Consider the following 144,179-nt stretch of genomic DNA (forward strand, 5'->3'; position numbering starts at 1 on the left):
TATTGATATGTTCGTTTAAATTCGTTGTGGATCGTTTATCAAGGTCTGTTTGTGAAAAGCTCGTTTATTAATACTATTTCATAAAGTAATTTATTTTTAATTAATATTTTATTTATTTGTAATTTCGTTTTACTCCGTACATAATACAAAGTATGTATTGAAAAATGAATAAAAGACATTAAATGTCCTTAAATGTCATTTTACATAGCTACAACCAACAGCCAACAACTGATTTTTCCAAACATATTTGAAACCAATCCATAGTCAAACAGCCAACAAAAGCAGCCTACTTGAACAACCAGTCAAACCAGCCAAGTAAAACAGCCAACAACCAACAGCCAATTGCCAAACAGGGCCATTAGCGGAATGTTAATATGACATGTGAAGAAAATATTAATATAAGATCCCCTTGAATTTAGCATCAAGGTCTCCCACCTTCAACATCACTAGCTCTTTTCAAACAAAACACCCTTCCACTACCATCAATGCCGTTGATTGGGATAACCGGGGGGGGGGGGGGGATTACGACGGGAAAGAAGGTGTAGAGTGTATTCTTATATATAGTGCAAAATCTTCTCAACGGTTGTAGTTTTGATCAACAAATACCTCATTTTAGTTCAATTATTATGTATAAATTAAATTTGATTTTTATTATAGATGAATGACTTTTTATAAATGAATTAATTTTACTATAACCTGGTCATTTTCATGGTAGTTACAAATGTAATTTGGAGATTTTAAGTAATGGATTATTTGGGCGACATAACGATAAAATTAACAAGATATATGAGGAGGTCATCAAAATAATAAACTTGAATGATCTGAAGCATCGCTCGAGACGATAACTAATTTTGTTACTGACCAAAAATATAAAAAAATAAAATAAAAAAATTGATTAATTACCACCTTCCACGCGTATCTCTCTCCTTAATCACACTTACTTTTATTTTCTGTTTGACTCGGACAAAATCTAAACATTCCCCCAAATTTCTCATTTCCCCCTCCTCTCTTCGACTTCTTTCTCTCTCCTCTTCTTCAACAAAAATTCAAAAAAGTTCATCAATCAAAATCCCCAATCCCAAAATCGCTAACCCTAAAACCCCCAAAACAATGGACAAATCAACGCTAGCCTCCATTGGAGAACGCCTGAAAGCAGGGGGAACACAAATGGGAAGAACAATATCCCTAAAAGTGAAGGAAATGAAGGACCTTCTTCAAACTCCAACTCCTGAATCACGAATCGTTGATCAATCCACTTCCCCGACGCTTGAATCGCCCGATTGGGGCCTTAATTTGAGAATTTGCTCGTTACTTAACGCCGAGGAGCTGAACGGCGCTGAGATTATGAAGGCGATTAAGAAGAAGATTAACAATAGCGGAAACGGCGATGCGAAGACGTTGAGGTTGGCATTGGAGCTTCTAGAAGCTTGTGCGATGAATTGCGAGAAGGTATTCTCGGAGATTGCGTCGGAGAAAGTGGTGGAAGATATGGTGGCTAAGCTCATTGAGAATCCTCAGGCTGATCGCGAATGTCAAGTTAGAGCTATGGAGTTGATTAGGGCTTGGGGCGAGACCGAGGAGTTGAGTTATTTGCCAGTTTTTCGCCAAACTTATGAGGTAATTTTGAATGATTTCGAGCCGGAATGTTGGCTGTTGATGAGTTTGTTAATATTTGGGTGAAATGCTTTAATACTTGGCATGATTTGTTCATATTTTGCTATGTATGAATTCAATGTTTAATGGATGTGTGTGTTTTAGGATAAATTAGGGCATCTTCCTTATTTTTCCTCAAATTCATTTGCGCCTTTATGTTATTTATGGAATCTGGGTTATTCAAATTATTCCAATGATTTTAATTATGTTGGAGATTGTAGTTGAATTATAAATAATGTTGATCTTATCTCTTCAAAGCATTGTTGCCAGCTTGCTACACCATTAAAATTAAAATTATAGCACATCTTGGAAGTCTAGTAATTAGTCATTCGGTTTTTCTAATTAGCCTCGTTCATAATCTATTTCAGGGAATTAAATTTATAGGTAACAAAGAAAGATACGAAGCATTAAATAACTTTTCTTTTGGGTTCATCATTCCCTTCTTTTTGGCCGCTAAAAATAGATTGTGGATGGATGATGCTTAACAACAATACCAAGTGCCTGTGGACTTGTTAGAAAGACTGTTAATCATTAAGCAGTGGCGGTGCCAGGAATTTTCCGTTAAGGGTTCGAATTTTTTATTTTTTTTTTGAAAAAAACAGTTAATTGATCATGTTTTTCAAAAAAAGTAAAAATAAATAAAGCCCCCTAAAATACTGAGTTTTTTTTTAACAAAAGAACAATAACTATAAAAAATAGAGAAACAAATGACAAAATAAAATAGAAAAGCATAGAATAATAACTACCGAAAAAAGGGAAGCAAGTGGGCAGTGGCTAGATTCGAACCCCCGTCTACTTGGTATCAGTCGGGAGATCTGACCACTGCGCCATATCTGCTCATCATCATTATTGCTGCACGCAATAGTATTTATTACAAAGTCCAGTAGGGGTTCAGTTGAACCCACTGAACCCCTACTGGCACCGCCACTGTCATTAAGTATTGATAGGTGATTTTTTCGACATCTGAGATTTGTTCAAATAATTCATACGATTTTAATTTTGTTGGAGATTGAAATTATACCATTTCCTTTTGTGTGATGCTGGATTGGTAACTTTCATCATATTTGATTATTTGTCGTCACACTCCAATGCGTCCAGCTATCCTTGACAAGCTTTATATATGCTAATGCTCATTTGGGAAGTAATTAGGTAACATAATAGCACTGGTTGTACTTAGTACACCTTAAATAATGGAATTGTGAAAAACGGTATCATATTTGATGTCATCCTATCAAAGTTTATATTGGTCTTAAACGATATGCTAATATCTCTGGTGTTGCTCTTTTGCTTCTTCATCAAATCAAATTGACAGAACTTGCAAAGGAGGAGTATGTCTTCTCAGGTCGAAGATGGAGGATTTCTACCCGTGCATTATTCTTTGGAATCATTAATTGACGAGCATGCAGTCTCGCCACCTGAAAGCTATCCAATTCCTGGCTCAGAGTCAAATGATGCATCTGATGCTATGCCGCCTTACAATTATGGCAGTCTCAGTGTTGAACAAAAGAAAGAGTTTCTAGAAATTACCAAGAATAGCCTTGAAGTGCTATCCAGCTTGTTGAACTCTGAAGCAGAGCCCGAAGTCATTGAGGTAAATTTCCTTTTAAAGGTCTGGGTATTGCTGTTTAACTGTTCAATAAAATATTTAGGACTCAGCTGTTGAACACTGCGGATTTATAAATATTATTGGACCAAAGAGTGTCTTATACTCTTACGTATATACCAGTAGTTTGCTTTTTATTTTTTGCTGTTCCATAAGCATACTTCCTTTGTTCTTGTTTAATCGACATATTTTGACTTAAACCCTACTCATACAATTGCTTTATGTGTAAGGTAAATATAATCATGTGTGATCTTGTTAGATTCATCTCGATAAATATTTTCTAAATATCTAACTTTGTATGATCTTCTCTTTTACATAATTGAAGATATAAATGATCAAAGATGTGCATTAACAAATATAACTAAAGAAACGTCTCAACTAAATAAGAACAGAGGAAGTATATAGTTTGCAGCACCCCGACCAATTTGCCATTTGTCATTGAAGCATCTTCATCTCAGGATGGCGTTAGGTGTAGTATTGACATGCATAGTTTTTTAAATAACCAAAACTGACTTACGGGAATTTTGCTAGTAGTATGATAGTATCTAATGTCATGAATCAAAGGTCATGACATTAGAACATCCGAAAACATGGGGAAAAAGCTATATTACGGGAGTACATTATCTGTTGTTTGCAAAACCTGAAGACTTCTATTAATGTGGTACATTTTCTGATAGTTTTTTAAGACTCTTATTAATCAAGTGCCAGATTTTCCTACTCCTTGCATTTATCAGTCTGTTTATTTCAGTCCATACATGAAGAACTTTCTTTATTCTTAGCCAGTTGAAAATTTATGCGTCGTTCACCATGTTTTCTGGTAAGTATTTGTCCATTGATTGGTTCAGTGAAAGTGGAATTTGTTTGTACTATTGCAGGATGATCTGACAATTAACATGTTGGACAAGTGCAAGGAGTCACAGCCTGTTCTGCAAAGGATAGTTCAAAGCACAAATGATGATGAAAGCTTGCTCTTTGAAGCTCTAAACCTAAATGATGAGCTTCAGCATGTCCTTTCAAAATTTGAGGAAATGCAAGTTTCAAGAAAACCCAACACCACGCAACAACCCGAGGAATCTCATTCTGTTGATGCACAACAACCCCCTCCAATGGTAGAAACCCCAGATATGAACAAATCAACAGAAACCCAAAAAGTAGAAAATGCAAAATCTTCTGAGGAATTGCAGAAGGAACCTCATCCTGTTCCAATGGTAGAAACCCCAGATGTTTACAAATCAACAGAAACCCTAAAAGTAGAAAATGCAAAATCTTCTGCTGCAAATCTTCTCAACGAGAGCGGTGAATCGAGCAGCGATGAGAAGTGAGGTTTGTTATGGTGGAGTGAACTTTGTTTCCTCCCCTCCTTTCCCTGCTTTTCTTCTCTCTTTAAAGTGAATGATGTATGCTTATTATGGCTGCGTTTTCCAGTTGGCCATGGTTGTAGTTGTTTCAAGAGTTCGGTTTTTTGTATTTGTGTTTGTATTCATGTATGATGATAGAATATTTTCTCCATCCTAAAATAACTAATGTTATAGCCCTTCTGTAAATAATGATCTTGGCAACCTTGCTATGTTTCTCGCACTTGTATTTGAGTAATAATAGCAGCTCCAGAATCATTTAAACTATGTTACAGTGTTACTCTACACTTCACAGGTTGAGTACTCGGACGTTTGTATGACAAAATTAGACCTGATCAAATTGCAGGCTGGTTCCTGCTTGACCACGCCTTAAAAATTATGCCAATTAGGTCGGGCCGGGCCGGGCTCATGATGATCAGGTCTAGACAAAATTTAAGAGTATTTTACATGTCCTTTCAGGTTTCAGTGTTTTTTTCTCTTCTTCTTTACTCCATTTTTTACACTATACACTTCCCAATTTCCCTCATCATCTCACTGAACAAACATGGCAGTAGTTTTTACATTTTTAACCTCACAATAGGAAATGGGTGAAGAGCAAGATGGTAAAAGAGAGTTTAGTTTGGTTGTAAAACACGTTTTTATTAAGAATGATTTTTTCCTTTTCAATCATTTTACGTTATTTTGTTTGGTTCTTCTTCTTCTTCTTCTTCTTCTTCTTCTTCTTCTTCTTCTATATTCCGTCTTTTTCACACTATGCACTACCCTAAACTTTGGTGTAAAAAGTTTTCATACAAAGATATTATTCCCTTTTCAATCATTTTACGTTGTTTGGTTTGCACGATAATTTTCCAATAACTCTTTCCGAGGTGGAGAATATTTCTCATTTGTAATGAAGAGAAACTACTTTTTCCTTTTTCTTCCTTACCTAATACTTCTCTCTTCCCATCAATCCCTACCCATCTATAGATCTACTCCATTTCCTTTCTTCTATGAATTTTCTTACAAGGAAACCAAACAAAATAAAACTAATTTAAAATAGTGTTTTCCTTGAAAAATATTTTACTTAAAAAATCATTACAAGTGAAATGAATGCAGAGTAACCTTTGCTTTCTTGAAGAATAGCCAAACAATAGTACCAAATTATACATAGCCGATCGATTTTGTAAGTACAATTCTCTTTTATCTTAAACATAGCCAAGGAAAAATGGATAGAACACATTAAATGGTCAAAAATTCTATAATCAGGATAACAGAAAATGAAGGGTAGATAGAATATCATATCATGACAATTAAAAATGGTAATTTTATACGAGAACAACACCAACACCCAGATTAAGATAAACAAAATGCAATTACCCATTTTGGCTTTGCAAGATTTGAACAAAATATAACTACTACTTTCTGAGGGAGAGCAGTTCAAAGCTACGGATATGATCATCACGGATTCCCCGTGAAGCAGAAGCCCGTGTTCGTGAAGCGGGCCTCGACTCTACTCCTTGGTGAAGCCTCTGTACATTCGAGGAATGGCGGTGGGCCATACTTGATGAGGTTGTTGGTCGACCCGCACGACTCTCCCCGAGGTCGCTAGAGGAGGTCGGCCTGTTGCTTGCGACGGCAGTGGCTCTTCGTGTGGTAGAGCTGCTAACCCGGGAAATGTTCATCTTCTCAGAATCCCTTTGCTATGTATTATTTACAGCGAAAATGTTAGAAATTTGTTAAAACGGAGAATTTGAAGCGTTAAGGAAGATGTTTTATGCACTGAAATCATAGAAATATTCATCGTGTCCAGTGAATATGCATTTATATACTTCCTCCGTTTGATTTTGGCACACATATTAAGGACAGGTAAAAGAGAAAGTTAAAGGACAAAAGTGCCCCTTAACAATAACCAACCAACCATCACTTTCACCAAATCACCAGAAAAGTGAGGTAAGTAGGACAATTCACCGTACAAAACTTTTCCCATAATAGAATTGTGTCAACTAAAAAGTAATTTCCCTAATAGGAAATTGTGTCATGTAAATAAGAACGGAAGAAGTAGTTAATTGTTAGTTTGTTACTCGACTTGTAAACTTTTACAGGGTATTATCTACAGAAAATGGAGCAGAATAAATTTAATTGGTAGGGACTAGGGCGGTAATAATTAATTCATTAGCAACAGATTAAAATTATGTCCGGGTCTAAAATCAGAGGAAAGCAAGGAAACAGCGAAAATTCTATACACCAACAAGGCCAGTATAATATTCAGGCAATCTGGAATAAGAAGCCAAATACAAGTATACTCCCGTACAACTACTATAAAGCAATTAAGTATAACAGGTCAAATCGGGGATAACGAAGATACTTTGCCTTACTGAAAAGAAAAAAAATCAACCATTGATCACAGAGAAAAAGGAAGTTTTAGTAGTATTTACCATGTCTCGGGATGTAGTTACGTCTTGTGAGCTCCTTTGCTTGGAGTGATCACCAGAACCTAAAGTATTTCGGCGGGAAATGGCTTCTACTGCACCAGTAAGTCTATCCCGAAGCTCGCGCCCCACTAAATGATAAACATATGAGCGAGTATCAGCCATAGAAAATGAGGGTGAAGGATAGCTAAATATCAAACTACACTACTACAATAGAAACTATCGAGTAGACCTGATCAACATGAGCCCAGCCCGGAATTTTATGGGTTTGGGCGGAATTTTTAGGCCTGGTCCGAAATTTTAAAATTTTTGACGGGCTTTGGGCAATGTAAAACTACACTTTTAATTATAAATTTGACCTGGCCCGAAACGGCCGAAAGGCTGGTATTTTAGGCCCGAATAGCAGGCTTGGGCACAAGATTCAGCCCGAATATTGGCCCGGCCCAACATGATGGGCAGATTTTATGTCGAGGCCTGGTCCAAACCCGGCCCGCCTTTTGATCAGGTCTACTATCAAGTCAACACAGCGTTCTTGATTAGGACTTGGGCTGAGGTTCATTCTCGAGCAGATAACAAGACTCAAATAAGTTCAATTTGTTTAAAATATGTATGTCAACAGTTGTCATACTTAATGCTTAAACTGAGATTATGTCGCCTAAACATAAGAAAGAGAGATAAGAGAGCACAAACCTGAGGGTCTTTCTGGTCTTTCCGCAGATGGTCCTGCATTTAAAGCTGGCTTAGGACCAGGATACTGGAATACACAAACAGCTTGGTTAAAAAAGAAAAGAAAAGAAAAGGTAGACGCCAATTATAAAACTAAAATAAAAGTTACTGACCCGTGTTCTGGAGCTACCACCAATTTGTGGATACTTCATTATAGTCCAGTCAAATACATAGTCGAATTGATAACCTATGAAAAAAGGTCAAGATTAATGTCTCAATTCTTGCTAATGTGCTGCTAGTAAAATAGAATTCTCAAAAGAACTACAGACCAGAAGAACTCAGTCATAAGATACAGATAAGTTTAGGTCAACGACATTTACCTTCTCGAATAAATAGGTCCCTGAAAAGTCTCTTCAAATACGCGTAATCAGGCTTATCTTCGAAGCGTAACGATCTGCAGTAGTGGAAATATGATACAAACTCTGAAGGATATGATTTGCAAAGCACCTGTTAAATACATGTCCCAGTCAGATATGCTATGAAGTTAATGGAAATATTTTATAATAAAATAACAAGCAATATAGAAAAATATGAAGAGAGGTGACCAACCACATTGCTTCTAAATACAAATTAATAAAATAAACTAGCACCGTTAAAGAGGAGAAAAAGGTCTTACATGACTTGGAAAAAAAGAGAGAAAAATGAGTTCAAGAAATACCATAGTACCTCTATGGGAGTCATCATCTTCTTTTCACTAATTTTATCATATTTCTGCTTTTTGGTATTTGCTTTTAGCCCTTGCCAAGGAAGACTGACACAGATAAAACACACAAAGACACGTTAGAAATAAAGTAGAAAGAAAATAAAGGTTAAAGAAAAAATAACACAATAACACAAGAGGACAGTTGTTATGAATTCAACCTTCCTCTAAGGAAATACATTAGAACATAACCAAGAGATTCAAGATCATCTCGTCTACTTTGCTCTGCAAAACAATAGGAAAAAAAATATATCAGATTCTATTAACCTGGCGATTCGTTACTCAGTGAAATATTGGAAACAATTATACATAAGCCACTAACCAATTCCAAGATGAGTATTCACACTTGCATAACGTGCTGTACCAGTAAGGCTCTTGTTCTCCCTGTAGCAGCATATAAAATCACTCAGTAATGAAAATGAAGACAAAGAATAATTTAAAGGGGAGGGGAGTAGAGGTGATCAAAATTCGGGCCGGGCCGGGTTTGGGTTTTGGTTTGAAAAGCATATTTTAGGGTACCAAACCCTGCACATTTTCCGGGCCGGGCCAACAGGCCGGATTATAGTTGATCAGGTCTATAGGGGAGTAACACTCAGAAGCTTTCAACACATGGCCATTTACATGGATAGATAAGACCATGGAGGCAGTCAGATAATCCAAGTTCAATTAGTGAACATACGTGAAATATAAGAGAGACCAATCAATTACCTGTATGGTATGTGCTTATGAGTTTGCAGATCCCTGTACTTCTTAGCTAAACCATAATCAATAATGTAAACCTACATCAGGATAAAAACATAACAGCATATCATCTTCATGTTACAAAAAGACACACAAGTATCACAAATGGCGGATGGCACTCTGGCAGGGCCAACTCAAACAACAGAAAACCTACTCAAAATATAAGCTAATTCTCCGAAGTCTAATCCAATATTTTTGTTCCCTAAAAAAAAATATTCTAGCACAAACAATTCTTTTGATCATCTCACAGAAAAAATCAGTGTAAAATGTCAGGAATTACCCATTAACTTAAGAGGAGAAGCATGTCCGATGCTGCAGAAATGAACAATCTACAAAATTATTCTTCCCGAGTCTCATATGTAATATGTTTGCATAAATTAAGGGTTATCTACTCCACATATAACCAGAAGCTGTTGTCCTTATGTGATAAAATACCCACCCAATCATGTGCATATCATAAAAGCTCTCACGTTACAAACTTAAAATAATCACTTAAATGTGATAGATGCCTTAAACAAGCCCAATACGGGACTAAAAGATAAAATCATGTCCTCCATACTATTTTTTATGGAATAGTCACTCTATTCTAACTTAAGGCTAACACTGTAATATACCTGATTTGCTTTGCGACCAAGTCCCATTAAGAAATTGTCAGGTTTTATGTCACGGTGAAGGAACCCTCTTGAATGCATGTACTCAACTCTGTTGATCTGAAAGCCAAATAAAGAGATAAAGCATCATCACCAGATAAGATAAGAATTAGCAACAAGATATTGATGGCACTTACTAACTGGTCGGCAAGCATTAGTACTGTTTTCAGCGACAACTTCCTACTGCAGTAGTTAAATAGGTCTTCCAGACTTGGTCCCAGAAGATCAATCACCATTACATTATGTTCACCTTCAACTCCAAACCATTTGAGATGGGGCACTCCAGCTTCAACAACAACAACAAAATAAACACTTTAGAAGAGAGTTCTTACAGTCGGTTAACTTACAGGCCTTGCATGCAAAATAATTTATTTTGTATCAGTATGCAAAAGTTCAGTAATACGTCAAAACAATTGCACCTTCCAATAAGGGGCTACCTTCGTGTATCTGGATAAAGATATGATTTAGACCTGATCAACTATAGCCCAGGCCGCTGACCCGACTCGGCCCGAAAAAATGCGGGGTTGGGCACCTTAAAAGTTAAAATGTGCATTTTAGACCAAAACCCAAGCCCGAACTGAGCCCGTTTCGGCCCGCACCAAATTTATGGGCATATTTTTTTTGTGTTGAAGCCCGACCCTGCCCGAAATTTGATCACCTCTAATATTAGTCCAAACTGACAGTGCAGGCAAACTAGGCAGAAGGTAAACTGTAGGTGGGAACACTTAAAACAGCAGTTTGAGAATACAGAAAAACCAGGAGTCATAGGATGAAAGTTGTTTGAGGAATGCGGATTGCAGAAAGGTTAGGTCGTTAGAGAGTTATAGGCACAAAACATATCATTCACCCTAATCTTGAAATGGAAAACATTACAAATAGCCTGTTCCAGCATGTTGAGCTTGAATAGCAGACTGATGTTTCACCTCAATATTTACACAAAGCATTGAAGATAAACACTGATAGAGACTAGAGTAGGGCAACAAATCATATGAACTGAAATCTCAAATTCTATGAACAATAACACTAAATCATAAAGTTTCAGAAGGTATTGAGCCTTGGTTTTTGGCTACATAGGGGGTTTAATTACAGTTAATTTAATCCTATTTCCCAAAGGAGAACACATTCAAATCAGACAGAAAGAAGCTACTTTTTCAGAACTACATAACACAGAACACAAAGCTGGCCAAATCCCAGTTTTTCCAACTTTATAATAAACATTTAGTAAGGTGCTGCAGTACTTACTTCCTCCTTGAAGAAGCATGTACAACTTTGATTCATAGTGTAGTTGGGGATGCTTGGTCTTCACAGATTCCTACAATATCAATGTCTAGAGTAAGTACGGGGAAATGTATACAAGTTCACACACCACTTAGTAACAAAATCATAGCAAGCAAGCTTTTTCCTTGGAGAAACTATAATGGAATATCCAAACAAAAAAAACACAAACAAATGCACTTCGCTTTCTACAAGAACTTCGATATCAATACATCAAAACGTTGCTCCTACGTGATAATCAAAACCTAATCAACAATCTTGTCTTAATTACTTCTGTAACAGAACTAGTGGTGCCGACAAATAGCACAAGATGATACTTTCTCCATTACACAAAAGTAAACCATAACACCATGTAAAATAAAACCATTTGTAACAAAAACTACCAAAAAAATCGTCATCAAACACTTAATAAGCATGAAATGATTTTTGAATATGCAAGTCAACTACTCTATTTCAATCATCACTCATCAGATAGCAAAAACCAAGAAGAAGATCATACCATCTTCACAGCTACTTCCTCACCAGTTTGGATATTGACCCCTGGATCAATCAAAACAACCCATCAAAATTTGGTCAAACACCATATTTCTGAAACAAACTAAAGTAAAAACAAACAAAAAAAAGACAAGAAAATTATACCTAAATAGAGCTCCCCAAATGATCCACTTCCAATTTTTCTGCCCATCTTGAACTTTCCACCAATAATCTGATCCATCTTTTATCCACTTTTTCTTTTTTTTTTCTGCTTCTTCCCCCTTCTTTTTACCCCTTTCAATCTACTGCACCCCCAAACAATCAACAAAATTAATCTGTCGGGGGAGTCAGATTTACCCCCAAATCAACCAAAAGTCAAAACTTTTAGCTCTTAAATTCCAGAAATTATGTTAAAAAGAAGCTCAATTAAAAAGGCAATTTTTATGCCCCAGAAAAAGAATCAATCAAATTTGCACAACTTGCTGTACACGGAACTAACTAACTAGCCATATACATTTAACATTTAATTAATAAAGAAACAATCTTTGCCGGCTCAAATCAAAAGGGGGGGATTTTGGTTGAACATCAAGATTGGGAAAAACCCTAAATCTTCCAACTCTCTCAAATAAAAATTAATATAGTGGAACCCTAATCAGAAAAGAAATCGATTATACGTTCATGCAGAAAATGGGAACCCTATCTATAATCATTGCAAAATAAATTACCGCATTTCTGCGTTTTTTGAGAGAGAGGGAGATAGGGATGTAGAGAGAGAAAGCGGAAGAAGAGAGAGAAAGAGCAGACAAGACAGAGGGGGACAGAAAGAGAATGGGGTTAGAAAATTAACGGAAATTATGTCCAGTTACGCAGTTTTACACAATTTTAGGATTTTTTTCCCTTTATTTTTTTCTTTTAATATGTAAAATAGTGACAAAATTAAAGACAACTTTTTATTCTCCTGATTTTTACTTATCTATACACTGATAATAGTTTCCTGTTAAAAAGAAAGATAATAGTCATTGTTAAGGTTATTTTCTATAATTAAGGACGTTTTTCTCTTAATTTGTATGAAGTATTTCGTATTTAAAATTTATTGAGCATCAGAGCACCAACTCTATGTAAAAAAACATACTGTATTATGTATTTGGTTAGAATTTCTTTGTGCTTGCGTGCCTGATGAAGGATTTTGGAACTCTGTTAGGTTAAAATCACTATCTGATTAACTCGTTCTTAGTTAGCGGGCTACTTCAAAAGTCGAGGGATCGAGGGGGAGAGTAAGGAAATCCCACTCCCGGCAATATTGAGGTGAGGGAATATTCTTCTTTCTATAACGTGTACATTAAGGTATACTATATTTAATAGAAAGTGATAGACTAATTGAAGTTGGTAAAAAGAAAGGGCAAGTAATTTTGAAGTGAACTTTAAAAGTAAAGATAGTAGCTGGAATAATTTAGGTGATTATAGCAAAACTAGCTAGAAGGTGAAAAGCTAGTTGATAATCTAAAATGACAAGTTGGAAATATCACTAGAAAATTTTACAACTTGGATTTATAAAACATCCTAAATTTAACAAATTAGTCAAATCGCTTACAAATTAGAGATAAAGTAACAAGATATTTGAAATTAGTAGTTGAATTTGTTTTTGCCAACTATTTCAATTCAAGTTACTCCCTATTAATTTTGCTAACATGGAAAGCTAAAATGAAATGACAAGTTGGTTTGGGGTAGCAATGCCTAAGCATAGTTGTCCCTAAGATAATTAATCATCATTCTGATTAGGGTAAAAATCTAAGAGCATCCAACATATAGAGTGAAACAAGCATTACGTAGAAATTAAAAAGTTAGAAGATGAACAAATAAATTAAAAAAAATACTAGTATTATCCTCATAAATGTATAATGAACTTTGCAAATTATTTTCAACTTCAAAGAAGAAAATGGGTGATTTTTCTTTTCCCTTTTTTAATCTAGGCAAACTCTCAAAGTCACATATTTTTCTTCTATAGAATATTTTACAAGTATATTCAAATTTTGATCACAATTAATATCAATAAAATATGTATAATAAGTTAATAACGAATCTACAATATAATATTAAATAAATGGGAGTAGGTGGTCCAAATTTAGACCTATTTTAACATGATTGATGGATCTCAAAACCTCATCATTAAAATTAAATTTGTTGCAATTTTTTTTTTGAGTTGGGTAGATCTTCTTCATGCCGTTCTCCTTCAACAAGCAAACATTGGACGTTGTATTTCTGCTCAAAAGCTCCCAACAAGTTTGGTTTTCAAGAGATTTTTGTGATATATCTTGGATCCTACGTACATAACATATCATAAAATGTGCATATACAAAGTATATAAATATATTAATCCGTATGATTTATGATAAATGTAGTAAGAAGTCTCATTTAAAAGAGTTTCAAATATTCAAAAGTGACAAGTTTAATTAAGTTGGATTGTCTAAGATTACAAAAGTGACTAACATTTAAAAACGGAGGGAGTAGTTATTTTTATTAGTAATTAACGTATTAGTACGTATGGTGAACAATCATTTGTATATAATACGTACAAAAGATTTTTACTAATACTACCTCTGTTTCATTAAGTTTTTTTACGCTTTGAAAGATGTGTCCAACAGCTAAAATTTTGACCATAAATTCTCACTATTATATCTATAAAAAAATTATCATGAGATATCTTGTTAGATTCGTCTCAAAATATATTTTATAAGTATTTCTCACTATTATATCTATCAAAAATTATCATGAGATATCTTGTTAGATTCGTCTCAAAATGTTTTTTTTTTGCCATACAAAATTAGATATATCATCTGTCAAACATTACACTAGAGTCCGTGCAAATAGTAAGTGTAAAAAACTTATTAAAACGGAGGTAGTAGTAATTTGTGATTAAATGGTGCACGGAGTAGAATAGAGAATTTAGTGTGTACGATAGGTTTCAGGTTCGAATCCCCTATCCATTAGTAATTCTATTACTCTTTGTGACTCATTCATAATAATAATAAAAAAAGCTCATATTTATTTAAGATAAAAAAGACTTCCTCTAATAGCTACTTTAATTTGTATAATGACAAGTGACGAGATATCATACACAATGGTAATGTCATTAATCACTATAAAGCTTTTTTTGTTGATCAGGGAAAGCAAGTGTGTGCACAATTGATCAGTACATATCATTGAGCAAACCAAAAAACACTCCTACGAGATTACAAATATCAAATTAATTATAGACATTATTTATTATGATCTTTCAACAAATCTATTAATCGATAAAAGTCATACGATAACTATTTTCAGTCAATTAGGCAAATCTAATATCTAATATATATATCCAAAATCAAACACTAATTTACAATAAAATTCAATCCAAAATTAAACACTACCCCAATATTAGAGTGTCAAATTATTTTTGAATTAAAAAAGTTGAGTGCAACGTTGATAAATAATTAGGTATCACGTACATATTTTTATTAATTAATTATTAATACTATGCATATACAATTAATCTAATATATAAATATAGCAATTGGTGTATATAAGAGTTTTATTTTAACTTAACAATTTAATAGAATCCGTGCATCGCACGAGCTAATATCTAGTAAACATGTAATTTGGGATATTGCAAAAGGTTGTTGAGTATTTAATTTAGACTATACTACCGTTAGGACTAAGGAGGCAACAATGGATTGTTCCTCAGCAGTCATTGAAGACTTCTACGAAGAACAAGTCAATAAGATATTAAGATCATAACATCCCATCACATTTCAATACTACTACGTATTAAAGTATTAATATTAATAAAAGATTATCTTTTTTTGACAATTAGTGTTATCCTTACGTTGCACCGGCAATTTTCAAACTCAACTTCGATGGATCCTGCAAATTTTCTTCAGCAACCGCAAACGTCAACATCCGAGACAACAACACCGCTAGTATAAGTGCCTATTCTTATAATGTAGGCGTCACACGAGTTTTTAAGGCAGAAGCATTCGCACTTCACAAAGGTATCCAGAAAATCAACAGGCTCAAGATAAAAAAAAACAGCTCTACATTGAAGGAGACAACCTTTTAGTCTTCAACTGTATCAAAGGAATGTGGCCTATAACTTGAAAACTTTACAACATTATTAATGACATAAAAGCTTTTCTACAACACTTTGATTTCTTGGATATCAAACATGTCAATAGATATCAAACATGTCGAGAAGCTAATTAGGCATCAGATTAGATTGCTAACGTTGGTCATTTAGTTAGTAGTAGTGTGTATATTGATTCTTGTAACAACCCGCAGTTAATCTCGATTGTAAATAATGATTACTTGGGTGTTCCCATATATATGCAATTTGAGAAACCCCTGCTGAAATCATATACAACCACCAAAACTTGTCCATTACCCTCTCTTAGCCCTACACAATGTCACTGCTCATCTAAAACTATGTAAGATAAAAGTAAGTGAAGCTAAAAACAAGACAAAACTGGGTTAACTGATGTTATATACAAGTATACAGTTTTATGTACAAATTTAGGCACTAAAGAATAGGACATGAAAATGCTATTTTTAGTTTATGATCGATTGATTACTTTGGAACAAAAATTCTCTACACATTTCTTCAAGCAGTTCCCTGAGTAGCAGCAGAATACCCCTTACCCCGTGGCATTTTCTTCGTGCTAGCTGAAAAGAAATTACGACTCAGAATTAGCAAAGCTCATTCAATCAAGTTCAGAAACTAATATCCGATAAACCCGATCAAGATGAGCCCGGCCCGTCAGCCCGCCCGAAATGTTTGGGGGTTTGGGCAGAATTTTTAGGCCCGGTTTCCGGGCCGGACCCGGTTTTTTTTCCTTGGGGCGGATTTGGGAAACACAAAAATACACTTTTTAGTTATAAATTTGGTCCGGCCAGAAATGGCCCAAAAGCCCAGTATTTTAGGCCCAAAAATAGCAGGTTTGGGCCCAAAAAATTGGCCCTGATCTTGGCCTAATCCGACCCGACATACCGGGCTGATTTTTTATGCCCAAGCCCGCCCCAAACCCGGCCCGCAGTTTGATCAAGTCTAATATCCGACTAACACACATATAAAGGTATCAAACAACATAGAAACTTGTTATCACAAGAAGTCAAGAACCAAAAATAATGTGAGAAGGTGAAAAGAGAGAACATATATACATACCATCTTCGACATCCTTCATCTGATAATAATGAGGAGCGATCTCAATCAGCCAATCCGGTTTTAGCTCAGTTATCTGCAATACTCAAATGTCAAAAACATAAAATTTGAAAGAAAACAGTTTCTAGTAATGCCTAATATATGCCAGATAGATGGAAAATTACTTACCTGTCTCATATATTCCTTTGTTGTCAAAACTAGTTCATGGTATACAACCCACCTTGGTTGTGGCTCCATCTGCTCATGAAGAAAACAATTGTTCAGTTCCAAGAAACAACAGAAACATAAATTCCACTCGCAACATATTAGGCATTACTAATCTGCATAAAAACAAATGCCTTATTAAAATTCCTCCCTTTGTGGTTGAGAGGGAGAAATAGGGTATGCAGGTTACCATTTTAGAGGCCGGACTGCAATAATACAATCTTTAACTTTGCTAAGCCATGGAAAGTATTCAACAGAGCGCCTAGGTAAAGGTCAATAACATACTTCGGTACTTCCGTAGAAAAGAAACAACGGCTGATGATGCAGGGGGGAAACAGGGGGAAAAAATTGAGGCAACAAGCAATCTGGATCTTACTTAAAAAAAAATAAAAAGAGAAATATTTGCACAAACACTGTCATTTAGATAAATTTAAGTATCTATCCAATGGCCCTCGACAAAGGGATAAAAAAAATTTAAGAGAAGGATAACATGAGAACATTTACAGTGAACTCCACAAATCTCAAAAAAAACCGATAGAAGACGAGACGTAACAAAACCGCTTATCATAACCAGAAACCACTCATTCCACAATCCACAGTTCAACTCACCCCACCCATGTTCACTTTCTTACTGACACTAATTTTTCCATTTAATTGTTACAAATTCACAGTACTGTTTTATGATGAAGATAAAAAGTTATATTCCATTCCTCTATGTTGTACAAATATTTTAGGCAATTATTCTACCTCACAAATTTCCATCAGTTAAATGCGTTACAGACAGTAAAGCAAATCATTTGATAGTTTATGCTTTGACATTCCAATAGAATACAAGCCACTACCAAGACATAATAGATTACCTGTGCTAAACCTGAACTAGGATGAAGGTACACGGTTTGAGGATGCTTAATTGTCCTGTAAGATCCATTTTTCTGCAGCTTTCCCGTATGAGGGAAGAAACCTGAAGTGGTTATTGTTAAAATGCAGTTAAAATATTATCTTAAATAGAACATATGTTATCAAAAATAAAAACCGTAAGGGTTTCCAGAAGAACCTGCTGTTATAGTCTTTTTTATTGCTTCCAAATCATTTAGACTCGATGTGGCTTCAATTTCGACCCTCTCAAGGAGTCCCTCGAGTTGGTCTCTAATATCCCTTGCTCGTTTCATGCTTCTGACCTAAAACAAAGGGATCCACAATTTTAATCAAATAAGGAACAATACTCTTTAACTAGAACCATTAAACACTCGGACAGTCGGACCTATTCATAAACAGATCGAAAGGAAAATAAAAAGGATGAAACCGTACCTGAACATAATTCTCAAAGCACCACATGCTTCCATAATCACATGCTTTCCAATCGTTATAAATCTAGAGACAAAGGACAGAAGTAGATCCCAATGATTAGTAAAACTTTCACATAAATTTCAGATAACATAGATATAAACTCAACAGCAGTGTAGGCCTCTGGGAGTCTAGAGTAAAAAATGTTTATATGTCTAAATCACGGCATATTCGAAAGAGAGTTTCCGAAGGGAGCATGGAGAAACTACTCTACTGAAGTGCTTTAGCATTACAGAAAATATAAAGCTTTTCATAAATAAAAGAATATCAAAAAATAATATAATATTATGATTGCCTTTGCTTTCTCTCCTTGTCCAGTTTTAGAAAAACAGTCTGAATTGATAAACTTTAAATGAAAAACAGTCTGAAAAACAGTCCAAATCCTGGTAAACTTTAAATGAAAAATAGAGCATACAGAGTAATATAGGCCATACATACCTTCATAAGGGCTATATGGTCTCCAACATTCCCTTCATGGAATCTCATCCTTGCAGTATCTGCATGGACTTGCTTGTCCTTGGGGCGGTAAAATATCGAGTTTCCAATAGAAAGCATTGCTGCAATCGTAATTATCTCCTCTGAACATTTATGCTTCTCAGAAGCAACAATCATCTTCGATAACATGGGATCAAGGGGAAATTCCGCCATTCTTCTACCAACTTTAGTCAGCTCGCCTAGCTTGTTCAAAGCACCAAGCGCATAAAGCAACTCGAGAGCTTTTAATAATGCCTCAGATGGTGGAGGGTCCATGAAATCAAAGTTCAACAAGTCATGAATTCCAAGGCTTTTGAGGGAAAGCACAACATTTGCAAGATTTGTTCGCTGAACTTCAGGGACAGTATTATCCTCCAAATCCTGGTAATAATTGTAAGCAGTATATAATCTAAAACACTTTCCAGGACCGGTTCGTCCAGATCGACCTGCGCGTTGGTTTGCCGATGCCTTGGAGATGGGCGTCACCAGCAATGACTCCATCCCTGTTCGTGGATTATATGACTTCATCTTGACGAATCCCGGATCTATAACATATTTAATTCCATCAATAGTAAGAGATGTCTCTGCAATATTTGTGGCCAACACAACCTTACGTGCTCCTTCAGGAGTAGGTTCAAATATCTTCGCTTGCAAATCTGTTGGTAGGTTGGCATAAATTGGGCATATAATAAGTTCAGCAATCTTTGTGCCAAGGCCCCTAGTCCTATGCTTCAATATTTCTTCAGCAGCTTCTATTTCTTCTTGTCCAGTCAGAAATATTAGAATATCACCAGATGGTTCCGTGACATGTATTTGCAATGCGGTAACAATGGCCGCATCCAAATAATCAGCCTCTGGTGCCTTTGTATAGTGTATGTCAACAGGGTAACGCCTCCCTGGAATTTTGAATATTGGAGCAGAATCAAAATAGTCACTGAACTTCTCAGCATCAAGAGTTGCACTTGAGATGAGTAACTTCAAATCCGGCCGAAAGCGAGCCACATCCTATCACATCACATGGGAGTAATAATCTGAGTAAATAACAAGGGAAATAGGGAATAATCACAAATATTCACTTCGAGAGAAACAGACAGTGCTCAAACGGAAAATAGTGAATAATCACAAATATTCATTTGGGAATTGGATTGGCGAGATATTGCAGCTACCTTGACCAGACCAAATAATATGTCTGTAGAGAGTGTCCTCTCGTGCGCTTCATCCACCATGATAACACTGGAGAAAATAATGAATCAGGTGATGTCTGGATATACATTAGAACAGAAGAATAGAAATTACCGTGTCTGGAATTAGAAAGTCACCTGTAGCTAGCAAGGTCAGGCTCACCAAGAAATTCACGGAGCAGCATACCATCTGTCATATACTTAAGAAAGGTCTTCTCAGATGTGCAATCTTCAAATCGAATGGAATAACCCACCTGCACATAAATGGAAACAATGTCAATTACACCATCTTTAGGTACATTACTGTGAATGTCAAGCATTACTGTATGAATTATGAAACACCGTCAGTTTCCAAACGTAGGTCACAGTTTCATCATCATGAACACAAGTAACTACAAAAATCAACACATACAATTACATTTTCTGCAAAGATGGCAATTTGTTTTCGAGAAAAATAAGTTGGACAAACCAAAGAAAATCAAGATAGCAATGCAAAATTCAAAACGGTAATGTCTAACATTATAAACATCAAAGACCTACAAAACCTACAACATCAACAAGGTGATCCAGGAACTAATGAACAAGAATCACCTCATGCCCCAGTTTCACACCCATTTCTTGGGAAACACGAGCAGCAACACTCATAGCAGCAACTCTCCTTGGCTGAGTACATCCAATCTGCATCACAGGAAAATTAATTATTCTAAACTTATGACAAAATCTCATGCATCCAATTACCATTATTCATACAGTAATAGTAAACCTTAACCCAATGTTAGAAGAACAATAGACTAAAAAGTTGAACAGACGAAAGCATCAAATTTCTTTTTCCCCAATTTTGTTTTGGGGGAAGGCAAAGTAAGATTGAGAGATGAACCTACTTAGCAAAGTATTAAAGTGGTAATATTGTTATCCAACAAAAAGAAATATGGTTTTTTATGAAATGCTCTGAGGTTTAATGAAATGCACGAAATACCCTCAACTTTTCAGAAATGCATCAAATACCCGAGGTTTGTAAAAATGCACCAAATGCGCTTATTGACTAACGGACATTAACTCGTTAGCCATTAACCTCTAACTGACTTAATTAACCCCTAACTAACTCGATTAACCCCTTCTTAACCCTAGTTAATTTTTCAAATTTCCTTTTTTGAAAACAATGTTCTTTTTTCCTTTTTCTTTGGTTCCTTTTCTTTCCTCTCTACCCTTTCTCTTGTCTTTCGGCATCCATGGCAACTATTGCTCACCACCAATCTCTCCATCTCTCAAAATTCTATATTTTAACTCAAAATCAACATATAGGTTGACTACGATTTCACTTGGGATTGTTTTCTACATATTGTTCATAAAACAAATTTACTCATTTTGTTTCTATCTTTTGAGCAGAAAATCGCATTTCCTCATTGAGGAATTTAAACAATCAGGTGGTGGGCAACAATAAAACAAGCAAAATTCAAGCAATCTTTGAGTTGGTTACTTCACTTCACCATTCAGGCAAAGGGTATAGTGTTGTTGAACTCGTAGAGTGGAGGGGTGATGTCAATACCCTAAAATCGCACCGCCAACCACCTCTGTTGGCTGCTTCACTTTCATTCCATTTCCTCTTCTCTCTTTTCATGCTTCAGTTTACCAAAATCAGAAACACCCATTCCAAAACCACCACAAACCCCAAAACCCACCCACTTACTTAATGCAGCCTGAGCCCTTGCTACTTTAATTGCCACCGGTGCTGCCTCTTCTCTCTCTTGAGCCCTCATTTTCAACCACCGCTGTGAACCCCATAGCTCAACCACCATCCCTGACTGCGCTCGCCGCCGCCAAGGCACGTCCCTTGCCTCTATTCCACTCTGCCATAATCTTTGTCCTCCCGCTTTCTCTTATCTCGCCAACCACAACACCACAACCCCTTCTCCCTCATCTCATCTACTTTGATTTGTTAAAGTTGATTTGAATTGCTGCGAATTTGTTGATTAAATGCTTAATTTGAAGTATCAACGTTGACTGATACGACATTAATCGGCCCGATTCAACTTAAACACTCTTTTGCTTTGATGTTCTTTTTCTCTCTCCTCTTTTGATTTGATTGCAAATATTGAAAAGTTAATAGTAATATGGAACTTTTGTTATGATGCACATGAAGTTTTCGAGAATGAAAGAGTGAGTTATTACAGCCAGCCATGGAGGTTGGAAGGAGCGGTGGGCCGGGGGTGGTGACCGGGCAAGGGGAAAAAAGAACGAGATGAAAGAGTAAAGTGAGGGAGGTGAGCTAATGATTGGTAGCGCACAGTGGAGGCAAGGACTGCTCGGTGGCGGGGGGTAGGAGAGGTTTCTGGCGGCAAGCGGGCGAGGAAGGTGACGTGGTGCTGCTGGTGGTGGCCAGAGCCCAGAGGACAGAGAAAACATGGAAGAGGAGAAGAGGGAGAAGGAGAGTAGAAAACAAAAAAATAATAATTAATTATAACTTAAATTGTTAATTAGGGTTGATGGTTAATCTGTAGTAAGTTAACATTCTTAATATCCATTGGTCAATAGGGGGTATTCGGTGCATTTTTACAAAAGTCAGTGTTATTTGGTGTATTTTTGAAAAGAACCACAACTTATTTAGATTTAGAATCGTAATCTTCTCCAACATGGTCAATTACACTGGCAACATGGTCAATTACACTGGCAACATGGTCAATTACACTGGCATAATTAGTAATTAGTTTGGAGATACCTATCAAAAGTATCAAACAAGAAGTGGACACATACCATTCCAAGTTTTGTATATCCACCTTCATGGAGGTACTGGGGTATTTGAGTAGTCTTTCCAGAACCAGTCTCCCCAACAATTATAAGGACCTAACAAGAGAAACAAGGAGACAAATTATAACCAACAACACCATAAAATATAGTAGTTATACCAGTGTAATTAGAGAAACCTGATGATCGCGAACAGCATCCAGTAGTTGCTCCCGGTATGGATAGACTGGCAAAGTTTTCCGGTCCTCCTAAGCACCGACAAAAAATAAAAATAAACAAAATAAAATTCAGAAAGAGAAAAAGATCATGTATTTACTGATCCAACACCATCAGCAGTTACAGCATTAATGAAAATGCCAAATAACAACTCCGTAAGCTGAGTGTCTTAAAAAGCATAAATAATATTACTGTTGATTAACAAGTTAAAGGATAGAAAAGAACTTCACCACTACCCTAGTCCCCAATCCCTAAACCCTATATGCGACATGATTAAATGAATTCCTTTTTCTACCTTCTCTCTCCTCTCTTGTTTCAGATCTAAAATGAAGTCCTCTACTCGATTTCAATGGAGTTTCTCCACATCTTTCCTTTTTTCTTTTTGTAAAAAACATGGGGAATTCGGCTTAAAATATAATAGATGTGAATCAGACGAGATCTCACTGTTTTTCAAAACATCTTTACAAACCGGGATGTATCGTATCGCCGGCCTCCAAAACAAGATAACTTGGGCGAGACGAGTTAACTCGGACAAGTTACACCATTTCAACTGTATTATTGATTAAAGCCATAAGAGAAAAATGCTACAGTTATAAGTTTGGGTGGTTAAGTTTACAATTGATCATAGATAAGGGAGAAATTTGTCACTTTTGCTACAATTATAAGTTTGGTTGGAAGTCATATCAATTATCTTCTTCAGACTCGTACGTCTATATGTTTCTGATTTTATTATTTATAAGTTAAAATTTCAGGATGCCACTCAATTACTCAATATAATATCTCAAGGAAATACAGTACACCATTAAAACCTCAATCACGGCCTGAGTAGTCTCTAAACTATACATCCTTTTTTTGTTGACAATGAATGACAAACTACAAGCCTCAGCTGAAGTACAAGACCAAAATACAGACCTGAAGCTTCTCCAGAGCAGACTTTGCTTTGGAGGACTCCTCTGACTCAGTAGGCATCTCATTTTCAAACTGCAAAAGGAAGAATAATTGTAAGCATAATTGACCACAAGCCACAAGAAGATAAGAACTTAATTATGACATAAATCCAGTCTACCTTGTCCCCATCCATTACAGAGGCCTTTATGAAATCAATTTGATCTTCAAAGACATATCTGAATAAAATTCAAAAATATACAGTGGTAAGTTGAACATAAACATCAGCAATAAAGACAGATGTAACCAACAAAAATATCTTACTCGTAGCCATCTGCATTCTGCCGCTTGTCTTTAGAACCGAATTTTAGGGTTGCTTTTCCTGAAAGAAAGGGCTTAGCTTAGAGAGGGAAAGGGCAATGACAATAGAGAGTACGGAAATGTGCATTAGCTTCTTTCGGTTATTAAATATACCAATCTGGTGCTCCTCCCAAGCTTCTTGTTCAGCAAATGGGTTCATTTTACCCCCAGATTCACCACCATCTCTGATGCACAAATAGAAACAGACAGAAAAAAAAAATGAGACGGGAAACTATACTATGATAACTTTGACTCTTCTCCATGTATGATAAATGTAATAATGTAAACTGTACAAACAAATGGCAGACCTATAACGATGTAAAGCTACCGAAAATCTTTTCTCTTGGTTCACTACACCATCCACATCATCATATGCATCCGGCATTCTATACTGCAATTCAGAACAAAAATACAGATGAAAATCCCAAGTCAAAAATTCACATGAGAAACCAAGGACAGTTCAAATCAATTTTAAAACAATGTGTAGGAAGGAAAGTTATTTGAGCTTCCACTACTTCATTGGTGGATAATGTATGTGCACTTGTACACAGACTTGATAAATAGAGCATTTAAATTTTATATCCTCTGGCTTCACAAGGACAACTAGAAAGTAAGCTTTATAACAATTAAAATCATCAGTAAATGGCTTACAAGAATTTGTGGACTATTAAGGACTAGCAAATGTTGTTTGTGGCAAGCTTGAATTAAAATCATTAATTGATAGCTTAAAGTTGTAATTCAAATCATTATTTCTTCCTAAAAAAGTTCATGAAGTTCGAGTAACAACTTTGGCTCATGATTTGGCTATATACATGTAGAGTCAATCCTAGTTTAGAACTAGGAAACATGCTTGTGGCAAGCAAATGCTTAAATGTGATATGAAACTGAGCTTAAAGATATATTGTAAAAGATGTCCAAACAAAATTTATAAAGAATATAATGTGAGCGCATACAGATAAGATATATCTATGCAAAGAGCAAAAAGAGAAAGTAAGCCCCACTCAAGATTTAAATATTCTGATTCCCATTTGCTCCAAATTTATCTATTTCGCCACGTAAAATTTATTGATTATCGAAACAACCGGTATCATAATTATACTCAAAAGTCTCATCAATGTATAAAATATGACTACCCTATCTTTTTTAAGAAATCTATCTCAAAACTTGATAACATCTCAAAAACAAACTTGTAAAACAGGGGTCAAAAAACAGAGATCACAAAGCACCAGAGAAATAAATCACCTCGTTTATCTCACTAGCATCTTCTCCCCTCTTTTTGGAGACAAGCTCAAGTATTTCCTTCTTGTACCTGCAATAATACAGATGTCATTCCCAGCTGAAATTTGCAGGCATACACTATTAGAAGTTTAACCAAGCAACACATCGATACAATTAAACAACACGAAACCAGAACACAATTCAAGGAACTTTACAGGCTCTAGATGCAGAAACCTATAAATACTAGATGTTGCATGTCTCCAAACAAATCCAAAAACAACAAAATCGTATCAATAACAAACACTATGTGAATAAAATTCAACAACGGCATCAAGGTGGAAGAAACATTTAAGAGAAGTCTGATAAAATTCATACGAACCAACACCGCCTAGTAGCACACATGGAAACGTCCAAAAACATGGATAAAATATATCCAAATATACAGCACGCAGCTCAAAATTCAACACTAGTAATAGTAATCAGAGAGGAAAAAATAATATCAAGACTACATGTAAACAATCACATGACAAACTGAAACATGAAAGAAAAAAAGGACAACACTAGCAAATTCTTGGATACAAACTGATGATGATGATGACTTAAAAAAAGGAATCAATAAGTGCATGTATAACGAATCACCTCATTTCACGTTGCTCTGCTTCAGTAAGCTTAACACCATCAAATAGGTATTGTTCATCTTCTATCTCATCTCTGCATTACGACAGACTTAATAAGGTCAGATAGAAAACGCAAAGAGTAACTGAACCAGAAAACTACCAGCCCTCATGCCTATTTAAGTTTTTAGGCAAAGAAAAAAAATTAAGGTGATACTACAAGCATACCTGAGCTCCACCAATTTCTTTTCCTCCCTTTTCTTCAAATATTCTTGTCGAGAAACTTTTCTGCAGCAGATGAGCAAAGCAAAGATAGAGCAACATTAGCACAGCGCAGCACAACATGGAACAAAGATTTTGAGCCATAAACATAATCATACCATATCATTAAGATATCTCAGGGTGACCAAAATTCAATTAGCAAATGCCAGGTTCACAAATCACGCGCGATAAAGAGTCACTGAGCAAAGCTAAGAGCCAAGGCAATATAGTGATGAAAGAGATGGCCTTACTAATGACAAAGTAGGGAAATAAAGAAGCATTATTTGAAGGAGTGTGATCATAAAAAAAAAGAAAAGTAATAGAAGAATATTAAGTCAGGATGAAGGTGTCTCACAGAAAGGATGTCGATAACTCAGTAAAAGGATAATAGGCACAAAAAGGAAAAAGAAACGAATTTTGATTAGAAAGGAAGTATGCTAATTTGCAAATCTATACAAGAGAATTAAAAAGGCTGAGTACCTTTCAGTACTTATGCCACTATCATACCACTATACCAGCAAGCTAAAAATGCAATTAGATGTGATCATCACCAACAAAAATACAAAAGCACCATCTTTTAGTAGTTGGAACCAGAAGAAAGCACTCCAAAAAGACAGTTAAACGGCTTAAATTTTTATGTTCCCCTTCAATGGTGACCAAGGTGACATGGCTTGAAAAACCTCTCCGTAAAATGTTCGCTTCTGTTGTCAAGTAGACCCGACCACTCCCGACCCATGGGAGGAACTGAAGGGAAATCCAAAAGATCTCTAACTTTTTACATTTCAAAAGTAAATGTAGATAACTCCACTCATCTCATTATTGTATCTATGTTTCGCATGACTTACATCCTTTGCTGCACGTACTCCATAAATTCTATCAATAAAAATTTAAAAGCACGTAGTCTTCCAACTTCTCAGTGTAACTACCTACAATGCACCCAAGTAAATTCTACGCTTAGTTTAAAAAAGCGCGCCCAAGGCGCGCCTAGGCTCAAGGCTCACCTAGGTGCAGCCTTCGGCGCCTTCAGCTCTCCAGGCTCACGCGCCTTTGGTAAGGCGCAAGGCGGAGCGCCTTGTGGGCCTTCAATCTTCACGCGCAACAGGCTGACGTGGATCTTTTATTTACTTTTTCTTTTTCTTTTTAAAAGATATAAACACACCCCATGTGGCCTATCAACGGTCATCTCTTTACAACCTATGGGTAGTGGCGGTAGCATAATATGAGTTAATTTTCATATTTCAGCTTGTAATTACCATGGAAGGTTCTAATTCTGGGCTTCTAGCACTCCATCGACGGGATCACGCGATGCTTATGAACCGGCAAGAAAATATGGCACTCCAATAGTATTATGTTATTTTGAGTATAAATTGTGTTAATTTTTGTTTTGTGCCCAATTTTAAGGTTTATTAGGAAATTATGTGCGCCTCGTATCGTAAAGGCGCGCGCCTGAGCCTTGCGCCTTACGCCTAGGCTCCATGACCCTTGTGCGCCTTAGTGCTCCTTGCTCCTTTTTAAACTAAGATTCTACAAATAAAAATATAAAAGCATGTATCTTCCAACTTCTCAGAGTAACTACCTACAATGCACCCAAGTAAATGGGAACATAATAATCAACAACAAGAGAGAGAGAGAGAGAGAGAGAGAGGGGAAGGGTGGACTAGGTGCAGCACTTCACATGGTTTAAAATAAGTGATTCCACTTTTTTTCCCTAGTGTCTTCAATGCATAGAATGAGAGAACACGTGTTTCTAAGCACATAATGCTGTTTCAAATCAATCTCTCTGCCTTTCTCACAAAATGGTCTCAAACACCAAAGCATCATTTGCAGGGAATTTCTGAAATTACATTATCCATAATAGTTTCCCCCCCCCCCCCAATTCACCCACCCTCTCCAACAGACAAGGAGAATTTGTGAGAACTGTGAGGAAAAAATAAGTTACAACAGGAAGAGTACAGCATTCCTTACAGAGCTAATGAAGCAAAAGGGCATTTTAATCATGCTGAACATAATTTCAGAAGGGAATAAAGAGTCAAAACCCCAAGTAAGAGCGCCAAAGGGAAACAAGGCAAACCGATCTATCCCACCTGGGAGCTGGAACAACAGCCAGAAATTTTGTTCCACAAAGTATCATAATTCCTGTCTGACACAAACTCCAAATTAATCGAAGATCTATACTCACCTAATTTTCTCCAAAACTAACCCAAAAAAAAAAATCTATGCACAAAACTTAAGTCCAAAACAGTCCATGAGACTCCTACATTCTCAAACACACTGTTCAGAAAGAGAATATGCTACATCATGAAAAGATGATCCCTTTCTCTTGAGATACAAAACAAAAATATCAGATTCAATACACTAGTTTAATATCAAATCCAGCATCACGTCATTGATATTAAATGCACGAAGTTGCCATTCAAGCCAGATTTCTTAATCTTTTACGAAAATCTTTTATTCCCAAGATAAGCTAGAAGCAAGAAATGACAGCAGCTGCTGGAAAATGACCTTAACTTAACAAAAAGAGCTGTTTTCTTTATACTCAACACCAAGATAGAAACCCTTATAATCACCATAAAGATAGAGAAATTAGCATTCTGAATACAACAATAAAGTTCAATTTCAGTCAATTTTTTTGTACCCGAGCACCAGCCATCTGTACCATATTGGTCTTCATCTTACATTACTTCACATAGAAGCAAAATATAACAAAAGACTAACAAGACGACAGAATCTAATGGGAAAGCTTCATGCCGAGCAAGACTAAAAGTTCATTACAGAGTATTAGCAAAGCAGCGGCAGTGCAGCGCTGCTCAAGCAATTCAGTAATTACTAAATAAATAAGCTCGGGAGCTTTGCACACTTGAACAAGTAGTATACATGGAGTCAGATATTTCAGAGATTTTTGGGAAGAATGTGTTCTATAGACTATTTGAATCAGAAACCTCAATGTGTGTGCATGCATTTAACTAATTATGAGCTTGCTGGTTGGTTAAGAGATTGGACTGACAACACATTGTTGATTGTTGGCTAGTCGCTTAAAAGATCATTCAGCGGAATATTGAAAGTATCAAGTGTGAGAAAGGAAAATCTAGATATGTACTCAATCAAGTCACTCAACATCGAGTTTATAACCATATGCAGCTTCTACAAAAAGTGAAAACTCGGTCAAAGGTGGGAGACCAGAAACACTTGGTCAACTCAATTTTGTATGATAAATAATTGTCAAACAGAAATCATGCATTTATACAGACAGAAGCCAAAATTGATGATCCACTAATGCAACTACACAAAGACTAACAGAGTGACAGCCTGATGGGTCAACTTCAGAGATGCCTTTTGTATATCAACTACACAAAGAAAATCAGAACGATGCATATCGCCTTTCTAATCATTAAATAACGACTCTGTTGATACTTCATCATGAATGATATTTTCCAGCTGGATCATGCATAATAATCCTCATTCACATCAAAAGGAACAAAGTAATCTCTGGCCTTTCACTGAACAGATTTCCTTATATGATGACAGTGTCTCTAACATTAAGTAAGATTTGACATAACTAGGTTCCTACTCTAATAGTCATAAACTCGTAGTAATGATGGACACAAGAAATATAATGGCCCTTCACCTACAGCTCCACCAACACAATAACTATTTCTATATGTGGCTTTCTAGAGAAAACATCCAATATCTCAGCCGGCGAACCAGGACATCCAAAAAGGGTTTTTTTTGTTATCATTCTGTAATTAGAGCATGCAAGAGAAAGAGGAAGGAGAACACAATCCCCGACCAGAGAAGCATCGGGAAAATGGTGTGGTATGGTACAACAGTTTTTCAATTTTAGGGAATATTAAAAGGAAAGTTTTTCTTGCTAATATGTCTTTTGATAATTAACAAATAGCATGTTCTCGACTTGTCCAGATAAGTTCAAAAGCTGATGTAAGATGCAACAGCGGCAAATGTTTGATTATAGATTAAGAAAGTAACTAACCTAAGTGCATCAATATCATCTTGCTCCAAAGCATTAGATCTACGAATCGCCTCCTCTGCAAAATAATCAAAAAGTTTTCTCAAGCAAACAAAATGATGGAATGAAATTGAAGTCCAGACTTCAGAATATTTTCTTTTATTAGACAATTGCAGCTCTGCTTAACATACCTTGCTCCTTCTTCGTCAATTTTACCTCTGTTAGCTGTAAATAAAACCGGTATCATTAGCACAGCACAAAACATGGAAAGAACAAGAATTGAACAAGTACATAACAATTCTGGCATAAAAAGGTTACCTTCCTTGTTCGAGCAGCATCTCGCTCTTTGAGATGTATCTCCAACTCCTCCCTCTCTCTTTGATCACGGACTCTTTCTTCCTCTGACTGTATAATTAAATGGACAAATTAACAAAAGATCACAGCAGCAACCTCATTTAGCAATTACACAAATTATGTATACCATGTCATGAATTTATTAACTAGTTTCTGAAATGAAGCAACATTTAATTGCATGAGTTACTACAACACCATGATGAAAAGATTTTAACTATTCTATGGCACAGCTAATAGATATAGCACCCTTATCTACTTGGACTATTGGTGTATATTTCACATATTTAGTAGTGATAAACATGTTTGGTTCTTCCTGTAATCCAGTCTCATAGATTTACAAAAATGTGATTTCATTCATTTACTATGCTGAGGAATGTTAGAGGGGTGGCTTTCCCATGCTTAACTCCTCCGTAGTTATGTTATAGTTGCTTTTGTTATTTGCTTTTGCCTTTATTTGATGCTTTGCTTCGTCTTTTGAACAAATAAATAAAAACCATTCCGAGGAATAAACTCACGCTTTCTAATTGAGGAGAAGAGTATATATTACGATGGGCTAATTCAGTAAACATCAGTAAAACAAACAGATATAATAAGCCAGTCACATGTTCACAGAGAGATACTAGGTACACTATTTAATCCTGACATAAGTTCCGCATAGTTTTCTCATTACTTTAAATTTTAAAATGTTAGCTGAACTTAAGTCACCTGAAGCTAGAATAACTAGAAAAGCAAGTGAGCTAGGTCATTACTAACAATCAGATCCCATGGACCAATCACATTTTCCTCCAATTAGTACTAAACAAATCCAAATTAATGATTAATAATTTGTGACATATCAACATCTGCATACCTCGGAATCATCATCGGCATCGGAATATTTCCTCTTGACCTGTCTGTGTTTCTCTCTCTTTATCGTCACCTGCATTATAATATGAAGTCAAGAAAAAAAGGTGACAAGTCAATACATAAATAAATCCTCTTGAAGCATACCATAAGAAAAGAAAACTGAATCAATCAGTAAAAGTTTAACATTATGCCTCATCATCATCATCCTCCTCCTCGAGTTTGTCACTTTTCTTCCTGAACCGTTTTTTCCGAGCATCTGGCTTCTTTGAGTCATAATTAATGGTGGCAGAAGATTTGTTCTCAGCAACAGGCAAATCATCATCATCATCCTCATCTAAAAGCTGGTAAGTCCTCTGTTTCCTCACCAACATAGCCGCCTCCTTTTCTTGCTTCTGATAAATCTGACAAAAGAGAATACATTCTTGTTAAGCTTCCAATTATCCTAAGTATCTCCTCTACCCTTTCCCCAACATAATTGATTATACATCAAATTCAATTCTTCCAACTATAAACCTAAATGTTCACACCTTTTTATTTCCCCAACATAATTGATTATACATCAAATTCAATTCTTCCAACTAATAAACCTAGATGTCTTCACATCTTTTGATTTCCCCAACATAATTAATTATAGTTATACATCAAATTCAACTCTTCCAACAATAAAACCCAAATGTCTTCACACCTTTTGATTAATGGCATAATGGGTGTCCCACAAGTCTGAAACTACCAACAGTATTACCTAATTTGGGTCTTTAATTTTCTGCCTACCAAGATCACAGTTCGCGGGAAGGGGGATTAGTAACTTAAACAATACTCACTCGTACTAATTACATTAACCAATTACACATATAATTTTAACATCAAATTGAGCATCATACTCACATTAACTCCCACATCTTTACGAGGAACCCGTGCATATATCTCTTGCGCAAAATCACGAGTTTCAGTCGATGATGATAGCCCGTATTCCACTAGCTTCCCCACAACATCCCCAGGCGAAGAAGCCTGCTTAGCTGCCCATCAAAAGAAATTGTAAAGTTGACAAAACACAAACCCTATTTTCCTCAAAGAAAAAAAGAAACTGAAGCAAACAAATTGAATACTTACACAAACCAATTATGTATTGCACTAGGGTGGGTTGAGAATAACCGAGAAGGGTCATCAATTTGTCGGAAACCCATGATTTCAAATTAGCTTCACTACCCATTACCTATCAGCCAAAACACAGATAATTTTAACCCAAATTTATCAGCCAAAACACAAATAATTTTAACGCAAATTTATGAATAACTATTTTCAAATAATTGAATATTTTGAACATTGTTGATTACTCCCTTTCCTCATAACAAAATCAACCAAAAGCTGATCAAAACCTAACTTTCAAACACCCATTAATCAATTAAGTCTTGGTACAAGTGGAAGCTAATTTATAACTCATATAGCTTGATACCTTGAATCGATTTGGTGATGGCGTCGGAGCGGTGAGGTGATGACTTGGTGTGGTGTGACTGGTGGTGAAGTGGAGGCGGAACAGTGTTGGTGGGGCGAGCCGTGCGGCAGTGAGGAGAGAGTTAGGCGGTTCCCGGTTTCTTTTAGAGCAATAAAAGTTAAGAGGTAATAAGGTAAGATTAATAGAATTACTCCGTAAAATTTAAAAAGTTTGGATTAATTTTGGTAACAAAAGGTCTTGCGCGCACAAGGTGTACAATAAATTTATTGTACACCAAGATAATTTTTATGCAGTTTTTTGTAACTTTAACCTATTTTTCTATAACTTTTATATTATAAAATTAAAAAGTTGTTAGATAAACATTTTAAAGGGTTAAATGATTAATGTATACATTATTAGTGCTTTTGAAGAAATAATTTTTATTCAAATGAAAAAAAATTATCATTAAAAAATAGATAACTTTTACATATATAAATGTAACTTTTAAGCATTTTGAGTCAACTTTTACTTCGGTGTACAATATTTATTGTACACCCATTATAAATAAGAATTTGTGTTTTGGTAAATTCCTTAAGGTTGAATTATTACAAGTAATTTTTTTTTAATTATATCCATATCCAAATCCATTTAAAATTCGAACTCCAAAATTGCATCTATATCCAAATTGATATCGTAGTTAATGACTCTCTAATCTCATTGGTTAACTTTACTTACATAGAACTTGTATTTTTTTAATTGTAAAATAAATTAGAAATCATATTTCTCATTTGCCAAAATCTAATGAGTTTCTAATAAATTAATATATTTATAGGCGTGTTAGTTAAATATATTAGATTAAATTGGGGACTTCCTTGAAAAAAAAAGTTATGTACGAAAAATAATACACTTTGAAATAACTTCGGGTCAGATTCGGACTCGGATTCGGGTCGGCCACGGATTCGAGTCGGAATTTCTGTAGACTCCGTATCCGATCCATATCCACTCGGATTCAGATGTTTTTAATCGGAATCGGATTCGGATTTTTTTCCTCAGATACGATCGGATTTTTTTCCTTCGGATCAGGTCGGACTCGGATGTGATTGTCATCCCTAGGTGAGAGTGTGAGACTGTGAGAAAGGTCAAAGGAGAGTTGTGCGATGGGATGTGAAGTGAGATTCAAAATACTACAAACTGAGACAGCAGTAGCTTCCAGTAGCACATGCCACACCCCGCATAGTTTTTTTACCGGGTATATGAAATGTGCAATATTTATAGTGTTTTTACCCCCGTCTCTTAGTACTATTTTGGGTTAAATGATCTCTTATGAGCCATTTTTAGTACTAATGTGTGTTGTGTAGTGTGCTTTGAGTTCTCAAGATTGTTTGAAGAGAAATTGGTCTTTTTAGGCTCGTTTCGTGATATTACAGGTCATTACACGACCTCGAGTAGGTTCGGGATGATCATTTGGGAGCCTAGGATGTTCATATTTGAGCCCCAAGAGTTAGACTCGGTGATATTGATGAAGAATAATGCGTCGAGCCGGTCGCCCAGCGATTAGTGGGCGAAGGGAGACCAATCGGACGAGCAAAGAGGAGGAATTCCAATTCGGCACGCGCCCGATCGAGCGTCATTCGCCTGGTGCCCATCGGGCGCTGAGCTCAACAACGTTTCCAAGAGCAGTCATTCGCCCATCTGGCGAGAATTAAGGTTTTTGGCACGCGCCCGATAGGGCGCCATTCCCCCGGTGCCCATCGGGCGCCTGCACTGCTGCACACAAGGAAGAGATTCTGACGAGTTGTTCGCCCGATCGGGCGACCTATTGCCCGGTCGAGCAATGACAACCTCTTAGGGGCGCGTTTAGCTTTTGTTTCCGGTTTTTCTTCTAATTTCAGGCAAGACTATAAATATGAGCCCTTAATTATTTGTAGAACAATCTTATTTCCAGCATTATATAACCTTTACTTCGTTTTTATTCTTTCTAAACTTTGTCAAACACTTATTTTAATTTTAATTTCAATTCAAGTTTCAATCTTCCATTCTTCAATTAGGTATAAATTCATTCCTTGCTTCATTATTCTAGTTTAATCATATTTTCATTAAATATTTGTGTTTTGTTTATTTCAATTATGCGTGAGTAGTCTTAATCTAGGGTTTTGGGAATCCATGGACTAATATGATGGGATGATTGGTTATGGTTAATTGTTGGCATTGTTGGTTGATTTCCTTTTGATTGGTTTCATATACTATGCGATTAGATTTGCGCAGGTTTAATTGTATTAGTCTAGCAACATCAAGTTAAAATTCGAGAAATCCAATGTGATGTTTATGCTTGTTTCAATAGGTAGAATTGGGTTTAATAAATTGCGAGAGCCTGTTAATCCTAAATCTATGATTAGTATCGATTCGAGAGAGCGTGCTAGTCTGATTGATTGCTTTATTGACCATTAGTGATTATGTGTCATCTCGGATTATTGTTCATTGGTGAACCTATATACACCCCAGCCCTTTTATTATAGATTTTCCCATCGTTTAGTTATTGTCGTAGTATAATTCTCATATCAAACCAATTCCTTGTTTCCCAATAGTCTAGGCCTTTGTTTTAGTAATAGGAAAAACGTTGTTTCCCTGTGGATTCGATCATGACTTCCCTTACTACCTGGTTAGTGGAATTAGGTATATTTTTGATAAGTGATACGACTTTAGCTTATGAATATACGAGTACCCGTTTAATCAAAAGAACGACTCGTCACTCGTGCCCCTACCCGGATACCTGGATAATATCCCAGGTCTGGTACCCGGCCCATATATTTTTCAAAAATCAGAAAAATCCCCGGTGTTATTATGTCGGGTCAGCGGGTCAGGTAATCCGGGTCGGGTATTTTTGAACACCTCTACCCATACTTGATGTTTGGTTAACTATTTTTATAAAATTTAAAACCCAGGGATCCACCTCCAAAACCCCTCTAGTATCGGGTTCTCATACCCAGGGAGGAGGTGGGTATCTGGAATCATCTTAACTGAAAATAAAATCAACATTGCAAATTCACTCAAACCAACACCATTACAGCCTAGCTAACGCTACTCCACCACCATCGCCGTCCAAGCTACCCAAAAAATCAATACCACGAAAATTACACTACATAGTTACTACCCCGTTGACTCACTATCAAATCGCCAATGCCATCTAACGCCACCATCAGCACCCCCATAAGAACCCAAAATGACGAAATTAGAATACTAAAAAATAATTTAACTAAACATATCTTTGAATAAAATACCTAGATATATTATTAATTTTCGAAATTTTGGCCACTGAAAACTAGATTTGTAGATTCAATTATAAAAAAACAACCACCAAAAATAAAATTTTGTCTAGTGATATAAGGATGTGATAATTAGGGCTGAAGCAAAACGAGCGATTATGGTGGTGGAAATTGTGCCATAGATCAAAATATGATGTCTGTCTTTTATATTTGATTGAATTTTAGTTTTTTTTCCCCTAAAATCTTTATGCAGAGGGAGGAGGGAAGGTGTAGAAAAGAAGATGAGAATGAGGAGTGAGAGAGTATAATATTGGTAGGATTAAATTGTAAATTTATTTTACCAAACAGGTGGAATAAGGTATGGGTTCCTAAGTATCGTTTGTTCTAAACCCATGGATTTGATACTCAAACCTATATCTTATACCCGTGGTCAAACCAAACGGGGTCTAACTGACTAGTCAACAAAATAGGGATATGACAATGAACTTTTATTTATTTTATCTCTTCTCCTTACTATACTTCGTAGTAACATTTTGAAAAAATATTTGTACTTTTAAAATTATAAAAATTATCCATTAATAAGTAATCATATGTTAATCAACAATTTTTATTATTATCTAATTAAATATATATTTTGTAGTCAATCAATAACTATATACTAAAAGACACACCATGATTGACACGTGTCATCTCTTGGTGTGTCTTTGACTTTTTAATTTAATTAATTTAATTTTATAATGTGTACTCCATTAAAAAAAGCTTTTAAAAAACTATATATTTTCTAATTTGTTTCCTTCCATATTATAGAACAATATACGGTGTATATTATAAGAAATATTACGAGGTCATTTATTATGGCAAGAATCGAAATAATACACTAGCTACAAAGTTACTATTGATTTTCGAATATTAATATGAGAAATATCAATCATTTAACATGGAAAAAATGTATTCTACACTGCACTATTACATTGATTTTCTAATATTGCATTATATGTTACTAATAACTATAATAAAAAAAACATATGATTTTACAACCTTAACAAATGAATTTCAACTGCAATATTATTATCCTATTTTTTTCACACTCTTAGCATACTTAATGACTTTAGTCACTACAATAATTATAAAAAAATCATATTGATATGTTTTTGTAGATTGATAATATAATTTATGTTAATAAATTATCAAAAATTTGAATAATACTAATACAAGTTGATTCCTCCCCCCCCCCTAATATTGAAATATAATAAATTTTACGAGGATGGGTATTGTCGTAGTTTTTTTTGTTAATACAAACTTATGTGAACATCTTTTTTCCAAAAATGCTTCAATCTGTCATTTGAAAATTTTACACAATTGTCTTAAACTTGAAATAATATTTTGACGAACACAATGAACATTTATATTATAAGTAGTACCAATTTTAGTTTAAAATACATATCGTAACATAGAATCAATATTCTATTGACGAGATTTAGGCCAAAACAACAATATACTCATATGAAGGAACAAATAATGACAAATAAATTTCTATAAAAAACATATCGTATCTTGTGGTAATTTTGATCATATTTTCTATAATATATTGTGTATGGGTCATAACTTACATTCAATAAGTTATAACAAAAGTACTTATCTAAACTTTAATATATTGACAAAGTTTTACTAAAACAGAAATATATAACTAGGAATGACAAATGGTATTTTTATAATAAACAACAATAAATTATATATCTTGTGTTAATTTATATCATACTCCCTCCGTCCCAAAATTATAGTTGTTTGACAAAAAACACGAATTTTAAGAAAAGTGGAATATAGTGTGTGAAAAATTGAAATATAGTACATTGATGATGAATTTGTATGAGAGAGTAGAATATAGTACAGGTAAAATGGAAGAAAATTACACGGGGAAGGAGAATATCTCTATTACATAAGAGAACTCATGAGATTAATTTAGTAATTGAGCTTTTGGTGTCCCCCTATATAATACTCCCTCCATCCCATATTTATAGCTCCGTTTGACCAAAAATACGAGTTTTAAGAAAAATGAAATATAGTACATGGAAAAGTGAAAAAAGATACTCCCTCCGTCTCTTAATACTCGCACCGTTTTGACTGGACACGCATGTCGATGCACAACTTTGACCACCAATATCTTTAACTACATATTATAAAAACTTATAAAAAATTTAATATTTTGAAAATATATATTAAGATGAAGCCAACACTATATTATATACTAACATTTTTTTTATATACTAGAAATAAAATAGGGTCAAAGTGAATTATGTGAATAGTGCAAAAAGTCAAAACGGTGCGAGTATTAAGGGACAGATGGAGTACAAAAGATGATTGAGTTGCATGGAAAAGTCGAATAAAGTACATGAGAAAGAGAATATACAGGGTAGTACATAAGAAATTAAAATATGGTACATGGGTGGGGGTTTTCAATGCATTTTAATTAATATAGTACATGAGAAAGTAAGGACCTTAATAGCCAAAATTAAGGACGCCCGATTTGAAATCTAAAAATTTATATTTATATTTGCTGAATTATTAGAGCGCCACGAAGAAAATATAATAATTTCGGCAATGAAAAATAAGATTTCTAATTTATTTTTGGATAAAAAAATAAAATAAATCTCAAATAAAATCCATCCAAAATCAAATACTAATCTAAAATAAAATTCAACCCAAAATCAAACACTAATCCAATATTAGAGCGCCATGTAGGAAATCTAATAGTTTCGGCCGATGAGAAATAAGATTTTGAAATTATTTTGAATTAAAAAAGTCGAGTGCCACGTAGATAAATAATTAGGTGCCACGTAGATATTTTTATTAATTAATTACTATATTACTCGTATACAACTTCATCCAAAATCAAACACTCTAATAATTAAAAAGTAAATCTAAAATGAAAATTCAATCCAAAAAAAAAACTAATAGAAGTTTTATTTTAACTTAACAATTTAATAGAACCGTGCATCGCACGGGCTAAAATCTAGTATTATTATAAATGTAACAATGATGAAATTATATGAAATTTAATATACAACCTGAGTATTAACCTAGACTCGAATTATATTTAAGTTATAAACTTATATCAATTTATATAACTCAGGCTTTTATAATCCCTGAAAAAAACTTTAATTTTTTTAAAAAATGTTTCAATTGTAATTTGTAACCCTTAAAAATGTAGAGAAATCACTTAACTATTATGTTTCTTAAACTTAACTTATTTTTAAACATGATTTCTATTAATTTTTCCGGAAAAAGTGAAACTAAATTAAAAATAACGAGATTTAATTTGTAGTTTACGTACGTAGTATAATTTATGCTTAATTGACCACTTTGAACTAATTAGTTCATCAAAAATATTTCTTATTTATAATATTATTTACGAGTAATTAATAATAATATTGTGTAAACAAATTAAATTTCATCCGTGCGTTGCACGAATTCTAAGCTAGCTATTTATATATTAATACATGTTCTTTTTCTCTTTGCTGAATTTTATTTTGTTTGTTTTTATTTTTTATCGGTGCTTAGGAGGACCGGAAACCATTGTCAGTCTACCCCTATCGTGAACAATTACTAGATGCTGTCCGAAATAACCAGGTTTTTCTAATGTCTCAATCAATTAATAGACGTTGTCCGAAATAATTAGGTTTGTCTAATGTCTCAATTATTAGACGTTGTCCGGAATAATCAGGTTTTTCATTTTACAAAAAAAAAAATGTTTCAATTTTAACCCCTAAAAATGTAGAAAAATCATTTAACTCTTATGTTTCTTAAATTTAACTTATTTTTAAACATGATTTCTATTCATTTTTCACGAAAAAAGTGAAACTAAATTAAAAATAACGAGGTTTAATTGTAGTTTACTTATGCAGTATAATTTATGCTTAATTGACCACTTTGAACTAATTGTGTTTTATACAAATTTAAAATTTTACTACGTCGTAACAACATATTAGTTTATTATTAAAAATATTTCTTATTTATAATATTATTTACGAGTAATTAATAATACTTTGTAAACAAATTTAATTTTATTCGTGTGTTGCATGAGTCTTAAGCTAACTATTTATATATTAATACATGTTCTTTTTCTCTTTGCTGAAAACAAATTATATTTATATATTAATACATGATATTTACACTGATATAACTATTATGTTTGTATGATGTTGTAGGTTATAATTTGTCCCCCTTGTTTGTCTGGTTAGATCTTTATAATTGTTGTGGAGACTGATTCTGGAAAGACGACTCAAATACCACAATACCTTCATGAAGGTGGATATAAAAGTTGGAATGGTAAGTGTACGTAGTTATTCAATGTGGTCAAATTGTGATAGTATATTATTACTAATTATATTCTCTAACCAAATAGTTATACTTTTTAGTCAAATACTTATAGTATCTAACATAGTAGTTAAAATTAATCCAATAATGATACCAGCAGTTTTACGCGCATAGCGGTCCCAAACGGGACTTCTGTAATACATGGCTAAGAATATACCAATAGACATGGTTATTAAAATCGCGATTCAAATCATAGAATTTTACGATTTTACGATTCAAATATGTCTTACATTTCGAATTACGATTCTACACTTTTTTCTCGACTAGCGAAAACCTTGTAAATTTGAATCATGTGGAGAAAGTAATTAATAGAAAAATATTGTTAATTATTGCTTATATAACTATTAGGCAACAATATATATATTTCAATTATTAAGTGTTTTTCCCTATAATATAAGCACTATAAATGAAATTTGAGAATAAAATCTGGTTGATTATGTTTGTTTGTAGAATCTTACAATTCTAAGATTTGATTTTACGATTCGATTCTAAGAATCCCTTCCAATTCAAAGTAGAATCGCGATTTTGATAACCTTGCTAATAGGTACGGAGTATTTTACAACGAGTTATATTGAATTTACTAGTAATCCAAAGTCAAAGACATCAGAAGTTTAAGATTAGTATATTGAATTTACTAGTAATCCAAAGAAAATTGCATGATCACATTCACATTTGTCATAAATAGCTGATTAATTTTCTTCCAGCTCATTACTAATTGTCATTCTAGACACTATAGTTAACAAATTTCTACTAGTACATTATTGTCAAAGAAATAAACCAGTCAAATTTATCTAAAGGAAATAATTTTAAGTGATTACAATTTACAAATACATGTAAATTAAATAAGCGAAACATATGAAATGTACATAATTAAGGGTTTTGTGTGGAAAATATGAGCACTGAACCCCGAAGTTACTCAAGCTAGCACAAGTATTAGTCCTTAGAAATCTTTCTTGCTGCTATCATCTTGTGCATCACGAACTTTCTGTTACTTCTTCAGTCTCGGATTCATATACACATATACTATTTTGGGATGTCCTGAAACTCGTCATGTTTTCTATAAAAACAAAGTAGATTGTGATTAAATTTTCCAAAATACCCAACTTAAATGAGTGTGTATATACAAATTTGTAAGTGTATTAATTATTAAACTAAGAGTATAAAGGGATTTTTCAGCATTACCTCAAAATAATGAGGGTGTTATTGAAAAGGGACTTTTCTTATCGGTGCAAATAGGGCAATAATAAAATTACAGACGAAAACGAGGATTCGTACATAAGAGCTATCGTACACAGACCTTTAATTTAACTATTAGGTCAAGAATCATTGGCATAGAAAAAAGAAAAAGAAAGTGAGACTATGAGAGTCTACTATCTAAGACTAAGAGATACTTTCTCAAATTCTCACTTATATGGACTAGCAAGAAGTGTGGGAGGAGATAAGTGTTGTAAATGGTATTCAGTAGAACAATACTGAAGTATAAGGATGATTCAGGTAGTCCGCTTGGTTTTCTTTTCTCATTAACATAACAAAAAAAGAGAAAAAGGAACAATACTGAAAGTAGTCTGAAACTCCTTAATTAATTAAGGGGTCGCGACAATTAATTCCAGATAAAGGGAGTGCAAAGTTGCAAACTATTATCGCACTTGTAAAGAAAACACATTCTTTAGAGAAAATAGTACTCCGTAGTGTTGTAGACCTGACCAAAAGGCGGGGCGGGCCAGGTTCAGGTCGGGCCGCGACAATAAAAATCTGTCCATTATGTCGGGCCAGGCCGGGACAAGGTTCGGGCCAATTGTCCTGTGCAAAGCTTCTCATCAAGACGCTTGTTGAACGTGAAGTTTAGGTCACAACTGTGTGATCAGCAAAAATGCCGAACAATGCGGTAATAACAAGAAACAAGAATCTTGTTGCAAGTATCAGTATACCTGTAATATGGCTATCTAAAGTTCTGAACAAAGGGGAATTGAATCTGAACACTACAGAAACTTATCTCTCATTAAACCAAAGGGAAACCCAAGAACATAACACAAGCAATACATTTGTACAAGATACATGTTTGAAGGTTTTGACAGTACAAAGGTTGGAACAAAAAGAATAGGGGGCATTATCGGTCATCAACAAACAGTATTGACTTCACTTTACAGTTTGGTTTTGGGTTACTTTTGGGGGGGAAATTTTACAGTAATGGAAATGAAAAATCAGAGGAGCAAGGCTGGAAATTAGCTTGTAATAAGATTCTCCTAAACCTTTCGAAAATGTATACCAAATGTTGTAAATGCAAACAAGGATTATCATAAACTGACCAGATTAAGAATTGGTCAGATATTCCTTGGTCACCTAATAGTATTTAAGAAAACTTTGATGGGGGTGTATCGGATTGATTCGAGGATACTTCTAATTGAGGAGGCAAGAGATTTAAGAAGCTTCCATGAACAGATTGATCACCACTGGTTGCTGCTTCTGATGAATCTGATGACTCGTCCTCTGGTGCACAACAGAATAATGTGTGAAAAAAAAAGAAAAAAAAAAAATCCGGGAGTAGTCATCTATCGATACATATGATTGGATGAGTCCGAATAATTATCTCAAATGGACAAAAAAAATCCAGAAAAATGACCAAATCAGTTTTATCCCTTTTACTGGTTAGATTAAGCAATTCCTTTGCCTTGCATTTGTCTCACTTGTATCATCTTCTAATAGAAAAGGAGAATAAGGTTCCGTTTGGTAGGGTGTAAAACGTTTTCATGGAAAACGATTTCCCCCTTTCTCAATCATTTTACGTTGTTTGGTTTGTCAAGGGATTAAAAACAATTTTCCACAACTCTCTCAAAGGTGGAAAAACTTTTTCCATTTGAAAGGGATAGAAACCACTTTTCCACCTTTCCTCCTCATCTCCCTCTCCCTTCTTCACCTCAATCTTCACCATCTTCTCCCATTTTCTTTTAAGGAACCAAACAAAGGAAAATTAGTTTGGAATTGTGTTTTCCCTTGGTAAATGTTTTCCATGGAAAATCATTTTGCACTGAAAACGTTTTACACCAAACCAAACGGAGCATAAGAGGGGCAGGTTTATCCAAAAGTAGGCTATTTCATTAACTTCAACTCTTTATATATCGAAATATTCAAAAAGTACATGCATCCATGTAACAACTTGAGATTTGAGAATAATTCGAGGGAGGGATATCGAAATGAAAAAAATAGTATAATAGAACTAGTAAAACCCTTTCTCCTAAGGGCTGGAAGCATAGTGGTGGCAGCACATAGCAACGGGCAGTTTATAGAAATAGAGCAACCTTACTCAATGTTCTTATGCAACCAATCATGGTGAGTTGCAATAGTAACTACAGGTCAATGTAAGTTGCATGAAAGGTAGGAGGGAAAAAGAGGACTATTAAATGAGATGAGTTTTGAAAAAAGGAATACTACTTGTTATATACGGACATAACACCTGTGTAGGGAAACCAAATCTATATGCTCTTTCAGCAATATTTGTTTTAGCAGTTCCAGGTAAAGCAACATTCTTATAAAACTTCAATGGAGGTTTCACAATAATCCAGCCTTCTTAACCAAGTACAAAATGGTGATGGGTATAAATAATAGAAACTCAAACTCAAGGAAAACAACCAGAGGTATATACTTACCAAAGAGTGACTTAATTGATGGCCTCTTGGGCTTGTTGTCTTTCTTCTTTAATTCAGCTGCAAGTAGTCACCAGAATACCAACATCAAGATTCATCATTATATGAAAATACTAGACATTGCAGAAAGAATTTGTTTTGTGGTAAAAGGGCCTCACAAAAAGACCCAATACAGGCGGCATCAATACAAACATTAAACAAAACAAAATAAAATTCCTCCCACTTTTGGGATGCATACAGCATACCAATGATAACCATGAGACTGAGACACCAATCCCTTACTTTACACATTTGCCACTATAAAAAGCAGCTGCTTATTGACTGCTCCTCCAATCACCCGACACTGGAGGGGCACATTTGAGGATGTATATGACTTTATAACATTAAAAATGGAGAGATAAACTTCTTCCAAGGATGGAGGGAATACCAAAGGAGTAACAAGAATCAGATTGGACTTACCATGTTTTACCACGATTACTCATACTATTATTTCAATACATATTAATTCAAATTTTAATGTCCTGCTAACTCGTTATTGAATTGCACCTCTTATTATGCATGAATAGTCCACTAGATCAGTCACTATGGGACAGGAATAGTTATTCTGGGACAACGTTAAACATTTCATCTCAATGAGTACTAATGGACCTCAAAAATTCTTAAAATCTGTTTCTCAGGTAGAATCAGATTTATGAATCTCAGTCAGTCATTTTATCATACAAAATCCAAATGCAAACATATACACAAGTGACACAATTGTTAAAGTGCAGTGTCGGAGAGGAGCAAGAGATGGAATACCAATGCCTGGAACTTGATAATCATTCACAATTTCGAAGTTCTTGTAAGTGTAGCCCACGAAATTTAGATCCTTAGATGAAAGCATCTGTAGAAAGGCCATAATAAAAAAGAGAGGAAAGGAAAATTAGACGTAGAGAAACAGAAAAGGGATAAAAATGGAAACAAATACCATGATACTTCTGAAAGAGAGAAAAAGGAAAAAACACAAGAAAACAGATTAATAGATGAAAGATAGTACTGAAGTAGAATTGGTTGTTGCAACTCATTACAATAATAACAATGTAAAGGAAGAAACAGAGGCAATATATTTGTTATCTTAGAACCCCCTGTTTATTTAGATAACCAAGCCAACTATAGTAGCCTAGACAACTATATACTTTTAAGTTCAAACCAAGAGAAACTGAGCAACACTTAATATCGCATCTAAAGTTATTTAGAAGCACAGGAGGCTAATATGAAACTAAAATCAGAAAAGAAAAAATGAAGACTAAAAGCACAATCTACCTTTCTCCATGGACCTGTCTTCGATGTTGATTGAGATTGAAAGTCAGCCTGTATAAATCAATAAAACTGTATATTTATCATTCCATAAACGCAAAAAAAAGGGGTATGTTTCCAGTAACACTGCAAAGAGGTGAGGGTACCTCATCAAACTTCTCAAAATTCTGTGTGTCCAACTCGTCATTAACCTCAGGGAGAAATGCAGCTTCCATTTGGTATATCCTTTTCCAATCAATACCATCAAACCACGGATGAACCTAACATTATAATTTATATATATACAGAAGTAAAGGATTAGCTTCTTATATCTTAGAAACTTTAAATCTCTCAAATAACCAAGAAAAAGGACAGACCATACAACACCTTTATTTCATCAGCACCATTCGACCCAAGTCTCTGATTAACATTGCACAACAGTTTACTAATGAGGTCTTTTGCTTCTGGAGATATCTTTGCTTCCTCAGGGAACTTTAAATGAGTTCTCCAGTTTACTATCTGCACAATGTGGAAGGAGAACCTTTGAACCATTTCTGGCACATAAAATCTAGAAAACATCAATAAGTTTACAACAGTTATACCAGCAATCCTAAGGGGAAAAAGATAAAGCTTTATATTCCAGCTAATATAGATAACTCATAAAAGTAACGCCTAATATTACAATGTCCTGATACCAACAATCGTTTTCAAACAATTGTGGATTAAGCAACTGACATTTAGACATATGAGAGCTTAAGTTGATGAAGCAAACGAGTGAATTTCAATATTTACCTTCCTACATGTTGTCATGGGATCATCTGAATAAAAAGGTGGATATCCTACAAGCATTTCAAACATAATTGCCCCTAATGACCACCTGTAGAACAATAACCATACAACTTCAGACGGAAACATTATCAAAGAGGTATATCATCTGTAAATATCAACATGGCACAGTCAACTGTGGGTTAAATATACAAACATGTAATATAAATTGGCAAAAACAACGATATGAGATCATATCTAAGAAAATATTCGTAAAGTGAACAAAGATGGACAAGAAGCTTTTACATTAATATCCATCCATGGGCCATATGTTTCAGATTAAAGTGGTTAAACCTGGGTTAAGTACCAAGCGTATGAATCTTTTCTTTTAACTAATATGTTTGTTGGTATTGAAAGGAAAACAGTACGACCCAGCCATCAGAAGAGTTCCAAATATATCTTAATCCCAAAAGTGTGTGAAGTACCTTTTCAGTCCTTACTAAGCTCGTAGTATGTAACCTCTGAGTTGTGACTTGACTGACTTCACTAATTGAATCTAAATGTCAACTGTACCTTCATGTTCTTTATAGTTCAAGGTATCATAACAGGACTCCGCATAGCAGGCAATTTATGAATTCCATAAGTAGAGTCATGCAGAGGTTGAAATGTTAAGCTGACATGCTTACAAGTGTAAGCAACTGCTGATGCTTTTTCATTCCTCTTTAACAAGAAAGCTCTCCTTTGTTGAAGAGGTATGATTATATTAAATCCCTTCCCAATATGTATTTATTGCACAGATAACCAATTATACAGATGAATGAATTGGCTCACCAAGTTCCTTTCCGCAACTCGATCTAGTAACTCCAATTCCAGTTTACAATCACTTATTAATCAGTCCAAATGACAAGATGATAGTTTTGTATCTTAACTTGCCAATATTCAAGGCATAGTTTTTAGTCTTATTACTCTTAAGTTGGTTTATGAAAGGGCTTCTAGAATATCGCATAGGCTCAGAGATTCTTGCACTCTATGTACGAGCTTTTGGCTTTGTGATCTGCGCATTGACCTAAATCACCATCCCTGGGTCAAGTAAGCGTATTGGTACACCCAAGCAAATTAGACGGTACAATGCAATGTAGGGGATTTAGGTAAGCCTTTTTGTCGAAGTTGAGAAATGGTCATAAAAGATAAAGGAGATAAAGGTTGAACAACAAAACAATTGGCAAAGGTTACAATTTATTTAAAATATGATATGATACACCACTTCAAACTCTTAATGAGCTCCTACATGTCCCTTTTCAACAGTATGTCTTAAGGATAGTGAAAATAATTTTAAAAATCTTCCTTATTCAGCAAATAAAGACATGATATTGAGCATAAGTTATTAGAAATGAAAATTTTCTAAATCAGACATTTTCAAGTATCTTATTCAGAATTGGAATCTTTTCCGCTAAACAGGAAGCAGTTAGTTTTTTCGTTCTTTTGGGTCACATGGTGAGTAGCGACAATTAAATAGAAAATAGCCAATAAACTGAAAAAAACATGTTTTATCCTTTGACATAGAAAATAATAGATTGTATAGTGTTTAGCACCACCAAAATTCAGATTAGTTTCCACACTTAGGTTGCCGGTAGAAGAGCTAATTGAATTACTCACCAATCACATTCCATTCCATAACCCTTCTTCAACAGGACTTCTGGAGCAATATAATCAGGTGTACCAACGGTAGAATAAGCCTGCACGTCAAATATTAGCATCATAAGATAGAGTCCTAGCCCGTATAGCAACACCCTATAACTTTTCACATGTTGCATAACGGTAGAACTAACAAAGGGTTCAAAGATAACATTTGGGCGCATAAAAGAAAAGCATTAATTGCTAACTATATACTTTCAAGCTGCACAGTCCAAGGAAATAATGATTCAAAAACAAGTAATAAAAAATCTTCCAACAATAAAATTGTGAACATACAAGCATTCGCCGATTCTTCTGCCAGTGTTGAAGCTGCTCTTGCTGCGTACGTCTTGGTTTTGTAGAGCCATCATCATTAGCTGAACCTCCATTTCCACTCTGAACTTCAAAATCTTTTTCTTCAAGGGTACTGCAGTCTAGTGGTTTACAAAGTCCAAAGTCCGATAGTCTCAAGTGCCCATATTTATCAAGCAGCAAGTTGTCGGGCTTAATATCTCTGCAAAAAAGTCAATGTAGGTCAATCAGTTGCGCACCATTCAAGATCGCTACACCAATCAATAAAACAAAACAATATACGTCAGTCACAAACCTGTGAATGTAATTATGTTTGTGGATAGATTCAACAGCCAAAACGGTCTCTGCAACATAAAATCTTGCCTCGTCTTCTGTTAATGTATCCTTCCTCATGAGTAAAGTCATCATATCACCACCGGGAAGATACTCCATTATGAGATACAAGTATTCCTCATCTTGAAATGAACAATAAAGCTTGACAATGCAATTGCTGTCAACTTCAGCAAGAAGATTCCTTTCAGCTTTTACATGTTCAACCTACAATTAGAAGGAAATTGGCAGTATATCAGTAAATAAACATGACATATTTTGAAATTGGTCGTTTCAGCTAATAAACTAATATTATACCATACACCAGTTAGAAGATCTCATGATAAGTAATAGGTTCCATCTTTAAAGGCATAGGGTATGTTAGTCCAAGACTGTGATGTTCCGGTTTTTGCGGCATTGGAACGTTGTATATTTTTTTGTATGTTCCCTTTCAATAGGATAAGAAATAATTTGTGTAATACTGTTATTTGATGTAGATTTGATAACCTTAGAATACCCATATGTTATTAGATTTCTTAAAAAAAACATCATAAACATACAATTATAATCCATAATCAGAAAAGGAAGCTTGGCATGCAAATCGGAAACCAAGTGTTAATTGCTACTATATTAGGGACAGGGTTTCTGCTTTATGTTTTTGTAATGAGTGTCCGAAGATTTCTCTACACTTTGGTTTCCCAATTTGTCAATAATGTATACAATAAGCAGATTTATAAAACTCTCTGTATTGATTCTTGTTCATCCTAGATTGAGAGGTTCCTTCCATTTAGTAATAGGCTTCCTTTACTAGTTTCCTTCCATATAGTATATATTTCCTTTACAGCTCTGTTTGATGGATTCCAAGTGGCAAGTGGCAATTGGCAAAACAATAATTGCTAAATTTATATGTTAAGACTTTGCCTTAATCATAGTCCGTTAAGACTCTTATACGGGACAGAAAGAGTATAGATATATTTCCACAAAAAAGAACCCTAGTGAATGCAATTCCAACCTTCTGGTGCACACTGTTCTCTAATTCTTTGGAGTAAAGAGTCAGCTTGCTAGATGATTTACCGTGAAGGCTAGCATTTTTCTTAAGAAGTTAAGAACTGTTGTGTTTTGCTGGTATGTTTCTCATTTTGTTGATCTAGTCGCACTATATAAACATCAATTTTCTGAAAGTAAAAGACTCACGTCTAGATGTAATCTCTACTGCTATATTTCTAATGAAAGTACAAGGAAACAAACATTTAACAACCAGTTGTGACGACAGTAGTGTACATTCTCGTGCATGCGCGTGCACACACACATACACACAACACGAGCAACAATACCATCAATCTACTTCCTCTCACAAAGCTCCCACCTACATAGAGGCCTCGAGAAAAGACAAAAGTAAACTTGCCAATGAAGTTGCAAAGAGTATACAATCTACATACAAGCACAATTTGAAATAATGGCAGGCAGAAAAAAAGTAGAGATAGGCATACCTGCCCTCGTCGAAGCATCTCTGACTTTTTGAGCTTTTTCATAGCATATACATGATCTGTTGTCTTTTCCCTACAAACCCTGACCTGCCCCACAGAAATTTGACCAATTAACAATAACAGCACACAAACAACACAAAGTTCATTCAAGAATAGAAAAAATGCCAAAAGAATACATTCATTTAAGAGATTTCTTCAAATAATCAAATTTATAAATCTGGTGTGCCAGACCAACAGTTTAACATAAGTGTTTCTAAAAATACCCATGCTTGTAAGAATTAAACAACTTGAAAATCACATACCTCGCCAAATGCACCCTTTCCGATCATTGTCAATAGTTCAAAATCATCGGCACCCATTTTATGCCTTTGAAGGCGCATGTACTCAGTCTCTTTCTTCTCCAAAAACTTTAATAAGTTGTTCTGGTCTTCCTCGGACACATCAGCATCAGCCAACTTCCTTTCTAACACACTCCGACTGTTCAAAAAAGCATGTGGTATAAGTCAAGTAATCTTCATATTAACTTTTAAATTTAATTCGAACCCAACTTTGCACACCAGCCCCACATCCCTCATAATGACAATCATATGCACTGGCATATATGACGGTTATTCACTATAACCAGATGGGAAGAAAAAAACATAAAATTGATTACTAAATTCATGTCCATCGAAAATGGCAAAGTAGAAACAACAGATAGCACTATGAATTCTATATAGCTCGTACAAAATAAAAGGTCAGTGATCATGCAGTTTCTCGTGTATAAATTTACGTAGTGCAATAAATGTCACACTGATGTTTATAGTAAGTAATTTTTGCAATAGAGAGTCTAGGTTGCTCGGCAAAGTCAAGATTCCATCAATCCAGTGTTACCTAATTCCCTAATCACCCCACGAACCGCGAACCAAAAAAGCAAACTATAACATGAAAATGATACCTTTTTGGTCTAATTTAGCAAATCTCAAACTAGTGAACCAGGTAACAATGCATCAATCACTAGAAGTCAACCTACTCTTGATAAAAATTCTTCCAACTTGCCAAGTTCTAAATCAGGATATAGATCACACATATTATCAAAGTTCTCAAAGCATACCGCTCCTTCCTCTCTTGCAAATTCTTCATTTGCTCCTTGTAGTGTTTTTCGATATATTGCTTTGCTGCTGCAACCCTCTGCTGTGTGACATTTGACGGCGATTCATCATCTGATGTTGGAGCAGACCCTTCCTTGCCTCCCAACATCCCGGAGTCCTTCTTTTTCGATGAAGACCTCAACTTATCACGCGGCTGCAACTTATGAAACCAACTCTTGGCTGAATCCATATCCCTCACTATATCAAGATCTCACAAATTTTCAGAGGCTTCCTGAAAGTTCCAGGATAGCATAAAATCAACAATAAACAAATTTTGGTAACACACCAATAATCACCTCATCTGCAACTAGTGAACTGAATCAATCCAACCTCGTATTGCAAGACGCAAAATCTCTGCTTCAAATTTGAATTACCCTACAATATGATTCAAAACTGTTGGTATTTGCTAATTGCAATTATATAAAAAGGATTGAACATCAAAACAATCACAGCATTTCACTTTCTAATTGCAGTATTTGCCAATCGCAATTATATCAAACCTAAGATTTCCCTCCCGCATTGTAATCAAAATATAACACAAACATATAATAAACTCCTGCAAAATTTAAATAATTTGTTCCATGGTAGCATTGATCAATCAAAATTCAAAACGGTTGATCTAAATTTTAGTTTTCAATAAGAACCATAAAATCGAAATAAAAACTCCATGTAATCCAGTTGAAACTAACAATACAGGATCAAAAACTCAATAGAACAAATATTATGATCATAATAAAACACAAAAATCATGGAAAAATCACCTCAACCTGAGAAAATTACAACCGACCAAAAAAATAGAGGGATACACAATCAAACAATATCAAATTGATCATCATATCGAAAATAAAAACCCTAGATTAGCATAAAATTGCCGAAAAAATTACAAAAAATTAGGCAATAAAGTCAAAATTGGAGAATGCGAGAGATTACCGTGGGGATATTCGCAGACCGAAGAGAAATTGCAGTGATCGTCGGCCCGCGAAAACCTCAGAAAATGAAATGCAGAAATAAAAATTGAAAGAAAAATGAAGAAAAAGAGAAAAAATTAGCGAAGAAATCGGAGAAGTTGACGACGAATGATAGCTACAGAGTCCTCGTTGCCCGCATGATCTCTCTCCTCTTCTCACTTTGAAAGTTAGTATTTATTTGGGGTATTTTTGGGGGGAAATTCATAGACTATGTTGTGTAATATAAATGACAAATTATTAATTGGAAAGTAGTAACACCCAACCAAAAAAAGAGATATAATTGTCTCTTTGTCTTACTAATCTTTTTAAAATAATTATAATTGCAAAGTGCGGATAATTGTAAATTGCAGCGGGTAAATAATAAATAAATGTATTTACATAACTTACATTGTGATAGTCATTTTGTTCGTAAATTTGCATGAAATGTATAAAATAGAATGAAATACTCCGTACATTATTGTTTTCAGATTATTATATGCATGGTGCATCCATCAATAATAGGACATGTAGAATATTGCGGAGTAGGACGTAACATGTTGATTTTATGAGCGACCATGAGCCAACTTTTGATGCATAATGTATTGCATTATCGAGGTGTGTTGTACAAGTATTTGTATGATTTGTTATAGTAGACGTATTGTACATTTGTACTCGGTCATTGATTCAAATCACTACATTTATAAATAATGGTGTTGTCAGATACTCTGAAAAATCTATTTTCTTCATATAACAAGACATGGTTTTATGTATTGAAGACGTTTATATCTAAAAGGACTAAAGGAGGTCTATATTGTATTTTAGAAATTTTAAGTGTTACTCCGTAGTATGTAATCTAGCTTGTATTATACTATTATACATTAATGTTGTTGTAAAACTTCCTTTCTTGTTGTAGTTTTTCCTCAATGGATGATGGATTAGATATTATGGTTATTTAAAGTAACTAGCACAACATGTCTTAATAATATTAATTAAAAGTATTTCTTTTGCCTTTTTTTTTATATTATTTTAAGACAATTTCACAAACCTAAATAGTAAATAAAATATCACAAATTCTTATTTACAAATGGTGTACAATAAATATTGTACACCGAAACAAAAGTTAATTCAAAATGCTTAAAAGTTAATCTTACATATGTAAAGGTTGTCTATTTTTAGTGATAAATTTTTTATTTTAGTAAAACTTATTTCTTCAAAATCACTAATAATGTATAAGATTAATCATTTAACCCTTTAAAATATTTATCTATCAACTTTTTTTTACTAAATATAAAAGTTAATCAAAACTAAGTTAAAATTACAAAAAAAAATGGGTAAAAGTTATCTTGGTGTACAATAAATTTATGTATTCCTTATACGCGCAAGACCTTTTGGTACAGTACACATAGTATTGGATGTTTTATTGTTTACGATTAGACATTGAAAAAACAGATTTATTAAGAAAAGAAAATTGATTTGACTTAGATTTGGTCGATAATTTATTAGGACAAAACACTATACATGAGGAGATTCCATGGTTTTTAGAAAATTGATTTGTACTTTGTAGGAAGCTTCTGAGGAGGAAGTGAAATAAGGGCCTGTTTGGCTGGCCTGGCCTTGATATTAGCACATACAATAGCAACTTGGTGAAAGAATCTAGCTAAATGCTAAGAATCTCTATCTTTTATTCTCTATTTTCATTTTTTTTTTAAAATAATTAAAAGTTCTTTAATTTGTTTTAAACATGCTTTGTCATAGTTTATGCCTTCAAGGCTTTGCTTGTTTTGCACTAAATGAACACTTGATATGGTAGCTCTTGTGAAACATTCTCATCAAGATCTTTTTAGTTAATTTTAGTTTTTTTCACTTTTATGTAGTAGTCTATTTTCGTATCCAGAGAAATTTAAAAAATTGAGTCGTAAAAAGTTTCATGGTAAAATTTAGGTATTAGACTCAATAAAATTTTACCATAAAAGTATTGAAAATGTATAGTCAATTTTAGTTATTAAATTCGCGGTACTGTAAATTCTTGTTAAAGACGGTCTGGCATGTTCTTATCCGTCAGACCAACTGGAAGATTAACCTTATATTTTCAACCCTTTTAAAGACATAAAAACTAGAAAAACAAATGCCCCTCTCTTCGATATCAATACACATGTTCTTGGTTGACAATTAACGATTAGTCTATTCACTTGACTTATTTGAACAATCCAAATTATAAATATTGCAATCTTTCTTACCATGACAGAAAACCAATTCAAGTCACCGGAATCTTTTTATTTTTATTTTCACATGATGTAGAAATCACAAATCATTAGTCATTAGTCATACCTCTCTCTTATTAAATTGGAATTTGATTGATTCATGTGCATTGAGTTGCAATGAATGAGAAGATGTTCCTTATATTAGAAACAGTTACCAGACCACAATGGGTTATGCTACTCAACATCATTCATTTTATACATGTGGGTTGACTCAATTTTGGTTACAGATGCTCAGATTCATGTTTTATCAAATACTAGCCCATGTGATGTGACTCATTCACATTCTTCCCTTCTCGATCCATGCTTGTGTTATTGGAAATCCCATCTAAATCAAATCCAGATCAGATTTATGTATAATCCAGCTAATTAATCATCATATTTAAATAATTTAATGTAACAATAGTAAGAATAATCATGAAATGGAGATAGAATTGGTTGCGTTGCGCACATTTGAACCTTCTCTAAACCTGCGTTAGAGTTAGATAGTGTAATAGTTGATGTTTTGTGTACTGGGTATATACCTGTTCAACGGGCCGAGTTAGGGCCGGGCCGGGTCAAAATTAAACGAGCCGCCGGGTCAGGCTTACAATATTTTCGGGTCAAGCCGGGCCGGATATTAAACGGGCTGTAACGAACTGGAAGTTTGTATGTATTTCAATGAATAAAATTAAACGGGTCGGGTCGGGCCTGACCCTTTTCTAAAAGTAAAGGGCTCAACCCTTTTAAAAATGGGCTGGATTCGGGCTGCTAACGGACTCCCAGCCCGTTGAACAGGTCTAACTGGTTACGACCTTTTAGATGAATTGGTCTCGATTTGCAATATATTTTTACTATTGGTTAATGATTTGCATGGACAGATTTATCATTAGATCAGTTGAATTGCAATAAATTCATTAGATCAATTGAATTCATATAAAAGGTTCATATGTCTCAATTCATTAGATTAGTTGGATTGCAATAAATTTCTACTAAAATAATCTAATAAATGTCGTGTCACGTGTCGTCTTGTTGTCTCTCCCAAATGAACTTTAATTTTAAGTGAAACAGTGTATAACAGAAATTTCCATCACTAATGGTCTTGATCAAGTCTCTAATAGGGAGAATAATCATGTAATTTTTCTTTTGGTGAAAACTGGAACATACATTAGTAAATTAAGTCATGGCATTAACTTTAGCCAAGACTACAATTATTCTTGAATGCGCTCCTCTAATAACACACTTCATCCCTAGTATTGGGCATGTCTAGTAACTGGCTTTTTCATTGACTTTTGGCTTTTCTATGTGATCAAACAACCAATAATACATGTTTAGTAAATGACTTTTTCTTCGGCGAAAAAACCGGCTTTTCCGGCCAAACTCAAAAGCTACTCTAGAGTAGCTTTTTACATTAGTTGTTAGCTTTTCATTTTGGTAATTACACTTTGTATGAAACAGCTAGTAGCCAACAACCAACTTTACCAATAAACACATTTTTAGAAAATCTGCAGTCAAACAACCAACATATAGAGCGAACACAACAAACGATCAAACAAGCCAAGTGAAACAGCCACCAAACATCAGCCAACCGCCAAACAGGCCCATTGTAGTTTTCTTCTATCATTTGAATCCTAAAATGAGATCAAATTTCAGAACTAATAATGTTTTATCACCTAGGTACAACACAAAATGGATTATTGGAAACTAATTGAGATTAATATGCTACTCATGAACTATACAAAGCAGAAAATGATCCTTCTTGTCCAAAGCTAGCATTGGACTTAGCATCACATTTTTAGCATGCATCACCTACATAGGATACCTAAACAGTAGAGCACATAAGCCAATTAACAACCACAAAATGATACAAAAGATCAACTAATATTACATGGAAACCAAAATGTTCTACAACATTTAAGAAATAATGTGAAACAGACACAAACATTATAAACAGAAAACTTGGGTCTAATCCTGGTTACTTCCGAAACCATCGCGTCTCTCTGACTGCCATCCGTAGCTCTTTCCTCCATCGTTACTCGTATCACCCGTGAAGTAACCATGTTTATGCTGCATCAAATGGGGAGGTGGTGGCCCTGGTGGCGGCGGTGGTGGAGGCATGCCTTGTTGAGGTGGTGCTGACAACAAACCACCTTGTGCACCACCCTGGACAGCTTCAAAAGAAACATTTGCGGGCCCCCCATTCCAAGGACGGGGATAGTTTTCCGAGAAGTTAACGGGCCTGCCAGATCCAGGAGCAAAACCCAATACTGACCCGCCTCCTTGCTCTGATCCACCTTCTCCGGCGGAGTCTGATCGTGTTACCTCGTAGGAAGATGGAGTACCATAAAAAGGTGGAGCTCCATCAGATGGGAAAGGAGGAAACCCAAATGGAGGCCCACCCAACATCATCGGGTTAGGCATGGGGAAATTTGATTGCTGTTGTGGGTACATCATCTGGTACTCGCGGTGGGGTTCTGGGAGAATTCCTTGCTGCTGCTGCTGCTTATCTGAATCACCATTCTGCTGCTGCTGCATCCGATTTTGGCCCGACCCGTCAAAACCCATGGGGCGGTTGTCAGATTGCAGGTCAGAAGGATGGGGTTGCCCGTAGAACAGGGGTGGCTTTGGCTGCATAAGTGGTCTAAGAAGAGGTGGCTGGTCTCTAGGTTGCTGGCGACGAGCTCTATCATCACGATCATTCAGCTGATGATTATTTGCACTAGGAGGGAAACCGGGCCTTGGCGGGCCTCGGAGAGTTGTATCTAAAGTTGAAGACTGCTTAGTACCTGAACCCTCGGGATCACTCATTTCTTGATCTCTCTTCATATAAGGATGAAGCAAGTCGGCATGGATTTCATGAATGTGAGACTCAAATTCCGGCTTTTTCAGAAATGACTTGAGGCAGTGAGGAGCAGCACAAACGAAAATTCCCTCCATCATTTTGATGGTTTGAATCTTCTGGATCCGTTCATCACATCTGTCACAACAAACAAATTGTTCAGTATACACTGTTATACACTTATACTACCTTTGTTCGCATACCAGGGTGCAAAAAAAATACTCCCGTCCCAAAAAGATTAAGAATTGGTTATACTCAAAAGCAAATGGGTAGATAGATTCTTTTTTTAGTTAGATTAGACAATAATGTCCGAGGAGAGCCATGTGGGGACCACAAACCAAATAAGATATGGGGCAAACAAATAGGGACATCCATTTATGGTATATGGGGCAATCTTTTAGGGACGGGGGGTACTTCACAATTGAACAGCTTGACCACTAAACATCGGATTTTTTATTACAAAGATCAAAGGAATTCCCATAACCAAATAGATAACCTGATATAATCAAGACCTTTAAAGGAGAAATGACTTCTATCTTTTCCATCTAGGAAATCAGATGTCACTTATCTATCTGGTTAAATATACTAGAGATTTGACCTCAAAAGAACAGATGGTGCTACGGTGCTACCTAGTATTTCCAGCAATATACATTAAGGTGTCCTAGTAATATAAGAATAGATCTGTTAAGATTACTTCTTCTACAGACATAACTCATACAAATTATATAACTTCTACGGAGTATTACTTTCAGACACAGTGCACCAGTTAATATTCATTGGTGTTAATCGAACAGTGCATGGACCAAATGATCAGGAAAATTCAGTGTTTACTTTCTTTTATGCAGGTACACAGATTCTTGGAAAATCCAGTTTGCTGCTCTAACCATCACAAAACTAAGGTTGAAGGCAATGAAGTAGGTGAAGAATAAAGTGGTTAAATTTTGAAATTAAAATTTCCCCAATTCATAAAGAGAGCAGAAGGTTGATTACCTACAAACAACCTTTATACTACGTACATTGCATTAACGTTAATAAGATGAACATAACAGTTTAACTTGAAAATATTGCAACAAAAACTGCACCTACATCTTCTACTAAGGTATTATTTACAAGTACAACGTATGAACAAGAGAGGATTTCACTATTTTGTAAAAGATTGATCATCACAAGCAAGACTTTAAACAATATTCTCAAAGTCTAACTTAAAAAGGAATTCCTATTACATAAGAGATAACTAAATCAAAAATGCATTTTCCATGCTGACTTGAATGCAATACGTTACTTTGTTCATATGGCTCTAAATAATTTTGGACGGTCAGAGTCGTCGGACCTATTGTTTTGTAAACAAAAAACATGTGAAATGATGATTTAATATCAACCTTCCTCTTTGTACAAAAAATCTGTACTTTTGCACACAACAGTGGTTTTTGCACAGGCATATACACCAAACAATAAAAGACAAAAAAGGGAAGATTAAATGCTCAACAAAGTTCTGAGGAGCCACACTTTACAATCTTTAACTTCCATCCACTATTCACCCTCCATCAAATTTCTGAACTACTACTTTCAGCGACAACTACTAGTGTCGGACACAGATACGTGTCTAGGTGTTAGGTTCGACCATTTACATGAAAATTTTGAACGTTTTGGTCCGTGAAAAGTATCCAGATTGACCGGACATGTGTCCATAATTATGTTGGGAGTGTCAAACCATCCAAGTATTCAATAAAGGGGCATTTCAGGAGAAACGAATACTAGTTCAAAACACTGCAATTACTCAGATGGTTGAAAACTTAAGTTGAACCATTTAGTGCTCATAATGTTTTAAGGGTACTGCAGACTGTTCAGCATTGCAAACAACCCTCCTTGCCACGGTAGTTCAGAAGGGTAAAGATTTCACTTAGGGAAACAGATAAATTGCCTGAAGTGCAAATAGTCCAGACAAGTACTTCACCTTAGACGACGCACAGATGCGAAATATAAGATGTGTACAGAAATTCAAGCTCTTGGAAAGAAGTCTAGACATGCTGAACCTCTCCAATGTACATTAAATGACTTTGAGATTGAAGGAACTTACAGCAGTAGGTAGACGGTAATAAGTGGTGGTAATGGTAATGAATTTGTATATATTTGTAAGAAAATTCTCTATCCATGCCCATGGTAATGGAACTTATTTTTAAACATGTGTTTCTCATCATATATTCTCAACACCATTCGATAGTCAATGTCACCCTTCAAAGTGGAGATGGATGGTCTAGAAAATTAATAAGGAAAAACTAATGTTTGGAAGAACAAGCATTACTTTGGAAATTGTCACTAGAATTTCCATAGTAAATACATATAAATATACTACCATATATTACGCCCCCGTCACCTACTATATAAGCCGCTAAAGAGTTGAAGAATGCAACAATTTTTCACATTCATAACTACCATTAAAATAATTATTAATATACTATACTTGGATGGTATCCGCATCAGGGCTTAAGATACCTATACGGCCATAAGGTAATTGTTGCCCATGCTTTATGTAACTAATTTCACTCAATCTTACGATTAAGGGCTTAGGACAGTTCATCAACATCATACAAAAGGTTAATTGAAAACTACAAGCCGTTTGGACGTAACTGCTTTCACAAATTATGAAACATCATTCAGTAGTAATTAACATTTATGGAATCTGTCGTATATCTAAAAGAAAAATCCCAGCCAGAATTTCAAAAGATATAAGCACTTACAGATAACAAATAGAATCACTCCTCGCGCAATCAAGGCAGTAGGCATGCTCGCATGGACTCTGCAAAAACAAAAGTTTATAGTTGTTATTAAACAAATGAATTCCACGACAGAACAGATTAGTAATCAGGAATATAGGTATTGCCTTGCATGGTCCAATAATAACCAGAAATGGCATTTAATCAAACTCCTACTATGTGCCCCCTTTCACATTGCACCTGACCCAAGTCTTCTGACAATTTGGTCATCCAACCAGGGTGTGTTTAACCTAATTTTAAAATATTTCTCAAGGATGCACATAAATTGTAATTTGACTACGGATCAACTCATACACTTTCTACGCCTTGACAATCATAACTTCTCAGAGGACCTCTAATATACAACAGATGTTCACTTCCCGATTCATGGTTTAGAGTTATGTTGATCACACTCCAGTTACACAGCCACCGCCTCCCCCCCCCCCCCCCCCCAAAAAAATTCTAGTGAAACTTCTTTAATTGGTTTACTTTCTAGATCTGAGAACTAAAGGCAACATCATCTTTCAACCCAAGCAACCCACGTAACCCACGCAACCCACAACATCACCAGGAGAAACAATGGTCCAGTCAAAAAAGGCAAACGAATAAAGACTAGAAGTACTGCTGTTACACAGATCTAAGACTACACAAGCTCAGCGAATCAACCGCTTACCATGCATAGTGACACAACCAGGTATCCTGAGCTGCATTCTCATAGTGATAGACCTAAAGATAAACATTTACTTCAACTAACCTAATATCTCGTGGAAGGGGTTGTTTTATATGCAAGACTCTCACAACAGAAATTCAAACATACACTTTTTGGTCCTATGATGGTGTTAAACTCAATTTTTGAAGGAGCTAGATCCTTATTTATCTCTGTTAAGCTATTCAAATAAGAACTTTACTCTTACCTAAACAGAAACCTGCATAGACAAAATACCAACAGTTCGATGCCTCAAAAATGAAACATTATATTATCTGGTCCAATTAAATTTTGACAGAATTATGAAAGGCAAGAAACAAAGACTTGAGCTTCTAAAGAATCAGCAAAACTACTTTGCACATGAAAGAAAGCGAGAAATAAAAGGTTTACTCTACTTAGTTCTCAACAACCACACAGTGCTTGATCTCAAATATGATGAATATTTGTGAGAGATGTAGGTAAACCCCTCTTTTTGGAGCAACATGTTCGACACACCAAAAAAAAAAAAAAAAAAAAAAAAAAAAAAAGGGAGTCAATAGCCTAGTTCTGCCATTATCTTAATTAAAATGTCTTATCTCAAGTTCGCAAGACAATATATGCACAAGAAGATGCTTATAGCCCAATTCATTACTCAAATTTACGGTACTAGATTAATATATCTTATAAGGGGGAACTAAAAAGATCCAAGGACTCGTCAATCACTCGATAAGAAAAGAGATTATATTAACAGTTGGCAAAAAAGGAGAACAAACAATGAGGACTAGTTGTTTGTTAAGACATATCTAGAACAGAATATAATCCTACATATGCTAACGAAGAAACAGTGTATATAACCATGACTAGGCAACCTTGATGTTTCCAATAGCTTTACATAAACTCATTACAAAATAACGAGGAAATACAGCATGTACTAAATGTGTACCAGGCGGCCATAAACTGCGATTGGGAAATCACAACGAACGCAAAAGTGGACTCGCTCAGCAAGCTGTCGTCGGGACCGTCGACCAACAATCTTAACAAATGAAGCAGCAGTCGCAGAACCAAGACCCTTGGCAACAGGAAGATCAGCAAGAATTAGGTGATCAGGGCATGCGACATTCACAGATTCCCCAGGCAGCAACTTTGTTCCAGTGCCACCTTCTATAGATGAACCTTTATTAAGGCGAATTTGAAGCATCTTTACACCGATAAATCCGCACGTATCTTTCCACCTTAGCTCACTGAAAAAACAAACTTATGTTTAAAATCTACCAACAGTATAATCACACCAAACAATGGAACATATAAGAACAACCATCAACCACATTAGAGTATCCATGTGATCAACAATAACAAATAAATTACACAAAGCTATTTAGCAAAAGTACAATATATTAGATCCTAAAGCTTTCATCAACCGATGCTAAGAGAAAACCATGTATATGGAGAATGATAGCTGGTATCAACAACAACCAGGCCCGTCCCTGAGGCAGGGCAGGAGGGGTGTCCGCCCTGGACCCAAGGAAATATAGAACAGCGAGTCGGTAATCATGTTGAAAAGGATTATACGAATTTCAAGTAAAATTTCTCATGAAAACACAAAAGGTCGGGGGCGGAGACCGGCTTCATCATTCAGTGAACAAACCCAACAGGATATATTTAACAATTTGTAACCCATTGTATCAAACATATCAATTTCACAACAACAAAACAAAGATAACAAAAAACCCAACAGAATATATTTAACCTTTTAGAAAATTACATCTTTGAATCAATAAAGTTACAAATAAAATCAACAGAAAAATCGATTGTAGATAATTACTGGGAATACTAACTACAATTACAAGAAGCTGCTTTTGTTGTTAGGGTTTTAAGAGGAGGAGAATGCGGGAGGACTGAGCATGAGGAAGGAGATGCAGAACACAGGTTTGGAATTTCTTTAAAAATCGTTATTAAACAAATGAATCCCACGACAAATCACACCAAATAAGGAAACATATGGTCCGTAAGAACAATCATCAACGACATTAAAGTATCAAAATTATACAGAACTATGCAGCAAAAGTACAACAAATAGGATCCTATATTCCTATAGCTTAATTCATCTATGGACGCTAAGAGAAAACCATGTAAATGGGGAATAGTAGCTGTATCAACAACAACGACCACAAAAATTGTAAACCCTAATCGGCAAAAGTCAGTCAATTTGTATCGAAAATATCCCCAAATTTATCGAAAATTAACCAACCATTATTTCATAGAGCTTTCTTACCCCCTAAATAATTCTTCCGAATCAACACAAAAGTCACATAATCATGGAATCGTCAAACAAAAGGATTAAACGCAAATTGAAGAGGACAATTAACAAACTTAACTGAATTGAAAAATCCAACTTTTTTAAACCTAAGTTCCATTAAGAGAGAGAAGATACAATAAACTTACCTAAAGAATAGCGGAGAGATCACCACCGGCAGGAGAGAGATTGAGTGGAGGCGCCGCTGTGACCGGCCGCCGTGACAGAGAGGATGAGAGTGAGTGTTTGTAGTGGTGGAAGTGTTTGCCTCTTTCTTTTCCTTTGGCTATTTTGCTTTTCTATCTTCTATTTAACCGTCACGTAAAATATCGATAATAACCTTACTTAAACTTTAAATAAAGTAATTATAACATATAATAATATTTCTTCCATATAAAATCAAATTTTGAAATTATTTTCCATTGAAAAAACTTATTTGCTTGCACTGCAAGCATCGAATGTTAATTGATTTTTGATGTCGAATGCTAGTTGAAATTTACTTGAACTATTCGATTTAATTAGTAGAAAACTATTTTTTATTCCATCAATAAACGAAACTAATTTTTGAATAGGAAATTTACTTTTATTTATGAGGTATAAATATTTTGAACACTGTATCCATAGTGTTTTTCTTGAGGGAATTCCACAATTGTAACTAATAGTGTTAGACGACTCAAACGTAAAAATATATTATTAATATCTAATTGATTGATTTCAATGAGAATTTGAGTTTTGATTACCGTAAATGTAAAGTCGAACCGTGCATTTCTATGGAAATCATCGTGTGCAATTGTGCATAAACAACAACAAAAAAGTTTCAAAAAATAAAGTGAGGATATGAGTATCTTCGACGAAAAGTTCGAGACAAAAAAGCGGTCTAATAAGTCAATAGTCAATAATTTATGAAAAATGATATACACATCCCAAAGGGTTACATATAAGAAGTTAAAAGTAGAAACATAGCTTATGCAGAATACTAAACATTAATTACATCAATCGACGCGTGATTTTAACATGTATTCCTAAATAACGATATATACAGCCCTTGGGACTACAAATAAGTGTTTGATGCATTTTCTAAGTTGGAATCAAATTAGAAATGCATGACAAATCATGAGTAGATCATTATAATTTATAATTGTCTTCCTCGCAACAACTTGCCAATATACCTCTTCCTAAACTAAACCAACATTTCTTTCTTTCGAAATTATCGAACATAACTTATCGCAATTTTCATTCTTCATTTGAAACTAATGAATGTCGGGTTTATTTGATTGAGATCTCCCCGATTTCAAAAAATCCGCTATTTTCCAAAAGCATAGCTTTAGCGAATGTTTAGTATAAGTAAATATTTCCACAATTCCATTGTTAGCCTCTTATATGTATGCATATGTATTCAAGAATTGTATTAAATGCTTATTTACAATTATAAGGACTACCTATATCATTACCCTTAATTTATAAACCAGTACAAGAGTTATTTTCACCACAAGGCCCATAACATCCCAATCTTTTCAACTTCATAAGAACATATAAAAACATCAATTTATAAAAATAAAAAATCAAGTTTTATTTTCACAAAAGATAACATGATCCACATGTATGGAAGAATTACTTGCAAAGAGTGGCAAGACTTCCCAAATTTCCAACCCAAACGGAGAAAAAAAAAGATAAATTACAAAATAAAAATTTATCTATCTTTCTAGTTTCTATCCACCTATTACTCATTCATTCCAAATGCAATAAACCATCTGCAACACAAAATAGTAGTACATCTTAATTCTTAACGAGGTCGATTTCTAACAACGGAAGTCGTTGTAATGCTAACGATGGAGCTCGTGCAACCAATGTTGTCCCTTTACGGCTGGATTACAAGTAACGGCTGCAAAGCATGCACCAACGAAGTCAAAACATAATCAAGTAAGCAAAGAAAGAAAAGTATATATCAATAACGGTGATTTGTGAATAGCGCAAATAAAATGGCATTTTCGTAATTAAATCGGTAGGAAAACTTTAAAAAAGGTGGAAATAAAAAAAAAAAGAAACGAAAATATTGTATTAAATAAATAAAATTTGAGGTTAAATAAATATAAATTGAAGTTTATTGAATAAATGTGAGCTTAAATGAATAAAGCATGCAACAATGAAGGCCAACGATCAATCTACTTCACTTGGTATCAGTTAGCTTACCAAATCAAGGCTGACGGGTTTCCCGTCTTCAGCGAGTATTTCAACCACAGTTCCAGATTGATCAGCCTGTGTAAAAGCATTAACAGAGAGAAAAGAAATGCAACAAGTTACAACAAGATAAATTCGAATACATTAGGATGCACGTAAAGAGGAATGTATGGACTAGGTATTCCGCGTGTATAGTACTTGTAGAACACGTTAGGATGCACCCAAAGAGGATCGTTTGGATAAAGATGGCTGTGGGGATGGCCCGGCCCGAGGCCCAACCGGAACCGGCACGAAAAAACCACGGCTCGGCACGAGCACGAAGTCGTAGGCCGGGATTGGGCCGCCTTTTTTAAGAAAAAGCACGACAAGACACGGCACAACAAAGCACGCTAAATGTAGTAAAATTAGTCTTAGGCGTGACGACCCGACCTGGCCCAACACGACAACCCATGGGCATGGGCCCCGTTTTGAAGTTTTCGTCCCGACCCGACCCAATTCAGAGTGGGTTTGGCGTGGGCCCCGCCCGGCCCACTATCTCTGCAAATTTGTAGGTGTACTCACAGATCACGGAGCTCTTGTTGCCACATGTGAGTTACACGGTGCAACTGAAGGCGGCTCCATCTCACACGCTAGCGTGCCACGGTGCTAGGGGTGCAGTGGTGCTCAGAATAAACATTGTTCAACTTACATATATGAATGCTAGTAAATAAAAAGCATAGTATATATATGGTCCATCACCCATGCACTACGTTTTTGGGAAGAAATCATAAACCAACTTGTTCTTTCCAATCAAAATAAGAGACACAATTAAATAAATTAAAATTACTATGTTTAAATATCACATTATAGCTCCCATGTCTACCTATCATGATTCTGAATTTCTGATAGTCAATATGTCATACACGTAGTACAAAATCCAGTACCAAAACATTTTCTTTCAATATATATCATATATGATGTACTAAATTTCATCACCAAATCATTTCAATGAATCAATATAAACTATATTACCTTCAGATTAAAGTATTAAATCCATTTGCCAAAAGAAACATTGAAAATTTGCCAAACAGAAAGTATTAAACCCAATTTAAAGAGTTGACGATGCTTAAAAAACACGTTTATCAAGTTTGAAGCCATACCTCAATTTCATTCATCAACTTCATGGCTTCAATAATGCAAATGACTTGTCCTTTCTGAACTTTATCTCCAACCTATGGGAAAACAGAAGAAAAAAAATGTTCACCTTGATAAAAGTTGAAAAGGATACAGAAATCTACTGTATAAATGATGGGGAATGAGAGAGCTTCAAACCCCAATCCCTCAACTCTCATTAACCGGTTATATTAGGGAATATGACAATTTAAAAAAAGAACCATGACAATTTTACTTTAGTGTTTTAATATTCTACAAACTAAAAATGTAAGAAATGCCAAATTTTAAACCAATTTACACGAAATGATTACACCATTAACAATTACCTCAAAAATTTGTCATGCTTATGTATAAGAAAACTTGGATGGAATACATGCATGGTTGACCAAAAATTATTCTTACCTATTACATGTACCTAATTACCTATATTTATTTATACGGTTACCTATATACACCATTAGAGAAACAGGAAGCACCTAAAATGTATAGTTATCCCGTGCATTAGCACGGACATATACTAGTCAAGGAATAAACAAACACACAACAAGCAATATAGACCCACCTTCACAAATGCTGGCTCGCCGGGAGCTGGACTACGGTAGAATGTGCCTGACATAGGGCTCTTAAGCGGTGGAAGTGACGGCTTTGACTTGACAGCTGGCACCGGGGCCGGTAACGCCAGAGGAGTAGGTGGTGCGGAGAGAGGAGCTGGGGAAGGTGCTACTTGAGGAGGTGATTGCATTGTCATTACATGTGTAGGATTAGGACTTTGTGTCTGTGGAATAGCCTCCCTTTTGCGGATCAATATCTCACAGTCAAATTGCTTTAACTGCAACTCTACAATGTCTCTAGAATCCACAAGCCTAGAGCATGAAAACATAGATAGTCAAAATAATATTCCAGTTTCTTTGGAAATCCAGTTGATGAAAGTAGCAAAAACTAATTTTCTTCCTTCCTCTTTATGCATTTGACAATAATAATAATAATAATAATAAAACAAAATCACAAGAAAGAAAATGGATAAGTATTAGATAGAAATGTATTGTTGTAATTCAAATTTTTATACAAGTATTACTGTTTGTGTAGCTAATCTATACTAATATTTAACAGAGGCAAGTTTGCAACAAATGTAGAGTGTCACGTGTCCCTTTCTGAAAGCATCTTACTATTTTATTTTATTTAAATTTCATGTACATTCCTTCTCCAATTCATGTCTCTTCACCACCAAAATTAATTCATGTCCTTCACCTCCAATAAATTTCATGCCCTATTGCCCTTTATCTTTTAATTTTTCTATTAATTTCAAGGAACATAGAAAACGTATTTCTATCTTCATTGTTTTCTTAGTGAAACAAGAAATAAAATACATTTACTCTTTTTTGACGATTTGAAAAATTAACACCTTTAAAACATAATAAAAGTCGTGCATGGCACGGGGTCAATACTAGTTATCTATAAATTTTCCCTTCATTCCATCCTTTTCTTCTCCCGAATCCATTTTTATAACAAATCCTTCATTTCTCCTTGCTATCCTAACCTCTCTAAAGTTGTCTCATATCTCTTACTTTATCAATTATCAGTATTATAAGTGAAAAAGAAGATAAGAAGGTTATATACTTGATAAGACCAGAAACTTGGCTCATAAATTCAGAGATTGATTCTTCTGAAGCCGACACAGTAGGGGAAGAGCCTCTTGGAAGCTCATCATTCTTTGTTTCTTGTGCTGGTGATCCAGATTTTGCTTGTGGAGTAGGCGGAACATTATTAGAACCACCCAAGGCAACCTTGAAGGACAAAAGAAGTTGGTCAAACAACAATGTTCACATTTTCATAGAGATTATAACTCAATATGACAAAAGGAGACTCACCTCGTTTAGTTGGGCCTTCACAGCGACAATGCGGCTCGAAAGAGTCTACACGGTTCACAAGTCACAACATAATCAAAAGCAATTAGTCCCATGTTATAACAATTAGGATAAACCAACAAGAAAGAAAAGCAGTAAATCAGATACACTACGATAGTTCTTAACCAGTTCCAATCTTTCGAATAATTTCTCTCTCTATCTCGATTCTCGGCATCCTTTCTCATAAATTACTCGTTTCACACACATATTTCGTGAATATCATGAATGAGACACCTTAGAGTAACTACATAAATTCTAATGACATGTGAATACGTTTTGAGCTTCTCGTGGTAGAAAATTTTCCCTTCTAGGTATAGTGGAGCTTGGATCGGAAAATGATCCTCTATATAATAACACAAGGATATGCTTTTAACCTTTCAAATTACCGAAGTACATTTCGTCCTTTAGAGGTCAATGCAGTGGATTTTTATACCTTCAAGTCTGCAACAACACTAATAATAAGGCCGTTCAACAAACAACTCACAAGTCACAACCATTTATTACTTTATTAGGGTTCCTTAAAGAGCACAACAGCGACATCACACCACTTGAACCAAAATAAACAGACCTTAAATTCGATGAATTAGATTCACTAATTGGAGTATCATGTCAAGTTGTCAACACTATAATAGTATAATCCATCACAATATGATGTCAACCCTCTAATAAATACAAATACTACTAGTTAACAATTTACTGGTATACTTGCAGAGCAGTATTATGTAACTATTTTAACTACGGATTAGCCTCATAATTGCAGTTTCGTATGTTGGAAATTCGAAAGTTTTAGCAAACGATATTTAGACTCTAATTAGAGACACTAATTGAAGTATCATGTCAACATTCTAATCCATTGCCCACTTGGGCACCCGATTTTCTAAGATTTTCTTTCGGTTGTTCATCTTATCTTAAAAAAAAATAAAAAAAAATTACACTTCTTATCTTTCAAAAAAAAAAAAAACATTCTAATCCATCACAATATACTAACATAGCGTTAAGACTGTTAAACATTGTAACTCTTTAAATATGGAGCAGCCTCTAATGGCAATGTAGAATGCTGCCAATTCGAGATTTCCAGTAAATAACCCGTGTTCGTGTACGTGTTCATAATGTACAGAATACTTCCTCCGTCTTTTAATACTCGCAACGTTTTGACTTTTGCCACTATTCATATAATCTAATTTGACTATTCTTAGTTCTTTTTATATAAGATAAAATATAGTCATGTGGGATCTTGTTAGATTCGTCTCAATTTGTATTTTCAAAATATCAACTTTTTATAATTTCTGCATAAAGAGAATTTAAGATATAAATGATCAAAGTTGTGCATTGGCATGCGTGAAACTAACAAACGTTGCGAGTATTAAAAGACGGAGGAAGTATTACATAAAGCAGCAATATACATATTGTAAACAAACAAACTGAGTCTACTAACACATTGAAAAGGCATGAACTAACTAATCAAGTTTTTTATTCATACAAAAACTACCGATTAGCAAATAACTAACCTGGAATTTAATCCAACAGCAATATTATTGAGTATTTTTATTTAATCCGCACATAACATTAATTATAGCAAATCAAATCCTACAAAATCACTAAAATCAATTGAACCCCGCAAAAACTCAAACTCAAACTCAAAATTCAACAAAAAATACCAATAAATTTGCATCCCCAAAACTAAATTCGACTTAATTAACAGATACTATCAATTTGAAAATTCATAAATTCAAAATTTTAAATTAATTAACCAATAAAAAAGAAGATAAGAAAGAGAGAAATAAACCTTCGAGAAGAGGCCAATATTGGGCTTGGCAGTGGAAGAAAAGGCAACCTTAGAAACTGAATGGTGATGATTCTGTTGAAAAGGAAGAAAATTGCAGGTGGGTGTTTCAGAAAAAACAGCTGAATTTGAAGAAGATGGCAATGAGATCGCCATTGATGGAAACTTGAATTCCTGCAAATTAATTCAATCAAATCAAATCAAAACAAGAGAGAATTGGGGGAAAGAAGATGAAGAAGGTTGTGGGTTGTTTAATTTTTTAGTTGTGGTTTGTTATTCTGCATTCGATGATATCGAAGGAGATGAGTAGATGAATATAGAACAACTCCCAAAAAGAGGAGCTTCGATAATACCTATGTTAATTGTTAACTCGCTTAAGTGTAGTGTTTAATGTGTCGCATTCTCGTATGAGCCAACAAAAGGCACACTCTTTATTTGTTTTTTTAAAAAAAAAACTAGTTTTTAGCTCGTGCTATGCACGATAATGAACTAATCAAATATTCGACCGTTTATGAAATACGGAGTATTAATGTTTTGAACGTAAATAACATTAATGAAAAATATATGGGGAGTCGTGAAAAAACGCAAAAGTAAATTAGGATTTCAAGGGCTAATCAATAAGAAAAAAGGAAAAAAAAAACATAGAAAATCGAGGAGTTGACACGTGGCGAACAAAACATTGTGTTTTAAAATATTAGTATAGATAAGAAAATTAATTTAAGGATTTTTGTGAATAACAACTAGTTTAGTACTCGTGCGTCGTACGTTATATAGTTAACTTCTTGTGAAGTTGTGAATGTGTAATTAGTGATATTTTTACTAATGAGGTCTTAGCATAGTGGTGAACACTGAGAGTCTGTGTATAATAGCTCTCGAATTCGAATCTCTCCACCCCCATATTTGTAATTTGTATCAGGGACGGATCTTAGTTTGTGTTGGGGTGGGTCTGGCCCCACCGGACGAAAATTTATGTAGTGTATTTTTAGTTATGGAAATTTGTGTATAATTGTATAATTACATTGGCAACTTTTGTGTAAGACCGCCTTATCGAAAAGACCACTTTGATTGTTTAACTAATTGGTTGCATTGCCTAACTAATTGGTTTCAGTGCTTAACTAATTAGTTTCAGTACTTAACTAATTGATTACATTGCATAACTAATTGATTTATTGTTTAACTAATTGGTTTCATTACTTAACTTATATGACACCAATGTGGTCTTTTGTGTAAGATCGTCTTATATAAAAGTTTGTATAATTACATAGTATATTGCTTAATTTTTTTCTACCCCCGGTAAAATTGGTCAATATCCGCCACTGATTTGTGTTGCCAATTATGGCTCAAACAAAAACAATGGCCCTTGCTTTATTTTAAGTCGTGGCTTGGGATTGAGAAATGAGAAGACGAGATATAGAATTCGCGTGTAATATTGGTTGGGAACGGGAAAGGAAGTATGGATTGGGATTTAAAATAACCTAATGCAGGACTTGTAACATGTTTCGATTCAAAACTCCTAAAATTTTAACATGATAACATGTGTGTTGCAATTATGCCCACCTCTAATTGGAAATATATTGCAAATTTACCCAAATGTCTTTATAATACATAGGCTTTTGTAAGAAAGTATATAATGTGTCATGTGGCGCTCACCTTATCATCCCCACTAGGGACACTTTGAGGGTGAGTTCTCCTTATCATCACCTCACTCTTAAAGTGTTTAGTTTGCTAACTTGGGCGGGTTGACCCGTGAGGGGTTCTGACCCGGTAGGGCATTTCATCTTACCTTCAACAAATCTATACCTAGTATTTTAAAAGGAAAACCATAGGTTATTAGAAGCCATATGGCATCTCATTATTAGAAGCCATGTGGCATCTCTCCTTTCATCCATCATTTTGTTTTTTGTTTTTTTCAATTTTTCTTTATTGTTTCTATGTTTTACAACTTCTAATGCCTCTTCCACTTCATTTTCCTGATTCAACATCAAGTTATTAATAGTCTACTATACTTATTAGTCTCTTCCACTCCACCACTTTAACATCCAATATTTATTCATCATTATAATTTTTATATTTTTGCAACCTTTAAATTACACCTCTATTTAATTCATATGTTACCAAAAATCACAAGTACTCACTAATTAAAACTTCAAAAGACATGTGAACAACCAATATACAACCGCCCGTTCTTTGAACGGGCTTAAAAGCTAGTTAATAAAGAAAATTTGGTGCTCTCCTCTTGCAATTGGACACATGTCATTCATATATTATCCAAAAATTAGAAAATACAAGATTTTGACCCATAAACTCATGATTTGAACACTAATGATGTATCCACTTGTCTATGCAATATTACATGTTATCTTTTTGCAATTGGAGATCACTCGAACCTAAAAACTAGTTGGTAAACTATAATGTGTTGCGTTTTGAACTGTCACATCATATTTTTAAGTTAAAACACTTTGTACCTTGCAAAACAAAAAATAAACAAATAAAACTTTTTATTACACCTGTCATAATTTACTCTGAATTATTTTTTCATTTTTTCAATCCAGCGTTTAGCTTATTTAAGCTACAACAACTTATAACTACATACGACGTATCTTCTTCCCCCATTGGTAAGGTCGTAGCTACATATTTTATGTCCATTGCAAGCAGATCCTTATGTTAAGTTGTTTTTATTTTCATTCCCTAACATATCCCCATTTTCATTCCCACCTAACACACATAGAAAATGAACATGTTACTAGGACATAAATTCTCATTTCCAACAACATTTGTCAAACACACAAAAGGCAAGAGGTGTAACAAATTACCTGAACGGAAATTGAATTCTCTACTCGATCAAGTTAAAAAAAAGAAAAACTTGATCAAAATGAGCTCAACTCGCCACCCCAATCCACAAAGAATCCGGGATTTGACCAAATAATTCGACCATTCAACATGTCTATTACGTATTATAGTATTCGTTATGTTAATTTTCTCCCATGCCTAAAAAGTCTAATCTAATTCCCCGCAACATTAGGGAATTTTGTCACACTCGCGCGCATCGATCTGAACCGAAAACCGACCCAATCTATTGGTCCGAAACATGTGCACTTTTTGGCACTAACCCCGCAACCCGGTCCCGCACAGTAGACCTGTCAAAAACTGACTCCGTAAAACCGTAACCCGATCACGCGCAGTAGAGCTGTCAAAAATTGACCCGAGCAAGGCCGTAACTAGGGATGACAATGGGTCCAAGACCCGATCCAGATCCGATTGGACCCGGTCCATTTTTAAGGGTCTGGGTCCAAAAAAATTAGACCCTGTGGATCTGGGGCGGATCTGGGTCTTTGTTCAATGGGGCGGGTCTGGGTTCGGGTCCAAGAATTAAAGATCCAGATCCGGTGCAGATCCGACCCACAGACCCATATATATAATTTTTTAAAAAAATATTAAAATTTAAATATAATTCAAGCTTTACGCGCTAAACTTTATTAAGTTCTTATGATACTAAACTATTTAAAAATTATTTGACGTGACATATAAATAATAATATTAGAAACTTTAAATACTTATTGTATTACAAGGCTAATATGATTTTTTTTTCTAAACAAAATTAATGAATATTCCATATTTAGTGGTTTTATTAAAGCAACATTACGTTTACATACAAGAAATGGGCAAAAAAATTACGTAATATAAGAAAAATGAGAGACAAATTTTTTTGGAAAACAAATACACTTAGACCCACTTAGGATCCAGATCCGACCCTAGACCCATTAGACCCAGTGGAGCTAGGTCTGGATCTGATTTTTTTGGACCCAACGGATCTGGGTCGGATCTGGATCCACCACTTAAAAAGCGGGTCTGGGTCTGGATCCTGTCGGACCCGGTCCAGATCCGACCCATTGCCATCCCTAGCCGTAACCCCATTCTATACGGTAGAGCTGTAAAAATTGACTATGTAAAATCGTAACCCGGTCCCACACGACAAATTTCAGAGCTGTTAAAAATTGACCCGAGTAAGGCCGTAAGCCGGTCCCGCGCGGTGTAATGTTAGGTGCCATATCCAATAATTTTGACCAACTTTCATTTTCGTAACAACAACACGACCACCACGCTTACAACCCACGTCTTCTCCAATCCTCCATACTAACACCACACCACTCTCTCTCCACCATTACTCAACCTCCATTTCCCCCTCCTCAAGCTCACTCTCTCATCAACAATGGCGTCCTCTCCTTCTTCTTCCACCTCCTCCTCTTTCGACGAATTCGACGACGATTCCTTCGAGCACACTCTCCTCGTAGTCAGAGAAGTCTCCATCTTCAAGATCCCTCCTCGTTCAACCTCCGGCGGGTACAAGTGCGGCGAATGGCTCCAATCCGATAAGATCTGGTCCGGCCGTCTTCGCGTCGTTTCCTGCAAAACTCGCGCCGAAATTCGACTCGAAGATCCGATTTCCGGCGATCTATTCGCCGCTTGTTTCGTTTACCCTGGCCTTCGCGATCAATCGGTTGAGCCTGCGCTCGATTCTAGCCGTTACTTTGTGCTTAAGATCGAGGATGGAACTGGTAAGCATGCTTTCATAGGGTTAGGGTTTGCGGAACGTAATGAAGCTTTTGATTTCAATGTTGCGTTGTCTGATCATGAGAAACACGTTAAAAGAGAGAGTGAGAAAGAGGTTTCTGCTGCTACTGATGGTGATGAGAATTCTATTGATATCCACCCTGCTGTTAATCATAGATTAAAGGTATTTGGCAAACTTTTGAGCTTCATTTTAATTATTAGTACTCAATTGATGGAATTGATTGGAAATTATGATGTTTAAGTTGGTCTCATTGGTTAATTGTTAGTTATTTTGAGTAAGTTTAAAGATTAAAGGTATTTGATCAACAGTAATTCTGTTTTTGTGATCACATTTTCACAATTTTGAGGTGTGTACTTCATTTTCATTATTGTGATTCATAAGTTCAAAGCACGATTGAAGTACAAACAGGGGATGATAGGAATTCGGATTGTGTAAGAGGGAAGTCAAGTAAAGATCTGGTGTTTACTTTGATCAATCAGGTTTTGATTTGTTTGTGATTGAAAATGGTATAATTTATTGGAAAGTGAAGGTACAATGCTTAACTTTTGATTAGGATCAAGTGATGAGATAATCAAAGATGTGATGGACCTTGATCTCGTTGCTTGAGGATGCTCATGGCTGATTTGGTTGGGGGGGGGGGAGGTGGGTTTTTAGTGTTTGGCATTGAAGTATGAGGTGTATTAGTGATCAGCTAATTAAAATCTCAAGAAATGCTGCTAGTGGTAGAATTACATTAAGTAATAAATATTGCAGTCGACTCCAGTGTAGATTTAAAAGTGGATTAAGTTTTATGGAATTTAAGTTTCATTTATGAACTTTGATGGTTAAAGACTTGAAAACGGGATGCAATGTTGACTTGTTGAGGCTTCCTGCTTGTTACCTAGATGTGAAACAAAAAACTTGGATCTTTTATTCTTGTTTGGATAAGCAAAATTGGGGAGAAAGGGAGGGGCGCCGGGCGCAAGCTCCCTTATTTGGGTAAAAGGTTGGGGAAGGAAGGGGAGGGCGATGGAGGGATTCATTTTCCCTCCCTGTTTAATAAACATCATCCCTTTAAAATTGGAGAGATTTGGAGGAAAAATGCAACTCACCTCCCTTCTATCTTACTATCCAAACACACTGTAAATATGTTAAAAGAGTAGTGTATTGTTAAGTGGAAGAGCAAGATGCAAAAGAAAGCCTAGGTAACTTTTGGTTGTTATTTGCTAGAATCTGAAGTATGCTTTGTCAAATACGGAGTATATATTCTGCAGTTTATGTCATTGGAAATTTGGAGTCAAATTTCCTGAATTTGAGGTGGTAAAGAAGCAGTTGAATTAGTGCTAGATAGATGTGATGATTAGCAGTTTTAACTTATTTCTGTACAATATTGCCATGCTGGCACTTTTTGGTTTGCGATTTGTGAAGCATACAAACAATTTGAAGGAAGAGGAACATTAATTGTTGAATCTTAGTTTTAGGCTTTTGGATAGCTCACCAACTGAATGACCTCTTGGTCGTGTTCCTTAGGTGATTAATAAATTAGCTAGGATGAATCTTTTAAGTCTTATTAGTGTGTTTAGTGGATATTAGATAGTCACTGATAACACTGAAAATTTAAGACAGAGAGTGGTTATCTGGTAGTTTGCCTGGGGATTAAACTCGTGCGCTGTCACAGGGATGCACTGATAACGTACCTCTGAACCTGCTTTCCCCTTCTCTTCTCTCTTGCTGGCCATGATTGTTTATGCACATGTAAATGTGTATTGTCTCTTTACTGAATTGTGAATCCAAGTGGATGACTTTGATGGTCTTGGAAACATTGGTGCCATCAATTAGAACTTGATTACTCTTGCTGTATGGTATTACATAGGAGTGATTGGTAGCTTAAGAACTTTATGTCTTTATCAATAAAACAACAAACATAATGGTCAGTGGTACAAGTTCATGTTATATGTAGTTCTATTACACTTCATGGAGGTTATAAATCTCAGGGTTTTAAACTCTGTACCTCTCCCCTCCCCTTTTAAAACAAGTCTAAAAGGAATGAGCTTCTTTTGTTTTTTCCATTAATTATGAGCATATATAAGTTTTAATCTTCAAAGGTTCTGTTATCTTTGTTAAGTTACAATATTTGATGGAATCTGACGTACCTTTTTCTACTGCTATATTTTGGCCATTTAGTTTGGCTAGCTTACAATCTTTTCAAACCTATTAGTTTATGATTTAGGCAATTTGTCCTCAATATAAAACCGGGAGCGATGCTTGACAGTAAAGCATGAAATTTGAGATTCATGATGTTGGCAGGGGTTTAAATAGCTGTAACGGAGATTTGTTTTCTCACAAGCTCATATTCTTCTTATTTTGTGTATACATGGCAGGAAGGTGAAACCATTCGGATAAATGTGAAGCATAAACTGGCGAGCGGAACAGGTATGCTTTCTTCTGGGAATAAGTCTGTGGGGCTTGCTCCACCACCAAATGGGTCTGGTAACCCAAAACCTTTGGGCCTTGCTCCACCTCCAAGTGGGCCGGGGAAGATTCGTTCAGTACTTCCACCTCCACCAAATGACCCTGCTATCACTAGGATGACTTCTAATCCCAAAGGCTCAAAGGAAAGTGCAAGACATGCTGTGGACCCTTTGTCTGATTTTTCACAACTTGAGGTAAGTCTCTCAACATAGATGCACTTTTTTCTCTGTTGCACCAAGTTTATTTCGCAGTTGACTTCATTGTTTAAGTAGCTACACTTGTTTTACAAAAACTTGCCTAAAGTACATGCTATAATTATGCTTTACTCTACTTTTTCAAAGTATCTACCTACCCCCAAACTAAAGTAAAAACACTATTACAAAGTATAAGAACGGAAATCACGATTCAGGTACCGGCACATATGACATAATAAATTGCAGGGGGCCTGTAAACTTTGTAATTCCACAGAGGTACTATCCAACTTCAGAATCGTTAAGGTACCCGTACTACCAGGTTAACACTTTGTTTGGGTTCTTAGATGGAGAGAAAGGGAAGGAAGGGAAAGGGAGGGGAAACAAGTTCTCTTTTTTGGATAAGGGGTTGGGGGAAGGAATAGGCATTCTTCAAAATTGGAGAAATTTGGAAGGAAAACAAAGCTCTACTTTACCCCTCCTCTTCCCCTCCCTTTCTTTAACTTTCTTTCTATCCAAACAAAGTTTGATATTGTCAATATGACACTTTACTTAGTTAGCATTCATGGTCTATTCCGTAATAATGCTTTCATGGTTATAACTTTTCAAGTGACGATACTCTGTATATCCTTTTTTTTATGTTGAATTTGTTACCATATTTCAAAGCACATGTTGACTCAACGGACGGGTTGAGTTGTTCACACTGTAAGGTGGCATCAAGACTAATGGTCTATTTCGTAATAATACTTCATGGCTACAACTTACAACTTCTCAAGTGACTATACTCAGTATATCCCTCTTTTTTTTTAGGATGAACCTTATCTTTTATGTTTGTTGCCATATTTAAAAGAACATGTTGCTAGTTCAGTATACTTATTTTGCGTTGTATTTGACGCAATCTGCAGAGGAATCTTCCTTCTAAAACTGGATCTGGGACAACAAATGTGAGTGCTGCTGGGTGGGCTGCATTTTGAATGTGTAACTCCATCTCCATTGTTGTGTACTACATATTATGTATTACTATTAGAATGTTGTTTACAAGACGAGAGAACAGCGCGCCTATGCGTGTGCGCGCGCGAGAGAGGGAGAGACTTACAACCGGGAGGAGGTTCTTTATTGAGTTATTATTGATTTTTTACCAATTTATTCATAATAATACATCGAAATATATGTTTATAAACTTCAGGGATCCTATTATATGGCTACTGTTACGTGTGATGCACTCTTTTTATGTGTCTATTGTGTATGTTGCTATGTGCTAGGGCATCAGATAAGATATACAAGTACTTCCTAGCTGGTTAGGAATATTGGCTGTGTTTTCAGGTTTCAGTAGAGTTGCATATGCATCTATTATGAATCAGAAATGAGGAGAAACGACTAAAGATGGCCGTGTGCGGGGCTTCGGGCTGAGCCCACGGGCCGGACCCGAACCAGGCCCACTCGGCTTGGCGCATGGCAGGGCTGAAAAGTTCAAAACAGGGCCCAGGCCCACAGGCTTTCTTGCCGGGTCGTCGTGTCTAAGCCTAATTTTACTAAATTTAGCGTGCTTTGTCGTGGCGGGTCGAGTAGTGTTGTGTCTTTTCGTGCTTTTTCCAAAAAAATCGACCCAGGCCCGGCCCATGGCCCACGATTTTGTGCTCGTGTCGGGCCGTACTTGCTCCTAAAATACACATTGCAAAAAGCTGACTTTTTTTAAAAAAAATCTTGCATATTGAGACCTTTTTTAAAAAAATTCTTGCATATTGAGACGACGTTAACAAGATCGTACATGACTACTTTCTTAAATATAATGTACAAATAATGGTCAAAGTGGAATTGTAAATAATTTGAAATTTGAAATTGTAACAATTAGTTCGAAACATGGGAAATACGTATTTGTTTCGGGTTGATTTAAGTAAACCTCTGATTGATAAAGAAATAATGAACTTTGTTTCATAGTCCATCTCTAACACAAAAGATTGTTTATGGATTAAATTCTACTACGTATTAGATTATGAATTGGTTTTTAATCAGAATTAAATTAGAAAAAAAAAAAAAAACTTAAACTTAAACTAATTATCACAGCAACAACAACGGTCCTAATCTAATTAGAATTTTATAGTGTCCAAAACCCCTATTGTTTTTTTTTACTAGATTGAATTATATCTTGTCTTATGGTAAAAAAACCATGAACATATACTTCCTCTTAGCTTAATTAGGCGACTTAATTACAATTTGAATCTAATAGAGAATGTAATTCTCCTAGAGTCCTATTTGACTGCCATATGACTTCGAGCATCCTATATAAATATAGTCCATGCTAGTTCTTAGTCTCACCATCCATCAATCTAAAAGTAAAGCTAGATCTTCCATTGATAAACCCTATAAGCCAATTACAATGGCTCGTCTACTCTCCTTCTCTCTTTTCGCTCTCGCCGTCCTCGTCGTCTCAGCAGCTTCTTCTGCACCAGCACCTGTCACAGGTAATTCACCTGCTGTAGCACCAGCAGGTGAGTCACGTGCTACATCTTTCGTAAGAAAAACCTGTGACGACGCAACCTACATTAGCCTATGTTTAGACACCCTCCTCCCTAACGCGGCCCGCATCAACCTCCACCCGAAAAAAGCCGCCCGTCTCGCCATCATGGCCACCATATCCGGTGTCCAAACCGCCGCCAGCAAACTCCAAAACCAATCCAAAAAACCCAAGCTCCGGGCCCACGAAGTCGCCGCCTTGAACGAATGCACCACGATGGTCATGGACTCGGTCCTCGGGTTGAACCAAGCGTTGGAAGAAACCCAACACTTGGGTGGTGGAAGTAAGAGTGATAAGCAAGCCAAGAGGGTTAGCATGGAGGAGCACGTGAGCAATGTGGTTGATGCTGCTAACACGTGCGTGAATAATATGCATGTTGTAAATGCTAGAGATGTGTTGTTAATCAGAGTTGAGGATGTTTTGGAACCACTTGTTGAGCTTGCTACAAACGCTGTTGATCTCATTCATCGCATGCAATTTTAAACTTATCTATATATATATATATATAATATATATATTAATCCTATACATAATTAATTAGTAATTAGTTTAATACGTAGTATAAGTTTAATATATAATATTAGTTTAAATTCTTTGTTTTTAGTTACTTAATAGTTTGGATTAGTTGATGTTAAGGGAATACTTTTAATGAATAAAGAATATGTTTTTATTATTGTTTGTTTCTCTTCAATTTCAACTATGTCAGTGGGCTGCATTTTGAATGTGTAACTCCATTGGTGCACTCCTTTTATATGGCTATTATGTATGTGGCTATGTGATATGGCATCAGATAATATATACTTCCGCTTTTCACGTTTGTCAATGCATATTTTGACTAATTAACATACTTAATTACCGATAAGTAACAATTATAAAAATTAATTTTCACAAAATATACATTAAGACGAATTTAACAAGGACCCCACGCGAATAATGCAAAAAAAAAAGTGTTTCAACTATCTTGAAGCGGATGAAGTACTTCCTAGCTAGTTAGGAATGTTGGTTGTGTTTTTAGGTTTCAGAAGAGTTTTTATTTATTATTTATTTTTTTGACGGGGAAGAATAATATCATTAATAATCAGTCATATGACATCTACAATGATAAAATAAATCTCGCAATCTGTGCACAAATTGTTCCATATGCATCTCTTATGAATAAGAAGTGAAAAGAAACGACCCTACTAATATAATTCAACTTTGGCAAAAAGGATAAAGGAAATCCACCCCTAAAGAACCCTTCTATTTAGAATTAGATATATTGGGTAAGGTTTTTATTTTTTATAACTCTAGTAATATTGTAACTCGGTAAGCTAATCTTGCAAATAAGTATGAAGAAAGGAAGTTGAAGGCTTTGCTAAGTAACACTAGTGCTTATGCACGCGATGTTTGTGTGTGATATAGAATTTGGTTTATATATATATTATTATTATTATAAAAATTAATAATGTGAGTAAAACATTAGGGATATCAACGAGCCGATACGCTCGTGAACAAGCTCGGTCAAAGCTTGTTTATTGGTAAATAAACGAGCTTGAACAAAAAAATTAAGCTCGTTTAATAAATAATACTAGTTCGAACAACCTAGTGTTTCGCGAACAACTCGTTCATGTTCTTTTCCAAGCTCGTTCGATTATAAACTCGTTCAAGCTCGTTTATATTAACTTTTTAAAAATATATCTATATTAAATGTAATAAAATATTAACATACTATATATTGATGATATTATCCATATAATTATGCTAAAATTAAGTTAGGAAATCAACTATATACTAGTATACTACCCAAACTTCCAAAACCATATATGTTTACTATTCGTATTTCTTCAATCAAGGATATATTAAAATTCTTAAAGGTCAAAACCCTTAAGTTTATGTTTTATAACTTTTTAAAATAATATTTCTTTTATTAATATGATCGTTTAAATTTCATCTTTCTTGTTTCTTAAGACTCGTTTGTTAAAAGCTCGTTTATGTGACATGGCGTGGTTCTAGTGCTAAAATAGGGTGACATGTGACACGTATACTTTGTTATTAACGCCTTTTAATATATATAGATTGATCTTTAATCTTTTTTTTTTATAAACAAATTAATTCATTGATAAAAAGTCATACGACATCTACATAAAGATTTAAATCTAACAAATACATAACAATCGAATCAAATAAAAACTTCCTTTCACCATAGCTACGATCGTAGTATATCAAACATTCTGTATACCCTATTTTATATCGCTGTGATTACAGCCTTCATTGACGAGGGGGTCTATATATAGATCTGTTATAGCCGTGACAAATATGATTTCCGTCTGATTGTAGTCGAAAGATTGACATCCTCTTCGATCCCGCATAAATCTTTACCAAAGAAACAACCTGAACTAAACTAAACACACAAAACTTAACTAGAAACAAACCCACCATAGGGGTAATTACTAAACTGAAACAAACAAACCCACCATAGGGGTACGTACTTACTACACTTAAACTATGTAGTTTTATTGAGATGTAACGCAAAAACACAACAGAATTGAAAGAGAAGGGGCGAAAATAATCAAATTTCCGAAGAAAATTGGCTATTTCCGCCCTAAAAAATCCTAATTTTTATAAACCCTAAAAAGAAAGAGAAAAGAGGGAGAGAGGGGAGAAGCTGAAAAACCATATACTCCGTACAACTCAAGTTGGTTGATCTTTAATCAATATTAAAACACTAAAATTAATTAATTTCACTAATTATATTAATCATAATTTTACTAATTTGGGGGATGGCGCGCTAATAGAAAAAATGGAATATTGGGAGTAATATTTCCTTATAAAAAAGCCTTAATATAATTATGGAAAGCGAAGAAAAAAAAAGATATTGGTAATATTTCCTTATTAAACAAGATAGATCTCCATTTGACTTCACCATATTTACCAGCTCACCTAAATTTTTAACTTTATTTTTTATTTTTTATTTTTTTTTCTCCGACTCCGAACCGGCGACCGGTCCAATCGAGTACTAAGTTGAAAATCTTAAACCCTAGAAGTAGGAGCACCTCTCACCTCCCCCATCTCTACATTATATACACGTGGCACTCCCACAATTACTCCCTGGATTCCTATTATAAACTCTCTCTCTTCCTTCCTCCCTCACTTTTCTCTCTCCTCCTAAAATAAATAAAAATACTCCGTCTAAACTCTTCATCTTCTTCAAATCACACGAGCAATTTAACAATGGCGATTAACAGTACTAATGCTAACGAAATTAGCAAGTTAGTTGTAGTTGATGTTGAGAATGAATTTGATGTGGCGAATATCTTGCTTGAGTTGCCGTATTTGATGACGGACTCTCTTTTGAATTGTCGATTTCCGTACGATTGGGGTTCTAAGAGGAGAAGAACTGCACTTGTTTCGCCTCCGCCGTATTCGCCACCGCGTTCACGTCGGAAAATTAATGCGGCGTCGCCTCCGCCGTATTCCGGCCGGAAAATTAATGCGGCGACACCGTCTAAAGTTGAAGCTTCTAGTCCTAATACTCCTCTTTCTTACTCTCCCAGTGAGTCTGATTGCAAGTCCAACAAACTCTCGAACAAAAAACCTCCTGGATTGAATTCGGTATATTTTTCTATCTTCTCTCGTCTTTTTATTAATAATGTTCTGTTTTATTTAAAAACTTAATTTAATTAGTTCATAATTTTTGATTTTTGAAGAGGAAGAAACAATTGGAAGAATCTGTGAAAGTTCTCTTGTCTTTTAATTAAAAATGTTCTGTTTTATTTAAAATCTTAATTTAATTAGTTCATAATTTTTGATTTTTGATTTTTGAAGAGGAAGAAACAATTGGAAGAATCTGTAAAGGACAGAATGCAAACTCAACGGCAGCTCATAGAAGTGAGTTTTTTTTTTTTTTTTCCAATTAATTTTCTAGTGAATTTAATTCTGCTTTTGATTTCACCATTAATGAATTATATTATTGCCATATTCAGTCAATCGAAAAGGTGAGGGAGTATTACAATTCACAGATGGCTGAAAATTTGGAGTTGAAGAGAAGAAAACAAGCGGTAAATTGTTTATTTTTCGAGTTAAATTTGAGTATTAGAGTCAAGTTTTTTTTGAATACTATGAATTGTATTTGATTTGATTATTATCTCAAACATTATCCTTTTTTTTCCTTCTTTGAAATTAAAAGTTTATCTTCTCTCACCTCAGTTAATATTTTGAAATTAAAAATTTATCTTCTCTCACCAGTTGATCATCATGGCCCGGCCCGCTGACCCGACCCAAAATGAGGGGTTTTGGGCAGATGATTTCGGCCCGATTTTGGGCCCGCCCCAGACTTTTTAAAAAAAGTTTGCGGCTCTGGTAACCCAAAACAACTTTTTTAGTTAAGTATTTGGCCTGGCCCAGAAAGCCCGTTAATGTTAGCAATAAATAGCAGGTTTTGGGCACACAAAATTAACCCTAACCTTGACCCGCCCGACATAATGGACAGATTTTTAATCCCTCTTGACCCGAACCCGGCCCGACCCGCCTTTTGATCAGGTTTTGACTCACCTCAGTTAATATTTTGATTTTTAAATTTTTTTTTGGATTGAAATTTGTTACAGGTAGTTATGGTGACAAGTACTGCAATAGAAAACCAACACCAAACACCAACAACTTCTGCAGTAGCAGTCAATGATCAAGTATACGCGGTTCCATCTTCATCTAAAGTGTACCACCATCAACCACCGTTGAGTTCTCATCATCAGCAAAACGATCAGCAAAACGGTGGTAGTAATAATCAGATACATGCGCATCCACAAACACTTACAGAGTACCACCATCAAATACCGTTGATTACACAATATCATCAACAACAACATTATCATCATCAACAAAAGCCGTTGATTATTTATCATCATGGTCAACCATCATCAACAGTCAATGATTCAGTGTATACGGTTGCATCTATTCCTTCAATGCTCCCTCATCATCTACCGTTGAATCCCCATCAATTCGTGATGAGTGATAATCAACGGTATGTATTTGATCTAAGCATGCAAGCGTATGAGGTTGACAGGATAGCAGCAGCAGCGGCGGCTAGACAAAGAAGGCTTAGTTTTCAGAAGGGGAAAAGGCCACGTGTCGGAAAATAACGGGTTAGGTTACACCCCTAATTAACTAATTCTATACGAGTAAAATGAAATTAATAATATGATTATTTTTGTATTATTGCCTTTATTGGTTAACTACTAGATTAATAATAAGGGATAATTAAAGTGTAAATTGGAGAAATAAGAAGCGGAAATTAGTGAAGAGGATAAATTAGAATTAGAATAAGATTAAAGTGAGTTAGGATGGATGTAGTTGTTTTTCCTGTTGCTCAAACTGACACGTTTATTTAAAAATCGTCTCTTGCAAGATGAAAAAGTGTATAGATATTTTTGTTCTAAACCTGAATGAAAATTGGATTATTCTTGTATGGATTTGATCCACAATAATATTAGTGTGGATCCAAAATCAATAATTTTCTCTAGCCCCCTTTTTTTTTTTTTTTTTTTCATATAATAACTATTTTTTAAGACATATTCCCTTTGTCCCTTAATACTCGCACCGTTTTGACTTTTTGTACTATTCACATAATTCACTTTGACCCTATTTTATTTCTAGTGTATGAAAACAAATGTTAGTATACTCCCTCCGTATTTTTTTAAGAGATACACTTGTCTTTTCCGGCCGTATTTATTTAAGAGATACACTTGCCATTTTTAGTAACTTATCAACCCCACCATCTAATTAAATAATACATCTAATATACCCTATCACCCACCATCCTATTAAACAAATATTTTCATAAACCCAACCTCCACCCACCAAAATGACATGGTCCCCACATATTTAATTATTAAAATATCTATCCAACCCCACTTGTTTTATTATTTTATTTCATTCAATTATTTTCTTAATACCCGTGCACGGCCAAGTGTATCTCTTAAAAAAATACGGAGGGAGTATAATATAGTGTTGGCTTCACCTTTATATATATTTAATATTTTCAAAGTATTAATATTTTTATAAATTTTTATAATATGTAGTTAAATATATTGGTGGTCAAAATTGTGCATCGGCAAGCGTGCCTAGTCAAAACGGTGCAAGTATTAAGGGACGGAGGGAGTAGTAACCATTTTTTGAAACATATTAACCTTATGTTTTTAAAAGCGAATTGTGACTTAAAATCACATTATTTAAGCACAACTTGTATCGACGACACTAGTTTGATATTCTTTTTCATAATAATCCTAATAAAATGCCAAAATAAACTAGGAATAAGTTGTTGACTTTATTTTAAGGCATAGTCCACAATAAATTTAGTGTGGACCAATTCTACTTAAAAAGTTGGTGATGAAAATTGCGCAAATTTTTGGCTATACCCGGGTACAGTCAAAGCTGGCTGTACCCCCATCCAAAACGATGTCGTTTTGTGTTGTTTAAAATGAACATTAATATACTGGTATAAAAATGAACATTTAATATTTCGAAAATGAACATTTATTTATTTATTTGGAATGAACATTTACTATTTTGGAAATGAACATTTATTTATTTATTTGGAAATAAACTACAAAAATGAACATTTACTATTTCGGAAATGAACATTTATTTATTTATTTGGAATGAACATTTACTATTTTGGAAATGAACATTTATTTATTTATTTATTGGGAAATAAACAATATAGACGCTTGTAAAAACATAAAAGGCCAATGAAGTGAACAATTTCATTATGAACATTAACCATATATTTATTATGAACAAACAAATAAACAAGAAAGGACAAATAATTCAACAAAAAAGAACAAACAATATAAAAAAGAACATAAAATTCCAGAAAAAAGAACAGCCAATACTAAAATTATGAACAATTTTATGATGAATTTTAAAGTCAACATGAAAGAACAAACAATACAACAAGAAAGAAAAAATACTGGTACAAAAATGAACATTTACTATTTCGGAAATGAACATTTATTTATTTATTTGGAATGAACATTTACTATTTTGGAAATGAACATTTATTTATTTATTTGGAAATAAACTACAAAAATGAACATTTACTATTTCGGAAATGAACATTTACTATTTCGGAATTGAACATTTATTTATTTATTTGGAATGAACATTTACTATTTTGAAAATGAACATTTATTTATTTATTTGGAAATAAACAATATAGGCGCTTGTAAAAACATAAAAGACCAATGAAGTGAAAAATTTCATTATGAACATTAACCATATATTTATTGTGAACAAACAAATAAACAAGAAAAAATAAATAATTCAACAAAAAAGAACAAACAATATAAAAAAGAACATAAAATTCCAGAAAAAAAAAAACAATACAACAATTATGAACAATTTTATGATGAATTTTAAAGCCAACATGAAAGAACAAACAATACAACAATAAGTTTGATGAATGAATTTAAAAAACAACAAGAAAGAACAAACAGTACAACAAGAAAGAACAAACAATACAAGAAGAAAGAGTAAAAGATTAATGAAGAGTTTAATTATGAACATTAACGTACCATATGATTATTATAAACAAACAAATAAACAAGAAAGAACAAACAATATAAAAAAGAACATAAAATTCAAAGAACAAACAATACAAAAAGAAAGAATAAAAGATTAATGAAGAGTTTAATTATGAACATTAACCATATGATTATTATAAACAAACAAATAAACAAGAAAGAACAAACAATATAAAAAAGAACATAAAATTCCAGAAGAAAGAACAAAAAATACGACAATTATGAAAATTTGATGATGAATTTAAAAAACAACATGAAAGAACAAACAGTACAACAAGAAAGAACAAACAGTACAATAAGAATGAACAAACAGTACAATAAAAAAGAACAAACAGTCGACAAGAATGAACAAACAATATGAGCGTGTCGTTTTTAGGGGGTACAGCCAGAGCTGGCTGTACCCGGGTACAGCAGTTAGCGATTGTGAAAATTGGGTCTAATAATTGCAGGGGATTACTAATTGGGTCTGATGTTTAAATCAAATTTAGCAATATATTTGGAAATAATATGTTCAAGCGTTCTTTATGAGCTTAAATTTCTTTTGCTGATTTTTAGTGGGTTGCAATTGAACTTTTTTGTGGGGTAATTTAATTTCAACAGGTGATTTTAGAGAAGTGGTTGTAAATCCATTGGGTTGCATTTCAGTGCCGATCATGGGCTTCATCCTTGAGGTAACTGTACTATATTTCATTATTTTGGTTACCTCAAAATTGCAATCTTTTTCTTATCTTGTTGTTCAATAATTTATCTGAATTAAATTGGGGACTTGAAATTCGATTATTTGACATTGATATGGAAAAATTGAAGCTTTTTATGCTTTTATTTTTTTATTTTTTTATATATATAATAGTAGGCTAGGAATTGGAATTCCACACGGATTAGGTAATTATATGTGTTCCGGGGTTGAAACGATGGAAGGAGCGTCCTTGATATCTTGAGTTCCGGTCACGTACGGTGCCTGCAAGATGAACTCCGTGCCAAGGGGGGTCCCCGAGGCGGAGCCTCCGACGCTCAAGTCAGTACAATTGATGTATAAAATGAGGTGTTTAGGGGAGAGAGAGAGTAGGGTGGCTTCTCTAGGGTTAGAGAATGACCTCCTTTACCTTGCCCCTTGAGGGGTATATATAGTGCCTTGTTGGGCCTTTGAGGCTTTGTAAGTGATATTGGGCTTGAGTGGGTTTTATTGGCTTTTGGGTTAAAATGGTGGGCCCATTTTAACACCCAACAATATGGTTTAGGAAAAGATCAAACTGATTGTTCATTAACGATTGTGCATTAAGAACAACACTGATAACTACAATCAAGTTAAGGATAAGTTTTTCAATTTTATTGAACGAGTATTGGCTAGGCGTAATGATCTCAACTTCTCTTGAGTCTTTATTCTACATTGGTCTTGATCCTGATTTTTATGAATTATGATCACTATTCACTTGACTAGGAAGGTTCATAAAGATTTTAGTGGTGCTTCCTTATATATATAAACTCCAATATATACATTTATGTAGACCTCTTTAGAGATTAATCTTTACTGAGAGTGATGGTCATAGCTCAGTTGGTTAGAGCTTCCATCCGGATTCCAGGTGATCCTGGGGTCGATTCTCATCCCCGCCCTTGTAAAAAAAAGATTAATCTTTAATTTTTTCTTATATAGAGTCCCTTGAATATTTGTTACACTCAACTAAGAAATTTTGACGCCTAGGCCCTAGGCTTCTTGGAAGTTAGAACTATTGAACCGTTGCACGTTCTTATCTCATGAAGTAGCGTACTGACTAGACCTGTTCAATGGGCTGGAGGCCCAGGACACGCCCGTATCCAGCCCCTCCATAACCCGGCCCATTGAACAGGTCGTGTACTGACAGGCAGGAAAAGCCTAACTGTCAGTGTGATGCGTGCGATCTTGCAGAGAGAAAGAAATACTATAAGCCACTTTTGGAGCTTTAAATTAGCATGAGTTTATTATTTTCTGTGTATAATTGTAAATCTTTTGGAAATTCGCTGTTTTTTTTTATGTACGGCAAACTAATCATATTCAATATCCAATGTCCTGGCAGTAGTTGCTACGATTGATGTCTGCAGTTTGGAGTGGTTGTGCCGTTGAGGCGACGGAAAACAGGAAGGTAATTTTGCACACATTGAATTCTCTTTTGTGTTACTTGAAAAGCATCTGTATATTTTCTTCCACCGTAAGATATTGGTGATCTTTTAAAATGAAACTAGTGCGTGGCCCGGGCGTTGCTCCGGGTTTTACTTTTAGTCGGGTTTACGTTTTCGAAAAATGTGCCCAATTTTAAAAGATTGTATTTTACATTTATATGTGAAAATATGACAAACATTGTAGCTAGTTGAGATGGTAGGAAGTGAAACTTTTAATCCATGAGGTTCGATGTAGGGAGTCTACGTGACACATATACGTTTTCACAAACGCCTTTTAATATATTAGTATAGATTGGTGAAAGTTTTGAATCTTATTTAATAATTTTATATTTTTTTTACATGAAGAATCAACCGGTGCTAATCCGACTCGAGCTGAAAAGGAGGAGGTTGATTCCCGTTCAATTATGTTGGCAATGTGAGGCAATTTCTATCTTCTTGGTATATCCTTATTGAGTTAATTTCTCTTGATATTGATTATTCTTTAACTTATAAAATGTTCAAGTGTGGAAATGTGCAAGCTTCGATTAGATTAACAAAAAATTTGTCACATATTCTAGAATAGGAATAAGATTATAAGTTGGATTTTTCATGTTTTCATTTTAGTGGAGTGGTGAGACAAGATGAGGAAAATGATGGTGGACTCTTTATCACAATGACTATTGCAAAGTCACAGAAATTCCTTGCAAGGAGAGAGTTTATAAAACGTGTATCGATGTGTTCCTATGGTACTATGATGTGTTTCGAATCACGATTAAATATTGGGATCAAGTTCTTGTAAACTAAAGAAATGTTATGTTTTGTAACTTCAACTCTTTCTAGGGTTTTTCGATGTGTTCCTATGGTACTATGATGTGTTTCGAATCACGATTAAATATTGGGATCAAGTTCTTGTAAACTAAAGAAAGGTTATGTTTTGTAACTTCAACTCTTTCTAGGGTTTTTCGATGTGTTCCTATGGTACTATGATGTGTTTCGAATCACGATTAAATATTGGGATCAAGTTCTTGTAAACTAAAGAAAGGTTATGTTTTGTAACTTCAACTCTTTCTAGGGTTTTTCGATGTGTTCCTATGGTACTATGATGTGTTTCGAATCACGATTAAATATTGGGATCAAGTTCTTGTAAACTAAAGAAAGGTTATGTTTTGTAACTTCAACTCTTTCTAGGGTTTTTCGATGTGTTCCTATGGTACTATGATGTGTTTCGAATCACGATTAAATATTGGGATCAAGTTCTTGTAAACTAAAGAAAGGTTATGTTTTGTAACTTCAACTCTTTCTAGGGTTTTTCGATGTGTTCCTATGGTACTATGATGTGTTTCGAATCACGATTAAATATTGGGATCAAGTTCTTGTAAACTAAAGAAAGGTTATGTTTTGTAACTTCAACTCTTTCTAGGGTTTTTCGATGTGTTCCTATGGTACTATGATGTGTTTCGAATCACGATTAAATATTGGGATCAAGTTCTTGTAAACTAAAGAAAGGTTATGTTTTGTAACTTCAACTCTTTCTAGGGTTTTTCGATGTGTTCCTATGGTACTATGATGTGTTTCGAATCACGATTAAATATTGGGATCAAGTTCTTGTAAACTAAAGAAAGGTTATGTTTTGTAACTTCAACTCTTTCTAGGGTTTTTCGATGTGTTCCTATGGTACTATGATGTGTTTCGAATCACGATTAAATATTGGGATCAAGTTCTTGTAAACTAAAGAAAGGTTATGTTTTGTAACTTCAACTCTTTCTAGGGTTTTTCGATGTGTTCCTATGGTACTATGATGTGTTTCGAATCACGACTAGATATCGGGATTAAGTTCTTGTAAACTAAAGAAAGGTTATGTTTAGTAACTTCCAACTCTTTCTAGGGTTTTTGTGGCTACAATTTCATGTAGGAAATGCCAATGGGAAGCTTTGCTCATCTTTGATTAGACATCTCCTTATGTCACCCTTTCTATCTCCTTTTGAATCTGGGGTTCATTCATAAAAAAACTAGGGGCTCGTTTGTTATCACTGCCGGTTTTCAATTTTTAGTTTTTTTGGTTTTAAAAGTCATGTGATTTAGATTGGATCGTTAACTTTAAAAATAGTCATACATATAGTAATCATATTGATTTTGAAAATTGACAACAAAAAACAGAAAACTACTTTTTGTGGTTTGTATATTTTGTTTTTTAGTTTTTCCAAAAACTGAAAACTGGAAACAAAACACGATACCGAACGAGGCCCTAGGGTGTGTCTTATTTTTTATGACCGTTGTGTTAAGAAAAGTTTATGTTTGGCTTGCTTGTTTTTTAATATGTTTGCCAAATACTGTTGCTAATCATGATTAGTTTAAACTAATTTGGTCTAGTTTTGTTGTAGCCTACAATATGCATGAATGCAACATGTGCAAACAGAACAAGATGGGTGCTCTACTTAGACAAGACAGTAAATTCACAAATTGGCAAGAGTTAGAATGCAGGAAACCTCTAAAGAATGCTACTGGAAATGAAGGTGTCAAATGTTTGGTTATATTTTGTGCAGCTCTTTGGTGAAAAGGGAATTTAACATCAAACCCAACATGTTTGTTCTGTAACAACACATCAAGATCGAGTTGTGAATTTGCTGCTTTATATGAGCATAATATAGTATAACATCAGATCACTATATGTCGTGTAACATGATCCTTGGTATGATTAGTATGATCAGTATATTATAATCACTATTAGTATAGTATTTATCTATTATTATGTCTGCTATATTCATACTTTAAACTAGACCTGTTCAACGGGCTGGGTTCGGGCCGGGCTGGGCCAGAATTAAACGGCGACGGCAGCACGACGATTGTTCGAGAAAATTAGGGTGGGTGGTGATTATGAGGATCCTCTTAGTAAGGTAGACTTCTGCTGCAAGAGTTACACTTGTGGTTATGGCTCTATGCTAGCTGAGTATTTCCTCCGTTTTAAAATAGTTGTAACAAATTGTTTTTTGCACTATTCACATAATTTATTTATTTACTTTTGGTGATCTATGATTTTTTTTTTTTAATATAAATTCTGAGTTATGTATGGGCAAGAGTGAAAATCAAAGTGTTCCAACTAAAAAGAAACGGAGGAAGTGATTGACAAACTTGATCCGTGCTATGACTGGTTGACCGCCGCCACATGAAGAGTTCTTCGGTGTATCACCAGTACGTAAATGAGCGAGATCGGACACTTGATTTTGCGCTCTAGACTCTAATATTTCTCTTATGGCCACTATTCAATATGGTAATTTCAATATATAGACTTACAGAGATGCAATTAGTGGCGAGTTTTGGACAAAAAAATACAAGGGTTATGGCCACCATTCAATATGGTAATTTCGATATATAGACTTACAGAGATGTAATTAGTGGCGAGTCTTGGACAAAAAATATAGGGGAGCAAGTCTGAAAGTTAAACCTCATGTTCAATACAAATGGATCAAACACTTTGCCACATTGCACACCATTTTTAAGGTATAATATAGTTAGACTTGTACAACTCCGTTTTGTGTACGAAAAAATATCGCAAATATAAATATGAAAATAAGAAGGGGGATTCGAACCTGATACCTATCATACGTAATCCCTTAGCCTGTATCACTAGGCCAAGACCTCTAAATCGACGGTTTGGTCTTTAGATCCTTCACTCTCCCTTATCATCTGAAAGGATGAGTTTGATTGACCCTATAACTTTATTTTTTTTCCTTACATAAAAACAAAAGAAAAAAAAACATGCATGTATCACAACTCCAAACTTATGGGTGGTAAAGAAATGGTACATAAAACTTACTCAACCTCTTACTAGACTCATAAACAGTAAAATTGCAGTAACAATTATTCTAGATAACCTACAAAATTATGGAATTTGTAAACTGGTTTGTATACAACAAATTATCTTCATGTAGTTCACAAAATTAGCTCCTAATCTTATCATCACATCAACTACAAAGTACATCGTAAACATCAGTGTTGTTGCTTCTTTTTCGTTTCCAAACAAGCTTGATTTCTTTGAAAGTTCAGGACCGCCCAAACTAAATGCCGAAGACCAATCTCAGGCCAAAGCGCAGCCGGGTTATACAGAATGGAGTTTGCACTCTGCCACAGAAGAAAATTACTCAACCGGTTTTCACCAGAAGTCCGTACCACTATATCAGGATTCGGAGCAACTCTCATATACATATGCTTCTCAACATCCATCACACTTATCGAGTTTTTGGTTGAACTATCAAGTTCATCCCATTTTTCTACACAAGATTGTTCAACAGCATTCACAATCTCATTCGTAGAAGTGTACGCGATACAAATTGACAGCACGGCTTTGGAATTACCAGCAGTAACTTCCATAGCCTTCTCAGCAGCTAACCTTACTGAGTCATCTAGTAGCTTTAAATCCCCAACAAAGTAAACTCTAACCCCATGTTGGTTAACAATGCTATCCTCTTTAATCAAGCTTTCTATTTTCTCCCGTATAAGCTCCATTAAAGACTTAACTTCCTCGGGGCGTCTTTTGAAATTATCAATACTAAAGGCGTAAACAGTTATATATTTCACCTCGAGTTCATAACAGTACTTAAGCATGGATGTTAGAGCAGTAAACCCTAAGTTATGGCCTGTTCCTTCCTCTAATTTGTTTTTCTTGGAATATCTTCGGTTTCCATCCATAATGAAAGCTATATGATCGGGGATTGGTCCCATTGAAAGAATACCGAATAATAATCTCCGTGCAATATTGCCCAAGTTATAACTTGTTAACAAGTTCTGGTTTTCTTTGTTCCCCATCAAACCAAATATTTGAGTTCTGCAATATATCATAATAATATGAACTTCTTAACATGGGGAACAGTCATTAACAAGAATAGATTGATGATCACAGAATTAGGTTAGCATTTAGCACCATATTCATAGAATAAAGAAAGTTAGACGAAGTCATAAAGTACATTTCAAGCAAAAGCCTTAAAAAGCATTCAAAAATCATGACAATTGTTCTTGTCAAGTGTCATGTTTTGAAAAATAATGCCTCTTTTTTTCCAGATGGTCTTTGAGGAAAATCATGCTTACTTGGTTGATTAGGTTTTCTTGGAATATATTATATCCACACTAAATCCATGTCATCTAGATCATAAGGTGGAGGTTAATCATTTTCCCCCTTTTCACGGGGTTTTACGGAAGATTCAAAACATCGAATTCACTTTTAAGTATGAGCTAGCCCGAACTTCAATTCACCTTCGTCAGCTTGATGGGTATTGATGACAAGTTCAACAAACATTATTGTTGAAATAATATCCCAATAACACCATTTTGCAAGCATTTGTTTATACTCCGTGAAAACTACAACTTCCCCCCCTCAATTTTCCCCTTCATTCATTACTGCATGACTGCATCCAATTTTTAAGAAAATTTTCTCAACTTCATCCTCCCATATCATTACATTACTTAAATAGACTGAACGACTAAGAAGCAATAACACCCGCACACTAAGTTACACACACCAACAAACCTTTTTACTACAACAGTCCACATCCAAACAACCTTAACACAGCCGCCAGCCTACACATATGATCAGAGTGGAACATTTCTGATATTCATTTACTTCGCACACCTGCATAATTATACAAATAGTACATATAATTCCCGCATACTAAACAGGATGATCAACGTAAGTGATACTCCGGAGTAGAATATATGTAAATTATTCTTGTATAAATTTTGTAACCAGGTTAGCACATATGATGTTGTAATTAGTCAATAACTTCTCCTAATCAAAGAATGTCTACATGGACTCTAAATCAACCCACAATTCACCACATTAAGAGTTCATTCAACCCAATCAATAACTCAATCAAGAAGAAAAATCATGTTTTAAGAAGTAAAAGGTCAGAATCGATTGCCAACACGAAACATATTGATCGAATTATAGTGGTATAACAACATCACTGCCAAATTGCCAATAACACCAACAACTAGAGAGTTCAATCCAATAACAAACAGACTAACCTTTCCCTGTCAACTTTTCCTGATCTTCACTTATGTAGTATTTCCCAACTCTTAATTCTTCAGGAATTCGGATACCGATTTGGATACTAAAATATATAAAAAAAATCTGAAATTAGAAAATTGAAAAACTGAAAAACTGAAGGTAATGATGATCCTAGAAATATCGATAATTTAAGCTAAAGTGCAAGATTCAAAATGCTACAGTACTCTCGAATTCAACATGTTGCATCATAAGTTCAGTCTAACAATTAGTAGTATTCAATCGAATTTCTATAATTAATCAACTAAATCAATAACTAATCCAATCGAAATTTTATAAATTATGCAACTAAATCTGAACACTAAATTGCGGGTAATTAAGTATTAATCAAAGAGTTAAGCATAAATAAAGGAGTGTCGTATCATTTACCTAGACGCTCGAGTTCTGTCTGAGCAACAAAAGGTTGATGAATGCGGGACGAATAGAGGAAGGTGATGAGTCCAATGTTGGTATTATTGACTGGGTTTGTTGATTTGAAGAGTCAATTTGAGATGAGGGAGATCAAATGGGAGGTTGAATCGAAGGTGGTGAATGACGAGAGAGAAAATACTGTTAATGGGTTTGAGATGGGAAGTGGTTAAAATTCGGGTCGGGTCGGGCTTTAATCCAAAAATTATGCCCAAATCCAAATTGGTGCGGTTCCAACCGAAGTTTTTGGGTCGGACTCGAATTTTGGTTTAAAAATGCATATTTTAGGGAATTCAAATCCGCCCTTTTTCGGGTCGGATTATAGTTAATCAGGTCAAGTTTGAGAAAAGAGATGTGGCAAACATGATGTTGTTGCTTCGTAGAGGCTGGAGCTCGCATCGGGGATACCCATATGGACACACCACTCACTACCCGTTTAAGTCATATTCATAAATTCCCGTCCTAACTGTGGCGGGTGCGATGCGAAACCAACAAAATTATACTCATATATCATTTCTATTTATTACGGAATATTCCGTATTATTCTTTTTAAGTTGAAGAATAGTCTCTTTTGAAGATTGATGCATAATTCATTTCATTGTGTTACAAAGATAATCAAAACATATCAAAAGTTGCCCCGGTCAGTAAATTTACTGTACACATTATGCGCGCAAGACCTTTTATTTTTTGTTTGTATTTTTTTCTTTAGAAAATGAATAAAAAGTTTGAAACTTCAGATTGCAACGTACTTTGCAAGGGATTGAGCTCCTTAACCTTTTGCAAACAATGTAGTCATTGATTGCAATTCGAACCTAAAATAAAACAACTGTTATCACCACCTCAACCAAAAGCTTAAGCTGATGGTTGAAACCACAAGATTAGTTTTATACTCTATCACTCATTACCTCAACCCAAGGAATACAATCTAGTCCATCAAACAAAAAAACCTTTCACAAATCACGACTATTAAGATTGTTCTTCCTACAACGTATAAGAACACTTTGCAGCTAATTTGTTAGCCGATAATATGACAGAATGGAAATCAATCTAAGTGTTATTTGACGAGTGAAACAATTAACATGATAATTAATATTCATGGATTTCAAGTGCTTAATTAACATACAAAGCTAGATTACATAACATCCTCCATTTTTCCAACATAAGTTGATCTAAACATTTGAATGAAGTGTTCAAACCGTACACCCTTATAAAGTTGTGGATTGTTTGCATTAACAAGAGCTTTAGCTGGTTCTACAATGCTGTCTCGTGTTGGCTCGATGAATAATGCTGCTGAAAATCGAGCTTCGTTTTTACTTGTTACTACTCGATGCTCAACGCTACGCAACTTTCCGTTGCTAATAATCTGCCACCAAATTGCAAAAAAGGATCACAAACTTTGAAACTTCTGTGCTCGATAGGTCACAGTTTTTAATTGAACACTAAAGTGTAAAAGATTATTGTGAACTTTGGAGCATAACTCAGTTGTTCTTGTGGGGTCGGTAAATTACTATTAGGAAGCGGAATTAAGTTACGTGCCTAGAATAACATATTCGGTTTGCCCCTACATAGACCCGATCAAAAGGTGGGCTGGAATGGGTTCGGGTCGAGCCAGGGCGTAAAAACCATCACATCATGCTGGGCCATGATTCGGGCCGATATTTTGTGCCCAAACAAGCTATTCGGGCCTAAAATATTAAGCTTTGCTGGCCATTTTCGAGTCGGAACAAATTTATAACTAAAAGTGTGGGTTTACGTTGCCCAAAACCTGTCAAACCAGGCCCGAAAATCAGGCCTAGAATTTCTGTCCAAACCCGCATACTTTTGGGCCTGGAAACGGGCGAGGCTCATGTTGATTATGTCTATCCCTTCATGTCTCTAACAGTTCTTAATTGAACACTAATATCCTAAGAAATCATTATGAACTTTGGAACATAACCCTGATGTTGGCTTAGGAGTCCAACCAACAACCCACCCTGGCCCCATCGCCCAATATATGCATCGAACATTTTTAGGTGGTAATGAAACATATGTACATTGATTTACATAATTAGGATTATAGAGTGAACATTAGGAGTAGAACGTCAGATAATTGTTACTTCATACTACACCTGATCATCATGAGTCCGACCTGACCCAACAATGCTAATTTTGGGTAGTTTTAGGCCCATTTCTAGCCCGAACGGATATAAAAAATTTCAGCCGGAAAATGACCCCAAAGGCCACTACTTTTAGCCTGATACAACGGGTTTGGGCGCACAAACATTAGCCCGTTGTTTGCCCGGGCCCACATTTTGATCATGTCTACTTTATTCTACGAATAATGACACACATTTAAAATGGACATTTAGAATATACGAAGTACCTGTAATTGGGTTCCAATATTTATAACAAAGGCATGAGGAATAGCTTCAACACCAATCCACTTGCCATCCTTCAACACTTGAAGGCCCGGAACATTACCTTGTAGAAGTAAAGTAATAAGGCCAGGATCACTGTGTTTTCTAGTCCCCATTGTTAAACTTGGATCAGGGCATGGTGGGTAATGGTGAACCGCCATTACTTGTTGCTCACTCAATTTGTTTGCAAAGTATCCCGGTTCGAGCCCTAGTCCTTCGCATATGAGCTCCAGTATTCCCGACCCTAGCTTCCCTACTTCGCGTACATACTCTCCCACGACCTTCCTGATATATATTTTCAAAATATTAGACATACATCAAAGCATAACGTACTACTAAATGTAGAACGCACTTGAGACTAAAGATGGTTGTGGGTCACGCCGGGCCGATGCCTGATCCGACACGAAAAAGTCCGGCGCAACATGAGCACGACCCGGGACAGGCACGAAGTAGTGAGTCGTGGGTCGGGCATGAGTTGCCTTTTTTTGGAAAAAGCACGACAAGTCACGGCACGACAAAGGACGCTAGATTTAGTAAATTAAGCTTAGATACCATGGTCAGTAGGCCTGGGCCAGTTAAAGGCACGACAAGGGGCGAGCATGAATTAGTGGGTCGTGGGTCGGGCCTGGACTGCATTTTTTGGAAAACGCACGATAAGGCACGACACGACAAGACAAAACAAGCTAAATTTAATAAATTAGGCTTAGACACGATGTTCAGTGGACCTGGCCCCAGTTAAAGGCACGACCCGGGACGAGCACGAAGTAGTGGGTCGTGGGTCGAGCCTGAGCTGCATTTTTTTGGAAAAAGCACGACAAGGCATATATGGTACGACAAAAAACTAGGATTAGACACGATGGTTAGTGGGCCTGAGCCCAGTTTTGCAAGGTTCGGCCCGACCCGACACGATGCAGAGTAGGCTCTGCGTAGGCCAAACCCGTTCAATCCACAATCCATGGGCTTGGTCCAAAGCCTGACCCAACTCACAACCATCTTTACCTAAAATCTATCATACACAAGCGCTCTATCTTAACCACTAGACCAGAACCTCGTCGAAATATTACTCATAAGGGAAAAATTACCTGCATCTAGTAGGTTTTTCCGGCCAAGATTGGATGCATTCTTCTAAAGGAGTACACAAGAGTCTTAAAGAATCGCGCCAATTGTGAATTTCTTCTTTATCAAAATCAACATTGCTTGTATAAACTATGGCTTTTTTACTAAGATCCAATGAGTATAATTTCGATTTTTCCTCCAAAGGAAGCTCAAAGAATTCTTTAAATGTATCTCTCGCATCATCAACCACTGTTTTTGGCACCCCATGATTAATCACCTGCATTTCATATGCAAACAAAGTTACTAACCTAAAACAGATAAAGATTAAACACCGATAAAAGCTATAAAAATCGCAAAAAGTAGTTTTTATTTTGTTTTATTTTATTGTCAGTTTTTCGAAATCAACCTGAGTACTACGGATACTCCTTATTTTGGTTCTCGATTCAATCTACAAAAGGTCTTGCACACACAAGGTTTACACCAAGATAACTTTTACCTAATGTTTTTTATGTAACTTTTAATATGTTTTGATTAACTTTTATATTATAAGAAAATATTGAGAGATCAACATTATAAATGATTAATTTTATACATTGTTAGCGATTTCGTAAAATAATTTTTATTAAAATGAATTTTTTTATCACTATAACTTTTAAACATTTTGAGTTAACTTTTTCTAGGATGTACAATATTTATATTTATTGTACACCACTCGTAAATAAGAATTTGTGTTCAAGGCTCTGTTTTGTTCGATTTACTTAAACTTATTTCAGAAAAAATAAGTCAAGTTTAATTAAGTACAGTTAAGTTTAGATAAGTTCGGTTAAATTCAAATAAGTTCAATTAAGTTCAAATAATATAAGTTTTTTACGCATTTTTACACCCCGAATAAGTTTATTTGGACAAAATAAGTATTTTTTGATAATATAAGTTCAAATAATACAAAATGCAGACAAAATAAGTCGAACATAAGGAAGCATAAATCATTTGCATTTTTTTTTAAAAAAAAAAGGAAACTGACAAGTAATTGCGAACGAGCAAGAAATTCAAATTCACCATTTGGTGTTAGGCCAAATGGTTAATTTGTTTTTTAGCTTTTTCTTTTTTGTAACTTTATCTTATGTTACCAACATAGAGTTGGCTCAAGTGGTAAGCAGTTTGATGCCGCTTAAGGGAGGTCTCGGGTTCGAGCCTCGCCGTATGCAGAAACTCTTGTTGGGAGACTCACCCACCACAAACAAGGTGTGCAACCCGGGTCGGATCCGGATGTAGTCGGAGCTAAGCTCCGGTGAACCGGGTGTGCTATGCGTAAAAAAAACTTTATCCTATGTCAAAAAAAAAAAAAAAAAAAAACAAGAAATTCAAATACTAGTACGAAAGTATTACAAACCTGAAAGAATCCGAGCTCTTGGCTAGCCTGTATGATCTTTTGAATAGTTTCTTTACGGTTTAGCCCTTTAGCTTCGCCGAGATCGATGACCGGAACAGTCTTAGATGTCGGAACAACATGGTTTCCGGGCCTTGTTTCCGGTGGAAATACGTAACTTTCCGGCAACGTTTTACCGTCTGACCAACTAGAAACAAGATTTTCCGCCATTGTGTTAACTTCTCTGGATCTGAGAAAAATGAGGTTGTAATTGTAATGTGTTCTAGAAAGTTAAACCACCTAGTCACCTATAATATAGAAGTACACTACGATAACTACATGTTACCTTAAAGTCTTAAACAAATTACTTAGTAAATAAAATAACGGATTTTTCATGAAATACCCCCGAATTTTGGCGTAATTCACCAAATGCCCCTCGACTTTCAGTAATTCACCAAATGCCCCTCACAAATGACTTAATACCCAAAATACCCTTACTAATGATGCGCCGTTAGTCCTCCGTTAACCTAATTTTCAAATTCACCAAATACCCCTATTTTAATACTTATTTCACCAAATACTCTTATTCAGAAACTTAATTCACCAAATACCAATAACTTAAAATTACTCATTTTGATGCTCAACGGCTAGTTTTTGTGTTTGAAAATTAGCCGTTGCTTATTGTTTGCTTATAAATACTCTTTTTCTGACTGTTTATTGTAGTTTTCCTATTATTTTGTTAATTTCATATCATTTTTGTCATGAGTTTTCTTTCAAAATCATCATCCACACCCAATGAGTCCACATATGTAAGAGTCCCAAATAAATTTTGTTATCATGGGAGAAACTTTGACATCCGAATATCTGATACAACACTCAATCTGAAGCTCCGGTACAACACTAAAACAGAAAACACTCCTAAAAACACCTCAAAACGTCGCAACTATTCAAGAAAATAGCTACTTCTTTTGTACCTTATTCTTTATGTGACCAATTAATTATATTTACCACGCAATCGGAAGGTATTCCTTTTTCAATATGGGAAATATCTTTAACATATGCAAACAGATTAAAAATAAAGCTCTTATTAATTTTATTCTAACGCATATGTTCCAGCTACCTTGGCTTCTATTGCTTCCATGCCACATATTTAACGTTAACTCCCTTTTGTCTCCTGTCTCTACTGCCTCTAAACATCTTTCTTCAATCTCCTAACTTTCTCTCAACCTTACAGTCGAGGCATAAAGGTTTTCCCACTTTTCTTTTGAGCTAGGTCCTATTGACATGGTCAGATTTATGGACAAATGTCTATTTTTGGATTTGAGGGAACAAGAAAAAAAATGAAACTAAGGTATGTTCCAAAGCTCATGAACCAGTGAAAAAACATGAATCTTGGCACAAAGATTTGCCTCCAAACTCAAGATTTTCACATCATGAATCCAAGTTGAAATCGAGGTTGTGATAAAAATGTATGTGTTATTGAACTTGATTTCTTAGTTTCTTTACCATTCGGACAATAAGAAAATTAAGGTGTTAGCTTTAGATTGAATTACTTCAGCTTCACTTACATAAGATCCCTTTGAAAATGGGGTTTTTGGCCTTTTGCTCAGCTAAAGTGCATTGTCTTTACTGGATGAGGCCTGAACTTATTGGATCATAATTGAAACTTACTGAGTGTTGTATCGGAGCCTCGGGTGGAAATTTCCTCCCATAATATTAGAAATTGTTTGGGACTCTTACATATGTGGATTCATGGGTGTGGATGATGATTTTGAAAGAAAACTCATGACAAAAATGATATGAAATTAACAAAACAATAGAAAAACTACAATAAATAGTCAGAAAAGGGGTTTTTATAAGCAAACAATAAGCAACGGCTAATTTTCAAACATAAAACTAGCCGCTGAGCATCAAAATGGGTAATTTTAAGTTATGTGTATTTGGTGAATTAAGTTTCAGAATAGGGGTATTATATGAAATAAGTAATAAAATAGGGGTATTTGGTGAATTTAAAAATTAGGCTAACGGAGGACTAACGGCGCGTCATTAGTAAGGGTATTTTGGGTATTAAGTCATTTGTGAGGGGCATTTGGTGAATTTCTGAAAGTCGAGGGGCATTTGGTGAATTACGCCATAATTCGGGGGTATTTCATGAAAAATCCGATAAAATAAAGTAACAACTCACTAGTACGGAGTACGAGGGGCGGAGAGGTCCATCTCATAAATTTATTTAGCAAATACATCTCACCCCACAAAAGGACGAAATAGGGTAAAGACATTAAAACAAATGTCATGTTTAAAGAACGGATGCCATTTTACAAAAACAGATGTCATTTTTCAAAAAATTGTTTTTGTCCTTTAGTGTTTGTCTTTAGCCTATTCTGTCGTTTTATTGGCCGATATATTTTTGTAAAAACATATTTAACATGAGAATATACTTCCTCGTATATTATAGGTTTCATGTTCGTCGACCCCCCACTCCCCATTTGTAGTTATTTCAAGACTCAAGAGTGTGGATTCATGATTTAAATCTTGATATATCAATAATACGGGTACGTTTACTAAACCATGAAATTAGATCCGGTCAAAAAGCGGGTCGGGTCGATACGTAAAAAAGCAGCCTGCATGGTGGGGAGGGCTAAGATTCGACCCGTTTTTTTGTGCTTAAACCCGCTATTTAGGGCCTAAATTGTCGGGCTTTTTGGGCCATTTCGGGCCGGGTCTTATTTATAACTAAAATTACGTTACCCAAAACCCGCTGAACTTTTTAAAATTTGGGCCAAAAAAATTTGCCTAAACCTGCCAAATTTCGAGTCGGGTCGGGCTTATATTGATCAGGTCTACCTGAAATGTCCTATGCCACAAAATCACTTTAAAAACTCTAACCAAAAAATTCTTATTAATACTCTGTACATAGGAGCACATCAAAGGTGCATTATCTCACATGTTCCTATCACGTGGACATGGTATCAGAACACTAGTATAATTACGAGTGTACCCTCAGTATCCTCTATTTATATGGTATGTGTGACGTACGGGAAATCTCGAAGGCTTGGTGAATCAATCAAGTAACATTCCTAACACTTTGTTTGGTTAGTAGCATGTGGAGGGAAAGGGAAAAGAGGGAAGAGAAACAGAGATGAGGTGAGGGAAATATTGAGCTTTCATTTTTCTTTCAAATCTTCCCCCTTTTTTTTTTTTTTGCGAATGAGCTACAACGACGGAAATGAGAATCGATGCCAAGATCACCTGAAATCGGGATGAAGCTATAACCAACTGAGTTATCCCTCACTCTCAAATCTTCCCGATAATGTACGAATTATTCAATTTGTTAAAAGGGGAAAATATCCCCTTTCCCCGCAAATCTCCCTATCCAAACATGGTGTAAATCAGCTTAAATATCATACAATGAAAATACTAGCATCTCACCAATGCTAAAGATTGCTAATTAAATATTAAGAGGCAACCATTTTAATTATTTTCAGAATATAAACATTAAATCTATATTAAATAATAATAATAACAATAATAATAATAATAATAATAGTAATAATAAGATAAATTCAAGAAAAAAAAATGTCACCTGATTGGAGGTCCAGATGAACAAAGGATAGATCGAGCTCTAGAAAAAAGAAAAGGGTTTGGTGATGAATTATTACTTTTGAGATGTTGGCATCATTATTGATTCAACGTACTAATATAATAAAAAGGGTGTACGTGTAATTCCAAATTTTATATTGGTGCACACATGTGAGTCATGTGACACATCGACATATATTAGCTGTTCATAGGTTGGTAATTTAATATGGCCAAAGTTTATTTGTATAAAGTGGATTCGTGGACATCCCACTTTGTAAACATAGGTACGTGTCATATGAATCAATAATAAACTTTTTAAGAACTTTTATATAAAGCGGTTTTACATAAAAGATCGCATTGGTGTCATATAAGTTAAGCACTGAAATCAATTAGTTAAATACTGGAATCACTTAGTTAAGCACTATAATTAATTAATTAAGCGATTGAAACAAGTAGTTAAGCAATAAAAACAATTAGTTAAGCAATAGAAACAATTAGTTAAGCAACAAAGCGGCCTTTTCGGTAAATCGGTCTTACACAAAAGTTGTTACACCTCGCCCATTCTGGACACCTTCAAACTCAATTTTGACAGCTTCTGCAAATCCTAGTTTCATCGACGTGTTTTATCATCCGACGATCGACTACAAACAGTGGCGGAGCTAGGTAGGTGCAGGTGGACCCCCCAAAAAAACTGGAAAAAACTTATAGTTGAGATCTAAGAGACCTGGTATTATGAAGAATCGATCTATTAGGTTATAAATAAAAACACCCCCCACACGTAAGAGATCAGTATACTATATAGATAATCTTAAGAGAACAATCTTTAGAAAGAACCGTTCTCTTAGAATTTTGAATAACTATAGGGCATTATCTTAAGAGAGCAGTCTATAGATACAACTGATCTCTTAGAGTTTTGAATTTAAATACCCGCCCTCTTAAATTAAGTTATTCTTTTCCGTTTTCACCACATATATGAAAACTAGAGAATAAATGTAATAATTTTGTATGATTGTAATATGCATATTGATTAATTACGATTGTAATATGAATATTGATTAATTTAAGGACGATAGATTATTTTTTTAGTAATATAGTGTGTTGTGGAGGATCACCCGACACAATACTCTAAAAATCCTGGGAACGTAACTGCCGACACCCCAAAAAAAAATCTTTGGCTCCGCCACTAACTACAAAGGGAACAAATCTCCGCAAACACTTACAACTTAGGCTCTACACCTCTACACAAGTACACGTGACATCAACTTCAGCTCTACATAAAGATCTTAACATTGAAGGCGACAATTTATAGGTGGTCTAGGTAGTCAAAGAAATATCACGATTGAGATTATACACCTGGTTCACAATGCTCATTACTTGGTAGCTTCATAATATCATGACTCATTTGCACTATTCGTATACTAATTAAATTTGACCAAAATATAAACTAAAAAGTAATTGGTATCAAAATGTTACTACCTCTGATTCATTGAGTTCTTATGCTTTGAAATATGTGTTCAAGACCTGCAAATTAGACTATAAATTCTCACTATTACATGCATTAAACCATTATCATGTAAAATCTTGTTAAATTCGTGTCGATGTGTATTTTTCGATTATCAACTTTTATAATTTCATACTTAATTAGATACATTGCTGATCAAATATTGGTTGAAGTCCGTATAATTAATGATACAAATATTTCATCATTTTTACAAATTTTCTGCAGTTAATTAATGATACTAATAATCAAAGACAAATCTTCTGGTGGGCTTGCATGTGGGCCTGTTAGTTATGTCAAATATGCAGCAATGTGATGTTCTAAGCCATTCTAGTTCAACAAAAACAAAAAAAGCCATTCTAGTTCTAATCTGGGCCAGCCTAAAGTTACTACACTTGGGCCTTGCTTTCTTTGGTTAACAATTTGAATATTTGACCACAAGCTCACAAGCCACAGGCCCACAAGCCCACAACCATGTACTCCCCCGTCCCTATTTATTGGCTCCATTTGACTTTTTACGATTTTCAACGCGCGGTTGAAATTGTAAATATCTTCAACTTTATACCCGTAAAAGTTTTAAAATTTTGATATTCTAAAAATATACATTAGACTGAAACTAATAAGACCCCACACAAGTATATTATATCGTATAGATTAATGAGAATTTAAAAGTTTGACCTAAAAAATTGGGATGAGAAAAATATTAAGGGACGGAAGGAGTAACTATTTAACAAAGCCAGCAAGGGGGTGTGACGACTGGAGAGGGTTAGAGGATGTCTTTCTTCCCTCCGGGCGCGACGATCACAAAGTATACATTAAGTCGAGTCAGTTGGAGTACTTAGGTTTGGGTTGTAAATTTTTGACGACGTTGCATAGTACCGCCTATACCTTGTTGTTAACGCGTCGGTGCGGGTTAAAAGTGAGTTGGGTAATGAAATGGTCATTTTAAAACGGTTTATTATTGGACAGGTCAAAGCTGGTTGAAAATGAGAGAATGAAAAATGAAAAAGGAGTGAGATAAATGAGAGTACAAGTGTAGAGAAAGGTTACATATAATTCTTTATAAATAAATTTTTAATTTTCAAAATTATTAGGTTGTCAGTTTGACGCTACACTTGTTTAATAAACAGCCAGTCCAATCAGAGTTTGTCCAATAAAAACCCTTTATAACTTGATCCTAACTCCATATCATTGGATTACCCTGTGCAAGAACCAAGTCTAATGGTATTAAACATAAACAAAAAAAGCCCAAAAATATACTCTATAGTGAATATTTAGATCAATTTTTCCAAGCCCAAAATACAAATGAGGTGGCTAATAAAATATGGTTACTCAATTGATCACAAATTAGGCTGAACTTATTATAATAATGCATCTTTCATGATAAAACTGACCAAAATACATGTTTGTTGCTAATGAGTCAATAATTAATCATGTTCTTTTCTCAATTATATTATAATCTAAATTACTAGGGCTTAATTGTTCTTTATTTTGTATAGATCCAAAACCTTTTCGGGTTCACAATTTGTGTGGGCTTTGAAGTTCTCAATAAACTCAGCGTACTGAAATTGCTTGTAAATGGGCGGGTCGCCCGTTTTAACAAGAGCTTTGGCGGGTTGAATTATGCAATTCTTTGATGGCAAAATAAAGAATGCTGCTGTAGTCCTTGCCTTATCTGCATTTGTCACCACTCTATGTTCTGCACTTTTTAGCTTTCCATTACTAATTATCTGCAAATTCGTCAAAACCCAATTTAGACCATTAATATTGCATATTAAAATTCAAGATTTTTGGTCACAAATTAAAAATGATAAATTATTTTTTACCACCTAAAAAAATCGAAAAATTATTTGTTACCACCAAAAAAAACTAAAATTTGTATTTACCACCTACAAAATATTAAAAGTTATTTTTTACCACCTGGAAAATGGAAAAATAGATGAAAATGTTATGTGGGAGACCACAATAACGGTAACATTTCTGGTATGTTCTCTTCGTCCACGATTTCATGTATTTAACTCTCTTTACTTCCCGTGCTTCTTTATCTTACATGAATTCACATAATTTTTCACCACTATTAATTCACAAAATTGACAAAATTCAATGATAGTAAAGAGAGAAGTGTGAAAGAGTTAAAAAAATCTCACAAGGAGTGTAAAAAAAAATTGGAGGGAAATTGAATTAGGTAGCCATACATAAAAGTTTCATCTAACCTTTTCGTTTTTAGGTGGTAAAAAACCAGTTATAATTTTTTTAGGTAAAATACAAGTTTTAGTTTTTTAGGATTTTTCGAATTGGGTAGGTGGTAAAAAAACAATTTCTCCAACAAAAATGCAAAAATATAAGGTCACCACGTGAAATTCGCTAACAACTAATAACATTCGACAACTTTTGTGTAAAACCGTCTTACCGGAAAAATCGCTTTGATTGTTTAACTAATTGTTTCCATTGTTTAACTAATTAGTTTTATTGATTAACTAATTGATTTCAGTAATTAACTAATTTCAGTGCTTAACTTATATGATATCAATGCGGTTTTTTATGTACAAACCGCCTTATATAAAAGTTTGTAAATAACCTTACCTGCATTTGGTAGCCCATGTTAACCACAAAAGCATTCGAACAAGGCTCAACAAGAAGCCATTTATTATCAACACAAACTTGAAGACCAGGAGTATTATCTTGAAGAAGTAGAGTAATTATATTAGGATCACAATGTTTTGGTAATCCTAATGTTAATCTTGGATCAGGACATGGTGGATAATGGTTTACTGATAAGAACGTCTCCTCATTATAACCGTTCTCAAAAAAATCAGATTCGATCTCTAAACCTTCACTTATTAGGTCTAGAATTCTTGACCCTAGATCTTTAACTTGTGTTGAATACTTCTCTACCACCTCCCTGCGAATCACGGACAATTTACAGTTACTATTTGTACGGACTCCACTGCAATATTAACTACTAATATATCCAATTTTTGTATGTGAAAAAATTTATAAAAAGTTGATATTCTGAAAATACATAACGAGAACAATCTAACAAGATCTTATTCATGTACTACCTCCGTTGCATAAAGATCTTTAGAGTTACTATTTACACAAATACAAAAATGAAAAAGTTGGTTGAATATAATAAAATATGGATAAAGTTAGATAAATGTGTTCAAATATGGGTGGGTATAAGAAAAAAAAAATAAAGTAAGAAAAAGTAAGTGGAAAATTGTAAATGTTGTGGGGTAAGAAGGATAAGGTAGTAAAATTCACTGTCCAAAGATAAAAGCGGAGGTAGTATATAATAGTGAGACATTACGGTCAAAGTTTTCATACTTTGAACACATATTACAAAACGTAAAGAACTTTAAGAAACAGATGTAGTATATAATAGTGAGAAATTACGGTCAAAGTTTTCATGCTTTGAACACATATTACAAAACATAAAGAACTTTCAGAAACGGAGGTATAGTTACCTGTATCGAGGAGGGTTTTGGGGCCAATGATCGATGCATTCTTTAAAAGGAGTACAATTATGTTTCAAACAATCTCTCCAATAGTGAATATCTTCATTTGCATAATCAAAACTACTTGTATAGAGTCTACACTTTACATTATTTTCCTCAGAATATAAGTGTGATTTCTTTTCAAAAGGTAACTCGAAAAACTCCCTAAACATCTTTCTTGCATCTTCCATTACTTCTTTCGCAACTCCATGGTTAATCACCTGCTTAACAAATAACAAATAACAAATAACAAATCACATTTTATTAGTACATTTTTGTAACACGTGTCACATTTTCAAAAATAATATACATTTAGTACATATTTTTCTATTGATTAATATATTATCAATATGTTACTCCATACTACATAGTACTTGATACAAGCCACATATGTTATCCTTATCGACTCAATCTAGCAAAAATTAATATCATTTTTTTCGCGAATATTATAATATTATAGATATAATCTTGGAAAAACTAAAATCATTTATTTCTCCAATATAATATTATTATAGATATAATGTAGCAAAAAATAAAATCATTTATTTCGCGAATATAATATTATTATAGATACTAATCTAGCAAATTTTTATTTTTAATTATTTTTCAAATATAATATTATTATAGACATAATAAGAAGGAAAAAGAACCTGAAAGAAGCCATATTTTTTGCCAGCCTCCATAATTTGCTCGACAATCATTGCTCGATCATTACCATTTGTTTTGGAGAGATCAATAACTGGAATTTGGCATGTAGGAAAATAAATATTTCCAGGTCTTTTTTCTGGAGGAATTATATAATTTTTAGGCAATGATTTTCCATTAAACCAGCTTGAAACTATCTTTTTCTCCATTAATTTCGCTTCGAAAACTCGAAAAAATGGTGTGAAATGGGAGGAAGAACCATTCTTACTCATAGTATTTATATACTAGAAATATGAAGGAAAAAAAACATATACATGCATGAAAAGGTCAACTTAGAAAAATATTCTTTTTTGCTAATTATAAGAGTTTTATTAATTAGTGTAACGTCTGAATAATATAAAAGTGACCTACGTACCTGGATAACTCATGCATGTTTGGGTTCAAACGATGCCTAAAAAATATTCTTTTTTTCTAATTATAAGAGTGTTTGATTAATTAATTAATGTAGCGTCTCAATAATATCGAAGTGATCTAATTGGCTAACTCATGCATTTTTTGATGGTTGATTAATATGTCACGGCTTAATTATTTTCTAATTGAGCATATAATATACAAAAATGTCAACTAGGATATAGTATTAAACTTCATTTCTATCTAGATGTAGCATAATTATATCTTTAATTAAGAGGAAATTAGCATATATTCCTACCATTTAATTAAGATGACGTGAAGTACATTATAATGCAAAAGTGGGGAAGATTTTGACTTTAATGGATGATAAATATTAAATTAGAGTTTCTCTTTCAGTGCTTTATTAATCGGCTGTTGATGATGATGCATGCAACTAGGAAGAAAGGGATGTTAATTAGCAACGTCTTAACTAATGTGGTCCATTATATAGTACTAGCTAGTGTACTACATACGCAATTAATTATCCTATTATAAAAATGAGAAATAATTACTCGATCTGTTTCTAATAAAAATGATATATGCAACCCTTATAGTTGTAAATAAATATTTAACGTATTCCTAAATTAAAATAATTTAGAAATGTATATCAAATCACCTGTAGTTTGTAGAATAGTGTGATTAATGTTTAGCACGTACTATAAATTTGCATTTTTAGCCTTTTACATGTAGCGTTTAGGCTCCATTTTATTGAGCTTATTTTGACTGAACTCATATTATCTGAACTTACACTACAAGAATTTGTATCTTTAACGACAACCTAATTACGACGGGTCAAAAATCCCGTCGCAAAAGCCTTTTGCGACGGGGCTAACAACCAAACAATGACGGGAATAACCGTCGCAAATGTCTTTTACGACGGGTTTACGACGGATTTACGACGGGATTTTCTATTAACGACGGCCCCCTTTTATGACGGGTTCGCGACAGGAAATCCCGTCGTTAATCAACGATTATTGGCCTTTCGCGACGGGATTTCCCGTCGTTAATAGTAAAATTTCTTGTAGTGTTATTTTATCTGAAAGAAACTTATTTTGTCTGAAAAAGACTTATTTGTGTGTGAAAATGTCTGAAAAAAACTTTTTTTTGTTGAACTTATATTATCTGAACTTAACTGAACTTATCTAAATTTATTTTGTCTGAAATAAGTCGAACAGAACAGGGCCTTAACTAGAACTGTATACGGAGTATATCATTTTTCTTTAATAAAATATAGAATATACGCCAAATCAAAGTAATTATGATCCACATATAGTTAGCAAGAAGGAGCACCATACCCTAATTTATTGCATGAGTCGTCCATGCATAAATTAAATTCATATAATTGACTCTTGATGTTGTTGTATTTAGTTTATTCCCTCTATTCACATTAAAGAGTCATTATTTTAGCGATGGGTGATTATTTTATAGGAGATCGGTTATTGTCATACCATTAATTATATTTCTGCTGAAAATTCTCAGCTATACATTGTGCTGGGGTATGTGTGAATGTGTGATTTCTTTGTTAGACATTTATAACGAAGTTGATGTTGTACGTACTACCGGGACCAAACAATTTTATGTTATTTATTAGTTTGTTTTTTTTTTTTTTTTTTTTTTTTGACATAGGCTTAATTTTACATAAATTAAAAAGTTTACACACTAAACAAAGTATTAGGGTCTTTATAGACCATTACACATACTACAAAACAAACTAAATGCATAGGCTCTTCTCCGTTGGACCCTCGATTGTTGACTTGGCTTTGTTTACAACGCCAGACCACACATAGCGTGCCAAAGCCTTTTTTAGTGAGTTCCTTGAAGACTGATTTGCTGGGGAGGTAAACTATTGAAGGCGACCTTAAGAACCTGTAAAACTTGACATACAAGGAAAGAATTAGAAGAGTAGTAACGACACGAGCCGGTTGCAAAGAGCCTGAGATTTGCTCACAAGCTATAAGAATCACCAAAAGTGACTCGGAAAGCATGCTATGAACCCCCGTAGAACGGGGAGCAGCGTTGAAATAAAAGTTTTTGAAAGCGATAAACAAAGTCATCGCTAACCTAAATTGAGAATTAACATTAGTTAATCTCAACAGCGAACAGACAACCATGACCCATGAATACCAAAACCCCCTCCCACACATACCTTCTTCCCTCAACTTACATCCCAACCCCTCTCCTCCACATAATGACTTCCAATCTGTGAAAGAGGAAACAACATCTATTATCACTGCCTCCAACAACCTATTAACTAATCCCAACTTTTCTCCATCAATCTTCCAACAAAGGCTATCCCACATAGGACACCTTAATACAACCCACACAACCAAAAACATGTGTTTAACAACAAATGCAACAACCTCATATAGGAACACATCCAACGAAAATAAAGAGAACCAACACACTACAACCCACCAAAACCAACAAGAACTAAAGATAAACAAACTCAAAAACGAATCAACCCTGTCGAAAAACAAGCAACACATGGAGAAAGCCACGCACATCCCTAAACCAATTAGGGACAACTAGGATTTCAAGAAAAACGACTACAACTAATACCAATACAACCTAAATCTTTACCTTTACCGTCAAGATCGGGTTACTCCGACACCACAAGACGGCGGCGACAAGGTTAAATCCGGTAAAGTAGTCAATCCAAAATCAGATCAAATAAGCCTCTAAACTAGCAAAATCCTAACCCAAACAAGAAACCCTAACCCTAAACTTTTACCTTTACCGGCGAGATTATCGTCGGCGGCGCTTGGGTTAGCTTTGGAGATAGGACGCCGAGGTTGTGAACTTTGATCTGATCAATAATTCCTTATTTGAACACAGCAACTCCACACTTGAACACGACAGAGATGACTAATTCTGAACAAGAAATCCGGCGAGATCGACGAACTAAGAGGATGGGGAAACCGCGAGACGGTGGCGGCTTGGTTCCTCTTTCACTTCTCGGCCGGAAAACTACACGATCTACAAAGATTAACTCACTAGGAACGGTGAAGCGCTAAATTAGCAGGCTCGCCGGCGACCTGAGCGAGCAGAGGTGCTCCGGCCACCAACGAGCCTGCTAAGGGCGGTGGCGGCGGCTAGGGTTTGAGTTTTTGGGAGAAGGGGTTTTTAGAGAGAGAGTAATTTTTCGGTATATGTTATTTATTAGTTGTACAATACGTAACGTAAAGTCTGTGTATTAATGAACATTTATAGATTATCGGGTTAGTTAGTTGGTTATGACCCTGTTTAGTTCACCTAAGTTTAGATAATATCAGGTAAATTTTATAAGTTCGAATAATATAAATTCAAAAAAAAATAGGATAATATATCAATACTTAGCACTTAGCACAGTTATTAATTAATTAATATCGAAATATTAATTAATTATTTATTTTAAATAGGATAATGACAAAGAGCGGTTATTAGTAACTGCCATATGGTTCCCTATTTAATCTAATGCATATTGATAATGTTAAATTACGTTTTATCATATTTTCTCACAATGTCGGTTTCTTCAAAAATACATGTTCATGGGAATGGTTGAAATTGTTGTATTCCATTCGTGATTGGGGAATCATGGGGGTAGATTAGCTTTGAATCCCATCAGCAAAATAGTGGGGGCTAATATTATCCAAATGCAATTATAACTAAATAAGAAGTTTAAAGGAAAGGGTGAGGGATGTTAAACTCTAGTCTATTTTGTCAACATACGCTAGGTCACTAGCTAGTTGTTTGACTCGAATATATATGGTACATTTAAGTCACTGGCTAGTGGAAACTCTTGCCAGTAAATCGAGTCTTGCTTAATTGATGAATAATAGAGATTATACGTGGTACGGAGTACCATTTAGAGAGAAGTGTTGAACATTAACATACACCAGAGTTTAAAGTCTAATATCGATCAATACATTTTTTTTAAAGGGAAAAATACACGGAAGTTAAGAAAGTCTTCTATCAATACTGTAACCTAACTTAATTATCTAAAGAAATAAAATAAGAAATACATTGTATATCATTATCATATTTTCCAAAAAATCCTCTAATTAACAAGGAAATACTCATTTACCCTTACGTACATGTACACAGTAATTTAGGGGTGGTAATTCGGGTTAATGGGTCAGGTTCGGGTTTGGTTTCGGGTCGATTTTGAGTTGTGTAAAAAAATATCAGAAACATTGTAAAACTTAATATTAGTACAAAATATGACAAATGGGTCAAATCGGGTCGAATTCAGATCATTCGGGTTCGGTTCAGGTCGGGTTCGGATTTCTCTCAATAACTTCAGATCGGGTTCGAGTCGGATTATCAGATCGGATCAGGGATTGCCATTGTGTCATAAATTCGACAATTTTTTATATAGAAAAAGTCCTCGTCGACCCCATGCATGCATGTATATACGAAGTATCATCCCTCTAAATCACTAAATTAATGCCTCTATATGTGTCAACATCGAATATTATTATATGTACACCTCGATCGTATATGGCAACATGATGTGTCATTGTTAGTTTTTTCGGTGCAAAGGAACTAAGGAAGGCATATACATGGCATAAGAATTGAATTAGCATACTAAATTACTAATCAAATTAAATTAAAGTCTAGATTTGATAGGGATAGATGCTAATCTACATCATTCATAATCATGCTTTAGAAAAGAATGAAAGTGGCATCCGTTTGTGTCATCGATTTGATGCTAACCTATGACGATGTTGCGTTGTAACCATCTTTTTTAAAGTAACTAAGTACTTTTTATAGGATAATAAATATAGATTAATAACACAATACATTATACATATACATATACAAAAGGTCTTGCGCGCATAAGGGGTACAATAAATTTATTGTACACTAGGATAATTTTTACCCATTTTTTTGTAAATTTAACCTAGTTTTGATTAACTTTTATACTTCGTATTAGTAAAAAAAAGTTGATAGATAAACATTTTAAAGAGTTATATGATTAATTTTATACATTATTAGTGATTTTGAAGAAATAAGTTTTATAAAATGAAAAAAAATTATAACTAAAAAATAGATAACTTTTACATATATAAACTTAACTTTTACGTATTTTGAGTTAGCGTTTACTCTGATGTACAATATTTATTGTACACGAATTTGTGATACATACAATGCTCTATGTATGTGATTGAATCATCTAGGAGAATAATCATATTTTCTACTAGGTATATACTAATCTTTAAAGTATAATAATTACCAGATTAATTTATTTTGATCTCTTTAATTTTTAATTTTTTTTCTTTTTGAGGGGATTTATTTCTCTTTAATTGTAATAAATATTTCTTTCTTTTGGGTTGTTCCGCAAGGGATCGGAAAAGATGAGAGAAAGATAATGACAAAGTTATAAGACTTAATCCTCTTACGCTACAAAACTTTGTATCTTTTATGATAACCTAGCTAATAACGACGGGTAATAATCCCGTCGCAAAAGGCTTTTGTGACGGGGATAACAACCCAACAAAGACGGGAACAACCGTCGCAAATGTCTTTTACGACGGGTTAACGACGGGATTTTTCATTAACGACGGCCCCCTTTTATGACGGGTTTGCGACGGAAAATCCCGTCATTAATCAACAATTATTCACCTTTAGCGACGGAATTTTCCGTCGTTAATAGTACAATTTCTTGTAGTGTTACTAATTTGTTTTAGGATAAAACTCAATCCGTTAGCCTTGTACAATATGTGGCCATACTTCTTCCATGCATGCCTCAAGTTTTATACTAACTCTGTTTCATTAAGTTTTTTACGCTTTGAAAAATATGTCAAATAATCAAAATTTTGACAAAAGTTCTCACTATTATATCTATTAAAAGTTATCATGAAATATATTGTTAGATTCGTTTTAAAATGTGTTTTTATAAATATCAAATTTTTATAGTTTTTCTTACAAAATTGGAAATATTAACGGTCAACATTACACCGAAGTCCGTACAAATAATAAGTGTAAAGATTTTTTGAAACAGAGGTAGATGACCAGTGAAGTTTAACGTGACATTTCAGGTAGATGACCAGTGAAGTTTAACGTGACACTTCAACAAAATAGTGCATTAAACTCCTTTCGGTTTATTTTTAGAACAAAGTGGCAATGTATTATTAATTGTTTAACTGTTTATCTATGAGTAGTAGTTATCGAACTCTTTCTTTTAGGTCTTACTTTTCAGCTATAAAAAGGTCAAAGGCGGAGCTAGGCGTACAAATGAGTCAAGTCGAGTATTACAGATGTTCATGTTCATTTAACTTAGGCGAGCTCAAATCTGAGCCCGAGCTTTCAATCGAGCTCAAAAATATATTCAATCTCGATTCGTTTAACGGATTTTGTGTTTCTGAACGGTTTATGAACGACTCATTTATTAACCGAGTCGAGTTCATAAAGAGCTTTTTTCTTAAACCGAGCTTTGCAATTTAAAGTTTAAACACTTAGAAACATAATTTTAAATGTGCACTAATTTAACCATTTAAATTCAAAATATTTTTATTTTGTGATATTTTTTTTGATGTTAAAATTAAAGTCAAAATGCGATTTTTATCAATGATCACAAAATTATGTATGGAAAATCTGATTATAAACACAAATAGACGAGTTTGTTTACTAACATAAATAAACGTGTTGTTCATGAACATAAATGAACGAGCATACGTATGTTCATGTTCATGTTCAAGCTTGTTTATTAAACGAGTATCAAAAGTTGTTCAAGCTCGACTTATTTATTAAATACACAAACATGAACGAGCTTTAATCGAGCCCGAACCCGAGTAGTTTATTGAGAGTCTCGGCTCATTTGCACGCCTAAACGATGCCACTTATAATAAAGAAGCTATAACAAAAAATATGTATACTTCGTATTTAGCAAGCAATTTGAACTCGCTTAAACACACAATGGAAACACAAAGTTAGATGTTTATTGACCTTGGCCTTGGTCGGCGATGATGCATGGCTTTCAATCATTGGCGGACCCAGTTAAGGGCCAGGGGGCACGTGCCATCCCCGGAAGAAAAAAAAAATTAAAAAAACTGAAATTTTGATATGTGACAACCTTTGAATAACGCTTATATATTAAATTTGCCTGAAAGTGATCAATAGTGCAATTTGTCACAGTGGTCAATGAAGAAGGTTGAATTATGCTTCAGTGTCCCATTTTGTCCGGGATCGATTCCTACATTGGGCAGCTTTGTATATTTTTTTGGGTAATTCCCATTAGTACACTCCTACTATTGACTTTTGCCAATAGTACACTCACTTCTAATTATATTGCCAATGGTACACTTAAACTATTTAGTTTCTTATTATCCTTGCTATTCTCATTGAGTAGCTTAACCATAGTTAATTATTAGGATTAAATATAAAAAGATAAAAATAAATAACTTCATTATTTGAAATGCCGCATCACAAAAATAAAATGGCACCTGAATCCTTCTTTTAAAATTGCTTGTACAAACCGAAAATAGTGCGCCTAAATACTTTAACAAAGTTGTAAACAAAATTCATAGATCAATTGCAGCTAGGAATTTCTCATAGTTGATATTACAACCAGCAAATAGAAATGCAGTGCTCCAGACTTTTTGCCTGTCTAATAGCTACTGGAATCAACGTCTAGTTGTAACTGTTGTTTGACGTCTTTATTGACAGGAGAAGAGTAAATAAAATTTTCACAATTCATCGGAGAGATAAACAAACAAATAAAAGACTATAATTTCATTGGCAGATGTTTAGATACTAACCAAACAAATGTTTCTAAAAAAAACACTTAATTTCAATCTCATTGACAACATCTAACAAAAAAAAACTACAAATATGTGTTAGTCATTAATCTGTATAACTACTTGTAAAAATAATTGTCTCATAAAATTGTCAAAATCAGTTTTGTGGTTGGGATAGTGAAGCTTGAGTGCTTGACTGAGAGTTGGGTTGTCGTGATTCTCTTGTTGGTGTCTTCCCCCTCCTAGAACCAGTAGATGATGTTCTTGCTGCAATGTCTGCTGCTCTGGCTATTGATGCTGCAACTTCAGCAATTTTTGCTGCTTTCGCTGCCTTTTCAGCAGCTTTAGCCGCCTTTTCAGCATCTTTTGCCGCCTTTGCTGCATTTGATTGATCTCTAACTCTAGGATTTTTTGTCACAATTGGCTCATCTGTTTCTCTCATTTCCTTTCCAGTCAGACCTCCCTTACAAGTCCTAGAATTGTGCCCAAAACAACCACACCTCTGACATTTCACAGTTTTTGATCTTTTCCCTGGCTGCTCTTCTCCTTCTTCTCTCCTTCTGTTTCTGCTAGGTCTTCCAACTCCCCTTTTCATTCTGGGTGGCTTGATTGATGGTAAGTTGTCATACACTGGCCATTGATCTCTGTTAGGCACCGGATTAATGCTAAAGTTGTAGATTCTCCTGTAAGTTTTTACAGAAAACCAAGAGCTAACAAATTTGTGTGGATCCAACTTTGCATCAATCATTGCCCTTATGGCATGCCTACATGGGACACCAGAAATTTGCCATGATCCACAAGAACAAATTTTGTCATTTAAACTTAAAGGGAACTGAGATTTACCCTCGTGTATCTCATACTCTCCCGGCCTAGACATGTATGCCCTACAACTACTAGCTTCCTTGCCAATTTGTTTAAGCATCTTCACAATTTTAGGGCAAGGTCCATCATCATCCCAGTCCATTGAATTATGATATCTTGTTGATAATCTAACCATATATACCCTTTTAATTCCTATAATTTTCAGATAAAATCCTAAATTAATAAGATATAAAACAATAATGTAAACGCATATAATAAATCAGTCCATCGACACCTATCAAAGGTCTGCAACCACCCAGAAAACCCTTCCACTGAGCACTAAATGAAATGAATATATTGCTGAACAAAAGCTCCTTTGGCAAGCTTTCAGATTTTTTTTCCTGAATTTGGGACTTTATCTCAAGCATAATTAAATTCACTTACCTAAGAGATACTGTTGCAGAATTATGGTATAATTATCAGACCATTAGCGGCTGGACATCAAGGCTCGGAGAGTGAATGCAACTGAACAAGTCTTAGAGTTAGAGGTTAACTAATATTACTATTCCTAAGTCTTAGTGGTTTAGTTAGCCTAGATTAAAGTTATGTAGGCAGTAGTATTATTAAATAGGATTCATTAGAGTTCAATACCTAATTGTTTTAGGATTGTCGATCTTGCGTCAACTCTTGTACTATAAATATGAGCATTGCTCAATCAATACAACTCAAGCTTTTATACACATACCGGAAACAATGTCCTGACAATCTTATAGTTCCATGGTTTTATAACACAATTCAAAACCGATTGGCATACCCATGTTAACCCAGAGTAGCTAATACAAGAGCAAACAATAAACTGAATGAAAATATGGAGTTGGCAAGAGACAATCAGATGGATGTTGGCTACTGTTAAGTAGACCTGGTTATTGGACAGGGTAGTCCAATGGATATAGGATTAGGGTCAAGTTAATAGGGCTTTTATTTGGCAGGGCTCTTATTGGACAGGGCCTTTATTGGACAGGGTCATTATAGGTTCAAACTTATACTACAATTATTTTGAAAATAAAAATAGTAATGATACAAAAAATTACGTGCATAGCTTCGTATTTACTTGTACTTGCACATGGCTCTTTTGTTTTTCATTTTTCATTGCTCGTTTATTGACCCGCCCACTAATGACCCGCTATTGACCCGCGACCCGCTTTTGACCCGCCTATTATCGACCCTCTAAAAATGACCCTTTCAATACCCGACCCTCTTTTGACCCGCACCGACCCTGACCCGCCCCGCCCGATAACCAGGTCTACTGTTAAGATAAGAGTTAGACTAGTCTTAAACTACAAATGTTAGTATAATCCTAATATTCTACTATTACGTTATTAGTATGGTATTAGAATGTGGCCTTTGCAAAAATTGTTACTGATTATTAATGGTTTATTATATGCGTTTACATTATTGTTACATCAGTCATTCATCATTCGAGTATCTATTTTGCTAATTCCATGATTTAAAATCCTTTTCTTAATGTGTTCCTTTTATAAGGAGCTTTAGTAATAATCAAAAGTGCCATAAATGGAATTAGCAAAATTACCTTCAAGCAACATCAGTAGTATCTTGCTTGAGACATGATTCATATATCATATGGAGTATTTGTTATCAACGCTTAAACAGAGTGAAATTGCAAAACCGAATTAACAACCGGGAATCAAGTTACAAATTGAAATTGATCACATATATCAAGTTACAATTTTTCTAGGTTTTTAGATGACAGGGGAAGAAGAGAGGAGTACAGGAAGGAAGAAAACGTGTCTAGGTTTCTCGTTCATCAACTTTTTAGGTTTTTATTTGTTTTTTATTTTCTAATAATTAACTATGGTTAAGCTACTTAATGAAAATAGTAAGGATAATAAGAAACTAAATAGTTTAAGTGTACCATTGCCAATATAATTAGAAGTGACTGTACTATTGGCAAAAGTCAATAGTAGGAGTGTACTAATCAATTGTAATTTTTTTTACTTATCAAAGCACTTTTTCTTTCTTTCACCTCTTTAATTAGGCTATATTTTTTTTCTTCTACAAAAAGTCCACTTCGATAACAATAAATAATTTTCTTTACCTACTATGGAGTATTCTATCACATTAATCATCTTCATTTTTGTACATAATTTTATAGGTTTTTAGTGATACATTTACAAAAAAAAAGTTCTCAATCAATTTGAACTTTGTGTTATCTAGAATCAACTATACGAATTTAACATCATAAAAAAAATCTAAGTGTACCCACTTTTTTAGTTTTATACAACAAATTATTATATTGTCTTTTTATATACTACGGAGTAGCAACTATATTTTTTCTCTTTAAAAAAACCACTTCGATGAGAATAAATACTTTTCTTTAACTACTACGGGATATTCTATCACAATAGCTACTTCATTTTTTTACATTATTTTTGAAAAAAATTCATTTTTAGTGATACATTTACAAAAAGATTCTCAATCTATTTGAACTTTGTGATGTCTAGAATCAACTATACGAATTTAACACCATAAAAAAAGTAGGTGAGTTACCCCCTTTTTTTATTTTATACAAAAATTTATTATAATGTATTTTTATATACGAAATAACAATTATTCGTATAGCTTTTGTGCCACCCCTGACTTGGGATCCTGGGTCCGCCACTGCTTTCAATGAACAACAAGATGCTATATGAGATTATTCATTATTGGACGATAAAATGGGTTTTGTTATTTTGTTACATGCATAATTGCATATTCTTATTCTACGATTCTTTGGTTTGTGCTTGTCCAACAAAACCACCTCCCTAATTATTGAGGATTTCACAGTTATCCTATATGATAGAATATCGTACGTAGTAGAGTTATGTTATAACTGAGCTATATGATATAATATAGAAATATATATGATTTAGGAAACCTATAAAGAATAGGAGATCTAGTTTGTATTATAAATAAAGGCGTATGTCCACGAACAACAACACAACATTATATTTCCCCATCAATAATATATTTTATCATGGTATTAGAGCAGGTTAGATATTAAAATCGATTTACAAAATTTTCCACCGCCGGTGGGTTTAAAACTTAAACTCACCGGCGGGATTCATATACTATATCCAAAATAATAGATTTTTTATCTGGTTGGGACTCATTGTCCCATATGGAAAACGAAGAGAGATGACCTATACTACATACATCAATTGGTTTTAGAATGGAGCCCTATCAGGTTTATATGTGGTCAGACTCTTCTCCGACATATGTAAAATTTACTCATTTCTATGTAGTACAAATTAGCAGAACTAGTCGTGCATTGATTAAGTGTAAAACATCAAATAGTACAAGTAAAAAAAAACGATGGAAGTATTAAATTTGACACGCTTTTTAATTAAGTGGATTTTAGAAAGATGTTTAACATTATATTTTGAATTGGATCTCAAATCGAGCCCATGAGCTTGGTTCATGTCTTGGCCCAATTACTGCTAAAGATTGATCAAGCCCATAACTCACTAACCAAACCACCATAGATAATACATAATCAGGAAATTTGGTGAAACACTACCTTTAAGTTTGGTGGTTTTGTGAATTGCTACCTTTTAAAAAGGAAATTACATTTTACTACCTTATAAGTTTGGTTTGTTTGACTAACACTACCATTTGCCGTTTTTTGTTAATGTTTTACGTCTTTGGACTCCACTACAACGGTTATTTAATATGGCAAATGCACAAAATGACAAATGAACGGAGATATTTAAAAGAATAGAAGAAATACATGACGGAAAACATTAACGAAAAACGTCAAATGGTAGTGTTAGTCAAACAAACCAAACTTATAAGGTAGTTAAATTAAAAAAAGTTTTTATAAGGTAGCAATTCACAAAACCACCAAACTTAAAGGTAGTGTTTCACAAAATTTCCTTAATATCACTATAACATATTCACCCAATTACCCTTAATCAACTCATGAAGTACAATTATTTTCAATCGGTAAAAGGTACAATCGATTGCATGTAAAGCTACGTGCAACTATATCGTTTTGTATTTTGTATCATTCAAAAAACATATTTTAGTTTAAAATCACACATTTACTGATTAAAGGCACATTTTAAAGACAAAAAATACACATGCTTTAAAGGAACACATTGTTAAATGCAAGATAATCACTAAAATAAGAAGAAATTTAACTGAAAAAATTTATGCGCTTGTATACTATAAAAATATGCTACCACGACACTTCTACATACTCCGTACTTCCTCTGTTCTTTTTTAAATAACACAATTATTTAGGCACGTTTTTCAATGCACGACTTCAAACATCAATATCTCCAATTGTGGATACGAAAAAATTATAAAAAATTGATATTTAAAAAATATTTATTGACACAAATTTAATAAGACCCCACACGACTATGTTTTTTCTTAAAAATAAACCACAGAACAAAGTCAAATGAACTTATGTGAATAGTATCCAAAATCCAATTGTATCATATAAATAAAAACGAGTAAGTATATCAAACATGCTAAATATGATAACTTTTTCATCACAATACTCTCTTAAGTTTTGTCTCCTTGAAGGTCGAATGTTTTCAGGATCATCTTTCGTGACACTTTATTTGAAATAATAGCCCTAATATAATCAGGACACCAATATGAGATTAAATTATCACAAATAAACATTTTTACGCGTGGAGATTCATTTCATAAACCAAATAAAGTGAATAAGTTATACTCCCTCCGTCCCAAAGTTATAGTCATGTTTTCTAAATTGAGCGTCCCAAAATTATAGTTTTATTTCTAATTTTAGCTATTAAGGTCCTCACTTTCCCAAGTACTATATTAATTAAAAATGTATTGAAAACCCCACCCATATATTATATTTCACTTTCTCATGTACTATATTCTCTTTCACATGTACTTTATTCCAGTTTTCATACAACTCAATCATCATTTGTACTTTATTCCACTTTTTCATGTACTATAATTCATTTTTCTTAAAATTCGTGTTTTTGGTCAAATGAGACTATAATTATGGGATGGAGAAAATAAATAAAATCATCTAAAAAATATTATTTTAATGTACCCACTATGCTCAAAAACAACAAAATGATGTACCAAAATCAGTTTCCAGCATCTACTCGTATTCTAGTCCAATCTTCCAAAAGATGGTCAACTCTCCACATTGTACTCCTACAAAGACACACGGTGGGGACCAAAATATGTCCCCCTTTGAGATTAACCATATGATCCCATTACACCGACCTTGATAGTCGATATTCAATCTTAATAATTAAATACTATTCACAACTCACTTTTCCCATCCACAAGGTAAGGCTCAAACAAAAAGAACTTAAGAAATGCTTTATCACTTTGCTTAATTATCAATCAATTTATACGATTGGCTTTTAGGGATGCTAAAGTTCTTCTAATGATCTAAAATGTATCAAAATGATCATTTGTATTGTACTCTAAGTGACTTATATTGATACTCCGTATTATTTAAATTAAAATACTTTGTAACTTAAGTGAGTTTATGTGGTGCAAGAAAGAAAAGTAAAATGGAGAAAACTTTCTTTGTTGTAAAATGAAGATGAAAAAAAAAACCCTACAAAAAGTTTAAAAATAAAACAGAACGGGACACAATACTTTAGGTTTTATTATGTTTACTTTAGTTTCACTTATTTTAGGAAATTAAATTTATGTAAGTTTTGATAAAAATAAGTACTACGTAGATCGATAAGTTCATAAAAAATAAGAGGTATAACGAAAATAAATATTAATAACTTTCAATAAGTTCAGATAAGATAAGTAAAATTTAGGTAATTCGAATACACTTTTATTTCCTACGGAGTATTAATTACCTTTCTGTTGTACAAAGTACAAACACATATCCAATATTACAAAACATCAATTTAAATATAATTATAATTTTTAATTTTTTTGCTAATCTTTCCCCTTGCATTTAATGAAGTCTTCCCTTTTATCTTTGACTTTGTACCAATTGACATAAACTATACTTCACATTACAAAAATAATTTCTTTTTAAGGGAACATGCATTAGAAAAATAGTTTTATATTTTAGTAATTTCACATTTTATGATTTTGGTCCCTACAACACCCCATACCTCCAAAATAAAGAACCAATTACTACACAAACTCAAACTTTTAGATGTTTGTGTTCCCCTTCATTGGAGATCTCACTCAAAACACTAACTTCATAAAACCCCATACTTTAATATTCATTTCAAATCTCATCAAGTTATGGATTCATCCACCAAACTCCAATGGCAACCACCACCACCACTACAACCACCACCACCGCCGCCACCGCCAAGCCACATTTCATCAACCTCGGATTTCCCTATAGCAATAGCATTATTAGCCATTATGGCAGTAGCCATCCTCCTTATAAGCTACTACATTTTCGTAATCAAGTGTTGCTTAAATTGGCAAAACCTCGACCCTTTACGAAGGTTCTCGATTTCGAGGACCCCACGTAACGACGAGGGGTCCATTATCTCGTTCTCCCCGATGATGGAACCCTTCCATCATCGGGGACTCGACGAGTTTCTCATCAACAACATCCCTTCAATACAATACAAGTCCGCCACCCAAGGCGGCACGTTAGCCGCCCTAGGTGGTGGCGGCGGCGGCGGTGGTGGTGGAAGTAGAAGTTTTAGAGGTTGCGCCGTATGCTTAAACAAATTCGAGGAGAAAGAAATGCTAAGAGTTCTTCCAAGGTGTAACCACACATTTCACTTAGATTGCATTGATGTTTGGCTCTTAAACAATGCAAGTTGTCCTCTTTGTAGGTCAAATATTTCAGGAAGGAAGACTAAATACCCTCTCATTGCACCGAGTTCTTCGCCTCAAGAAGAACTAATCATCTCCCCTAATAATATGTTTAGTGGGAGTTTAAGCATGATTAGCTTAAACGGGGATGATGATCAAGATTATTTAGTTACTGAAGAATCATCGTCATCGTGGAAGTTGAATAATAATAATCATAATAATAACTTCTCCATTATGGGAGATGAGTGTATTATTAATGTAAGGGAGAAAGATGAGCAATTTGAGGTGCAACAACCAATTAGGAGGTCTTTCTCAATGGATTCGGTTGCGGATCGTGGGTTAATCTTGCAAGTTCAAGAGATTATAAGGAGGAATCATAGGCAATTATATGATAATTGTAATAATAATGAGGTTAGTATTAGTTTAAATGAAGAGTGTAACCATAATAATGTTGGTAATGGAAGGATTAGGAGGTCGTCTTTTTTTTCATTTGGTCATGGTCGAGGTTCTAGAAGTTCTTCAATTCTTCCTATTGAGTGTGATCGATGATGATCCATGGATTTCTTCAATCTTGTAATTTGATCTCTCTATATAACATTCTATTCATTCAATTGTTCTTATATATTTTTTGGTGTTAACGTACACCCGGTTCACCCATTGGGCTAATCTGAATTCGGGGCGAGTTCTGGATGGATAGGTTCTCGGTTCAATTGTTCTTATATATTGGGAATGTTTGACAATCTGCTGGTGAGTGTTTTACTTAGTTTGTTTGACTGGTTTTTGTGTTGATTTTTTTTTATTGTAGACTTTCTGAAAATGTGTTTGGTAAAGTTGGTTGTTAGCTACTATCCTATTTCATATAAAATGTAATTATATAATTGAAAAACCAACATCCATTGTAAAAAAAAACTACCCTTACTAGCTTTTTGGTTTTGGCAGAAAATTCGACTTTTTACCCTAAGAAAAAAGCCACTTACCAAACATGTATGTTGTTGTTTTTTGAAAAAGTCAAAAGTCAAAGCCAATGAAAAGGCCAATAAAAAGTCAATTATCAAACAAGTCTTAAATGTTATGAAAGTGCGATTATCCCCTTTATATACATCGAGATATGATAGATAATATGTACTCTGTATTGAATAGTAATCTAATACGGAGTACTGGTGAAACTTGAAATTTATTTACAAGGCGCCTTAAAAACTCGTAGAAAAATTCAGATGACGCTTTTGATATATCTAGATCGAATTCACTCACTTATAATTTATTAGGTTTTGTAAGGTATGCAAGAACAAAATAATTGGGTAATCGGAAGCTCTTTTCTTTTTATTCGTTGTTTATATTTAAAATTTAGACTTCATGTTATAAAACATGATTGGATGGGAAGGATTTGCAAGCGTGAGAGTCTAAAATCATTATTTTCCCACTTGAATTAGTTGGAATTTTGGTCAAGTTCCAAGCTTCACAATTGCTCTTGATTGAAGGAAATGATTGTGGTTTATGTATAAATAATTTTGAAAGCATTCAACATTATTATTTTAATCATTATAAAGATAAGAAGAAAAGATTAGTCAGCCCCCATAGAAATTAAATAATCACCCATCATGCAATAATTGTTTCCATGCTTGCATTTTATCAAGTCTTTAAAGATATCTGTAATCATACAACACACAAATAATTTGTCGCAAGTTGCAGCTTTCATCACTTTATTTTTTACAGCGGGAAATAAATTTCCTTACCAGTATCACCCAAAGTACAATATTTTATTAGGGTCACCTACAAACCCGTGGGTAATTGAAAAGTTTGAAGTTGTAATTGACAAAGAGGTAACTTTAATGGATTGTATTTGACAATTTTTCATACATATTTTACGCTAATTTTCGTATATTTGTATGTTTGGACCATATAACATGACATAATTTCAGAAAATATTCACACAAATCTGCTTCCATTAAATCAAAAGATTCACATATCAAAATATCAAACTATCAAAGTGATCCTGATCTATATGTTGTAAATTGAAGTTGGATTAGTTAAACAAATCAAAATTCCATTTGAATTACAAATTTAAAATACTACGAAGTACAAGATTTAAACGCACGTGCTCTAGTAAATGTTGTGAGTTGTTATAGACATTTTTTAGTAAAACCTGTTACGTCTTTTGTACACAATTTACAAACATTTCCCTCACGTATCGTACGGCAACAATTCCGGCAAAATATCAGCAATTTTCACATCGAAATAGGTTGACTTGCTTGTTAATGTCAATAAAAAGTCAACTATATATGTTTTTGCCTTTTAAAGAAAATGCCAACTAGGAATATGGGCGTATCTACGTGGCAAATAGGTTAGACATACTACAAAAATTTGTATCTTTAATGACAATCTAATAACGACGAATAAAAAACTCCCTTGTAAAAGTTTTTTACGACGAAGTTAACAACCAAACAAAGACGGGAACAACCGTCGCAAATGTCTTTTACGACAGGTTAACGACGAGATTTTTCATTAATGACGACCCCTTTTATGACGGGTTCGCGACAGAAAATCCCGTCATTATTCAACGAGTATTTGCCTTTAGGGACGAAATTTCACGTCGTTAATGGTACAATATCTTGTATAGTAACAAATGTCTACCCTCTCTAAAATAATTTGATGCATATAATAACAATGTTAAAGGCCTAGCTTAGTTGGCAATCTCACTCAAGTAATACAACTTGAATTCGAAACCCACCCAGCAGTTTGAGTTTTTCTTTTTCTTTTTAATTTTTTCTCTTTTCTTTAATGGGCTAGTTCGTCAATATATTTACTTGTGTTTCATTCGGTTCCGTTCAACTTCAATTCATTCAGTTATATTCAATTCAGTTCAGCCAAAAAACACTCAGATCCAAAAACAGGGCCTTCCTTATGTGAAACTAAAGTATGGTCCCTCATGACCATTTATACATGTTACAGTTAGAGAAACCTCAAAAGATCACCCAATGCATAACTCGATTGGTAAAGAGTTATAAAGTCGTCTATGGTCAAGTTTGAAAATGTATATGGCGTGTCCAATGTTGGATCAAATCCTTCCAAAAACTTTTGGAAAAACCTAAGAGACAAATTAAAAAGAAAATAGGGAAATAGTAGAAGGACAAAGGGAACTAGTATAATACATGGTGGTGGTGATAGATGTTGTTTCCACGATATTTCCATCAATAATACATTAGTTGACCTTGAATATTATATAGGAGTAGAGTAACACTATAAATAGCATACAATTAGTAAGACAAATATATACATACCAAGTATAGTTTAATTTCCAAACAAGAAAGAATTTGATTTGGAAAATGGTGTGTCATCGTGATTTGAAGTCGTTAATCATAGTGCTAGTATTGTTAATCCTCGTTACATCAGGTAATTCAAATTAAATTTATTTTCGATCAATATGCTTTAACTTATTTGAATGGTATTACACACATAACACATTGATCTTGTGAATAATAACTTACACGTGATTTTTTTGTTAAAATAAAAACGTGAATATATTTCTACTAACTTCGTTTGATAATAATAATTTTATTTGCATAATTTTAAGAGAAAAAAAAGTGAATAAAGGTGGGTGGATGTAATAAAATATGGATAAAGTAAGTGAGGAATTGTAAAAAAGTTGGGTGGATGTAAGCAAAAATGAATAATAAAAGAAAGTGAGTGAAAAATAATAAAGGTTGTGGGGGTAAGACCGTAAGAGGGTTAAGATAGTAAAGTTTCATGTCCAAAAATAAAATAAAGCACAATGTAACTAACATTATGAAATGGACACTAAAAACGAAAGGTGTAAAGATCATTTTGATACGGAAGTACTAGCTAGCTGGTAATGAATTTACAAGTTATACATATTTCTTCCGTTCCTTAAACATCGCACCATTTTATTTTTACATTATTCACACTACGACTTTGTTCATTTTTTGTGTTTCATAAGTAAGAAATTGTAGTCATGTGGGGCCATGTTAGATTCTTATTGATATGTATTTTCTAAACATCAAATTTTTTTTAATAATTTTTACATACACATAATTTGAATATTAAGAGTCAAAATAATGTATTGGAGAAGTAAAAGTCAACCATATTACAATATTTAAGTATATAAAATATTCAAAATAATTCATCAGAAGTTGCCTTTGCTTAATCACTTGCGTCGTTGTTAATCTTTATAGATATTGTGCTGTCGCATGTTTTTAAGCTTTCCAAGACCCATCAAAGTCCCTCGCAAAACAAATACACTCTCGTTGTCGGTCCCGCTTGTGCCTGCCGTGCGCACACAAGCGCCCCAATCGACCCTCGACCCTCGCTCTTGTCGCCAATAGGCAAGAGTGCCCATTCTAAAGCAGACACCCGCTCGTGTCCCGAGCCTTGAGATTCACTTTCCGCACAAGCCTTGCGCCCTTGCCATCCCATAGGCAAGAGCGCGCGGCACGATCCGGTGTCAAAACACTCAGACCGTGACAGTTATATATATATATATATAAATATAATAAGCTAATGTTTGACATTTTGCAGATGATCATCATGTAGCAATGGGTGATTGCTATGAAAAAGGTTCGTTATGTGTGTACAGTTCAGACTGTTGCGAAGGTGTATGCGACTTAAACATGGGTCAAGGTGGTGGTTTCTATGGTATGTGTTGTGTAGTAGTACCACCGCCAATTTATTTCGACTGTGGCAATTGAAACGATACATATCATGTAACGTTTATCAACATAAATAATGCTTCAATCCCATTAGTTGTGTTGATCTATGTAACTACTAGTCTTATATGCACGCGATGCGTGCGAGATTATATAAAAACTTAAAATTGCACACACACGCCTATATCAAAATATTGACGGCTATTATTCGTTTAGTTTTTAATTTTGGAATTCAATTTAGCGACATTAGTGATAAATCTCAAATCCTAAATCACATTTCAATATCAGAAACTACATCAATTCATGTACTGAATCACATCAATTTAACAATCTATTAGAGTACATGAAAATGTTTGAAGAGTAAAATTAAAAATTATATCAACTTCGTACATTAGAGCAACAAAACATAATCACATCACAAACCCTCACACACAATTAAAACACCACGCACACAATCCCACGCCCAAAACTGCCAGAATAGTGCCGAAATCGTTGCCCAAAGTCGATAATATCATCAGGGGTGGCGAGATCTCGATTTGGCATTAATTCATCAAATATTCTCCTAGTCTTCAAATTTCTGTGAGAAAAAAAAACAATTCACATTCAGAGCAAATGAACATTTCAAATTAAAATAACTTCTTAATCCTCCCCAAAATAATTTATCTCATTCTAATTTAAGAGATCTAACCTTTTGGGGCGGTGAAGATGAATATAGAATCTGATTCACATTTTCCTTTACCGTTAATCAGAAAAATATGTTTCATCAACTTTTCCACGTCAATTTATGGGTTTAAATATATACAAAACCCTAGAAAATTGATTTGAAAATTTTCTAAAATCAAAGAAAAACAACTTTTCTGCTCAAACACACAAAACCCATAATTTCAAAAGTTGTAATTAAGCATTAATTATCCAAAAGCAACATTATTAAGCATTAATTATCCAAAAAACCAGCTAAAGATGTCACCTTTAGGAGGTTCTGAATGGACTGAACCGATTCGAGTTTTACTAATTTGGAACCTATTTAACTTCCACCAACAATCCAAAGAGATTTGTAGCATCTCAATTTTTATTTCTTGCAGTAGAAGTCTCCAGGTAAAAAAAAATATGGCAAGTTTTAAAAGAATCTTTGGGATTATTTTTGAGTTATGTCACTGGGATAATGTGCAAAGTGCGACCAAGTAAATTATAACCTTTACCACAATTCGGAAACACACCTTCATTCCTTGCTGCAGAAATAGAGATTTTTATATGAACTCGATAGACAAATTTGGCTTGTAGAGTGTGTCAGGTCATTGGTTGCCTCAAAGATAGGTGTCATCTTTTATTGCAAGGAAGTTTATCAGTAATGATGTATTTTTTACCTAGATCAAACATTTAAGTAGTAAAAATGCGTCACCGGAAAAACCACGTGGACCTCAATAAAGCCTAAATCAAACATTCATTAGCTCTGGTTGCTTGGGAGAAAGTGTTTTAGAAATTTAGCCAAAGCCATCAAGTGGTCTCACGGTCTCAGTGGCATCACCTTTACAGTATTACAGTTGTGATAAAGCTACAAATTCTATATGCCCTTTGATTTAAAGGGGATAAACTATGGGTTACACTTACCTGCACTCGTAGTTACTACTTCGTATATAAGAGTCGAATTTTAGGGAAAATGGGGGTCTTGCCTACTCTTCCATTGTGTAAGCAGTATATGTATATTTCAAATGCAGAGAAGTGAAGACAGGAGGCTGACAAAACTTGGCTAACAGAAAACTTATTAGAATAAACCATGTTCATTATTTATTGTCAGAAACACACGAAGAGTGTTACTAAAAAAGTCTATTATTTTATAACAAAGGGATTGAGTGTTAATCCTTTGTGTGTATTTTGCGAAAAACAGAACAAAAATGTTCAATGTTTAATTTTTTAATGTGAATTTCCTGATCAAATGAGGTGCAACACTTTCAGAAAATCATCAAAGATCAAACTCAACCCTTAGTGTGAGCTTTTGTTCTTATATAAAACAAAAAAGGGATTGAGTGACCAAAAGGGATGGGATCCTACAAAATGTCAGAGTACTTTGACTTAAAAGACATGGATTTTTACCAGCATATTCACAGCCAAATAATTATAGTCAATTTACCAAGATCACCTTAAAGATACTTATCAGTTGGATGGGAGAAGGGACATAACTTATACGGAGTAGGTTATATTGGTGAGTGTAAGTTCAGGTGAACCAAAATATCTAAAATTACTCATTAAACCCAAAAAGAAAGTCATTTATTCAGATTGTATGATCTAAAATTACTCATTAAACTCAGTAAATAACTAACCTTTGAATCGTGATGCAGAAAGCAACATTTAATCAATTGACGAACGATCCCCAATCACCTAACTCGGTAGCATAAACATCAGAAAATTTTATTTCAGCAGCACTTTCAGGTGAACCAAAATATCTAAAATTACTCATTAAACCCAAAAAGAAAGTCATTTATTCAGATTGTATGATCTAAAATTACTCATTAAACTCAGTAAATAACTAACCTCTTAATCGTGATGCAGAAAGCAACATTTAATCAATTGACGAACCGATCCCCAATCATCTAACTCGGTAGCATAAACATCAGTCAAATAAACATCAGTCAAATTTACTCAATTCTTGAGTCAAAAGATCGAAAATTTAGTATATTTTGTGGATATCAAAAGTCAGAAATTGAGATTCACCTTCGTTGTCGTTTGGGTATCGCCAAAATCACACAGGCTGCTTAGTTGAACTGACCTAGAAGTCTTAATTCTTAGCATAAAAGCTGCAATTTATCGGGATCAAGAATCATCAAATTCTATCGTTGCGTACCACTTGTATGAAATGCTAGTTCCCAGTTCAACCAATTGCAACGGTAATGGAAAATTGCAGAAATTACCCATAATTACAACCTAATTATACCTAGATGCAAAATTCAAGGAAAACACAACAATTGAAGACCCAAAAAAGAATTTTAATAGAAAAAGTACCTTGCGATGAACAGGAAAAACAAAGGCTCCGCCATTTTAGCATTTATGATCATTGACTCGGCTTTGTTCCTACAAACAATGAACCACAGCCCGTTCTTTCTACACTGCTGCTCATCTGAATCTAAAACCAACAACAAAATTCCACCAAAATTTAAATACTATCAAGAAAAAAATTAGAAAAAATTATATTTTCTGTGTTTGTTGTATTATCAGAATAAAATCCAACTAAATTGATGATGTAAAAACTGAAGGTAGTCGAAAAGATCAACAGAGCAAGATCCCTAATTCGAAAAAAAATCACTAAGCCAGGAATTTATTGATTTTAAATCCGAAAACCTAATTCATTAAAGGAAGTCAAAGTTAACTCCAATACTTGTTCAACCAAACATGAAGTCGACCAAAACAAAACTCAAATCCAATAAGATCGACCAAATTTCGATAAAATAAAATATAAAATCCATAAAATCAGACAAAAAATTCGAGTCCTAATTAAAAGAACAAAAACCGAAAAAGGAAAAAATCAAAGTACCTGTACGCTACTCCGCCGCTTCCACCTCCGCCTCCACTGCCGCTGCCCTCCACCACCTGTAAGGCTGATTTTGGGTTTACCAGTTTTACAGAAGGGCAAAGACATTAAGCAACAAAATGGGCATCAAAATCACTAAATTTGTACATAACTTACCCGAAAAAAAACAATTGGAAGAAACAATAAAAATCGGATAAAAAATTACATCAAATCAACAAAATCTTTAGAATCAATTGGAAAAAAATGAAAATTTAAACAAAGTTGTTGAAATCTCACCCGAATCTCCAGAAGATCAGACGGCGATGGTGATGGCGACGGTGATGGCGACGGCGATGGTGATGGCGACGGCGAGAGGCGGGGGATAGAGAGAGTGTGTGTGTGTGCGGTGAAAGAGAGACGGAGATCGAAGAAGATCGAGTGGATCGAAGGAGAAAACTGAACGAAGGAGAGAGAAAACGGGAGGAAGGGAGGAAGGGTTAGGGTTTAGTTGAGAGGATCAGCAAGGTAAACAACAAAATAGGGGTATTTTGGTATTTTGGCAAGTGGACACGAAAAGTTAATTTACCTATTTAACCTCAGCTCTTGGCTTATATAATAGAGATACTGCTTAATTTGAAAAACGTACTGGCTCATTAGGGTCATTTTTCTTATTTACCTGGAAAAAAAGAAACAGCTTGGATTGTTTACTTATTCGATGTCACATAAGCAGTATTCTACATTTTATACCTTGTGTTATTTCGTTTGACGGTTTCTGTTATTTAATAAAAAATATACGGATTTTTCATGAAATACCCCCGAATTTTGGCGTAATTCACCAAATGCCCCTCGACTTTCAGAAATTCACCAAATGCCCCTCACAAATGACTTAATACCCAAAATACCCTTACTAATGATGCGCCGTTAGTCCTCCGTTAACCTAATTTTCAAATTCACCAAATACCCCTATTTTAATACTTATTTCACCAAATACCCTTATTCAGAAACTTAATTCACCAAATACCAATAACTTAAAATTACTCATTTTGATGCTCAACGGCTAGTTTTTGTGTTTGAAAATTAGCCGTTGCTTATTGTTTGCTTATAAATACTCTTTTTCAGACGGTTTATTGTAGTTTTCCTATTATTTTGTTAATTTCATATCATTTTTGTCATGAGTTTTCTTTCAAAATCATCATCCACACCCAATGAGTCCACATATGTAAGAGTCCCAAATAAATTTTGTTATCATGGGAGAAAATTTGACATCCGAATATCTGATACAACACTCAATCTGAAGCTCCGGTACAACACTAAAACAGAAAACACTCCTAAAAACACCTCAAAACGTCGCAACTCTTCAAGAAAATAGCTACTTCTTTTGTACCTTATTCTTTATGTGACCAATTAATTATATTTACCACGCAATCGGAAGGTATTCCTTTTTCAATATGGGAAATATCTTTAACATATGCAAACAGATTAAAAATAAAGCTCTTATTAATTTTATTCTAACGCATATGTTCCAGCTACCTCGGCTTCTATTGCTTCCATGCCACATATTTAACGTTAACTCCCTTTTGTCTCTTGTCTCTACTGCCTCCAAACATCTTTCTTCAATCTCCTAACTTTCTCTCAACCTTACAGTCGAGGCATAAAGGTTTTCCCACTTTTCTTTTGAGCTAGGTCCTATTGACATGGTCAGATTTATGGACAAATGTCTATTTTTGGATTTGAGGGAACAAGAAAAAAAAATGAAACTAAGGTATGTTCCAAAGCTCATGAACCAGTGAAAAAACATGAATCTTGGCACAAAGATTTGCCTCCAAACTCAAGATTTTCACATCATGAATCCAAGTTGAAATCGAGGTTGTGATAAAAATGTATGTGTTATTGAACTTGATTTCTTAGTTTCTTTACCATTCGGACAATAAGAAAATTAAGGTGTTAGCTTTAGATTGAATTACTTCAGCTTCACTTACATAAGATCCCTTTGAAAATGGAGTTTTTTGGCCTTTTGCTCAGCTAAAGTACATTGTCTTTACTGGATGAGGCCTGAACTTATTGGATCATAATTGAAACTTACTGAGTGTTGTATCGGAGCCTCAGATGGAAATTTCCTCCCATAATATTAGAAATTGTTTGGGACTCTTACATATGTGGATTCATGGGTGTGGATGATGATTTTGAAAGAAAACTCATGACAAAAATGATATGAAATTAACAAAACAATAGAAAAACTACAATAAATAGTCAGAAAAGGGGTTTTTATAAGCAAACAATAAGCAACGGCTAATTTTCAAACATAAAAACTAGCCGCTGAGCATCAAAATGGGTAATTTTAAGTTATGTGTATTTGGTGAATTAAGTTTCAGAATAGGGGTATTATATGAAATAAGTAATAAAATAGGGGTATTTGGTGAATTTAAAAATTAGGCTAACGGAGGAATAACGGCGCGTCATTAGTAAGGGTATTTTGGGTATTAAGTCATTTGTGAGGGGCATTTGGTGAATTTCTGAAAGTCGAGGGGCATTTGGTGAATTACGCCATAATTCGGGGGTATTTCGTGAAAAATCCGAAAAATATATATATAATCATGAACAAGTTGGGTTATAGTATTTTATCGCAAGTTGCAGCTTTCATCACTTTATTTTGACAGCGGGGAATAAATTTCTTTATCAGTCGATCTCACCCAAAATACAGTATTTTACTATGATCACCTACAAATGTGTGGGTAATTGAAAAGTTCCAGGTTGTAATTGACAAATTTGAAAGTTTAAGGTTATAATTAACAAAAAAAAAGGTAACTTCATTGAATTGTATCGGCAAATTATTCATATATACTTTCCGCTATAGTTTGCGTTTGTATGTTTGGACAGCATAACATGACATGAAAATATTCACACAAATCTGCTTCCATTAAATCGAAAGATTCACAAATCGATCAAACTATCAAAATGATCTCGATCTATATGTTGTAATTTAGAGTTCGATTAGTTAAATAAATCAACATTCCATTTGAGTTACAAGATTTGTACACAATTTACAAACATTTCCCTCCCGTATCATACGGCAACACTTCTGGGCTCTGGCAAAATAGCAGCAATTGTCGCATCGAAATATGGTTGACTTGCTTGTTAATGTCAATAAAAAGTCAACCATATATGTTTTTCCCTTTTTAAAAAATGTCAATTAGGAACATATTTAAGCAAATAAAACTATAAATTGGAAAAATAACTTAAGGAGGAATGAAGCATGACATAGACACATAGTTGTTGCAATAATACCAAAAATTAAAATAAATTTATCTGGTTGATGAACGAATTGATGAAGAACTTGTTGTATCGTGGACACACATTGTCTTAAGAGACGATTATGCGCTACCTCCCCGTGCAGTAGAATAGAAAATCGTTGTCCTCCAGGATTAGCACAACTCCGAATTTGACATCTTAGAAAATTTATTGTGGTAATTAAGACATAGGGTCTGGGTATAATATGTCACAATTTTTAATCCTCCCTTATCCATTTGTATTGTAAATAGCTGGAAAAAATCATAAACCAATGCACATGGCATGTAAATTCATCTCAACAATCTCATTTTCTTTTTCCCTAATAGTATCATTTACCATTTAAGGGTGGATTTGGATGATAATGAAAATTCATTAAGAAAAATACAAATTTGGGACGAGAGTCACCGAATAATCACAAGCAAAAAAACCAATAACTAACACTAATAAATAATTAAATGTAGAGGAATAAAATGCAATGAACTTCGGCGGTTACAAAAACTCTGAACTCAAAACGACAATTAAACCGTTCAGAATTAGGCCCTATGTATCTCCAACAAGCTAACCAATTAAGTTTCAACCGCATTCGACTGCCCGAGCTTCTAATAAACAACACCTTAATTTGTAAAAGTTATCTTTGATCATCGTACAACAGTTGCACTATCTCAAACCCCATCCCGTTTTTTCTAAACTCTAAAATGTGTTGTTACCGTAATTAACATTGGTAGCAAATTAATAACACACTCGTCACACCTCAAGACTTCCAAGAGAAGTCAATTAGTCTCTGACTCTCCGGTAAGCCAAACAACTCACCTTATATTTTGGGTTCACAAACACAAGTTAAAAAAAATACTTGTATGTCAAGTGTGCTGGATCAATAACCCGTATGACGATATGAGTACTTCCCAGTTCCCATGTAAATCGAACAAGCCCTAAATATAGATAAAATGACTAGAATGAACTTGGTAATATGACTACCGTGTCCAATGCTACAAAGGATAGAAGTGTCCATTCATTAATATTGATGAGCTCAGAGTTCCCTTATGTTTAGGGGTGAAAGTTCGGTAGCAAAAAATCGAAAACCGAATTGAATCGGATTGAATAAGAAATTCGGTTCGGTTTGGAGTGAGATTTTTGTTTAAAATTGATTTTATGGTTGGATTGGATTGAAAAGTCTGAAACCGAATAAATCGAACTAAAACCGAATACACCGAACTTGGAAGTATAATAAGGTCCTGAAAATTGGCTAAAAACAGGTATAACATATGCCCAACAAGCCCATGAAAAATCGGTTTTATGATTTAGATTGAACTGAACTGAACATTAAAAATCCGATTTGATTTGATTTGGATTTAGAAGTTATTTGGTTTGGATTCGATTTGGGCCTTAATACAAACCGAAAACCTAACTTTCACCCTACTCATGTTATTGCAAAATTTGAAGGTTTCTGTTTCCTGAGTTTCTGTGATTGTTATCTGCTACTGTAATTCTTTTTGTTAGGGTTTAGGCCAGAGAGTAAGAGACGTCGATAATTGATGGAGTCATGGAGACGGTTGTAAAACGCGCAATTAAGAAGACGAGCAGTACCATAACGGTGGCGGCGGCGGCGGCAAAAAAACCCCAATTATACATTGCGACACCGCCACTGAAGCCAAAACCGGTGAAGGTGGTCAAACATAGAATTCCGACAACAGAAGACACTGAGGAATGTACCAATTTGAAGATTTACTTGTTAAATTGGTTGGGCTATGCAAAGGCACCACCTTCAAAAATCGAAATTAAAAAACGACGATGGAAATGGGCTATGAACAGGGTAACTGCGGAATTCAAAGCTCTTCCATATCACGCTCATGATGATGTTATAATAGAGGATCGTTATGGATCCTTTGATTATAATGTTTTGAAGGGGCTTTTGATTGATCTTAGAAGAGTTAACCGTAACAATGGCATCTTCGTCGATTATAAGAACATTGATGATTCGAAATCATCGAAAGATTCGAAACGATTTGGTCGCCGAACTTGGGTACCTAAGAGCAAGATTAGCGCTAGTACGAGTTATAGTCTCAGCATGCAATAGTTTTATTGAGTATTAATCTAAGACCTTCCATTTAAGTGGGAGAGTATGACAAAAGTCTGAGCAAGAGTCTTGGAATATCAAGACTCTACTTAAGACGTTTAAACTGTAAAATCTTTATTAAATAATTTTATTATTTTATTATTTTCACAAGTTTGAGAAGTCTTGAATGAGTATGACGGATGAAGTGAAGAAATTAAGTAAGTCTGAAATGATCTCAACAAGAATTTGAGAAATTGAAAATAAATAAAAAGCTGATGTGGAAGTCTGAGCTCATACTAGGGCTAATCTTGCTCTAAGGAACAAATTTTCCATGATTTGGCTCCTTTTGCTATTGACGAGTACAACAAGACGAACAAGGTTAGTTTTTTTTAAAAAAAAAAAAATTGATTTTTTAGTGAAGTATTTTGTTAGGAAAGATGGAGGAGAAATTTCAAGTTAATCTCAGTGATTGGAAATTTTTTTAAATCAAATGGCATTTTCGTAAATATTTTGCCCGAAAACTTGTTAAGTGTTGACTGTATATTTGTAGGTATTGACTGTATATTTGTAGTAATTGACTGCATATTATCCGGTGTTGATTGTATACTACTTGTCTTTGACTGTATATTTTATGATTGCTGATGAATTACTAAAATACAATATTGTTTATTGGTAAGTGATTGACTGTATATTTATAGTTGTAGATTGTTTATTATTAGAAACTTATTGTATATTGTGAGATATTGACTGTATATTATATAGTTGTTGATGTGTTATGAAAATACAATAATAACCGTACACGTGGTCCACATTTGATGACATGTCATTGTACTTTAACCCACATTTAATGGCATTTTCGTAGTAAAATCATCAATTATTTAATTACGAAAATGCCATTTGATTGGAAATTTTTTCCAATCAATGAGATTAACTCGAAAAGGCTCAAGATGGAGCTTTGTTGATGAGAAATTCCGAGTTAATCTCAGTGATTGGGAAAACTTTCCAATCAAGTAGCAAATTCGTAAATATTTTGCTGGAAAAGTATAGGCGGTATAATTTTATCCGTTGATTGTATATTAGTAGTTCTTGATTTATATTTTAATTGGTGTTCATTGTTTAGTTTTAGTCGTCGACTGTATATTCTATGAGTGATTATGTATTACTAAAATTCAATATTGTTCATTATAAGTGATTGACTGTATTTTATAGTTGTTGATGGCATATTAATGGATGTTTATTGTATATTGCTAGTCGTTTTGGTATATTACAGAGTTGTTGATGTATTCCAAAAGTTGATGTATTCCAAAAATATAATGTTGACTGTATACGAGCCCACATCAAATAGCATGTGGCTGTAGTTAGACCCACTTTTAATGGCATTTTCGTAATAAAACGTTCATTTATTCACGAAAATGCCATTTGATTGGAACAATTCTCCCAATTAACGAGATTAACTCGGAAAGGCTCGTTGTTGATTTGTTAGATAGTATAAGTGGCAAATATATTTTATTTATTTATAATTTTGCTCAAAGTTGGAAATTGGTGCAGAAGAACCTTCAATATGAGAGCATGCTAGGATTTAAAAGAATAGCTCCAGTCCATTACAAAATGGTGATTCAAGCTTGTGATGTTGCTGGTACTTATGTTCCCATCAAGCTTGATGCGGTTTGTTCTGTTCATAGGGTGTTGAAAGTTTCAATTCCCAAGTCAGGTGACACTTCTTATCACTTTGCCAATGTGGTAATTTTATTATACGAGTAGAATACTTTTGCCAAAATCACCTTTAAAGTAGAGGCATCTTTAAATTCTTATACCACATTCAAGGGGTTAGAGTGAGGCATCTACATTGGTGAGGTAGAAGAATGTAGTGATTTTGATTTTGATTTTGAGTTTGAGTTTGGGTTTGGGTTTGAGTTTGGGTTTGGGTTTTGAGTTTTGAGTTTTGAGTTTTGAGTTTGAGTTTTGAGTTTTGAGTTTTGAGTTTTGAGGTTTTGGGTTTTGGGTTTTGGAGTTTGGAGTTTGGAGCAGGGGCGAAGCTAGACTCAGTAATGAAGGGGGGCCGATTTTACATATCGTAGTACGTAATAACTCTGATTGATCATCCTAATATTTACTCCTTAATTGTTAAAATATCAAACATAACATAAGATTATAAGAACATAGACATTTGTTAGGGATAAATAAGATTCATAAATTGACCTTAGTTAATACGGAATAATGCTAAAGAAAACCAGTAAAAAAATTAAAAACCAAACTCATAGGGGGTAAAAGTAACGTAAGTACATGGAATAATAACATAGTCCATTTTTTAGCTTGTTTTTTTTAGGGAGGCCCACCTTTTAGTACTACAGTAGTACGGAGTATTATTTATTTAGTATTTTAATTATGCTTTATCTTTTAGCAGGGGGCCATACACTATTTTTATACTACAAACTCTTGTTATATCAGCAGTAGAGTACTACATTGACTTACTTTTTATTGGTACAGCAGAAACTTGAGGGGGGCCATGGCCTACTTAGGCCCCAATGGCGCTTCGCCTCTGATTTGAGGTTTGAGGTTTGAGTTTGAGGGTTGAATTTTGAGTTTGAGGTTTGAGAGTTGTTCGGGTTTGAATAAAATCGGGTTACGGGTCACAAAATCTTGTTCAAGACCCAATATTTTCGGGTCGGGTTGATTTTTGACAAGTCTAATTACCATATATTTCTATTCCCTAGTTATTATCAGGCCAAATAAGGATTGACTATATGATATAATGTGATATTTGAAATATGTTTTTTTGAGTTCATTTAACTAATTATTTTCATGAAGGTGTTCCACAAAAATAAAAAATCAAAAAAGACAACCTTGAGTGTTGAAGAACGTGAAGCCCTACTTTACGCTAACATCCGAAACTGTCAAATAATTGGTAAACGTCTTGGTCTCAAGGGTCGACGGGACTTCTATTTGAAGCTTCTTTCGCACCTAAAAGGTCCGGAGTTGGTGCAAAGACTGCAGCTTAGGAAATTTTCCTGTGTTGGACTACTCAGGGAATATGGGTGTATGTGGGGTTAGTAAGTAAGTGTGAGAAATAATATAATATTGGTATAAATTTCTATTTATAGAAGCGGTGCAAGTATTAAGGGACGGTCCGAAAAGGAAAGCGGTGCGAATATTAAGGAACGGAGGGAGTATATTTTATTTTTGTGAAAAACATCAATATTTTTTTTGTTGAGGTAAATAATGTTAGTGTACTCCCTCCGTCCCTTAATATTTAGTTGGTCTTCAAAGAAGTACTCCCTCCGTCCCTTAATACTCGCACCGGTTTGACCGGTGCGGAGTTTAATAAGACACTTGAATTGACTTATTAATTTAATGGGTGTTAGTTGATACTTAATAGTGGAGTATTTTTTTAGTATAGTTAGTGGGAAATGTGTAAGGGGTAGTGGGGGTGTGAATTTTTAATGATTTTTTGTAGGAATTGGGTTAGTAGGTAAGTGTGAGAAATAATATAATATTAGTAAAATATTTCCATTTATAGAAGCGGTGCAAGTATTAAGTGACGACCTGAAAAGGAAAGCAGTGCGAGTATTGAGGGACGGCGGGAATATCTTTTTCTTTTAGTCAAAATTGTTTGAGCTAAAATGAGTTGTGTACCTGAAGCTGTAAGACAAACTTGTTTGCATTATACCATTGAGAAGTGAGAAGCTGAGGGATTGGAAGTTTGAAACGAGGAAGTCTTGTTCTATACTCGGTATACCATTGAAATGGTATACTAATATTCTGCATTTTCATTTAGTAGCAAACCATATAGTTTGGTACAAGAAAAGTAGTTTTATTTTCTCCTGTGGTAACAAACAACATAGTTGGTAACGTGGTTTCATTTTTATTTGGTTCCAAACACTATAGTTTGGTACTCACAAGTCAAATATAAATGTTATTTTTCATGGGCCAGACTCAATTTATTACATTAACTTACCATTTAGCCCTTAATATATCACCTGAAGTTACTATTTTGTCCATAGTATACAATTTCAATGTTATACCTATTATAGAATCAGAAAGCCTCGTTTGGAAGTGGTATGGGGAGTTAGGCCCTGTTCTGTTCACATGATTTCCACTTATTTCAGGAAATATAAGTTCAGATAAGATAAGTTCAGTGAAAATAAGGGTTGGCCAAGTACAATTTATAACTAAAATAAGTTTTGATAATTCTAATAAGTTTAGATAAGATAAGTTCAGGAAAAATAAGTGAAAATCAGTTGAATAGAACGCAGCCTTAATCAGACAGTGTCTTTACTTCCTTTTCTTTTGATTTTATTATTTGGTTGAAATTTTAAGATGAAAAATTTCCTTAATCTGTTTGATTTGCTGCCTTTCTATTTATTTTTTTTAGGGATCTGATCTATCTTTGAAGGTCGTCCTTGGAGCATGGCGTGAATTAATGGTGGATGATAGATTATATACCACATTATATTGGAAGCTTTAGAGAACGGTGTTGAAAGAAAATTTTATGCTGCCGTTGCCCCGGTACCAAAACGCAAACATGCAGAACTGGTAGAATGGGTGGCTACTGATTCTAGGAGGGTCACCAACTCACCATGAATGAGGTACTTTATTAATTGCTTCAAGTTTTTCCTCTTACCTTATTTCAACTTTTGAGTAAGAAAAGAAAGAACATTGCCTATTTCTGAGCACAAATGCAAGCTAGATACACCAGAAAGTTCCGAGTTTCGTTGGAGAAGAACGACCTGTACTGGTCGGACGTTTCGATAATTCCGGCGAGAAGGAGATTAGAGATGGTCGACGAAGATGATGAGTTACTCGAGGGTATGGCGGAGGATATGAAGGCGGTGCCGTAGAATTTGAAGAGGTTAATTTGAGTTTCACAATATGATTAGTTAATTAGTGCATTTGATTTATATTTAATTGGTTATTTAATTATTTAATTGGTTATTTAATTAGTTTAAGAGGTCACAATATGCATTTGATTAATATTCTTTATATAACATTCTAATATTCCATTCTTTCAATTGTTCTTATATATGGGCATGTTTGGCAGTTGGATTGGCGGCTGGCGGTTTTACTTGGCTTGTTTGACGGATTGTTTGTGTTGATTTTTTTTTTTACTG

The 144,179-nt window shown here is 34.5% G+C and overlaps 13 protein-coding genes and 1 long non-coding RNA gene across 24 annotated transcripts; 5 read left to right on the top strand and 9 right to left on the bottom strand.

Moving 5' to 3' along the window:
- Positions 1-967: 967 nt before the first annotated feature.
- LOC130460789 (TOM1-like protein 2) lies at positions 968-4,834 on the top strand. Its single transcript, XM_056828341.1, has 3 exons — positions 968-1,617; positions 2,966-3,244; positions 4,132-4,834. The coding sequence occupies exons 1-3, from the start codon at positions 1,111-1,113 to the stop codon at positions 4,576-4,578; spliced, it is 1,233 nt and encodes a 410-aa protein (XP_056684319.1). The 5' UTR covers positions 968-1,110; the 3' UTR covers positions 4,579-4,834.
- Positions 4,835-5,834: 1,000 nt separating this feature from the next.
- LOC110794844 (casein kinase 1-like protein 10) lies at positions 5,835-12,429 on the bottom strand. The gene is made up of 14 exons (XM_021999811.2): positions 11,751-12,429; positions 11,611-11,651; positions 11,079-11,148; positions 9,974-10,122; positions 9,801-9,896; positions 9,154-9,224; positions 8,768-8,829; positions 8,607-8,670; positions 8,412-8,496; positions 8,066-8,192; positions 7,859-7,932; positions 7,710-7,773; positions 7,026-7,150; positions 5,835-6,290 (listed from the first exon to the last, which is right to left on the bottom strand). Exons 1-14 carry the CDS (start codon positions 11,824-11,826, stop codon positions 6,006-6,008), a joined length of 1,389 nt encoding a protein of 462 aa, XP_021855503.1. The 5' UTR covers positions 11,827-12,429; the 3' UTR covers positions 5,835-6,005.
- A 3,537-nt stretch (positions 12,430-15,966) lies between these two features.
- On the bottom strand, positions 15,967-33,059 carry LOC110794845 (pre-mRNA-splicing factor ATP-dependent RNA helicase DEAH1). Its single transcript, XM_021999812.2, has 28 exons — positions 32,893-33,059; positions 32,550-32,652; positions 32,325-32,455; positions 31,631-31,840; positions 31,444-31,512; positions 30,558-30,644; positions 30,431-30,464; positions 30,264-30,318; positions 26,243-26,302; positions 26,040-26,111; positions 25,425-25,491; positions 24,491-24,573; positions 24,297-24,367; positions 24,147-24,204; positions 24,004-24,061; positions 23,850-23,918; positions 22,901-22,969; positions 22,731-22,820; positions 20,571-20,657; positions 20,118-20,233; positions 19,965-20,031; positions 18,763-19,803; positions 18,289-18,351; positions 18,035-18,158; positions 17,841-17,941; positions 16,945-17,013; positions 16,780-16,852; positions 15,967-16,280 (listed from the first exon to the last, which is right to left on the bottom strand). Exons 2-28 carry the CDS (start codon positions 32,647-32,649, stop codon positions 16,219-16,221), a joined length of 3,186 nt encoding a protein of 1,061 aa, XP_021855504.1. The 5' UTR covers positions 32,650-32,652; positions 32,893-33,059; the 3' UTR covers positions 15,967-16,218.
- Positions 33,060-41,111: 8,052 nt separating this feature from the next.
- On the bottom strand, positions 41,112-52,271 carry LOC110784399 (uncharacterized). 6 transcript variants are annotated; one of them, XM_021988865.2, is made up of 15 exons: positions 52,032-52,271; positions 51,432-51,476; positions 51,065-51,333; positions 50,274-50,448; positions 49,975-50,058; positions 48,471-48,712; positions 48,161-48,377; positions 47,846-47,925; positions 46,217-46,301; positions 45,812-45,943; positions 45,592-45,705; positions 45,452-45,499; positions 44,948-45,032; positions 44,153-44,209; positions 42,475-42,995 (listed from the first exon to the last, which is right to left on the bottom strand). In XM_021988865.2, exons 3-15 carry the CDS (start codon positions 51,289-51,291, stop codon positions 42,859-42,861), a joined length of 1,683 nt encoding a protein of 560 aa, XP_021844557.1. In that variant the 5' UTR covers positions 51,292-51,333; positions 51,432-51,476; positions 52,032-52,271; the 3' UTR covers positions 42,475-42,858. The 6 variants fall into 6 exon arrangements, with proteins under 6 accessions (XP_056684442.1, XP_021844557.1, XP_021844568.1 ...); XM_021988876.2 differs by having other exon boundaries at positions 51,065-51,281; positions 51,398-51,476; XM_021988860.2 differs by having other exon boundaries at positions 51,065-51,299; positions 51,398-51,476.
- Positions 52,272-56,147: 3,876 nt separating this feature from the next.
- Positions 56,148-63,173, bottom strand: LOC110784389 (E3 ubiquitin-protein ligase HAKAI homolog). The gene is made up of 4 exons (XM_021988846.2): positions 63,005-63,173; positions 61,506-61,803; positions 59,863-59,921; positions 56,148-57,262 (listed from the first exon to the last, which is right to left on the bottom strand). Exons 2-4 carry the CDS (start codon positions 61,758-61,760, stop codon positions 56,251-56,253), a joined length of 1,326 nt encoding a protein of 441 aa, XP_021844538.2. The 5' UTR covers positions 61,761-61,803; positions 63,005-63,173; the 3' UTR covers positions 56,148-56,250.
- Positions 63,174-64,386: 1,213 nt separating this feature from the next.
- Positions 64,387-70,251, bottom strand: LOC110784379 (biotin carboxyl carrier protein of acetyl-CoA carboxylase 1, chloroplastic). The gene is made up of 7 exons (XM_021988836.2): positions 69,876-70,251; positions 68,054-68,098; positions 67,803-67,969; positions 66,748-67,048; positions 66,173-66,244; positions 65,046-65,111; positions 64,387-64,737 (listed from the first exon to the last, which is right to left on the bottom strand). Exons 1-7 carry the CDS (start codon positions 70,026-70,028, stop codon positions 64,714-64,716), a joined length of 828 nt encoding a protein of 275 aa, XP_021844528.1. The 5' UTR covers positions 70,029-70,251; the 3' UTR covers positions 64,387-64,713.
- Positions 70,252-73,935: 3,684 nt separating this feature from the next.
- On the top strand, positions 73,936-78,324 carry LOC110784370 (uncharacterized protein At1g03900). Its single transcript, XM_021988824.2, has 3 exons — positions 73,936-74,607; positions 76,806-77,090; positions 77,993-78,324. Exons 1-3 carry the CDS (start codon positions 74,083-74,085, stop codon positions 78,059-78,061), a joined length of 879 nt encoding a protein of 292 aa, XP_021844516.1. The 5' UTR covers positions 73,936-74,082; the 3' UTR covers positions 78,062-78,324.
- A 1,140-nt stretch (positions 78,325-79,464) lies between these two features.
- Positions 79,465-80,085, top strand: LOC110782062 (pectinesterase inhibitor 11-like). The gene has a single exon (XM_021986132.1). The coding sequence runs from the start codon at positions 79,465-79,467 to the stop codon at positions 80,083-80,085; it is 621 nt and encodes a 206-aa protein (XP_021841824.1).
- A 2,607-nt stretch (positions 80,086-82,692) lies between these two features.
- Positions 82,693-92,023, top strand: LOC110782432 (uncharacterized). 4 transcript variants are annotated; one of them, XR_008921513.1, is made up of 8 exons: positions 82,693-83,193; positions 83,407-83,469; positions 83,565-83,639; positions 84,186-84,719; positions 87,759-87,829; positions 89,210-89,275; positions 89,658-89,727; positions 91,673-92,023. XR_008921513.1 is itself a non-coding variant. In XM_021986587.2 (4 exons), exons 1-4 carry the CDS (start codon positions 82,813-82,815, stop codon positions 84,714-84,716), a joined length of 1,050 nt encoding a protein of 349 aa, XP_021842279.1. In that variant the 5' UTR covers positions 82,694-82,812; the 3' UTR covers positions 84,717-85,042. The 4 variants fall into 4 exon arrangements, 1 of the variants encoding a protein (XP_021842279.1); XR_008921514.1 differs by having other exon boundaries at positions 89,213-89,275; positions 89,658-89,750; XR_008921512.1 differs by having other exon boundaries at positions 89,213-89,275.
- A 1,065-nt stretch (positions 92,024-93,088) lies between these two features.
- On the bottom strand, positions 93,089-95,929 carry LOC110784362 (dehydrodolichyl diphosphate synthase CPT3-like). 2 transcript variants are annotated; one of them, XM_056829248.1, is made up of 4 exons: positions 95,719-95,929; positions 95,310-95,395; positions 94,813-94,914; positions 93,089-94,113 (listed from the first exon to the last, which is right to left on the bottom strand). In XM_056829248.1, exons 3-4 carry the CDS (start codon positions 94,833-94,835, stop codon positions 93,279-93,281), a joined length of 858 nt encoding a protein of 285 aa, XP_056685226.1. In that variant the 5' UTR covers positions 94,836-94,914; positions 95,310-95,395; positions 95,719-95,929; the 3' UTR covers positions 93,089-93,278. The 2 variants fall into 2 exon arrangements, with proteins under 2 accessions (XP_056685226.1, XP_021844503.1); XM_021988811.2 differs by lacking the exon at positions 94,813-94,914 and having other exon boundaries at positions 95,719-95,927.
- Positions 95,930-96,823: 894 nt separating this feature from the next.
- On the bottom strand, positions 96,824-104,317 carry LOC110778965 (hyoscyamine 6-dioxygenase). The gene is made up of 5 exons (XM_021983498.2): positions 104,159-104,317; positions 100,600-100,825; positions 99,236-99,486; positions 98,120-98,438; positions 96,824-97,120 (listed from the first exon to the last, which is right to left on the bottom strand). The coding sequence occupies exons 2-5, from the start codon at positions 100,804-100,806 to the stop codon at positions 96,890-96,892; spliced, it is 1,008 nt and encodes a 335-aa protein (XP_021839190.2). The 5' UTR covers positions 100,807-100,825; positions 104,159-104,317; the 3' UTR covers positions 96,824-96,889.
- Positions 104,318-106,723: 2,406 nt separating this feature from the next.
- LOC110782421 (protein DOWNY MILDEW RESISTANCE 6) lies at positions 106,724-110,062 on the bottom strand. The gene is made up of 4 exons (XM_021986577.2): positions 109,800-110,062; positions 109,120-109,370; positions 108,236-108,554; positions 106,724-107,382 (listed from the first exon to the last, which is right to left on the bottom strand). Exons 1-4 carry the CDS (start codon positions 110,001-110,003, stop codon positions 107,128-107,130), a joined length of 1,029 nt encoding a protein of 342 aa, XP_021842269.1. The 5' UTR covers positions 110,004-110,062; the 3' UTR covers positions 106,724-107,127.
- A 14,819-nt stretch (positions 110,063-124,881) lies between these two features.
- On the top strand, positions 124,882-126,361 carry LOC110782411 (RING-H2 finger protein ATL16). The gene has a single exon (XM_021986566.2). It carries the CDS (start codon positions 125,037-125,039, stop codon positions 126,114-126,116), a length of 1,080 nt encoding a protein of 359 aa, XP_021842258.1. The 5' UTR covers positions 124,882-125,036; the 3' UTR covers positions 126,117-126,361.
- A 4,120-nt stretch (positions 126,362-130,481) lies between these two features.
- LOC110781189 (uncharacterized) lies at positions 130,482-134,232 on the bottom strand. Of its 2 annotated transcripts, none has more exons than XR_008921663.1 (7): positions 134,028-134,232; positions 133,755-133,810; positions 133,226-133,346; positions 132,938-133,020; positions 132,758-132,816; positions 132,547-132,604; positions 130,482-130,805 (listed from the first exon to the last, which is right to left on the bottom strand). It is a non-coding gene; the product is annotated as an uncharacterized lncRNA (long non-coding RNA). The 2 variants fall into 2 exon arrangements; XR_008921662.1 differs by having other exon boundaries at positions 133,755-133,818.
- Between the last annotated feature and the right edge of the window lie 9,947 nt (positions 134,233-144,179).

The sequence above is a fragment of the Spinacia oleracea genome, chromosome 5 (assembly GCF_020520425.1).
Source record: "Spinacia oleracea cultivar Varoflay chromosome 5, BTI_SOV_V1, whole genome shotgun sequence".
Lineage (NCBI taxonomy): Eukaryota > Viridiplantae > Streptophyta > Magnoliopsida > Caryophyllales > Amaranthaceae > Spinacia > Spinacia oleracea.

Coding starts and splice junctions, on each gene's coding strand:
- LOC130460789 (XM_056828341.1), top strand. CDS start 1,111: ATGGACAAATCAACGCTAGCCTCCATTGGAGAACGCCTGAAAGCAGGG. Junction 1,618..2,965: donor TTTTTCGCCAAACTTATGAG/GTAATTTTGAAT, acceptor TCAAATTGACAG/AACTTGCAAAGGAGGAGTAT. Junction 3,245..4,131: donor CAGAGCCCGAAGTCATTGAG/GTAAATTTCCTT, acceptor GTACTATTGCAG/GATGATCTGACAATTAACAT.
- LOC110794844 (XM_021999811.2), bottom strand. CDS start 11,826: ATGGATCAGATTATTGGTGGAAAGTTCAAGATGGGCAGAAAAATTGGA. Junction 11,149..11,610: donor AGGAAGTAGCTGTGAAGATG/GTATGATCTTCT, acceptor TTGATATTGTAG/GAATCTGTGAAGACCAAGCA. Junction 6,291..7,025: donor TAACTACATCCCGAGACATG/GTAAATACTACT, acceptor AATAATACATAG/CAAAGGGATTCTGAGAAGAT.
- LOC110794845 (XM_021999812.2), bottom strand. CDS start 32,649: ATGGGTAGTGAAGCTAATTTGAAATCATGGGTTTCCGACAAATTGATG. Junction 24,205..24,296: donor TTGGGAGGAGCACCAGATTG/GTATATTTAATA, acceptor CCTTTCTTTCAG/GAAAAGCAACCCTAAAATTC. Junction 17,014..17,840: donor CTAGTTCAGGTTTAGCACAG/GTAATCTATTAT, acceptor CTTCATGAGCAG/ATGGAGCCACAACCAAGGTG.
- LOC110784399 (XM_021988865.2), bottom strand. CDS start 51,291: ATGGATTCAGCCAAGAGTTGGTTTCATAAGTTGCAGCCGCGTGATAAG. Junction 50,449..51,064: donor TTGCAAGAGAGGAAGGAGCG/GTATGCTTTGAG, acceptor TTTTTTGAACAG/TCGGAGTGTGTTAGAAAGGA. Junction 48,378..48,470: donor AAACATAATTACATTCACAG/GTTTGTGACTGA, acceptor ACTTTTTTGCAG/AGATATTAAGCCCGACAACT.
- LOC110784389 (XM_021988846.2), bottom strand. CDS start 61,760: ATGCTTCAAATTCGCCTTAATAAAGGTTCATCTATAGAAGGTGGCACT. Junction 59,922..61,505: donor TCGCAGTTTATGGCCGCCTG/GTACACATTTAG, acceptor TTGTTTTTGCAG/AGTCCATGCGAGCATGCCTA. Junction 57,263..59,862: donor AGTGATTCTATTTGTTATCT/GTAAGTGCTTAT, acceptor TTGTTGTGACAG/ATGTGATGAACGGATCCAGA.
- LOC110784379 (XM_021988836.2), bottom strand. CDS start 70,028: ATGGCGATCTCATTGCCATCTTCTTCAAATTCAGCTGTTTTTTCTGAA. Junction 67,049..67,802: donor CAAGTTTCTGGTCTTATCAA/GTATATAACCTT, acceptor TTCATGCTCTAG/GCTTGTGGATTCTAGAGACA. Junction 64,738..65,045: donor AACCCGTCAGCCTTGATTTG/GTAAGCTAACTG, acceptor CATGCTTTGCAG/CCGTTACTTGTAATCCAGCC.
- LOC110784370 (XM_021988824.2), top strand. CDS start 74,083: ATGGCGTCCTCTCCTTCTTCTTCCACCTCCTCCTCTTTCGACGAATTC. Junction 74,608..76,805: donor CTGTTAATCATAGATTAAAG/GTATTTGGCAAA, acceptor TATACATGGCAG/GAAGGTGAAACCATTCGGAT. Junction 77,091..77,992: donor CTGATTTTTCACAACTTGAG/GTAAGTCTCTCA, acceptor CGCAATCTGCAG/AGGAATCTTCCTTCTAAAAC.
- LOC110782062 (XM_021986132.1), top strand. CDS start 79,465: ATGGCTCGTCTACTCTCCTTCTCTCTTTTCGCTCTCGCCGTCCTCGTC.
- LOC110782432 (XM_021986587.2), top strand. CDS start 82,813: ATGGCGATTAACAGTACTAATGCTAACGAAATTAGCAAGTTAGTTGTA. Junction 83,470..83,564: donor CTCAACGGCAGCTCATAGAA/GTGAGTTTTTTT, acceptor TGCCATATTCAG/TCAATCGAAAAGGTGAGGGA. Junction 83,640..84,185: donor TGAAGAGAAGAAAACAAGCG/GTAAATTGTTTA, acceptor AATTTGTTACAG/GTAGTTATGGTGACAAGTAC.
- LOC110784362 (XM_056829248.1), bottom strand. CDS start 94,835: ATGTGGACTGTTGTAGTAAAAAG. Junction 94,114..94,812: donor TGGACTGTTGTAGTAAAAAG/GTTTGTTGGTGT, acceptor GATATATTGCAG/AACTCAAATATTTGGTTTGA.
- LOC110778965 (XM_021983498.2), bottom strand. CDS start 100,806: ATGGCGGAAAATCTTGTTTCTAGTTGGTCAGACGGTAAAACGTTGCCG. Junction 99,487..100,599: donor AAGAGCTCGGATTCTTTCAG/GTTTGTAATACT, acceptor TATGAAATGCAG/GTGATTAATCATGGGGTGCC. Junction 98,439..99,235: donor GAAAAACCTACTAGATGCAG/GTAATTTTTCCC, acceptor AATATATATCAG/GAAGGTCGTGGGAGAGTATG.
- LOC110782421 (XM_021986577.2), bottom strand. CDS start 110,003: ATGGAGAAAAAGATAGTTTCAAGCTGGTTTAATGGAAAATCATTGCCT. Junction 109,371..109,799: donor AAAAATATGGCTTCTTTCAG/GTTCTTTTTCCT, acceptor TTTGTTAAGCAG/GTGATTAACCATGGAGTTGC. Junction 108,555..109,119: donor CAAAACCCTCCTCGATACAG/GTAACTATACCT, acceptor CGTGATTCGCAG/GGAGGTGGTAGAGAAGTATT.
- LOC110782411 (XM_021986566.2), top strand. CDS start 125,037: ATGGATTCATCCACCAAACTCCAATGGCAACCACCACCACCACTACAA.